The sequence below is a fragment of the Scomber japonicus genome, chromosome 18 (genome assembly GCF_027409825.1).
Source record: "Scomber japonicus isolate fScoJap1 chromosome 18, fScoJap1.pri, whole genome shotgun sequence".
NCBI lineage: Eukaryota > Metazoa > Chordata > Actinopteri > Scombriformes > Scombridae > Scomber > Scomber japonicus.
Genome location: NC_070595.1, coordinates 19713774 through 19857952, shown reverse-complemented (window position 1 = coordinate 19857952; position 144179 = coordinate 19713774). Strand labels below are relative to the sequence as shown.

Below are 144179 nucleotides of genomic sequence, written 5' to 3'. Positions count from 1 at the left end.
CAACAGGGCTCATCCACCCCGACCCACTCCCTCCCACTGCCAAACAGATGCTCTGGAGATGGAGGAGCATACACAGATGGGTCTCTGCCTGTCATTCAGACCTCCATGATATTTGTTCATTGGATCTAATATTGCCAGGAATTTCATTTCTAAAAATGTGGTGTGATGCTGGTGGTGTCAGAGATAAGTTATAGTCATATGAAGATTATTGTAAAAGGCATTTATTGTGCATTTATTCCTTATGAGATTGCTTCACTGGTCATATCTGATGTTTGCTCAGATTATACAGCCAGTGTCTGGGTCTTAACTTATTAGGTCAATATCACTCTTTTTTTCTCAATATTCATATCTTTGTAGCATGGTGTTCTTTGGGGGGGACAGAGTTTGTATTTAGCTGGTTTCATTATTCAGTGTCTCATCTGTGGAAAATGCCAAAAAAAGGTTCCTCAAGCCACTGTGGACCTTCTCTTATTGCTTTCTGTCTTCGCCGGTGTTATCTTTAAAACTCCTCAGCTGCTTGTCTCTTTCTTGCCTTTTTATATTGTGTCAAGTGCAACGTGAGAGCAGTAAATCCACATTTCAAGTGGAGAAAATCACCCATGGATACCGTTTGATGCTGCGAGAAACAATAACTACGTCTATTGACATCAATACATAAAGGGAACATGTGTGTTACACTGTGTAGAATAATTCAACAGAAGTAACTCTCTTTGGTTTGCTTGCATTGCAGACATTGCCGTGTTTTAAAGTAAATAGATCCCTCAGTAGACATTAGATGTGATGTGGTTATTAAATTCTGACTCCTTGCCGAGAGTCCAGCACAAATTGACAAATCCGTTGTAGCTCACTGGCTTATCATTGACTGTCCTGTTGTTTGTCACAGTGCAATGCTTGTTATAACGCAAGACAATCGATGTCAAGTATGGCTGTGAAATGTCGAGGACACAAAGTTGTTGTGCCTTTGTAGTTTAGTTTCTCCGGTGAGCATGTGCACTCTGACTCACACAAACAACCCGGGAGAGAGAGAGACACAGAGAGAGAGAGAGAGAGATGGTGAGGAGTATGTTTATTTGAAGTTGATTCTTCCTGCATTAGTAGTCTGTTCTGGTATGGTGTGTAAGCACGTTAACCACAAACAGTTGTTGCACAGCATGCAAATGGGCTCTGTAGGAGAGAGGTCTCACCTTGTGCAGGCAAACAAAGAGCTTTTGTGTGTGTTTCTATTACTGTTTGCAAAAGGTTCTGTAACACAAAACAACCTTAATGGATATATATGTTTCAAATCAAGTTATCCATTAGAATGTATTGTTTTGTCTATAAAATGTCAGTAAATGGTGAAAAATACCCATCAAAAAATGTCCAGAGCCCATGGTGATGTCTTTAGATTGTTTAATTTGTCAAAAACTGAAACATATTCAATTTACAATGATATAAACCAGAGTAAGTCAGCATATCCTCACAGTGGAGTGGCTGCCAGAGAGTGTCGATCAATATTCTGTGGATAGAGTAATCAACTGATCATTTCAGTATATACCAGTACCAGTATACAGTGCACATTTTTGCTTGAATATATTTTGTCCCCCTCCTCTACTGTTTGTGATAATGACAGCCGGCTGTGTTTGAATGATTCATAGCTGCATGATAATGAGACATTCTGCAGATGTCTTGGAGAAGCCATGCTGTGCCCTTTAGGAGTCACTCAGCCCTCGGGGATGCTGGTCACCTGCAGCATTCCCTCGCTCTCCTGGCTCCAAACTAACATGAGCTTAATGGAAAATGCCAAATGACGCAGCAAGTTCTTAATTTCCTATTTGTCGATGGCTTGATTGAATCTTTTTAACTTTGTGTATAGTCATGGCACTTCATGACACTTGTGCTATGCGTGCATAATTGAAAGCAATATGAAGACCAGATTAAAATAGATTAATCATTTCTAGAGATGCTCTACAAAAGATGAGTTGTTGGGGAAGAGAATATAAGATCTTACAAAGAAAGGTCATAGGGAGGAAGAACATTAGCGCTGTGCAGTGAAGGGAAGCTAGGAGCTGTCTAATAACAATAGGGAGCCGCGTTGGCCTTCAAAAAGTACCTTATTGCTCTCTTCCTTTTCTCATATCCTCCTTTGCTCTCTCGCTTTTTTCTTGTTTTGTCTTCATGGTCGAATATACCTGATGTTGCCTGAACATAGCATGAGTCTGTATTGATTTCTCTTCCCGCTGCTCGGTTGGTGGGTGTTTGACGCAGGAGTTCAGGAACTCACAAGGCTTTCTTGAAGCACTTTGTACCTTTCCACTCAGGTCCAGCCTATCTATACATCACAAAAATGCCCTATCTCTGTGTGCCGCCCACCTGACATGGTGCCCTCTGAATGTGGCCTCATTGGCGTCACAGTCTGGAGCCCATGGGGCTTGCGTGACTTTTCACAAAAGCAGCATGATGCACTGAAATCTCAGCCAGAGTCTTTTAAACGGAGAAGAAAATATCCTGGTGATTGATTCCAGAGCACCTTGGAAATCCATGTATATTAAGCAGTTTGAAAATGTGGAAATTCAACAGACTAATGGAGTTTAAAATGGCTGTCGATACAATTACTTGAACTAAGATTAGAGCTAAGAGTACATATAATGTGCTATTTACTGTTGTAAACCAGGGTAACTAATCTTTATGTTCTCAGCACTGCAAGATGGAGACTGTAGGTAGCTGTAGAGGGCAGCACATACAGTCCACACCTTATCACCCACAGTAAGATGCTGATAGAGAAAATAGGTTTTCAGGCTCTTTAACTGTGTAGTTCAATACATGACTAGTCTAGAAAATATATTGGAAAATATATAAAATCCTGAAACTTTTTAAAATAGTGATTTCAAGTGCCCAGCAAATGTATTAGACTTCTGCTCAGCATTTCAGTTTCATTCATACATTTTCAGCATAAATATGCTGAAATTATACAGCCAAATGACAGAAAGTAATTGAGACCAATTTTGATAATCAATATCACAGCTCAGAATTCTGAACACTTGTTAGTTCCATTTAGTTAATTATGAAGATGTAAGCCTGTTTTTTTGTTTTTAGTGTGACTTAAATAGTAAATAGAGCAGCTTCAGGTTAAGGACTAGAGGCAACGACTGGGCTTGAGCTGCAATCATGTGACGTACATCTTAACCAGGCTAACAGAGCACACCATGAGTTCATATACTGAAACAGGACTACAAAGAAAGATCTCAAAATGTTGAAATAATCCTTCATGATTTATCTTGTGTAAGAATCAATAATCTTCAGTCACTTTTGTTGTGGTTTGATTCTTGAGATCAAGAAGCAATGCGGTCTTGTTTCCACATAACAGAGATGGCAGGATATCATGTACAAACTGTCTAATCCACTTCTCAGACTTGTTTCTTGTCAGCTTTAGTTGGAAAAAATAGATTGAATATTTTGACTGAGCCCAGTAAGGTATTCAATCATTCAATCAAGACCAGTTACCTTGTAACAAGTCTACTAACCATTCCCATATGGTGCTTGACAAGATTATTTATCTTTGATGAGAAGATTTAATCATCCTAAAATAACATATTATAACTTTTTAAGTACTTGGGAGAGTTCCAGTGGTTGGGGGTTAAAACACCAACAGAAACATCAGCGTTTCAAGCCAGGCTGGGAACATTTGTCACATCTCTCTCTTTCTCATTTCCTGTCATCTCACCACTGTCTGTAATAAAGGCACAGAAATGACATTTTGTACCAACAGATTAGTGAATAATGAAAATAATCTATTTTAAATTTTATCACACATCAGGCAGGATGAGTGTAGACAGTTTTCACACCAACCACAGAGGATAGCAACTGGTTTTTCAGCTGATTCATTCAACTGGTAAGCTCGACTCTCTTAACACACAACTGTTGCTTTTCTTAGCCTTGAATTAATATCATGCCAGTTAACCAGCGTAATGAATTCTAGGCACTGTTCAGACCCTGCAGACCACTTAAAATGGAAGCTGCTGGTGTCATTTCCCACAGCTTCTGTTGTAAATCAGCCTAAGAGCAATTAAGATATATTGGGCTGTGTGACACATGTATCTCCTTTCTGCATCAGGTGTATATTAGTCTCTGGGAGTTCAAGGGTTTGCTTTTACCCCGTCTTTCACATTCCTGACTCTTGTGTGCAAAATCCTGCATGTGTGATAGAGATGCCTGGGTCTTGCTTTGCACCTGTGCGTCATTCACAAAGAGTCATGTTTGTCTTTAACTGTCATTATCATACTCACATTACTCTTCCCTCGCTGACACATAATCACTTTAATTGGACTAAAGCTAAAAAAAGAGGCAATTTTACGATAGATGGGAGACGAGAGAGATGTTTGGTACAATTTAGATGAACTCCTGTCTTTCTTTTCAAATATATGAGTAGGTTTAGAGGTTAATATCTGTGTGTATGTATGTTTGCATTTAATCTCCGGGTTTAAAAGGGGTAATTGTGTGTCTCTTGTTGTAGATTTGACAGCAGTCTTTTTCACTTTAGCCATTTTGTGCATGTGCAGTGTAACGTCAGCACAGCCGAGGATGTTTTAATACACATTTCTCTCTCGCTTATCGTCCATCACTGGCCTCTGGAGATCTAATTCTCTATAAGTCATGTCTCATGACAGAAACACTCGTACCGTAAATCTAGCGCACTGGTCAGTTCATTTCAGTCACGTTTGATTGATTTTAATCACTTTCACTGCAGTGTCTTCGGCAGATTAATTTTTTTTTTTTTGTGTTCATCCTGATGCTGGGAGAAAAGTAGGTTTGGGGTTAGGTTACAGCAATATCGGTCTTCATTATCGATCTGCAGCGTTGCTTATTATAGAACAGACAAGGGCGTGCTATTATTATAACTAAGACGTATTGAGGAGGACACTGTATTGCTGTGTGGGTCTATTACATGACAGCAGGATATAATTAAACCCTCGGTCATTAAAATGTTCCTTTTTTACATTACTTTACTGTCTTAGAGATAAATTCAGAGTTGAGCTGTACACATAAAGTTGTGGAAACACACTTGTCAAGTATGATTTGTCATTGCTGAGTCGTTCACTGGTTAACACCCTGTGGCTGAAAAAAGCTATTTATGACATCCACAGATATGAGCCTCAGATATAACAGTAACAACAAGTGAATCTCCTGCTTCCACTGAATTTCTTTGATTATTTGCAAGTTATATGTGTTCAGCATGTCAGGATCGTTTCAGTGCCAATTTATTCAAAGTTTCTTTCCTGTTCTTTTCTGGTGGTTTTTGCTCACAAAACTAAAGTGATTTCTCAAGAACATTTCCACTCACCACAGAGAGGTGGATATAGATTTTTTTCCCTTTTTTTTACTGTCTGGTTTTCAGGCCATTTTCAAACAATAAGTCTCATCCTCTTGGCAGTTTTGTCTGTCAAGTATCCATCGTCTAGTGTGTCCTGCTTTCTTTCAGAGGACTCTACTTTACATAAGCAGACGTTTGTGTCCTGCTGGCTTCTCTCTGCACCAGACTATACTATTAGACTAGTACATTATAAAAGCAGTTTGTCATAAGGAGAAAGTGTGTGTATTTGTGTGTGTGTGTGTGTGTGTGTGCTTATTAAAACAGCAGGTATTATTCTGTAGGTGAAACTACATTTTACTGCCTGTGGTTGGTCTATGTTTCGCTGTGTTTTTCCAGTGTGCGTCATTGCACATGACATCATCAATATGATCTGACGTGCATGTTTGTGTGATTTCCTCTGTGCAAATGCTACTGCAGGAATATAAATCTGTGTAAGACCGGGACTATTGAACTGAGCATCTTTCTGATGTCGCACATGCACAAAATGTGGACAATGGCTGCACGCATCTTTGTAGGGCGGAGCGACTCCGAGTGAGCGATTCTGATAGCACCTTGGGCCGCCAGCGCTGTCTCTGCAATCACACTCCCATTGAGGGCAGCCTTTCATCTCGGGCCTTTCACAGAAACCTTTCAGACAGAGAAAGAGAGCGATGGAAAGAGGGAGATCAAGGGAGAGAGAAAGTGCGGGAGAGGAAAAGAGAAGGGAAGTGCTTCTGCAGCCCCAAGCGCTCGTCTACAATCCTGACTCTGAATAAGCATGCTGTTGATGAAGAGCGCAGATGTTAAAAGAATGTATAGTAGTGTAAGTGTGTAAGTGTGTGTTGGTGGGTGAAGAAGAAGAAGAGCACATGAGGAAGAGGTGCAGTTAGTGGAGCTCTCATATTGTGAATGTTCACCGTAATTTGTGCCATATTCTAACTTTAGTATCTCTTATAAACATAATCATTGGGGCGTAAGGTTACGTGGGTGGGGAATGATATTGTACAGTTTCTATACAGTAGATTGCATTACATTACAATTCAGTACAGGACTGCTATGCATGACTCAGTTGGCTGCACAGGTTTGTGTTGGGACGCTGCTGTGGTAAACTGAGTGAAGCTGTGCAGGTTGAGCATGGATAGAGGATGTTTGCTTGCAATGCAGGGGGAGGAGATGTTTGGTGAGGACTATCAGGTGTTCTTATCTGATGGGCGGGCTGTCGGCCAGGTGTTGGTGCTGGGACACAGGGATCCTACTGCAGGAGGTAAGCAGGTCCAGCCACAGGGATCCATCCCACTTAAAATTCAATGCCAAGCTCTCTTTTTTTTTTTAAATCACTGAAACCACTATCTGCGCCAAGGTTTGCATAGCCTGGAGGTGTGAACTTTGGGACACTCCCGAAATGTCAGCGTGGAACTCAGGAAAACTAGGTGCTCTTTTTGGGCCAAAAACTTTCATCTTTCTTTGTTTGCCATCATCAGGTTTGTTAGTCTTTGCTTTGTGTAGCATTTATCTAAAACAAACAACTGGCAAGCTTTGTTGCCTCTCATAAATCATTTAGGCCTACTTTGTCTGCCAAGTGCAGCCTTAGAGAATGTTTTGCACAGCAGCTTGAAACTGTTTTCTTTTTTGAATTCTCTTTGCTCCTGTATTTATACCCATCTCTGTCTCTGTCATTACTGAGTGTTTGTGTTGTGTTTGTATGTATATGTAAATATGGTGTGATCTCCTGCAGGTTTTCTGTGTGTACTGTGGAGCTCATTTAATGTCCATGAGAATCATTTATGGTTTAAGAAAGGGTGAGCGGATGGGCTTCTCTAAAAATCTGAGCTGCAATTGATCATTGGAGAAAGAATGGGAAAATGACGTGTAACTTACTGTTTTTCTCCCTTTCCTTTTTAAAGTCACTGTCAGCCTCCCTCCCTTTCAAATGCTGGGATTGTATAGACAGCGAGTCTAATTAGCCAGCTCCAACCTATTCAAAATGTTCAAAAGACTTTGAAGCAAATGAAAAACCACTGACTATAGTAAAGAGTCTCGTTGAAAAATGAGAAGTGATTGTAAGGCAATTATATTATCTCTCCCTACTATCAAAATAATAAATGTGAAAACTGACATATAGGTAAGAAAGAAAAACTGAGGCTTTATTCCTATCCATCAAGTGTCTTCATGATTAGCACCAGCATTGACATCACTTCTTTTTCAATATGATTTGGGATGTAGATGTGAATTAAGCTTATCCACATTGCAGTCACATAGTGAACATCTGCTAGTGTTTTTAACCACTAAATTCTGCATACACAGGGAAATATGATGGTAATGACTTCCACCTCTGCGGCAAGACAATCAAACGCTGTTAATTAGTTCTGGCACTATGGCACTCTCAATCAGGAGAAATTCTCTGCAGCTATGAGCTGCGATACAGAAAGTCAGTGTGTGTATGTATGTGTGTGCACTTATTTGTGTGCATGTGTGACAGTCCTGATTATTTGGGTAGCTGATGATTATGACAGTTATTAATTGTGATTATTAGACTTGATGTTTTTTAGCAGCAGAATTTCATCCTGCACTTTTAGCAGTTTATATCGACAACCTGAGATCTTTTCAATGAAATTATTTATTTAATTGCAACTAATGCTGATTTGAGAGGATTCCCTTGGAGTGGAGACAGATTTCCTCACATTAACCTGAGTAACCTGCCCACCACTTAGACGACAGCACTTTCATGGCCGTGTAAAAGCCTTCATTTCCATGACAAAGCACTGTCAGGCAAACGTTGCTCTGGCCTGCTCTCTAAGCAGCCAGGGTTCATTTTCAAAGAAATTTCAAATGAATTAAAGCAACAAATACCTCGGTTCCCTGTCAGTCATCATCTGGGTGACAGTCTGAGAAATGCCCCTTTGTTCTGAAAAACAAAGTGAAGCAGGGCAGAGCTAAATGAAAGAGTGATATTTTGTTGCATGTGACAGCAGAAAGAGAGATTGGGCAACAGTGGGAGGGATGGCAGGGGTGTGCATGATTGAGATAAGCGACAGATAGATGGGGAGCCAGGCGCAAGTCTTCTCCTACACACTGGGATCCCAGAGATACCTCCCACAGAAACGGTGAAGCACACTGCAGTTGCACTGTCACGCAAGGACATATGAAGGACAGAGAGCGAGAGAGAGGGAGGATGGCTGTACCTCTGTGGCAGAGAGCATTTAAACTGAACGGGAGAGAGAGGAAGCCAGAGCTTTCCCTGCACTGATTCATAGCCCTATAGCTCATGGAAACCCATTATTGCTCTGTTTAAAGGACAAATTGAAAAGTATATCCACCTTCTTTTTAGAGAAGTGAACGAAAGCACTTTAGACTATCTTTTAAATAAATAGTGGTGTTTACTGTGTTTGGTAATGGCGCATAAATACCATCGAGATGGACAAAACAATGGAAACTCCTAACATCATAAGAATAGCACATAAAGAAGATGTGCCCACCCCCTGCCTCAAGAACAGATTGAATCCTCAAAACAAATCCTTAACTGTGGGTGTAGTGGGATGTCATAGTTCCAGATGGTGCGTCTTCAGTTCTTTAAAGGATAAAAAAGGTGCAGTGATATTTATAGTGATGTACAGATCTGCTCAGATGTTGATTTTAAGCTTTAGTTGGTGGTCTGTAACAATACTTGTCTATGCAGCTGCATTTTGTCATCGTGATTCAGGTGCTTAAATGTTTTTTTTGTAGTTTTTTTTGTTTTTGTCCACCACCTGTATGCATTTTCTCGGATCGATACACACTAATGGTATAATGTTGCTGTTGAACCACCTTTGACTGCTTAAAAGAAATACCAATTATATCATATACTTTTGCTGCATAACTTGGTCCACCACACTCATTATATTAACAGGTTACATGTGATGTCTGAATATCAAATAAACAAAATGCATGAATAAACCCAGCATCTTAGTCAGCATGAAACTTTCTCTGCTTCTTTCTGCTTTCTGGGCACAAATCTTCATCACTTCCTTTTTCCTACATCGCTCTCTCGCTAGTTCTCCTCATCATGACTAAACTGTGAATCTCTGTTAAGTGGCCATGTGATGGTGAAATACTGCATCAGGGTCAGTGCTCGAGCAACTCCATCTCCCCCACCCCCTGCTATTTTCAGCCATGCAGTCAGCGTCTGTGGCTCCAGGGACCACAGCATCAGTCAGTCAGTTTGTCAATCTGTCGATCCAACATTTTGGTCCAGATTTAGACTTCTAACTACTGAATGGATTAATTACATTGACATTCCCTCTTAATACTATTCATAACCTTCTTAACTGTAAGCATTTCCAATTGAAAGGTGAGATTCGGACAAAAAGTAGTAAAGGATGAGCTAAAAACATTTTAAATTATGATTTTATGTTATTTGTTGCAACTTTATGTTTTCACCTACTGATAATGTCACCCTTAAGAAAGTGTCTATCATAGGTCTTTTATATGCTTATTGACAAGTATGATAGCAGTATAAGCATCTGAGTGCACTCTAGTCTTACATAGTTTACATGACAATGCTTAGACTCATGAAAGTGGATGAGTTTGAAAATGTAGAGCTGAGTCTGGAGAGCTGCAATTTAAATGTCCAAAAATGGCCACCACACAAGAAAATAACACGTTTTATTCTGATAAATTTATTCAGATAACCATGTGGCCTTTCCTTTGGCACCACAAATTTTTGACTCACCTGCCAAGGGGATTGGTAGATGAAATAATCCCCCGGCCAAGCATATTTTTTACCTGCCAAAATAATAAATTGCCTTTTTGTGTTACATATTGAGAACGAGATAATAAGGCAGTGGCAAGTGACTGTTTAGTGGAGAGCTGTGATGTCGAGTAGCTGATGTCCCATAAGATAAATAATGTTGCGAAACTGGTCTCGCTTGAAAGGGTCTGCAGCTGGTGGTTCTTCACCTCAGACTGTCTCCACAACAACATTCATATGTCTCCACCGTATCCTAACCCTAAATCTTGCGGTTTCTTGCACTCATATGGTTTAGATGTGCATTAAAAAAACAGTTGAAAGAGTAAAATACTTTATTATATAACTATTTTGGTAACATTTACCTGCCAGTGTGGTAGATAGTCTTCTGAGGCGGGTGTTAATTTCGGACCAGTGTTGGTACCAAAAAGCACAGTAGGGACCATTTTACCAATTCCCATTCAACCATTTACTTAAATGGTGTGTAGTGAATGGTGCAGCCCAATGTATCTGCTATCGTGACTTTAGATTTTAGTCTTGATTACTGTCTTGCCTCCTTTTCTGCGTCACATGCATGTCTCCTCCACTGCCTCCTCTCAGCGCTGCTCTCTCTTCTCCTTCTTGCCTTCCTTGGTTACTGTAGCTATGCAACAAGGTGTCAGTATGGCCACTCTGGGATTCTCTCTGATTGGTTTAGATGTTGGCATTTTTGATCCAGGATCCAGGATCAGATCTGACTGAGGACTACAAAGTTCGGTGCTATTTGCCTGGCACACACCAGTAAGCAAATTAACTACGTCTCAGTGGCCTTTATTCCATGGAGCTGTCCATGAATAAGTCAGCACCCTACCGAGGGTTACCGGCCTAATGAGCTGGTTGCTGCTGGTTTGCATCGCACTCCAGTCAGCCTTTTCTCCATGCAGTAGTTCAGCCTGAAGACGCTGACTAGACTGTGCCCTTGGCTTTACTCCGTCCTGCTGAACCTCATCTGGGAGGCGAGTGGTTTTGACTAGGGAGGATTGGTCTCATGGGTGAAGGGCTGAGATATCCCCATCATCCCGCTCCCTGTCCTTCTCCTCACCGAGTGAATCTGGGTCAGACCTTGCGTGACGGACAGCCTGCCATTATCACCACTCAGACACACAAAAGGGAAAAGCCAAGAGCTGCAAAGTGCTGGGAGGGTGGAGAGAAGGGGTTGATTGAGAGTAAGAAGACAGAGTGCTCCCGCCCCCCCCTTTCTCCCTCTGGCTGGACAACGGGATTGGACGTTCCTCCCATGGGTGTCTGATCGTGCCTCCCTTTAACACATTCTCACTTTGCCATCATCCCTGAAAGTAGAAGAGTAGATGCACACACATAATAAGATCACAGGACTGAGCCAAGGGAGTCAGTTAGGCGATGATTGTATGATGTCTTGGTTTTCTTCTGTGTTGAATGTTGGAACTGGGTCTTCTTAGGGCTTAGTGAGTGCAGGCTCTCATTTGTCTGAATTCTCACTCTAATAGCCTTTACTTGCAGTCATTCTGTGGTTCACTACATAGGCTGTCATCATTGTGATGTTGAGATGACAAGGGCACTCGCCCCATTCTATTTCGAGACTGTCAACAGATGACAGGGGTCACACTCAGACCCAACCTAGCCTCTCTCTTTCCCTCAATTCTTTTCTTCACCGTTCACATCATCATTCTTTCATTCATTCTGCAAATCGTTCACAGTTACAAATCTTTCTTTTGAATTCTTCTCCATCTCTTTTCAACCGTGCTAATGTCTCTCCTTTTACCTCTTATTTCCCTCGCCCAGTGGTTATTAACACTCAGCACACTCTGCATGCTCCCTAATTTGTTCTGCCAGTGACACTGATGTGCAGTCAGGTAGAAGAGACAAACAAAGCAAATGTCAAGCCTTTCCTCTGACCATAAGAATTGGGGCTTGATTATGCCCGCTTTAGTGCTCCAGGTGTAAACACACAGGCACATAGACACACACTGTTTTTGTGGACTTTCTTAGTCCTGAGGAGACCCTAATCACATGCGTGCATCTTTTAGGTGTCAGCTTCATGACAATAGCTTCTCTGCAGTAACCCGGGAATCAGATCTCCTATTTGATATTCAGTCCGGTGAAGGAGCCTATCAGGGCTCAGCATTCACCTCATTGGCTTGCTGTGGAAACCAATGGGGTTGATGGAGAAAGATGAGGAATTGCAGCAGCAGAGAGGAGAAATAACTAGAATAGATGGCAGCATTTGGTTGGTGTGCATTAAATCTGATGAAGGTCTAAATGGCCGAAGGACGATGAACCTTGAAACGTGCAAGAGACTCGCTCACATTTAAGAGTCATGATAGCAGCAAAGTACACAAACACAGTCTTTTTGCAGCTTGATTTTGGTTGTGTGTGGATGTAATGTGAGAGAATCTTGTTTTTTGTGCTCTCAGTGGCCTCTGATTGATCTGAAATCAACTAGGATCTGTTTTAAATGACAGCTAATGTTAGCATGGCTAGACACAGTGGAATTAATTTTGAAAGGTTTTCTATGGATTTTTCACTGTAAGTCAAATACCATTTATATAACATTGAAAACACTCTTATGCTGCAGAGTCTCACGATGGGTGGTTAGGCTTACAGAGGGCAAATGATTTCCTCAACTCCAGGGCTAGGCTAAAGCTGAAAGCAGGGTTTTAGGTAAAGTCTGGGAGTTCCTTTTGGATCTGTCAGGCTTAAAGCAATAAATCCACACATCTCCCTTGGCAGAGGCCAGGATTACTTGTTCTATACCCACCTGTTAACAGGAGAGTTTGCTTTACTGTTTAGGAACAACACGCTGGTTTGCTCCAGTTGTGTATCTGTAAAAAGCAATTATAAAGATGTCATAAAAATGAAAGAAAAATATCAAATCATCCTGATCATTGTTGTGTACATGAACCTATGTGAACCTTTTTGTAGCTGTAGCTAGATGAGACACTAGCTTCAGAAATCCCCCGAGACACAACAGATCTAAGAGCCTAAAACGGCTTCTTAAGAAGAAAAAAAGTAGGTGATCTGTGATATATCTTTGTGTGGATATGTGTGTGTGTGTGTGTGTGTCTGTGTGGATATGTGTGTGTGTTTGATTCATTTTCATGCATAAAGGCACACACATATAAGAAACAGATATTTTCTCCCCAATTTAAATGAGACCTTAACTTAGGGTAATTGCCAATGCCAATTTCTGATGCTTTTTTGTCTGAAGTTTAAAATCTGTGTGCCCAACTGTGTAAAGCTCATTGGGATAATTTTATGTAGGCCAGGGATTGCTGTGGAAACTGTGTAATTGTCATTCTCTATCTCAAAAAGAGTAAAAGAATAGATACTTCAGGTATATAAAGAAAGCCCAAAATAGTCTGAAGGCTTTTTATGGACTGATGCTATTTGTCTGTTATGGGATGGTGATATGAAGCCTGTCTGTTAACTTATAGTTTGTTTGTTGTTTTTTCTCTACTTTTTGTGTCTTGTTTTTGTGTCTTTTGTGCCATGTCAGAGACCAACATGCTTACCCACTGAGTAATACTTTCCCTATGGGGACAATAGTTTCTATCTCTGAAAATGGTCTAATAATGTAGCTCACATACTTATAATGCTAATATGACAATCAGCAGGTTAAATCCTATGTTCTGTCTTAAGAAAAAAAGAAGGCAATTAAATATGAGTAGTAATTTAGCTTTAATTCTTAACCAGTAACTCAGCAACAATGTTTGGGGAACTCAAGGTCTCCTGGAGTGTTTTCTAACACTCTGTAGCCATCAGAGGGCACTGTAAAGGCTGGAGGCTTAAAAAAGACAGACCATTTTGTCAGCAGAATATAGTTGTGTTTTGTATTTAGCACATTTTGTTATGGGGTAAAGTGCAGCATTGAAAACTGAAACTTTTCATCCGTTCCTTAATTGCAAGCTGCACTCTTCTGCAGTGAGGCTATGCAGATTTCTCTCCCAGATGGCTCTACTTGCAGCCAGCCACCAGCTCAAGAGACAGACTCTCCGCCCACACTCATGGCTTTCCGCAACAGCAGACCTGACCTACCACTAAACACACACACACACACACACACACACACACACACACACACACACACACACAGAAACTCCATATATCAGTCAGATCTGCTGTATTAATGGTGTTGTTACTGTTTTCAAAGCTGTGCTTCCCCTCATAGCATGTGGCTGCATGTTGTATAGCTAAATCAAATTCCTCCTGAATTGGCCACACTTTCTCCCTAGATCCTTTTCTGATCTTTGAAAGCTTGTGTTTAGTGCAAAATGCAAAAATATTGACTGTGTAATGTTTTGATGTCGCTGTGATCAAGTTATGCAACCCCTATTTCTGCATTAGTTTTAGTAAAGTTATCTTATTTGAGGGGAACATTCTGTTTTTTGACTGCTGCACACCTGGAGTCAATATGATTTAGATTTATTGCTCAAAGATGCTTTGGCAGGTACAAGCAGTGGCTTTCATCTGCCCCGTCTAATTAGACAACCCAAGCAATCATTAGGCTGTCCTCGTGTAAAATCTAAAGGGACAATTTGACCACCACACTTAAAGTATAAAGTAGCCAGTGTTGACAGTTATCATTAAGCTATACGGAAACATGATTAAAGAGATGAATGTTTCACAGCCAATTTAATCACAAAGCAAGCTGTGTTTATTAAGATAACAAATTAGGCATATGAGATTAAGTTCATTTAAAAGCATGCCCGTGCTGTATATTCAATAAAATTCATTTAGTCATCTCCATGTGACCAAATCTGATATTTTTTGTTTTCCGAGCCTATTCCAGTGGTATTTTTTCCTTGCTAACCAGTGTGTGTGTTTCAGCAAAACTAACTGACTCATGCCTGGTAGATACAGTGTTGTGGGGGTGTTGATAGTTGACACAGAGCCAGGAGTGAAGAGTCCAAATTAAATTTCATCAAGGACCCCCAGAAGGCCCTGTTGCCCTCTTGCGCAGAGAGAGCAGAGCATAAACCGTGCTCTACTCTTCATAAAACACACATTCCTGCTCTGATTTGAGCTCATTACTGCTGATATTTTAACTTGCTGTTTGATACAGATGTCTCTAACTGCAGCCAATTAAGTTGCCAATTAGTGCATTCAGTTCTAGTGATTTAGTCTCTTTCTACACATAATACATCTCAACATCTGTGTGAACAAAGACAGTACAGAAACTTTGCTTTTACAATATAAAACTCTTCCGGTGCCTTGTTGTCAGCAGAACCTTGTGGGTTTTTTTTCCTTTTTTCTTCCAAGGACATCTGGATATGCACTGATAAGGTTGAGAGTAGAACAGTTAAAAAGCTGCTTGCTGAAGCCGTAAAGCCTCTTAAATAGGAAGCGCTCATAATTTGCCACTCTGGAAATATTAATACTATAACGCAGCACATCAATATCAGGGTGTAGGCTAAAGCAAAGATGAATGTGTTTAAGTATGACATTATAACAGAGCCAGAGAGGTGGATGGAGGGTGATATGGAAGGACGGATTTCAAACATACAGTATGGTGAGGCAAATGAAGGTGCACACACATTAATGCACAAAAGCATTAGTGTGGATTCAGGCTCTGCTATTTCCCCCCCTCCAGCATAGTTAAAATTCCTGTCGTCATAGCAGCGGTTTGATGTAGTGGTCCTCTCCTGGATGTGATGGCTGCCAGAGTGTAGGGCAGAATGTTAAGATCCAGAGTACCACAAATTAACAGCTGATAAGAGGGAGTGACAGATTGTTGCCGTGACGGTGATGGAGCCCACAATGCAGTACTGCGTTACCAATAGCCGATCGATATGTCACACAGTCCTGTCCAACTTCCCGTTGAAAGAGCCAGCCTACTCCCTTTGGATCTCCTTCAGACCTGACTGAGTCTTCATGGCCTCCAGCGCTGAATGCTAATTCGTCCACTGTGCCAGGGGCCCATGTGCACTTTCTAACAGTCATTAAAAGCTGCTTAGGGCGTCACAGAACACTGCGCTCCGTTCTTTTTTCTCTCTGAAACTCGTTGATGCTGATTTGGATGCATTTGTAGTCCTTTGTGCAACACAATCTACATAATTAATAAAGTTTGATGCATCTTTGGGGTTTCGTGCAAAAATTGTGACAAATATGGTTTAGAGAGTAAAATCTTCAACTCTTCAACTCTACAATCAAAGCTGATATAGTTGTAGAAGACACAATGACAGCTCTATCTGGGCGAATGTCCCCTATCCGATCCTTTAGTGGGTTTTTGAAGAATGAAGACTCCCCTCCTCCTCCTCATCCAAGAGCTGGGCGGTCATCAGGGATGCAGGATTGATGGATAGACCTTGAGAGGGCAGCTTCACAGAACTGCTGACGTAGTACAGCAACATGATTAATGTAAAGCCCTGTCTATATTTGGAAGCCTATGTAAAAATGGTGGACTTGAGTTCTTTTGTGTAGGGTGCCATCCAGGAATCTATTAGTGTTTATTCTGACAGTTAAAAATGAATAAATAAATAAATCACTCGAAACTGTGTGAAAATCGTGTTTTAAAAATACCATTTGCTTTGCACTTTTTCGTTTAGCAGTTTGTTTTTCACTTACTTAGAGGAACTCTGGTGCATAATCAGAAGGTCATTTGTATTTTTCCCTCCTCTTTTTTTACTTTCTATTAGTGGAATAAGCAGAGTTTTAAGCATTGCTGTAAACCGTGTTGATCAGTGTCCACTTAGACCAGAAATGGGAAACAAATTTTGAGTTTGTGGAAACAACATAAAATAAAACACTAACATGAGATTGTATGAACTGAAATCAATACTGTAAGTGTTAAGCATATAGAGTAGAGTATGAAGTGTGCTTTTTTGTGTCAGTTTAGAATTGGTTAATTATTCTCCCTGCAGCAGAACCCCATGACAGATTTGTAGTGCAAAAAGCTAAAATCTTCCTGCACTCCTTCCACATACTCATTCATTCTTTCAATGATGCATCCATGGCAGAATCAAATCATGTGTTTCGGTAGTTTATAAATGGTGTTAACACATTGCCCTTTTCCAAATATCTTAACAGCTGCTGTTTGCTTGCCTGATTCACAAAGCTAGAAAATGCCAATAAGCAACAAAACCAAGCGCTTCTTATCCTTGGCTTACAAGCCGAAAAAATGACAAACAACATTCAAATGTCTTCCTCCTTTTGCTTTGGTGTGAGTTGTTGTAGAAGCCCCCAGTTAAGTAAGAGGGAATATTTCCTCTGTGAGAGCAGAATAAACACACAGCACTATGATTCACTCGCAATCTCACATTGTTGCATTTTAAAAAAGCTAACATCCCATCATTGCTCTGCTGCCTGTTTGGGATTTCTGGTGGACTGATCACATCTAATGTTAATACTATGCTGCAGAGCCAGCTCTTCATTGATGGAGAAACTCACCCACACAGTGACGAACACTGACTGACACACATTCAATACCATGCTTGGAAAAAAAGGAGGGATACAAACAGTTTAAATAGTTGGTCTCATCACAGGCTGTCAGGGTGGCTGACTCATTGATGTCATGTCTGACTTGAATTGTTTGTCATGAGGTGCAATGGCCAGGCCTGTGGGGCTCCTGATCATATAAACTGAGTTATAGCATCCCCGGTAACATTGGATTACTGCAGTGTAGGCGACAGTCAACAACCCCTCTGAGAGATCCTCTGAGACAGAAGAACGGTAAATACCATATAGAATAGGGACAGAGTCACTGATAGAACGGGATACCAGAAACACACAAAGTTGTCGATGGTGCGACAAGTTAAGAGTATCACAGTGTAAAAGGCCGAACCCAAGTCAATAATAGTGGTGTTTTGTGTGTGGGGGTAGTTGGTTATAAGAGTGAAAATATGACTGAAGGTTGTTCAGGGTCGCTGATGTTCATTTTCATGGTCTGCCTCCAGCTGGGGATCAAAGGAGGGTAAAAACTCAGGAAACACATTTTGAGTTCCCTCTGATTTCGTGTGCTGCCTTCACTCCATGTCAGCTCCTCCAGAGATGGATGTAGCTACAGTATTTACACACTGCTCACATCGACATCTCCTCGGGTGCAAACTTAAGGTCAGGCTTTTTGACTACTGCTTCAGAGAATACTACAACACAAAGGTGGAAGTTTGTTGTTTGTTGTAGATTTTTTACCTCATCTGAGAAAGCAGAAAAGGCCTGCTATAAAGTTGGATGTGTTTCCTTTTTTTATCGTTTGTCTCAGCACATACCCCTCCGTCTCTGTGACTCACATTCATTGTGAACGCGTCAGAGAGATTACCTAAACGATCCTCAAGTGTCCTTATTTGAGGCAATCTGGACAGCCCTGCCTATCCATTACTGTTAGCGTCATGATGAGCTCACAGCCATTTACTCAGCAAATCCATCCATCCTCTCTTAGCCCTCTTAACTCTTCTTTCTTCTTGCACTTCTGTCGAGCTCATCTTCCATTTTGTCTGTGCCTGCGTTTTCTAAGACCAGTTCTTATCGGCTCAACTTTTTTTTTTTTTTTGGGCTTCCTATCTGCAGCATAGCTCAGCCCTGCGGTGTAGAGAGTTGTCCTGTGTGGCCAAGTGGGGGTACAATGAGACAGGTGCTTCTTCCTCAGCCACCCTCTCACACAGAGATACCAGCCTCATTCCTCTTCCACTGCCTCTCTCTATCTCTGTGTGCAACTGACTGTTCATGTGCAAAGTCAAAATAAGATCAGGTCCAAAAGGTCACAGTTTCTTTTTTTTTCTTTGCTGTTAGTACAATTTCGCTCTCTGCTTTCTGCCTCATCTCAGAATGCTCCATTTGAAGACAGCAGCACAGAGGTCATTGAACCAGAAACAAGATAATGCTAATTAGCTGCAGTGTGGGAGAAATTCTTTGCATCAGGCTGATCTGCTCCTGCTTAGCCCATAACTCAACACCAATTGTGCTCACCTACCCAAGTGTTAGGGGAGAAACTTCCTAAGAAGTGTTACCTCTAAGGCCATGTTCAGAGTGACATAAGCCCAGTCCCTTCATTTTTTTGAAATGGCTCCAGCGAAAAAATTAAATGTTTGCTCAAGGTGCTGTGTTGACCAATCAGATAAATGAAAGCTCATATTTGTGAAGCTCAATGCTGCTTTTCTACTGTTTACTTTGCAATGAAAGATAAAATGTAAATACTGGTACCTGAAACAACATAAGTATTACAGGTAAGACAGGTGTTACTGTACCTACACAACCAGCTCATTGACACTGCCATCACTCTGTCCCCCATCTGTGGATTTTTGTGCCTTTCACACTACCATAATAGAAGATTTTATCCATATTTCCCATCCCTAGTGACGCATGAGCAGATAAAAAACTAAATCTGGGAGCATATTCAAAGATGAACGCTTTTCTTTGACTTCTTTGAGGCCTGCCCAGATGGTTGCCTTTAGTCGTGTTGTTGCTGTTCAGCCTGTGTGCACATTGTACATTTTTCCTGCGTATGTCAAAAAGGGCATTGTTTTCTGAGGATAGTGGTAAACATCTGCAATCTGATGATGATAGCTTTCCGACATCAGGCATGGTGGAGATAAGCTATAGAGTGGAGGATGCACAGGTTCCACCTATCCATCCTCATGCAATACGAATGATGCAGCGTCTTCCAGGACAAAAACACTCCAAGGCAGAGAGGAAATGTAAGAGGAAAAGGCATCAGGCAGAGGCAAGAAGGTGTTGGGGGGGAAAAAAACAATTGGAGAGAGATAGATAGAAATTGAAAGATGTGGCACTGTGATAAGTGAAGCTGTGGTTTAAGAGCTGAGAGATGGCAAGCGTAGAGAGGAAGGTGGGCGGGACAGAAAGAGGGGAAAACGGAAGGTGGAGGGCCGGTGGAAAGGGCGGAGAGCTGAATAAACATCGGGATGATTGAACGCGACGGAGGGAGGCGGAGACGGCCTGTTTTCCAGATGCCTCACGCTAAAGATAAAGGGAAAGAAGCCTCTCCAGGGAAATGCTTAGAGGAAGGAGGAGAGGAAATGGGGAATAGGAAGAGGAGGCAAATAGGGGGCAAGCAGAGTTCTCGCATAATTCAGCAACAAAGACCAGGACAGGGTCTTAAACAGCAGCAAAGAGATGGACAATATATTGGACCCTGTGTTCCATAACCAATTATGGCCTGTAATGGCCAAATCATTTATTTGCTGATAGAGCATAATTGCACGTCAGAGGGTTTGACTAGTGGTAACTGAGCTAATAAATCTCAGATGATTTAGTGCAACTACACAGGCACGCACACTGCCACACACACACTCACAGTGGATCATTTGGAGTACACAAAAAGAAGGGAGTGGTATCCTATCTGCTTGCTGAATCACAATTCCCTCTCTACTGGAACATTAAGTAAACCTGCAGAGATGCTAATGCAATTACGGCACGCTTGCTCTGTACACAAATCAGAATAATTAAAAGGTCAAAGAGGACACAGTAAGCCATTAATATCTCATCTGTATGTATTTGTAGGATCTAAATTGCTTGGTGGGTAGAGGGTTGTTTTTCAAAGGCAGAGGATACGTTGTGTTGTTTACTTGTTGTTTACTTGTCCTTGTACGGCATTAGCTCACTGCGTTAGCTTAACAACATCCTTTTTCTCTGTCACTTACATGGACATCAACACATGTATCCTGCATAACACAGAAGTTACAGTACATGACTACAGGCTTATGTGCAGTGACTAGTTAAAAGGGAGTGTGTGTGTGTGTGTATGAATACTCATGTGTGTGTGTGTGTGTGTGTATGTGTGAGAACTCTGTGGGGAGTAAAGCTGCGTGTTCAGCAGTTGTCAAGCCCTATGTGGCCATTGTTAACCTTGCATCGCTCAGCAGGTGCAGCTCTGCATAGGGTAAGATAGCTGTTGGTGTCATCCTCTGCTCTTCAGTCTAGCCTTTGTCTTACAGTCACACACACACACACACGAACGCACACACTAAGGCTGCGATTAGACTGTAGCTCATGATAGGTTTTTTCATCACAGAATTAATACATTCATTGTCATCAACATTTTCTTATTTGGGCCACTTTAATGGGTGCTTTTAAATTTGATATGTTTGACCTCAGTCTGAATCATTTCAAAATTTTGGCAGCTTTTACCACCGTTTAATGGGACGTGCATTATTTTTGCAGATGAAGGTGTTCAGAACAGGCAATGGCATGAGTCATTTCATTTCATTACTTCTGTGAGATCCAATTAGTGATTATAAGCAAATTGTAACTAAAAAGAGCTAATTAGTTAATTAAGTTCGAAAAGAGTTTTTTGTCTGAAAGTAATAAGGCTTTCATCAGTTACTTGCTTACTTACTAAATAACACAAAATACGAGCAAAAAAATAAACAAACACATTATTAGACCGCTGTGAGTTTTTGCCAAAATTGCCACACTGTGTTATTAATCCATACTGGTAAATTGTAAAATATTAAATCTGATAAATATATAATATTGTGATAATGATTTCAACTTAAAACATGTAGAAAGAAAAAGAAAGTCACAATTGAGCACAGTGAGTTTGTCTTTATATCCTTGTGAGGACACTCATTGACATAATGCATTCTTTAGCCCCTTACCCTAACCATCACAACTAAATGTCTAAACCCGATCCTTACCCTAAACTGAACCTAAACCAAACTGTAACCTTAACCTTTAAAACCAAGTCTTAACCCTCAAATTGCCCTTTCAAGTAGCGAGGACTGGCCAAAAACACAGAAATGTCCTCAGAAATACTGTTTTTCAACTAAAATATCTTAAAGATAGAGACACACACACACACACACACACACACACACACACACACATTCAAAGCAGATTTCTTCCCACTGCAGAGATTTGCTCCCCGTTATGCTCTCTGTAGGGGGTCTTCACCTTGAGGGCAGCCTTGACCTCTCCCTGCCTTTTATGAAAGTCTCTCAGGTTCAGCTGCAGACTGAATCTAACATGTTAATTTAACATCATCGCTATCTCTAAGGAGCAGGGAGCCAAGCTTGAGATTTCAACCCTGGTTGTTGGTCAGCATGGCTCCTGAGCTTTGCCAAGTTTTAGCGTGCAGTGTTGACATGAACCTACATTAAGCCCAGGCCCACTGGTGTTAATTACTGCATTGCTCCTTTCGCCTCCCCAGCCTGTGATTGGCTATCTTTATCTGAGCGAGGAACCACCCTGGGGGCAGTATGTGTATACACACTGCTTTGATGGGGCTCTTTTTATTAGAGCGGATCAAGATGTAGAGATTGATGATCTTTACTATTCCTGTGGGCTGGAGTTAGCTTTGCTGGTATAGATTTCGGAGATGGATGAAATTAAATTTAAAGACTCTTTCTCAGATTACGTCGAGAGTGAGAGAAGGAAAGAAAAAAAAGGTGATGGAGAAGAAGGGGGTGGGGTTGATGATGAGCAGAGGACGGGAGAAGCAGGCAGGGAGTGGAGGTGTTGCCGGGGTGACAGGAGAGGAAGATGAAATGAAGTGGGCTGTGCCAGTGGAGCGTCAGTAATCTGCTGCTCTGGATGGCTGACAGGACAGTCATACACACACATATACACACATACTCCTGCTAAATCCCTGGCCCCGAGCACACAACTAGTGTACACAGGTCCGCAGTCAGTGGCCAGCAGGAGGTGGCCAGTCGATGAGGTGTTTTTGGGGCCATAGCAAGCCACGTTTTCTCTTGCTGCCCCGCTAGCTTGGCACAACCACTCAGATGGACATAATGAGGGAAATGGAGAGAGATAGAGAGGAGTGTGTAAGACAGACAGCCAGGGACACACAATCAGACAGAGAGAAAAGAGACAATGTTCAGAACTGGCAGCCTTACTTCTCTCTCTCTCTCTCTCTCCCTCTCTTGCTTTCTGTCTCTCTTTCCTAGTTTCTTCCCACACTCCTCCTCCTTCCCACCTCTTTCAAAATCCTTTTGTCCCTCCCTGCCTTTGCTCTCTTTGATTTTTTTTTTTTTTTGCACAATATTCTGTCTAAGCCAGTGTCCCAGTGAGGTGGCAACGGCTGGGGATAAATGAGGAGATGAGTGGAGGGATGGAATGACCTAGACCAAAAAAGAGAGTGAGGGATAGAGGGCTGAAAGGAGCACGGATGGAGAATGCTGGGAAACCCTCAGGTGGGCGCTTGGAGTGGTCCCCTCTCCTCCTTTTTTGTGTCCCTGTCCCATTTGTGTTTGTCTTTGCGCTCCATTTTCTATCCTCCTTTCCCCTTCCCACTTAGTTTTTAGGGCATCCTTTTAGTTGATGCATTTGCTTGGGTGCTTGTGGTATTTAATCTTGATAACCTGCAGCATTGAGGGACTCTTTGGATGTGTGTATATGTGTGACAGTGTGCTTTTGGTGGTTGTCATGAGAGTCACGTAGCTCTGCTGTCTGCTTCAGCCTGCCTCCTGTATGTTCAAAGGCTGTGGAGCTTGGTGGCTCCTCCAGGACTCGAGCTACTGCCGCTGCCACTGCCGCTGCCGCTGCCGCTGCCGCTGCCGCTGCTGCTGCCGCTGCCGCCGACTCAATCATGACGAGCCTCTTCACAAACTCTTTTATGGCTTCCCCTGCACCGTGTGGGACTTTTTAAGTCAGTTGTAGTCAGTCAGTTTTAGTTCGTTTTGATATGTATTGTTGCTTCCTCTGCTGCTACTTATTTAAATGTTTCTGCTGCTGTTGAAGCTGATGTGGATGTAACGCGTACATGCTTTGTGAGGACTCCTGCTATACCAGCTTGGATACTGAACACGCCTGTTTCCAAGGAGACGTCAGCATACCAAAATAAAACCTCTCAGTCAGTCAATCAGTGATGCCACTCCCTATTCCAACTATGCCTCATTTTAATTTCCCTGTTCCCCTGCTGTCTGCTCATATTTGGTGACAATGTGTGATCTATTGGAACTAGTTGGAAGATGTTACCAGGACAGCTGGGCCAGCTAGACTGGTTATTCTTCATAATTATATCACAATAATGACTTCAGTGACAGCGTGTGTGAGTGTGTGTGAGTCAGGTGATCAGAATGCTCACAGAAAGACAAGGGCACTGACGAGCTTCTGGGATTTCTTTTGCTACATATTCTTTCATGATAACCTTGGATGACGAAGATTGGTGAGATGCTAACACAAAACCCTCACATGTGATATGACAGTAATGGGTTTGTGTGTAAGTGTTTTTGTGTGTGTGTGTGCCTGTGTGTTGGAGTTCTCATTAGCCCACAGGGTTTTGAGTCAATAGAGGTCGACACCTCTCCTCCCCTTTTTTGTCTTTCCCTTCAAAGAACTCTGAATCGCAAATTAGGTTGTGCACTAATGTGTGTGCCTGCAGTGTGTATACCCCTGCCTCTGCCTATCTATATATATGTGAAACGTGTGTACGTGAGTGTGTATGAAGTTATGTGCAGTTATCCTTGATTCACTGCTTGGCCTTTGTTGCTTCTTAGGAAGAATCCTTCCCCCCTGTTAATTAGTCAAGTGAACCTCCAGTGTTTAAACCATTATTTATTCATCATGCCCTCAGTTCGATCCCATCACTGTAAAGGGTGTTAATATACGTGTGTGTGTGTGTGTGTGTGTGTGTGTGTGGGTGGGTGTGTGCTTGTGTGTGCACTTAGGATCAATGTCAAGGAGGATGCAAGGTTCATAGAGTTGGACTATCCAGCACAGACACACGCTTGCAGGTGCACACTTTGAGCAAAGCAGCAGCTTCAGAGATTAAAACAAGGTGAACTCCTCCTGCGTTAATGACTTCCCACACTCTAAACACACCCACGCAAATGAATGCACAGAACGCAAGGCGGCTAGAGAATAGGCTGCGGGAGATCAAAAGTGAGCAGCTGACATGGCTGGGTTTTTTTTACTATGTATGTGGTGTAGAGGCATGTACGCTGTGATGGATCCCTGAAAGTATGCAAATGTGACCGTGGAAGCTTGTGTGGCTGAATTTACTACTACCTTCCCACGTATTGTTGATTTAAATGCAGACTGTTTCCATTATAGTTGGTCTATAGTATATTTGAAGAAGACCATTACAATTTCCCAGAGCAAACTGTGATGTATTCAGATGACCTTTTTAGTCCAACCAACACTCCAAAATCCAAAGGTATTCACTTTACAATATTTCTTCTTAGATATTTGCATTGTGACTGAAAGTTTGCATTGTTATATGTGTGGTAATAAGCCCGGAGTCATTTTAAAAGATGCAGTTTTGCTCAGCTTGATTTTCTCTATGCGCCGTTTGAACTTCAAACTCTGGATCTGCACTGTTTGTCACTACCATACAGAAGAAAAGTGAGATGTGAAGGTGAAATTGGTTGTGAAGAGAGAGGAGATGATGAAGGGCTGTGGCAGAGTTCTATCTTAAACTCAAAGTGGTGTTTCCCTTTGATATATTTTCTTTTTGCCTGTGCACTCACATCAATACAACATGAACATTGGACCTCTGGCACAGCTCCCTGTGCTCTCACCACAAGTGTTCAGACTATATTTACAGTCTATCAGCAACAGCAGTCTTATTGAAAAATTGTTTTATGTCCGCTGCCTCACTTGCATGCATTGTAATACACAACATTCTCACTAATGGATGTAGTGCATCACAGAATCACATAAACAACATTATTAGTTAAATGATAATGTAACCAAATACTGTACTGTAGTGATGATACAATATTCATTTAATTATGATAACACAAACATAATACGTTGTAGATATCTATCAGGAAGCTCTCTTCTCTTGCTGCTCCTCTTCAGGAGGGTTAGAGGGCAGTATTGGCACCATTTCTTAAACAGGTAATTATGATAATTTGTTTGGCTAGCTTTAATAATATAATCTCAGAATCTGAAGACTTTTATCCTCAAAGTTACAACAAAAATACCAACTGTATTGTCAAAACAAACAAATACCTAATATTTTGATATACTAATTGTTTATTAGAACAAAGAAAAAAAACCCTGCCTTGAATTTCGCAATGTTTTTACAACCTCTGTCATGTTTTTCTGCCCTTTTTATCAAACTGTATGAGGGTTACTCATAATTATTTAGTCATGCGCTCTTTGTGACCATCAGAGAGGATTTATGAAAATGTACAGTACATTAAAATGCCATATCAGTTGCTGTTAGTCATTGGACATTTATTTGCCTCCATGTGCGCCTGTAGTGCCGAATAATCCAGTCACCAAAACAGACTCACCTGTTGGTCTGTATAACATGATGTTTACTCTTCTTTGTTGGTTTGCTTGTAATAAATTGAGTATGAAACAGACTAGAACTAAATAGTGATATTGTATAATTTTCTGCCTCGACTTCAAATGGATTACACTAGTGGCCTGAGAGCGACTTTTACATTACTTTATGAAAACAATTATACACATAATTATATATATTTCTATCAAGGATCTTTAGTAACTTGATCTACCTGTAACTTTATAGGTTGCAGATACTGTTAGTATGTGTTAATTGTATGGGAAATTGTATGTTAATGTCTGTATTGATTATACCATACCAGGGGAAATCACATGTCACAAGATGGGGTGGCAGTGAGGAGTGAGGTGACCAGACAGAATCATTAAACCAGTCATTAGTAATGATCTGTCTGTTTAAAGCAGCTCAGCATTAGCTGTTTACCAGTGGCTTCATATCATGATTGAACTGTGGCTCTGGGCCTCTGTCGTTCCCCAGGCTCAGCAACATGTCTTGGCTTGGCTTTATGTCCTGGTGATCAACAGTGTAGCGGGGCCAAAGGGCCTTTCTGAGGTCAGCGAGGGGGGGGGCACCTGTTTGACATAGGTTTTGCACAGGATTCGTGCCAATGCTTAGGGAGACTGGATTTGTGGAGCTTGAATTGACAGGAGGTGATGGTGGGGAGGGGATGACATGAGGGCAAAGCTGAAGCTCGAGGCACCATCTACAGACAGAGAAAATTGAACATTTGTACACATCTGCTCCAACTAGCCAGAGGGTGAGAATAACAGCAGGAGGGACAGGAACTGAATATAACCAGCCGTCAGCTGCAGATGAGAGTGGTTAGACTTTTTTTTTTCTAATTAAAGGCAGTGAGAGTGTGGCATTTTAAAGGATTGTAGAAAGGGGATGCAAATAAGAGCCAAGCCAGCCTAAGAGAGACAAAGAAGTTGGAGAACATGCCGTGAGTGACTGACAAGCTTTTAAGCGGGAACTGGAAATATCTCAAAAGCATCTAGTGAAGCATGAAGAGCTCTATAGTCAGAACTCGGAGGCAAAGTGAAAAGGCAGCCAAAAAGAAGAGGGAGCAGTAAGACAGAGCGGAGGGAAGTTTTGCCTTTGATAAATTGAAACTCAGCCGTGTTAAAGGATAAAGTTGCTTCTGTACAATCAATCAAATCAAGGTAATATTTTGGCTGGACCAGCCACGGACAAGCCCTATAACCCTGATTGTCTGTTCATCATTGACTGACTGACTCATTGGGGGTCTGGTCTGCCCAGTGTTGGAGTTTCTCCATTGGCCATTGCTCTTTTAATCAGTGCAGCGATTTCAATTATGGAGGATTACAGCAAAGCCCCAATATAAGTTTAAAAACTCACATTTCCTGATCAAAATTTCTCACATGGACACAGGCTCTGACACTGAGCACCAAGCTGTTGGTACAAAGAGGCGCAATGGATCAATTTTGCCAGCCTTCATGGCAGCTAGCAACTAATTAGCATGGCTTGCATAGTGGTGTGTGTTGACTATAGACTGTATAAAAATAAGGTGTAGCCGTGGTGTTTCCAGCTTTATAGCACCACGCTGCACAGGTAAACGGTTGGTTTATAGTGTTTGCTCTGAAAGACGTCATGGCATGGATATAAATTCACACAGTTGATGAACTGTTAGCATGGCATGGTAATATAATATGGATGAGACCATATGTTTACAGACATCCCCAGATATAAACAGATGAAGGAGCAGGGGGAGTTAACAGATTATTATATTAGGAGAATTCAAATATAAATGATTTCTCTTTCAAATCGAACATCCCAAGGAATATTACTGGGATACTACAGTAAATTGCAAATTAACATTTAATATCCAGGAAATCACATTATAGAAACTACCACTGACTATCACTGTAACAAATTGAACATAGCTTTGCACATTGACCATTCAAGGTCCAGCCATAAACCAGGATTTGACCCAGTATTGTTGCAAATGTGCCAGGTGCTTATGAGGAAGTCATGACAGAGTCAGACAGGCTGACAGAGGATTTTGGGAGTGTCTGACTGATAGAATAGTGTGCTCGGTTTTGGGAGATCCGTCTAGTTGTCTATCCATCTGTCTTCTGGGAGTCCTCTGGTGAGATTAATGTCCTACCGTCAAATCCTAGACTCCCTCCTGTCAAACACAGGCTTGAAAGCCTATTTATAACCAGACACCCACTCACAAACACTAATGAGTCTTTGGTTGAGAAATGGATTTTGAGGACACCTTGCACACCTCTGCTTCCTTCTCTCTGTTCCCTCCTCTCCTATTGCACATCTGGCCCCTGTGCCCCAATGTCTGCTTCTTCCTCATATGTTTGTTGTTTTTTTTTGCCTCTGTGCGGGAGGCAGTCATGGCCGGAGGCAGTCCTTCAGTCTCGTTCTTATGAATGTGATATCTCAGGAGCGTTTTCAGGAAATTTCTTCAAATTTGGCACAAACATCCACTTGGACTCGAAGATGAACTGATTAGAATTTGATGGTCAAAGGTCAAAGTCACCAAGCTACCAAACCACATTTTTAGCCGAAACTCAGGAATTCATATGTTAATTATGATAAGTGTCACACAAATGTCTAATAGTTTAAAATGATGAAGTGATGAAATTGACATTATAATATTCTACACCATGACTCAGGAACAGAAGGGGAGATGGTGACAACATTTCACATTTGGTATTTGGTTGGGTACTGAACTGGTGACACTAATCTTGAAACTGTGGTGATTGAAGCATCTATGTTTTTGAATTTGTAGCTTCTTTGCAGCCACATCCACATCTGAACCTTTGTGTACAGTCATGGCTACAACTCTGTTTTCTATCCCAATCAGCCTTATTGGCGAAGGACACGTACAAGGAAAATACACATAATACCACTTATTAAATTCCTTCAAAGTCTTCACTACAAATATGAGTCTGAAAAGACATAGATATAAACTGCAACTGTACTGGTTTTGGAGGGGCATACAACTGCAAGGTGATATTTCTTTTCAATTTTTTCCCATCTTGCTCCTCTGTGTCCAAACCTCATCCTGGCTCACTCCCTTTTTTTTTAAACTCTAGTTTTTACCGGCTTTCAGCACTCTCAGCAAACCATCAATTTGTCTCCTCTTCACCAACTTTCAAGTATACCCATTCTCATTTGTGGTTCTACAAGTTTCATCCACCTCTACTCTTAGCCTTGCTCTCCCACTAGCTGCCTTTTTGTGTCTCTGTCTCCTTCTCTGTCGATCTCCATCTCTCTCTGTCTCTCAGCTAGTTGTGAGTCCGTGCTAGTGCTTACTGGATTAGCCATGGGCTGCTCTGACAAGTGCTCTGGGGCTCTGGGGCAGAAGCCTTGCAATTGTCAGATTTCAGTTTCATTCAGCCAGCAGGTGGTAAGTATATAGGGGAGGAACAATCACTAAAATAGACATTTTATGATGTCTCTATGTTTATTAAATTATAGTTTCACTTGATAAAGAGCTAGGCCCCACAGGAATCCTGCTTCAATTTCCTTTTCCATGTAGTGCAAAAGCTTTTAGCTCCGAAGGCGTTATAGCCAGTCTATGTCTGAGTATCCAGAGAGCCAGCTTTCCCGTGGGTGTGATTGGCAGCATGAAGCTCGAAGACTGAAGGAAAACATCCAATCAGATTGCCCTCAGGAGTCATCACAAATGCCACTTTTATTTGGTTAAATGTTACTTGGCGCTTTGAGTATCAGGGACTGGGAAATGTTAGCATGTCTGCATCAAAGCCCTGCAGCTATCAGTCCCAACATACCACTAAAAATACACTAGCAGGAAGATTGCAAGAGAGATGGTGAAAATGTTATGTAATTTAAGAATATGGTATAAAGGAGTGCATTGGATCAAACCTGGATGGATCCTTGATGTTGGTGTGCTTCTAATTGATTTACTTTAAGTTATATCAACCGTTGCAAAGGGGCAACATTTTTTTAATACTGAAAACAACCTGATTTGCAGACAACTTTGCTTAAGTTAACAACAAAGTAAAGTAACCAAATTGCTACAGGATATATTTTAAACTTTTCGCATTTGGTTTGATCAGTTTTGACTGCTGTGGTTGTTGTGGTGGCAGCAGCATTTGCTAATCCCCATGCTGCTGCAGTAAGCCATTTCTGAGTGAGCTGAGGGATCAAGGTTAGTCAGAAAGGGGACAGAAAACTTTGCTGCTTTTTCTCTAACTTTAACTATCTGAAACTGCTGTTTGCAGCTAAAAAGAAGCACACTTGGGTTTCATTTTCCTCTCAACACATTCATTTTCATTTAACTGGCCCGACCCTGACCTGTGGTTTATACTTCTCCTCCGTAGGTGGAACAGAGCGTACGCCTGTTTGGTTGTTGTTTATAACACCAGGCTTGTCAGGGGGCTGTCTTTGTTGTTTTTGTTGATGCAGTGGGCGCTGTGTTGTGTTGGCAGTGACAGCTTGTTAATGTCTAACTCGTCATCTCCTCCTCCTCTTTCGTGCCAACTGGCTGCTCTTCCCCGCTCACCTACGGTACATCACCACATAAACCCACGCATCCATCTGTACGGCTGCCCCACCCCTTCATCCCTCTACACACCAACCCAAATTAGACACGTGCAGAACCGGTGAACACAAGATAAATAGGGAAACATCCAATGAATCAGTTGATACCCTTCATGCTTGTGTACCAAGATCAATGGAGGTGTGACCAGTGGATGGAAAAACTTCCCTCCAAACGTAGGCACACAGTCTGCAATGTAGCATACATCACTGCATGGCCATTGGTGTTGGGACTAATGTGGATGTACAGGACAGCCAATCAGTGATACACAGAAGAGGAAGGAGTGATGGATGAGCAGGCTGTATTTATTTGAGTCATTTAGGGTCAAGGTAACATTATAATCCAGCATGTCTCGTAAAGGCATTTCAGAAGCACAAGGACACTGAATAATGGTGCAGAATCCAGAAAATGCAGCATGCCATTATCGCAGCACAACACTATAAGTGAAACTGAAAAAAAGCAATAGTAGCTACCAGAAGATGCAATTATTTATGATGGGAAATGTGTTCCAGGTGCCCTCGAAACAAGCTACTCTGCTGCCATGTGGATCCTTGCAGCAACGAAACACTTCAAACTTGAAATACATGAGTCATAAGGGAACAGAGCCTTTTGCCTTTTGCTTTTGCCTTTGCCTTTTGTCTCTTTATTTGTGTTTGTTTGTTTTTGCTACTTGGAGAAAAAAATGTAGACATATAAAAATGGCAGTGTCCACAAGGATCACAGAACTGTATGCTATTGAAAAATTCATACAGGATTCTCTTATAGTGTGAAACCTTTCCATAAACAAAAACTGCAACTGCTTTTCATACACCATATTTCTGGTGATTAGAATGATAAAGATTATAATGACATTTCTATTTTCAGTGGCAGTCATTCTGACACCACATCGCAAAGGGCAAAGATAGAGTTAAGTAATTCAGGTATTGCCATTTTCTTGCCCTCTCTTGTGTGACAGACACAAACAGGCAGGCAGTAGAGGATGATGGGAGATGTGTGACAGGAGGTGGAGCTGCTGTTTTGCAGGGTTTTCTTTACCGAGCTCCTCTTTCAGCCCACTTTGTGATACCCTCTAGGGACTAGTGAAACAGGCAATTACTCTAACACCCCAGTAGGGACTGCTGTGTGCCGCTCATCTTCCCCTCTCATTCTGGGATCACAACAGGCATGACAAAACCCTTCTAAACAGACTGGGAAGCTCGATATGGGATTTCATCTTTGATCCATGTCACAGTTTTCACTAGACTTCAAGTGTAGACAGTAACTTTGTATTTGTGACACAGTTTCAACATGTGTATTTTCTGATCTAAGTGTACTCTCAGATCAAGGCTTTTCTTTAACACAAAAGAGAGCGGTTCGAAACTGTGATTTGAAGATACAAGAGAAGTATTTAATTTTGATTCTTGAGCCTTTTAAAGCCCTTTTTCCTGCCAGATAGTCATATGAAAAATCTACCACCGACCTCCTATCGTTTGATACTCCATTTTTCTTTTCTCTGATGCCAGTTGACAGAGAACAGTTTGTAGTATGATGCATGACGATCTGCATTATAACACAGAGCTGTGCCATGTTGACTCGACAACTTGTAATCTCCCCTGCCCTACTTGTGCCACATCTGTCACCATCATGCTCGTGCAACCTTTAACTGTGTACGTGTTGGACAAATGTGTGCGAGATGTGTGTATCAAGTGTGTGTGGGGGCTAGCTAACAGCAGACCGTTTTGTGTTACAGCTGGCCTGTTGCCAAGGCGACCGATCTGCAGTGACAGCCGCAGTCCTAGTCATCTCAGCTAATGACTTGCTGTTTTGATTGATCCCTTTTATTTCTTTTTCGGTTTTTTTTTTGGAGGTAATTTTTTGCCGCCTGCTCTTTTAATTAAAACAAAAAAACAAAAAAAACAAAAAACGTTTTGTCAGTAGCATTCCAATTAAACTGTATGGGTAATTCTGGTCGAAGAGGGAAATTGCTCCTGTTATTCTCATGATTTGAAGAAAATCTTCATTTCTGTGGCAGTCCTTGTCTCCTCTTCCCCCCACAAGTTAGCATACAGGAGAAACTAATCATACAAAGTGAGATTCTTTTCCAAGAGCCAAAAAACCCTGACAACGACTGCGCTAAAGGAGAGGTGTTAACTTTATGTTTTGCTTCTAGCTTTTTGGACTTGTTCTCAGGCTATCAAGGCCAGTCATCACCTCTGTTTCACCAAAGTATCGCCCCAATTTACGCTCTTCTGTTTAACCTTTGCCACTCTGATTGCTGTCTCTGCCGTCTGTGCCTTTGTCTCCAAGGCATCAGCTGGTGCTGCATAGCTTGAAGATTTAATCGCCTGGTGTCTCCTACCTCTACAGCACAGCTTTACCATCACACCTGTCACCAACAAACACACCACCTGTGTGCACCAAAAGCTTTTATGCATGCCTGTTGGATAGCTACAAAGGCAGCAATCAACAACTTTTATAAATTTGGGTTTTTGAAAAAGTTGAATATGAAGATTTAATATCATAAGCCCATTAAATTATAATGCTGATGAGAGAAATGCAGTCAACTCTGATGCCAGACATGCTTTTGTCACAGCAGCAGATGAACTCATTTTTCTCAGTTTCACTGCTCACACAGTGGCTTCTGTTTGGCTCATGGAGCTGAATACGACCTCTCTTTAACATTCCCCTTGTCTTTTGGCGCCTCTCTATAGCCCCTGCCTACATCTGTTCTGGTAAATCATTTAATCAGCTGATGTAAGTGATGAATGAATTTCAGTATGTAATGTAATTCACCACTTTGATTGATAACCCATGGCCGGAGCCTAACTAATCTGACAACAGATGTGTTCCTGTGGGAGTGTGCTTGTTAGGTTAGCCTCTTGGCTCTGTCTAAAATGAGAATGGCAGTGTGCTAATACTTGGCAGCAGTTCTGCAGGGAGTGAAGGCAACAAACTACATGTCAGAGCCAGCTCAGTAATCCTGCCTTGTAAAAGAAGTAACCTTAATGGTGCTGCTCCACCAGCAACTGAGATCCACTCATTTAACCAGCAGCGATGACAAGATTTAGTGCAAATTACACATCATTACACGATCATTAAGAAACCCTAGGCTTCCAATCTTAGCATCACAAATCGGGGCTTCGGCTTTCACTCAACTGAAATTATATTAGAATAATAATAATCCTGTTACGGGCATTATTTTGGTGCTTAAGTGTTTAATTAGATACAATAACAACAAAAAATAAATGCTGTTTGCATACCTTCCATTTCTGTTTGACTTCTGTTATCCACAATGGAAAATGTTGCTTAATGTTTTGGTTTAAAAAAATAAAATAATTACACAAATAAATAAAATCCCAAATTTAGTAAAGTCTTTAATCTCGGTAATCAGCCACTTCATATCATCACAGTTGTTTTGTCTGTGCAACACTAAACCTTTTTAAACCGCTCTTGTTCATTAATTGAATATATCATTCACCTTGTACAATGATTTCTTTCCCACCACTGGAACGGGAACACGTAACACTTCCATCGTTTACACAAGTCTTGATTTAACGTCTCCTTTTATTTCACAAATCCCATTATATACTCGCTAGTTTCACCCTAGGGAGCATTTTAAGAGATTTAGAACTCTAACACTGGTTCATGCAATATCTTTAAAAAGCCATCCTGGTTCTCACTCCCCTACTGACAGTGTTGGCAACATGCCTGCAGAAGGCTGTTGTGCTATCAGCCTGATGCTGTCAGTATGTTCGACTCTGGAGGAGAGAAACAGAGAGAGGCTCTGACCTGTCCAAGGCAAGCTTAATGAGCCCAAGGTCTGTGATGTACAGTAACAAAGTGTAAATGCTATCACACTACACTTAAATATATGTACGGTTTTGTTCTTTGCTCACTCATTCCTCTCTCATTACTTGTACTCTGATTACTTGTACAGATCTTTTTTGTGTATTTAGCTAATTTGTCAGACTACTTGCAACATGTAATTTGCATTAAAGTACAAAATTAAACCGTAAATGGTTGTACATTTTTCAGATAAACCATACTGATTGGTCTTCATTTAGCTATTGGGTGACCTTCAAGGATTACAAGCAAGGCATATTTGTTTATCTCAAAGCTGCATTAAAATAATTTTTTGAACACTTGGGAGCAGAATAACTTCTAACTGACAGATTATCACAGTGTAAAGATTTAATGCAAGCAGGTTCTTTGCACATCCAGGAGATAAGACGAAATATTAGCATTCATTTGAAACATGGTACAAATGAATTCTAAGTTTGAGACTGAACCATTACAGTAAATTTGTATGCCTTCAAAGGGCATGTTGGCGAAGGGAACAGAGTTGATGAGGAGGTAATGAGTAGGTATGGTGTCAAGGAGAGGAATGTGCAAGAACAGATGCCGGTGAATTTTGTGAAAAGGATGGGAATGGCTGTGGTGAATACGTATTTCAAGAAGACTGCATAGGAACATAGAATGACATTGAGAGATCTGTAGGATGACCAAAGAAGAGGAAATAAAAGTAGGATAGCCAGAGAGATGAAGAAAGTAGACAGGAGTACAAGGAGGTGTGGCATAAGGGGAAGAAGGAGGTGGCTAATACTAAGAAAAAGGTGAATGGCAAGTTGTATGAGAGTAAGGACACTAAATAAGGACAAAAGGACTTGTACTGATTGGCTAGATAGGGAGACTGAGTTGGGAAGGACGTACAAGCAGACTAGGGTCCCTAGAAATGTGCTGAATAGTGATGAGATTGTGTTGAGAAAATGGAAGAAGTACTTTGAGGGGTTGATGAAAGTAGAAAATCAGAGAGAGAGAGAGAGAGATAGAGAGAGACAGAGAGAGAAAGAGAGAGAGAGTTGGATGACGTGGGGATAATGAATCAGGAAGTGCAGTGAGTCACAGCTATGAAGGGCAGCTATGAAGAGGATGAAAAGTTGTTACAGGTGACATACCTGTGGAGGCATGAAAATGTTTAAGAGAGATGGCAGTGGAGTTCTGAACGAGATTGTTTAACTGAATCCTGGAAAGTGAGAGGATGCCTGAGGAGTGGAGAAGTGTATTGGTATCTATTTTCAAGAGTAAGGGCGATGTGCTGAGATATCGTGACTACTGAGGTATAAAGTTGATCAGCCCCAGCATGGAGTTATGGGAAAGAGTAGTGGAAGCTATGTTAAGAGGAGAGCAGCAGTATGGTTTCATACCAGGAAAGAGCACTAGAGATGCAAAGGTTGCTCTGAGAATGTTTGAAGGAGAAGTAGAGAAGGTCAGGAGGAGTTGCATTGTGTCTTTGTTGATCTAGAGAAGGCATATGATTGAGTGCTCGACGGTGGAGGTATTGTATTGTATGAGGAGGTTGGGAGTGGCAGAGAAGTATGTAGGATTGCTGCAGGATATGTATGAGGGCAATGTGTCAGTGATGAGGTGTGTGGTTGGAGTAACAGATGGGTTCAAGGTGGAGATGGGATTGGCTCTGAGCCACTCCTCGCACGCATTTGTGATGGACAGGCTGACAGACGAGATCAGGCAAGAGTCTCCTTGGACTATGATGTTTGTGGATGACATTGTGATCTGTAGCTTGAGTAGAGAGGAAGTTGAGGAGAGCCTGGAGAGGTGGGGGCAGTCACTGGAGAGAAGAGGAATTAAAGTCAGAAGGAGCAAGATGGAATACATATGCATGGATGGGATGGAGGACAGTGTAATGGTGACAGTGGCAGTGGTGGAGTAGAGGTGGTGTAGGTGCATGACTTTGAATACTTGGGGTCAACTGTTCAAAAATGCAAAGAAGATGCACCTGTCAGGCAAGAGGAGAAAAGGAAGGCCAAAGTGGAAGTTTATGGATATGGTGAGGGAGGACACAAAGGTGGTTGATGTGACAAAGGAAGATGTAGAGGACAGGAAGAGATGGACGTGGATGATCTGCTTTGGCGACCCCTAACAGGAGCAGTCGGAAGGAGAAGAGGAGAAGAAAAAGACACAATACACGAAAAGTGACTAATAAGCTCCATAGGGTTGATCAGCAAATGATCCAGTTTATATAAGATGCAGTTATTTGATTCATTGTTTATATAAAGCATTCTTAAGATAGGCTTTAATTATGCATATTAATGACTTTTTACATCATCTACAGTATGTATTTCAGACCAGACACACAGGGACACAGCCCTGTGCTGTACAAACACACAACAGAAACACAAATGTGGAAAGATTTTTAACTCCCTTAGCGCCTTCTTCCTCTGGCGTTGCCCTCGCCTTCATAATAACCCTGCACATTTCATGAATATGCAAATGCACTGTTTATCAGCACAGATAGGGACGGCTTCTTAAATCTTCCGTTTATGTCCTCAGATTTTCTTTGGTGCTTAAGCTACTCGACCAGATTTCGCCCCATCAGTCATATTGCAGTTAGCGGGTGTTTTGCAAAATGATATGCACTAGCATGAATCAGTGTGTGCGTGTGTGCATGTATGTGCTCTACTGTTAATAATATGGAGATTATGGACAGACATCACAGGAGTATCTCTATTACCAGTGACCTCAATTTGAGTGTATTTATGCCCACTTTTTAAATGTCTTGTTACCCATTGCACCCCCTGTCTCTTGGGCAACACTGTGTGGTAGAGTAGCATGAAGGTATTTTATGTATTCAAGGTTCCTTTCAAGTATAGCAGTGCTTTCTAATATGTGGTTCATGTGTGTTCTGAGGAAGATATGTGGTGATTTGTTTGCAAGATAAAAGGACAGCTGGCATGTTATGATAGGGCGAATGTGTCTTCATTCACCTGCATCAGCCAGAGCTGGACTGTTCGCATGATCAGGAAAAAGCTGGCTTTTCTATCTTTGCTTTATTTCTGTGTCCCCTGTCTCTGTACCAAACTCTTTCTATTTCTACAACCATCTGCAGTGCCAGTAATTATTAAATTATAATTAAAATCTGCCTGTTGGGAGTTTTTATTTTATTTTTTAAGTCAAAGTAAATTGATATTTCTGTCCTGATTGTTCTTTTGTTTAATTGTCTGAAATCTCTGGAGGTCTATTGTAAGTGGAAAAAATGCGATGGAAAACAAACTCCTGAAATATTTTGATTTAACTGTAATTCACAGATAATAGACAGACACATTTCTAAAAGAAGTATTTGATTGTGAGAGTCAAGTGTTTTCATTTTATGAGGACAAGAAGCCAGCTGAAACGTTCCATAGGTGATGCTGTTTCCCAACTGCAAAATCAGACTTTTATGCTTTGTTTTGTTGCCTCTTTCATCACTTGGCTCTCTGGCTCAGCAGTGCACTGCAACTTACTGCTCTGCCGAATCCATTGAGATTAGCTTGAAAGCACACTGGGCACTTTATGTTGAAGCAATGCCTCCATCTCTGACAGCTGCAGAACATGTACAGAAAGATGTTGGTTTGTCTGCTGTCTGTGTTTGTGACTGCATATTGTTGCTTCTGTGTGTCATGTTGTGACTATTTTTGCAGATATGAAGAGGAAACACATGAAGTTTTTGTTTGTTGGGGCACCTGCAGATTGAAAGTAAAAGAGAAAATAAGGTAGAGAAAAATGAATGCAGCATCTTCTCTATCAAACCAGGTCTGGTATACCCTCCTGTTGCTATTCTTTCAGCCTTGCTTCATTTCATTCTGCATACAACGGCTCCACTGTGGTTACAGAAATACTGCAGACTATGTAGAGTGAGATGGCTCCTCAATTTGAGCCTTTTTTAAGCAAGGATTTGCATTACTAAAGTCTGGAGCAAGACGCTTAATAACTTACCAGCACCGGAGGCTGTTCTGTAACTGACACTGCTCTCTGATCTGCATGTGGGCAGGGTCAGACAGGAAGAGATATTTCAAACAGGGATCAATAAGGTATCAGATTAACAACAATATTAATGTATGGTAATTTAGCTTGTTCGTGTGCAGGTAGTAGGAAATATTTGAGTTGTCTGCACATTTCTACACCTCCTTCCAGTCTCTGCCAGCTCTTTATTTATATGTGTGTGACTATGTTTATGGTTGATATTTATGTACATACTGGATGGCGGTGGGCCAATCTTATAACATTGTCCTGTAAGGGGTTGTGTTGTCAGCAACAGCCTTGTCGTGATGTTGTGATGACTCAGGCCTGACATTTGTTGCCTGTCATTCATACTCACCGAGTGTGTAATGTCCTCAATTAAACACTTTATGAGCCTATAAAATTACCATGTCAGTGTGGCATCTATATTATCTGTTTTTTCGTTATGTCTGCTATGTTCTTCATCATGTTTTCAGCAATTTCCATGCTACTTAGTATATGTAATGTGAGTTTACCACACAAAGATATATACATACTTCAGATTATATATTCCAGATCATAGTGTTTTAGTTTATTTTTTCAGGTAGCTGCTGGTTTCCAGTCATTGATGTATTATGTGAACATATACTATGAGAACCTTGAAACTAATTTTTGATAAGTGGTGTATCATAAGGAACCGCATGTTTGCATTCATTTTGTGTGATGGAGCATATACTTCAAATCAAACTATACAACTGCGTAACAATGTTCACTGTGGTGGATACACTGTCTCAGAGATTAATGTCTCTTCAAATTGATTTTCATCACATGATGAAATTACTTGAAATGGCAACAGAAATGATTTAAAGTACACGTGATTTGTTATAAATAATCTGTTATGGTACAGCGCTTAAATCCATTGAAGTTTGATTTATGTTGTGCTGCATCCCTCTCCAAACAGAGCTGTTTAGGTTTTTGACTAGGGCACCCTCCTCCTGTGACTACCACTCAGGGTTGTGCCCTGTGGAGATCAGAGGTCCATGCACCGCTGTAGGGGTGGAGGTGCAGCTCTTTGAAGTTGCTTTGTATGCAAACGGGCATGGAGCCTCGCTTTCCAAACACCTTATTTTCCATCTACCCATCCCTTAAATGCTATTACCTCTGCCTGTCTTCATCTAGCATCTTATTGAAGGTAGCATCCACCTCCCCAGTGAGGTAAACTGAGCAGCACTGATGTAATGAGGTGTGGCTAGAGTGTCTTCTTCTTCTCACCCAGTGGCAGTAGTCAGCTGACTGGCCTGGTTCAGCAACAGGCTGTAATTAAGAGGCTCTCTCACCTGCTGCTGGATTGCCTGTTTTTCCAGAAAAAAGCCCAGCTGGCTTCTACCTGGATGACAAGTGAAACAAAGAGGTGCATTATGCTCGCTACACCCCCCCCCCCCTCCTCCCCTCCTTTTTTTCTCTGTCACACTTTAATATCATGCCTCACATTCATCCTCCACTTGGATACACACACATTTGTTGTTTTCGGTTACAGATGGCCCCAGAGATGTTGCTGTGGAACCGAAGCATGCTCTAATTGTTTGAATGCGTGCCTCTGTGTATTAACAGGTGCTTTGCTGGATCCACATTACTGCTGCAATTTTAACTTGGCTGCCTCCATAGTATTCCCCAGCGTTGCCCAGGGAAACAAAGTTTGGAGGTGGGAGGACTGGTGGGAGGGAAAGAAGCACATGATGAATAGATAAGAGAGAGCAATAGGTGAAGTGATAGGCGTGCCACTTCTTATTGTATGTGTTTTAATGATCTGGAGGGCGTTCCCGTCACCTTGCAGTGAGCAACAGATTGCCTTTTGTCTCCGTCAGTTTTACGTGAGGCTGCCTGGAGCCTTCTGATTGTGTCTGCCTGTTATTATGTCCAGCAGCACAGTCATGCCAGCTGACATTTTTCTGATGGCTTGCTCTCGCTGCCCAGCTGTCAATTTCACCCCTTTTAACTCTCCTCTCCTGACACAGCAATGCTTCAGAGCTTTCAGAGATTACCTTAATGGAGAGAAAAAAGTGAAGTGCACATGCTTGCAGGTTATGTCTCTTTTTACCCAAGGCATTATTGTTTCGAGTGTACAGGATGCACAACCAGTGAGAACACTGTAAGAGCTAGACAAGAGAGATGGATAAAGTCTCTTTTTTTGATGGCTTTCCTTCGAAATCCAAATATCTGCCTTAGAAAATATCAAGGTCTGTGTCACAACTAGCAGTCACAACTAAGACAAGAATTAAGATTGGAACGATTAGAAATGACGTCTTTGTAGTAGTAACATTATAGAAAGTCAACAGCCAGCAGATGTGCTGATTTTTCACACTGCAGGGCAGGCCTTCAAATCATTAATGTATGGCAGCAGATTACATGGGGCTCAGCTGTCATTTTAAGGTTTAGTACATGTGGAACTGCAGCCTCCTAGTTGGTTCTTGATTTGTGACCTGCAGGCTTTTAGAGACTTGATCGGTTGTTAGGTTATATTTAATCCTGCCATGCCTCTCTCTCCTTCTAGTTATTTGTGTTAACTGTTCCCACCGGAGCATATAGAGTTACAATTTCCAATAGCTGTAGGACTGGCTGATTGGCTTATTTCCTGTTGCCTGTAGACTTAATAGATGTGCCGGATTTGCAGTTTGCTGTTTTCACCTACTTCTACTTGCTTTTACCTCTCCCCTACTTCTTCCTTGGTTAATATTCAGCCAGTCAATCCTCTCTGTGCTGTCACAGCCAGCATCCTATAAGGAGCCCGGCCATGCTTGCAGTAAATTAGGCTTGCCTTGCCTTCCCACACCATCTGTGTAACAACAGACCTTCTGGGAGGACAATGCACTATATAAAAAAAGTCTAATTCTTAATAACACAATTCAACACAGGAGAGTCCAAGAAAGTAGCCTCAATTATAATGTTTCCTTCACAGAGAGGATAAAGATGATTGAATGTTTGGTTTAATTGCATGTATAATAAACAGTGCAATATGAAAAGGTAATCAGATACTGTATGAGATTAAAAAATATATTTTCAAAGATCCACAAAAAAAAAACACACAGGGAGGCTGAAGGTGATAACCAACTATTCTCCCTAAATATTGCCTGTATGGTATGTGGATAAATATATTGTTTTATGGCAATCTGTAGCACACATACATTAAAAGTGTTTGGACAGACAAAAATATGTTCAAAAAGTGAAGGTAAAGAAGTGCATATTGCTGGATGTTTTAAAAGAGTAATGAGGGACAGAATGCCTTTCCTTAGTACTTTGGTGGCAGGCTTCAGCACATTTATTAATACATAGTTTTCCTGGTACATTGATGTCAAATGTATTGCTCTTGTCTAATGTAGATCATTAATTTTAGCAGCTGTGCAAACACTTCAAAGTCCTCTTGACATAATGTTCTGGATAGAAAGTTTTGTGTCTGGGATTTTGTTAAACTGCCGACATGTTTTTGATTTATCACCCTCTTGCTAATTTAGTAACTCAGGCCACTTAATTTTCCTGCTGTCTAACTGTGCACTATCAAGACTATTGAAATCACAGCGAGAAAAGACTTTGTATGTGCCAATGAGGTGAGACAGACTGTATTCAGAGAGCTACATTTCAATTAGTACACATAATTAATTAACATTTCGCTACTACAAAGCCCACAAAAACAATCTGGCTTCTGGGAAAGTACTTTACCAAAAGCCTTTGCAGTTGGGTTATTTTGTTGTTTTCTTTTCTTTTTTTTTTAACATAAGCGTTAATTACAGTTACCCCTGTATTTTCCAACTCACATCCCATTTTATAGCAAGAGAGGGGAGTACAGATAAATTTGTATCCACCCAAATAATATTTATATGCGTGGGTAAATCCAGCATCAAGACGGGAGTTGCTCATGTAGCCTTAAGCTGTAGCAAAATGTTTGATTTAATTTAGCTATTAAAGAATCCAGAGCTATGTTTGCATATGTGCAGTTTGCGGCCCTCTTATCATTCTAGGAGACTTGAAGCCTCTTACACCCTCCACTCCCTCTGACCCACTTGTTTAACATGCCCAAAATATAAAGCCACGCTGCCTGCCTCTTGCAAATCCATGAAAGCAGACCCAATCCACTTTTCCCTCTCACCTTCTGATTCTCCTTACAATGCCATATGTCCATGCATATGATGAGCAGCACCTTCTTTTCCCCGAGTTGAAAGTCCAATTCAGCAGGTGGCTGTAAAGAAGAAAAGCCCTTTTCCCACTCTGGGACTTTGTGGTCTAGGCTTCGGCTGTGGTGATGCATAATAATGTTCTATGTGTGTGTGTACCTCATGTCACTGTCTGAATTTCCCGACATATACTGTATAAATAACTTATTGAAGACAGTGGAGACTGGCGACTGCAAGTGGAAAGTTATGGAGAATATGACTCATAATACATCTGAGGGGAAAAAATAACCAAATTACAATATATTAAGCAATAATTTGTTTTCTTACATTCTTATTATTAATCTTCAATCTGTGGAGGATTTAAGCTTGATTTGTTTTTGCAGAGAAAGTCCAAATGGAGTCAGACTGTTTAATCAGGTTGCATTTGGTCATAAGAATTTGTTTAATAGCTCGTTTTTTGCCTGGCAGTATCCTTTTCTCCATACAGGTAATTTCTCCACCCCTGTTGGTCTTATCAGCCATTGTCCACCACAACAGGCTCTTTTTATTTAGGCAGCTGAATGCTCTTGAGTATGCTCTTTCTTGGCAGTGCAGCCCAGGCCTCATTGGCTGACTTTACAGATTGTATCGGCTCTGATTGCGGGCTACTATTATCATTCAGGTTGTCCATTATTTAATTGACCCATATACTGCACCTTCTCCAAGAGCCTCTGAGTCTTTGTATTTGCAATTTGGCCTGCTGTAGACCCAGACTTGCTGACAGACATTGCTTTCTTGTGATAAAGCATTCACCAGAAACCCACCCCATCATGGTTCTTTTATGTAGGTTTAAATGATGCTGGCGTTGCGTGGGCTTGCACAGATTGTTTTGGCTGTCAGGAGTATTGTCTGCCAGCTTATATAGAAATACATTGGCTGTGAATGACGAAAGAAAAGATGAATAACCTGTTCCCATTTTCCATTCTTACTCTCCTGCCCACACAACTTCTACTCTGCTGTGATGAGGGATTTATAGACAGCTTTGCAAAGTATATCCACACGCAGATTGGAAAGTTTCCGGGCTGCATCCAAAGCCAGTGGAGTACAGAGAGATGCAATTTTAAATTGAATTTTTAAAAAAAGTTAGTAACTTGTTTGGCATTTTGACTTATGTTAGGACTTAACGGTTTCTTGATAATTATAAATGTTAGGAATATTGTTTTGGTGATGCACAATGCATTCCTTACATATTTTGTCAGAGACAGTATTGCCTACTCAGCTTTTCACTGTTGAGAATGCCCAGTCACAATAGGCCATCGTACATAGGCCGGGGTTTGCCAACCATTGTAATGGGGCCCTTGAGTCAGGTCCTTGTTAGCTGATGCACAATAAGCTCTGGCCTAATGAAGTGTAAACGAGAGATCGCAGACGGCAGGGGGGTCCAGATAAGTATGGCCAGCGGCCCCGGTGTGTAGCGCAGAGCTCAATGCTAATGCTATTAGCCAGGAGGTCAGTCCATCTTGACTCACCCTTGCTCAGTTTATCAGCACTTCATAATGTGCTGAATGTAAGAGCAGAGTGTTTAAACAGCTGATCACACTTGAGTGTGATATCTCTCAGAGAATGAATAGATTGAGAAGTGGGTTCACAATGAGCACGCAGTTTGATTGGAGCTGTGTCGGGATGATCCCAGACCTTCTGCCCCCACCAGGCTTCCTCTGTGTTAAGGTTTGTCCATCGGAGCTCTGTTGGGCCTCCGTCTGGCATGGCCTCCTCCTCTTCCTGAGCGTTTGTTAACAGTTCATTTGTTGCTCCTGCCCTGAGGAGACTCCCTCTGCTGCTCACTTGCTCAGCTCATCCTAATGGTGCTGATGAGCCTTTAATGTGCAGATGGTCCTCTCCATTCAGCCGTATTAATCCTCAGCACATTTTATGTTTTTAGTTTAGTGTGTTTTTTAATTATCCATCTCTGAGTTGATTGTTTTTTCTACTTCTTTAAACTGGGAAGTTTATTAGGAGTTAGTTGAGTCAAATATGTTTGTATGATTTTAAGCTATTTCAAGAATTGTTCTAAATTGTTTTTGTGTGACACTTCACATTTACCATTCTGGAGGTTATTGTAAGACACTATTAGCATTCATAACAAATCATTTCCCCACATGTATGTTAACCCTTATGAATACATTATAATGCATATATAATGCATTAACTAATTGTAATTCAGAGAAAGTGCTATCTTTTTTCACGATAGCTCTTTTCTGATCGTCGTGTGATGTTCCTCTGGTGCGTTTGCTTGCACATCTGTGCACAAACACACAAATTAACCCTTGGCATGTTTTTCTTCTAGCCAACGCCGGGGCCTGTTTTCCGAAGCAAGGTAACTCGCCGGGCAAATGGCTCCCTCCCTGCTCTTTTATCACACTTCAAGTTCATTCGTTTTTCCAGTCACATATTTTTTGTGTAACCATACCGTCTCCCCCTGGCTGTCTCCCTTCCTGTCCTGTGTGCCTTCCACCTCGGGCTATGTTGCCTGTCAGTTAGAGCGCCGATAAAAGGCCATGGGCTGTCAGAGTGATGTGCCTCCTTAAAAACGGACACCACAATCAGTAATCTCCAGACAGGAGACAGAGGATGTCAGGGGATGGAGGGAAAGCTTGGATAGATGGACAAGAGTCGGTTAGAAAGCGCGAGAACAAAGACAAAAATAACAGGAGTGTTTCCTTGTGTTCCCAGCTGACCTTGAATAACCTCAACTTTGAGTTTTGTTGTTGTTTTTTTTAACCTTATTTCGATATACAACAATTAAAGCCTCTTGAGATGACAAGCAAACATATCACAATGGAATATCCAGCAAAACACATACTGTTTGAGCCTCTTCCTTTGATCTATTGCAAAAGCATTTTACTTTTCTTATTTTTCTTCCCTTCAGAACTTGAAATCAATATTTCTGCAGGGAACTGTTCTGTCCTGGTGGCAAATAGTCTAACATCCCATCACATTTCTTTCTCTCTCTCTCTCCCCTGTCCCCTCTATGCCTTATTTTTTCCACTCTCCTTCTCTCTGCTTCATTTGTTCCCACCTATGTGTGCCTGCTCTGTGTGTATGTACGTCTCCACCCTGAAATCTTTCTGCATGCTTGTGTGGCTGATGATTCACCTCCTCTTTGCACACCTCTTTCCTCCCTTCCTCCCTTCCTTCCTTCTTTCCTTTATCTTCCCTTCTGTCGCCGTCCCTCAGATCCCGAGCGTGGTGGCAGTCACATGATCTCGACAGATGATCTGGAATATCCACGAGAGTACCGGACGCTGGGGAACAGCGCTCGGCGGTTCTCCAATGTGGGCCTGGTGCACACGTCGGAGCACCGCCACACCGTCAGCGCTGCCCAGAGTCTGGAGGCCCTGACAAACCTGCACAAGGCTGACATGGAACGCAAGAGGGATGCCTTCATGGATCACCTGAAGAGCAAGTACCAGCAGCAGCAGCAGCAGCTGCAGCATCCGCACCACAGTCCACACCACAACCCACCATCACCCTCACCCTCCCACGCCAGCATGAGGGGCACCTCAGAGCGGTCTGCACGAGAACAGGTACACAGTTCATCACCTCATGAGGGTCTCTTGAGCATAATTGTGATTGCTGACAACATTTGCTATAGATAATCATGCGAATGTCATTGTCATATGACAATATTAGTCTTTCTCTAATTATTTTGAAACACATTTGGCATTTAATTTATTAATCACCTTATGCTTCTTTTGGCAAGCAAACTTATCAGTACTGTCAATTTGAGTGAGTGGAGTCATATCTATCATCAGGCAACACAAAGTCTCTTGACAGATAACATCCAGAGTGAAAGGAGCACAATGCTGAACATTTTGCTCATTGAGGGAGAGAAAATACATGAGAAAAGCCTGTCGGGTGGTCTTTATTATTAGATGTCTTCATTAAGTCATCACAGCCGAGCTTTTCTTTGTTTCCCTGCTGGCACTTGTAACACTCGGCGATAATGTTTCTCAGTTGCTCTTCATCAATCCAACATTTCTTGCTCCCTCCAAATATAGTTTAAACTTTGACAAGTTCCACAGTCTCAACCTCTTTCTCTCACTCTTTTTCACTCTCGCTCTCACACACATTGTACTCTACACAAACAGGCTCTCTTTGTGTAAACACATTTGCTGTGTGTAATTGAAAAAAAGGTAAATTCACTATACATGACAGAATAGCACATCAGGGAAGATGGGGAAAAAATGAAAGGGAGAGAGAGAGCCAGTAAGCGTGGGAGGGTGGGTGAAAGACAGGTGGAGTCCACAGTTGCCGTGGCAACCTCTCCCATATATGGCAAGAAGGGATATCGCATTGCAAAGGTCAGGTTGTTTAAAGGACTGGTAATTGTACAATCATAAAGAAGAAGAAAGGAGAGAGAAATAATGAGTGGAAGGCAGAGAGTGAAAAAGAAATTCTAAGCAGCAGTCGGGAGATTGGACAAATCCTGAAGTGACAGGGCATTTTCACTGCACGGGGTGGAAGCAGCAAATCCCAGGATTTCTTGTCATCTCCTGGATGTGCAGAGCATGGACAGCGAGGAACGAGGGAGGGGGGAAGGAGGGGCTGGAGAGTAGGGCAGCAGCCAGTCAAGCAGCCCGCTGCTCAATTAGCCAGCACCAGCAGGAGCCAGCCACCAATCTGCGAATGAGTTAATCGGCTGGTGTTGTAATGAATTAAATAAAGAGTTTCCGCCGCATGTGCTACTGGAGAGCGAGACAGAGAGCGATTGAGAGTGAGAGGGAGGGAGGGTTGGAGAAGCAAAGGGAGGGAGACACCGGCAAAAACCGCGATGAGGATTCACTGCACCTGACAGACAGCCTGGGATGACTGGAGTGGTGGACAGGCACAGGTGCACTGCAGGTGAGACAGGACTTGAAGCTTGAAACTGGAAGCTGGAGGCTGTTGTAGAGAGAGGTGTGTGTGTGCATGTGTGGGATAAGGATGTGCCAGCTGGGATTAGATTCCACGCCTGTTGTGTTTGTTGTGGTGACGTTGTGCATATGCTCTGCAGGCAGAAACCCAGGCTAGACGAAGGCTGAGTGGACGATACTGTAAACTGTACACAGAGCCTTTTGTGCATCTCTCTGGATGAATGTTTTTGTTTTTTGCTGTGCAGGTTAGTGTGTGTTAGTAAAGAGAGAGAGAGAAAGGGAGAGAGGCTGCGGTAACATTAAAACACTGGACAGGAGGAGGTTAGAGGGAAAAAGAGTAAGAATGATTGAGATGGGGGGTGGGGGGGGAGTACAAAGAGGATGACGACAGAGAAAGAGACAGGGGTGGAGGAGGGGTGATGTGAGTACAGCCTGCTTTACATGCAGGTCAGGTAATACATCGCTCTACTCAGAAAGGCTCCGTCCTTCAGTTAGAGCTCTGTGGCCATATGCACTGAGTGCACATACACATGCCTGTGAAAATATATACATGGGTGTCTTTAGTTAGCAGTTAGAGATGCATTCATCCCTTTAGCACAGAGTTCTAATCTGACATCTCAAACATACATCAGTAACTCTTTCTCCTCAGGGCTTAAAACATATTTAATTCAACAGGAGGTTAAAAATGACAAGATGTACATTTCAGCTAAGCAGTAGATCCTGAGTGAAGAGTTTTGTCTGGGAGTATTGCTGAAGGAGTTGGTGTCATAACAATTAATAGTATAAAATAATGTCTTGAGTATAATTTCAGCACAGATTTCTTTATTGTTAGAATGGATGACTGCCAGGATTGAGAAATGTTAAGGGGAGTAGAAATAACATACACTGAGATAGGCCCCACTCAGTTTGCTCTCAAACCCTCCTAGCGTCGTATTTGCAACTCAAAGTTCAAGTGCAATATATCTGCAACTGTCAGCAGAGCAACAGTTAAAACAACAAGCAGTCAAGAATGAATGTGTTTGCTTTACCTGAGAACTGTGAATAAGCCTCATTAAAGTAACAGAGAAACACCGACAGAGACAGACACACAAAACCACAAATCACTTCTGCACCATTAAAGCCAGTCCTAAGAGTCATTTAGCTTTGTGGGAAAATAAAATAAACAAAATTAACGTCTGAACAAGTGAACAGCAATTATTTATGAAACACCAATAGTGCTCCCGAGCCGCTGCCAGTTCAGCAGATTGTCAAGGACGAAGCTTACTGGTGGCCACACTAAAGTGTGACTGACACATTATCAGATACTGTAGTCAAGGCCAAGTACAACCTGGAAAGACTTCATTATTTTATCCCTGAAAGTGAACAACTTCATCCATGACCTCTCTCCCATAAGCCTGACTGAGAATTAGCTTTTTGACCACTTTTCTTCAGAGGAGGAGTATTTTATAGGAGAAGAGGATGGTATAGTTTCAGAGGTCTCACTGTATGTAAAAAAAAAAAAAAAAAAAAAATTATTGAGCATTTAATCCTCCAGTTTTCATTGGGCAGTGACAGGGGTCAATATAAACATTATAAATTGTGCTTAGCAACACATCAAACAGTTGTCTGTGATAATAATAATAACTGCTTTGACACATGATGCTAGAAAATATATATGCTATGGGGAAAAGGAAGCGTGGGTTGCGATTATGCTCCATATCATTTTGAATCCCACTTGCCTCAGAGCCAGTGCTAGGCATTTCCAAATAAATTCAATGTTTTCTAACATTTAAAATTATACAGAGCACATCTCCCCTCTCCATCAGCCAAACATTACTTGATGGACAATAAAATGCCTCGCAATAACTACTAACTTTTAGAATCAAGGTTATATTATTCAGTTTTCTTATTCAAATAACTCAACACTCAACACTGTTTTTACAGCATGTCAGTAATGGATTTCATGATATTCCTGTTATTGTGTCGAACCCCTAGTACTACTATGAATAATTCTAAGCATGGTTTGAGTAGTGCATTAACAAGGGAAAAATATTAGGTACCTGCATGCAACTCCAGTTCTATGAGTTTGTGCATAGCTCTTTAACCGGCTTCGCTATTGGTTTACACCTACGAGGCTCTAGCTCAGCACCAGAGAAAAATTGACTTGCACTTACCACCAATTCAGGGGGTAGCACCCACACAGAATCCTCCCCGTATAAAGTCCCAGCACTCTCATTGCTCATCTCCCTTTGAAACTCAGCAACAAACAACTGGGACCAGCTTGGCATGTTGTATATCGTACATGCTTTACTCTATAACAGGCTTTGCAATTGGTTAAAACCTAAACCAAAGGCCATTAGGAATATACTCCAAGGAGGACTCTAACCAACACTAGTCTGAACCCAGCTACAACCAAGACATAACAGCCTTTCAGCGGTTGAGCTCCGCCTGCCTGAGGATCTTGCACTGGATGGCAAAAATGCCAGCATAAACTACATGAAGGCATTCCTCCTCCCCATCAGCATGAAGAGGAGAGAAAAAAGCCCTCAGATGAATTGGTCGTTGATTCTCATCAGGTGGATTGAGAGAGGACAAAGGATGTTCTCCTTGCACATGAACAGGCCAGCCACTGATTGTCTGAATCTGATCTCTGCAACTATGGGTGAGGCTCCACTCCTCCCCGAGTGGACACCCTCTGGACTTGTCTGCCCCCATGTTTAGTGACCAAGGAACATGGCAGACCTTCATGGAGCAGAGATGGTGATCTGCCCAGGTCAGAATGGTTACAAACCTCATCCATGATACGCTCACTTCCCACTCACCTGCGAGGCAAAGTGGTGCAGCACCTTCACCACTGCTGTGAGCTCTAGCAGGTTGATGTGGTGGGGGATGCTCAACCTTGTGCCTCCTGTGCTGGCGTAGTCAGGGGTCCTGCCCCAACCAGCCAGGAGAGCATCTATGAAGACCTGGACATAAAGAGGGATGCGCCCGAGCTGAATCCCATTGTGGAGGCAGCAGAGTGAGTCCCAGAACACCACCTTCCTCCATGCCAAGAGCAGACTATGAGCTGGTACACAACCAGGTGGGCTACAGACAACATCCTGAGGACTGATATGATACTGTTCCCTGGCACTGAGACCGCGTACCTCACACATCACTTCAGCTGTAATATCACCTCCACATGCTCCACAATTGTTCAGTCATGACGTGGGAATCAAAGAGCAGCCCAGGGTTGGTCATCTGCTGGCTTGGCTGCAAGACGCTCTTGCTGGGATTGATGGCAAAGCCCAACTGCATGATATGCTGGATTGACCCGGTGCCGTGTGGGCTTCGACCTTCTGCCTGAATGCAGCAAGAATCAGCCAGTCATCTATGTAGGTCCCGCCTGTCTTCCTGAATTGTGCCAGTGCTGTCTCCTCAGAGGAGGTGGCAGTATTGGTGACTACGTCCCCCGACCATGAAGCACAGGTACTTCTTGTGGCACGGCAGCATGGGGATGTGGAAGTAGCATTGGTCAGGTCTATGGATGTCATCCATTTGCCTTGTCAGATGCATTGTTTGTTTGAGTGTTTAGTACTAGGGAAGAAACTGTCAGAGGCCATACAATAGCGGGAAGATCTGAGCAGGTGAGTTTTGCACAACACCAGATGGTGACAAAGTTCGCAATAATGATCCTTTCTCAAAGGTAGTAAGTGAAAGGTGACTCAGGAACCGAGGCGGAGCCTCATAGAGGTAAACCAATAGCAAAGCCTGCTGGGGGCGGAGCACATACAACACATAAAAGTAATAAAATGCCACTATGTATAATACATCTGCTTGACTGCTTTTGATACTGTTGTCCTGCAAATCAATGTTCAACAGAAATGGAGGATTACTTACAGCTACAAAATGATTAAACAAATCAATAAAAGTGGTGAAATGGTATCAGCTTTTATTGGTTGTCCATTTCTGAGAATCGTATGATTGACAGCACATGCCGTATAATTTCCTGTATTGATTCCTTGCATACGAGCAGCAAAGAATAGCGGTATGTACTGTAAATTAGTATGTGTGGAATGGGGACACAGATTTAGCCTGTGTAGTATAAAATCTGTAAATAGTATACATATAATATAATACACTGTAGTCATTCAATTCTGTATCGAGACCAAGCCATAATTTCCACCAAAATACAGAAAGAAAAGAGAGCAAGAAATGGAGGGTGAGAAGCATCAAATGAAAAAGAAAATTGGCAAGAGGACCAAGTGTGGGAACATTAAGTCAAAGATTAGATTACAATAAGGTAATAATCAGTTGAAAATGTTCTCCCTGATGCCCGTGTTTACTGAAATAATCGAGGTCTTTGTTGTGACCATATTAAAATGGAAGGCTGATAATGAAAAACCACCAACTATCATAAATCAAAATGTTCCCGTCACTGTTTTTTATTTCTGTGACAGGATAGTAATATGGATCCTGCAGAAGGGAGGCTGAATGGACTGAAAATTGCCTGTAGATAAGAATAAGAACTAGAATTAGAGTTTGGATTAGAATTAAAATTCATGAACCCTGTCCAGTCTTTTTTAAATTTTCCATGTCATTTTGAGGTATTTCTGGGCCATCAGTGGCTTGGCCTGGTTTTGACTGTGGGGTGATTATGTTATAATGGAACACTCACTTCCTGAGGATTTGGCCAACATGTGAGCACCTTTTCATACATGAACAAATGAGAGATTGTAAAAATGAGCAGGTGAGGTGGTGGGGTTCAAATAAAAAGAGCACGGCAGGTGGATTGAGAGCAAAAGAGACAGGAGAGAGCGAGTACGAGACAGAACGGTTGCTTGCCTGTGGTGGAGAAGTCTGGGAGAGAGGCCAACATCAGAACAACAGAGTGGGCTGCTGTTTGATTCAATTTCACTCTTTTCATTTCCTCCCCTCCACCAGTTACAGCCAACAGAGCAATCTTGTTTCAGGTGTGCTGTAACCCAACGCCTGCAAAACACAGCCACCCCATGCATTAACACCAATCAAACTTAATGATTGTGGGTTTAGATAGTTGAATTAGATGAAGCTGTCAACAATATTAATGAGTTTCATAAATAACCTGTCAGAAAAGGAGCACATCACACGAAAACAATTTAGGAAATGGGACTGATAATGGTTTTTCGGCAGGATGCATTGGATTTTGTCTTGAAGACCTGCAGTCAGCCTCCGTATCCTCTTTAATCAAGTTTGGTCAATATACCATTTCTTCTTTATAAAGGTTTCCGTTTTTATCACCAAGCATAAGCCATTATTAGAGAGGTCAATATCTAACTTTTTCCTCTGTTTCCTTCTCTTCCCTCATTGTCCTTCATGAAACTCCACAGCAACAGCCCAACTACTGGAGCTTTAAGGTCAGTCCTACGTCCAGGTGTCCCTGTGTGTTTGTCATTCCCCCATCTATCGTGTGTGAGTGTGTGTGTATGTGTGTGTGTGTTCTGTGTTGTACCATCACATCACTCTCCTTCGGCATCACCAGCCTATCGCTCTGATCCCCTGACTCCTGCAACACCTACCGAACTTGGCATCTCCACGCTATTTAAATGCGTGTGTGTGTGTGGTTAGGTTTGTGTGTGTGTCTGTGTGTGTCCATGTCTGTGTGTCCATGTCTGTGTGTGTGTCTGTGGATGTGTGTGTCTGTTTGTCCTTGTGCGTGTCTGTGTCGGTGTGTGTGTGTCCATGTCTGTGTGTGTTTGTCCTTGTGTGTGTGTGTCCGTGTCTGTGTCTGTGTGTGTGTGTCCGTGTGTGTGTGTGTGTGCCTTGTGGTGGCAGAGATGTCAGGGGTGGCGACAGCTTAAACTTCTCCAGCTCCATTTAATCTGCATAAGACTACTCTTTTGGGATTTATGATACCTTAGTCAGTGAGCTTTAATGGCTCGGAGCCATGTGACCTCGTTGATGTATTACTCAGACTGACTAAGACATTAAGAAGACATTTCAGACGTGCAGCTGAGGCAATACTGAAATAATGCTATGACATTAGCACAAAGGTTTTGAATCATGGCTGGGCTACTGAATGTGTTTTATCTCACAGGTTGCAGAGAGGAAATTTGGGTTGTGTATACCGGAGAAGGTCGGCATCATGACAATCAACGTATACAACAGGGGTATACAATTAAAATTCAAAGAAGTCCAATTAGAGAAAATGTCTACAAGCAAAGGTGTGGAACATTATAATGACTAACTTGGATTAAGATTAAGCACAATATATATTGAAGTAGCCAAGTAGCTGTATCAACAGTTCAATGAATTTCAGCAATATTTACTGTCAGTTTTCATATTGAACTGGAGGGATTATAAATAATTAGTACTCTAATAATAAATAAATGTTCTTTTCTCATTTTAATCGAAATAAGGGCTGCGTTAAAAAATAAAATACATAACAGAGAGCTTTTGAAAAATGTGCATCTTAAAACAAAATGCTTCATTTTAGAAATATGAAATAATAAGTGTAGCCTGAGTAAATTGTGAAATAGTCTAGTCTTATTTTATAATAAACAATCTCAAAACATCTTAAAAATTGACCAGCTTTAACACCTCCTTTTCTTCTTTTCCCTCTTATATCCCATTCCCCCACTTTCTCTCATTCATTGAGAGAAGTGAACTCTCGCTTGTCCAGCCAGGATTTTAAATCTGAGATGTCTTAAGATTCTGGTTGATCGAGTAAATTGGTCTCTTAAATCGTTTATTCCCAGTGCCCTCAATTCAGATTTAAGTGGGTACATTTGCTCAAAAGATTTGTGCTTTGTCTCATAGGAACGATTCACAATTGCCACAGCCATACTGGTTTTGAACTGCCTGTGGTAAGAATGAACATGTAAGACTCTGTCCATTCTGATTAATAGCTCTGTTTACGCTGTAAACCAGTGCCGTAAAGGCTTGAAGAGCTGTGCTTGGTTAAAATAGAAGTGCTTCATCAAAATGTAATAATTCTCAATAATTTATCGGTTATAGGTCCGGGTCCATATAGGATGGCATCTGGGTTCAGACCCAGCATATTACTTATACTGAATTTACAGAGGTTAGCCTGTTTGTTAGCTGGTGTGCTTTGCATTGTTTATCACATTGGTGTGACATTGTACCTCATAGAGAGTGGCAGGGAGGAGTACTATCTAAACAGAGAAAGTTACCGAACATATTGATGTGTGTGGCTGTGTGTACAAGGAAAGAGCCCTGGGCATATCTGTGGTGTAGTCTTCCCTGAATCCCTGCTCACAATATCATTTGGACAGGGTGGAAATATCTCTGAATATCAATAGCCATATGCCCTGACCCATGGGGAAGGCTAAGCAATTTATCCCTCACTCCCACAAGTACTTTAACCTCAAACAAGAGTGATATGAAATTTAGAGCCCTGCCTGTCACATAAATCTATTGCACAACCAAACGATTCTAAATCCTGCAGGACTTTCAGGTGGGTTGCAAGGCCTTATGGGTATGTGAATATGAGAAATGACACTTCAAATACAAAACAAACAAATTGATAGTTTTGTTGTCATGTTGCCAACAATACTAAAAACTTTAAACATAAAAAATATGTCATTTTCTGCCGCAGCATGAGATCAATGAAGTTGTTGTCTTCATTGTTAAACAACCATCATTGCAGTACGGTTTCCTTTAGACAGACGGTACTCTGCAGTCAGCTTCTCCTAGTTAGGATTCCTTCAGTGTTCATCTTTCAGGAGATTTTTACCAGGAGCCAAAGTATCAGTAGAGGTCTCCTCCCCTCCGAACCTAGCAGACCTGGTAATTAAAGCAGCAAAAACACTGAATAAAGCAGTTTCACATTAAAAATCAGTGTTTCTCCCACATGGATAGAGGACGTACCATATTTCGGTTAACTCGTGACTTTCAACTAGTTGCTTGTTGTGATGATATCTGGCTCCACTTTCTGTTCATGTTTTCAACAGCTGCTGTCAGTATGACAACCACGTACTGTATGGATCTGGCTGAAAGTATTCAGTTAGCACTCATTAAACCAAAACATTGGAGGAGCTGGGACTTGAGCCGCAGCTAATGTTTGGGCATGTTTCTCTGATAACTTAAGATCTAGATGTCTAACAACTAAAATCCTTCATTCTGTCTATATCCAGTCTCAAAACCTAAAAAGTGTATTGTAAGAAATGTAACTATAACTGGATAAAAAGTCAACTTATGACAGAGCTTCTGGCAGACAACCACAGCGCTGATGCATGCGCACAAAAAGACATTGACAGGCGACCAAATGAAACAGACCGTGACCTTGATTAAAATTACAGATTTCTCTGGGTTTGAAAATTGCTGTAAACATTTGGAATGACGTACTGTACACAACTCAACAGAATATACAACATAGGTCTAGTCATTTTTAGACATTTTAATGTGGAGAAGTTACATATTGGGCTTTACAGTGCTGAGCTTTAAAATGTGTTTGTTATTTTGCTGTAAGTTGCTGTTCTGTTAATAACTCACTATGTTGCTCTGCAGCAGCTAAAAATGCATCAAGTGAGGTATGGCCAAACAGTGAGAGTTAGAATTTATTTACTTGCTCCACAAGGTACTACAGCGGTAAACAACCAAATGGTCCAAGTGGCAACTGATCTAAAGCCATTTACTTTCAGCATGCACACCGCTGTTGACACCTTTTATATTGACACCTCATCCTGCTCAAATTTCATACTAAAGCTTTTGAAAGCCCCATCCTACTCCCTGATCCCTCCAGCTCTACTCTAAGCTCAACTCTTTCCCTGGATACCCCTGCCTGCTAAAAAATTCACTAAATGCAACCACTTCTCTCATCTTTTACCTGTTAAAAGAATATAGCTTATCACATTCTTAACAGACGCTTAAACCGTATTTGTTACTATTACAGGTGTAGGACAATGAACAATGCACAGTTCAATGAATATCTGATGAGAAATTGTCTGGAGCATGTTTTGAGGTTCTTCATTTCACTCCTATCAGAAAAAGAGAATCACCACCAGCACTCGAAGACATCATCTCCCCACCCAAAGTGAACGCCATTTTGCTCCCTTTCCTTCTGAGCACACCGATTGCACACTCGCACCATTCACAGCAATTCAGCAAAGCAATTTGTTCCATGCATTGATGACTCCTGGTTTTATAAAGAGACAGGACTCTAGGGGGGTTGGGGGTTGGGGATTGTGTGCCCAAGCAGAAGATTGGCCTGAGAGTTGGAAGAGATGGAGAGCAATAATGATAGTGGGGGACAAGCAAGTAGAGACAAACAGATGTGAGAAATGGATCGATTTAGGGAGCTGTTTTCTCTTTCCATTTTCTAAAAATGAGAGGTGTGAAGTTGTTTTTTGTGTGTGTGAAAAAGAGCTAGGTTACAGGTAGAGAGAAAACAAATGCAGATTAAAATGCAGGCAGCGACAGCAAAAGCACCTGGATGCGGCTTTGGCCTCTGCCATGAGAGACCGAGGGAGAGGCAGACAGGTTGACATAAAGCAGCTCAGTAACAATCAGAGGTGAGCTTTGGGAGTGGTGGGAGAAGACAAATGACTGACAGGGGATAAAAAGTAAAGAGAGGAAGACAGACAGCTCGAGGCAAAGACAGACACAAGCTTTTGAGCAAGAGAAAGATATCATTAGCAGGAGAAATGATAGAAAAGCTGGAGGAAAAAAAGAATGGATCAAGAAATAAGGATAAGGTGTGAGAATTGTGATTTTATCTATTTAACACCTGTCTCTCAAGTATAATCCCGGAGCCAAACACTTCATTCTTTGTCATTTCACACACATCAAGCTGTGTTTGACATTTCAGTTGCTAACGTTTACTCTCTCGCTCGAGTCCAGGAGAATGTCATATCACTTAACATGAAAATTATTACACTCAGGGAGAAGAGCAGAAAGAAGAGCCTGGCCACAGCTGCTGTGTGATGAGCCAGCCTCTGGACTTCCAGGGTTAACCGTCCTCTTTATTCAATAGCCCTCACAGTTATAGCAGAATTTGTTGTAAACTGTAAAAGATATATATTATATTTGCTCCTCAGCTCTAGTTGGTCAATAATCACTTCAAAACGTGGTTTTCTTTTTTTCATCAAAATGTTTTTTTTAAGTTGAGATTTTATGAAACAAAAACTGACAAATTCTCTGTTGTCCACTGTACAAGGTTACGAGGTTTGCAGACTAAGTAAGACAACATTAAAGATGAAATCTGACGGGAGGTGTCAAACAAAAAAAACCCCAAAAACCTGTTCACCAAAGCTGCCATTACCTTGACCTTAAAACAGTGCGCTTATGTGTGTGAATGCACTTATGCTCATATGTACGAGTACACGAAACAAGAAAAGATTTGGTCGGAGGTTGTGTTGAGTTTAATGCAGTTTGTAGCCCAAGGCCTGTTTGTCAGGCTGCTGTGTCCCGCTTTCCACTCCATTCCCTTCTGTTACGTGTAAGATCATCCTGTTCTCTACTTGTTCCCCTCTTCCGCCGCGCTCTTATAACAGTGTAGAGTTCTCGACAGTAATTGAGTGCTGTTGAAAAAGTCTGGATCGCTCTTAAAGAAAAGGTTGAGGTGGATGCAGGGAGGGAGTGATCGTGGGGGTAGGCGGGAGGATTGTGGAGGAAAATAAGAAGCAGATTGAACCAGTTTCCCTCAAAGAAGACTGCGAACACCATCATGTATAGCACTGGCATGTCTATCACGACCAGATGCATCACCAGATGGTATATTCACATAATAATATTTACAATGTAAAATTACTGCAAAGAGATGATTTCAGTTTTCATATCACATAAACCACCAATATGCAACTCAATGTTTTGAGACTGTTGGAACAAGGCGAGCTGACTAAGCGCATGTATAACAACAGCTGTGGTGAGCTCACACACATTCATACGTGGGGTTTCATTGTCTTGTTGTACACTCGTAGTAGTTGTTGAGAGAGCGGAGCATTACTCATTCAGTTCCCCTGCACAGGTTTTTTTTTTTCTTTTTCTCTTTCAGCTGGTCCAGAAATTTGAGTCTGTACACATTGTAAGAAGGGAGCTCAGTCATCCAGTACCGTATTCTCAGTTTCCTTTTTCCCTTTTACATAGAAAGCTTTAATAGCTCATTTAGCCTTGAAATAAAATCCTCACGTGCAGCAAGAGTTTGAAACACAAAGGTGCTCTCTCTTTTCTGTCTCAGTAGTGCAGAATAAAATGAACAACTCACAGTGAAAATCCCTTTTGACATGATTTAGACATGGTGGTCGTTTCAGACGTTCCCATTCCTGCCGAAAGCTGTTATTGCATTCCCGTGCCAAATCAATTGCTGGGTGTAACTTTCACTGACTAATGGGGTTGGTTTCAGATAACTAGTTCCATTTGTGGCGACCCTTACAGCCCTTACCAGCCTTACGAGCCAGTTTTAAACACCACAGATACAGTTCCAAGATGGTTTGATACCTTCATTTGTTAAATGTACAATGGAGTACATGTCTTAGCAAAACATGTATCCACTGCCTGTTTTCATTATTATTATTTATTATTCAAATACAAACTTTTTTACTGAGAATTACATGAGAGGATTGATACCATTCACAGGTCTGTGCAGTAAATACAAAGCTTTTGCAAACAGCCATTAACTTAGTTTAGCACCATAACTGAAAACAGGGGGAAACAACTGGAATGCCTCTGTCTGGAACAAAATCCACTTACCAGCACATGTAAAGATCCCTAATTAAAATGGTTAGTTTGTTGTATCCATACAAATAGCGTTGCTGTTTCATGGTGTTTTATGTGCCAGTCAGATTATATCTTGATCGAAACCAGTAACCTCCTAGTGCGTCCGCTGGTTGCCTGGTAACTCCTCAGAGCTGAGAAATAGCATGGTTGTTACCTTCAGTTTCCCTCCATTTCCAGTCCATATTTACTTCATAGTCAGAGTGGTGGTATCAATCTTCTCAGTTAAGTCTTAAGAGAGGAGAAAGGGGAAGTGTATTTCCCAAGGGTGTTCAACAACTCCTTTTAATATGAAGTTACCTAAAATTGCTAAAGCCTAAATGGGATTTATGGGATTCAAAGGGAATCTAATTAATTGAGAATTCAGCACTGGATTCAGATCAGATAAAATGAAACTCCAACCCTACCAAGTATAGCATAGTATGTTCATGTATGTAATGTATGCCACGTTCTACTGTAGCGAGCCAGAGTATGACATACTGCAGTATGTGCTGCTTCTCTGCGGTGCTGCTGGCTGTGTTGTTGTTCAGTGTGGTCACAGTTTAGATAAATGACCCTATTAGAAAACACAGTGGGGGTTATCTGTCAGCATTGCCGTCCCTCTGTGTGCTCAGACACTGTCTGCCACCACTATCACTGGACACCTCCACTATGTGTGGGTGTGTTGGTGACTGAATTATGTATGATAGTGACAGAAGGAACGTGCATTATAAAATGGTTTGTTCGGTTCTTAATCCTGATGGAGGTTTGTAATTTGCCTAATGAACACGTGTGAAAACATAGCAGTTCATTTAACGAGCAAAAGTATTGGTAATAGTTACATGTGGGTATGTCCCATGAAGTTAAGTTAGAATTAGTAGATTAGACTTTTATCAGTCAATCAAATGCTACTGATTTTTCTTAACACAAATTTTCAATAAATATAAATATTTGCTATTTTTAGGTTGTCCAGAATGACAATTTACTGCCTTTCTCTAATCAATTATTGTAAATGTTTCAATTATTGGACGATTAGTGAGACAAAACAACCAATTTGAAAATGGCAAATTGGGCTCTGTGGCATATGTTTCAAAACTGTATTTAATGATTAATCAGTGGCTTTAAAATATATCGTTAGGGGCAGTCTCAGTTTACTGTACAACATTTTCTCTTGGCTCATTGCCCAATTAACTAAATCTTAATGGATGTTTGAGTGTAGCCTACTCTGTGTAATGCTGTGTGCTTATGAATGAATTCAAACGGCTTACTGCAGAGAGTCAATGAGCACAGAGATGGCCCTCTGTGTAGCTTCTGTCAGAGCCCCACATTAATTAAATACTACATTAATAAAAGCTGCAGTAAATCTATGCAAAAGTTTGACTCAAGCAGAGAAAGGAGAGAAGAAAGTACTGGGAAAGTGAGGAAAAACTGTGTTGGTGCCATGGTGCAAAGAGGAGGAGACAGGCACAGCTACTGTACTGTGGCTAAGGATGTTTCTGCCTTTGCCGTCCAAACAATCAGCAGACAGCATTCTGGGAGCTCATTAAAGCATCCTCTGAGCTGGAGGAGACGGTACAGCGCTGGGGGATCAGGGAGCCAGTTCACTGAGCTCAGCCCCAGCTGCACTAACAGTCTTTCAGTGAGAGACGCCTGAGCATAGGCCAGCAGGATAAACCCACAGTGACAGCCCGGGATTTACATGAGCTTCTCCTCCCATCCCACAAGCACTCATTTAAAGTTCATAGCAGCGCAGGGACAAGAGTTTGGTTAAGAGCATGTGGGAGGTGTGCGAAGTCAAGGAAACATGACATAACTTATGCTAAGCTGAAGCAACGTTTCTGCCTTAATTTTCCTCCTTACCCACCATAGGTGATTAAGGTAGGCTGATGCCCTGGAGTGCTGGGCCACTTGAGCACTACTGTATTGTGTTTTGTGTTGTACTGCAGTATTCAGCTGATGTCAGATACTGTGACGCTAGTAATTCTTACTGAATGGCTGGTAGCTAAACCATTGTCGAGGTCTTGTTAATCTTGTTATGTGGTTCATTGTGTGCTGTCTCATTGTGTGCTCAGTGTCTCTTTTCCGGTTGGTCTTACTACATCGGCCCTGTCGAATCCATTCTCTCTGCCTCGATTTCACTTCTCAGCAAATGACTGTGTTTCTCCATGTGTGTTATCCCCCTGCAGAGCCGTAGTCCAAGGCATTCCCAGTCTACCCAGTCTGGGCTTGCCGACCAGGCCGCCAAGCTCTCCTTTGCCTCCGCTGAATCTTTGGAGACCATGTCAGAGGCCGACATCCCCATCGGATTCAACCGGATGAACCGATTTCGACAGAGCCTGCCATTGTCCCGCTCTGCCAGCCAGAATAAGCTACGATCTCCAGGTTAAGATTTGAAGCACTGTTGGACTGGCTAAGTCACAACATGTTGGTTTGACTTGAGGCAGATTTGCAGCTGTCTGTTAACTTCATGAAGCTGCTGATGTGAACAATAATGCTTACAGAGGTAGCAGAATGGGAGAAAGTGTTTCACTCTCACCTCATTTACTCTAACAGGTTTAGTTTAATGTAATTGCACTGCAAATGAGAACTGGAGAGGACTCAGTCTTATAACACAGATTTTTTGTATAGTGAGAGAACAAGTTTAGAGTGAGGCTAGTCCAGACTCATAAAGACCAAGGTGTAGTGTTTTGTTTGGTATGGTGAGATTAAAAGTGGCTGTAAAACTAAAGTAGCAGTGACTGATGAGGGCCATTTTGCAGGAGGTCAGACAAAAGTAGAACAACAGAGCTGCCAATCTGTCCTCTCCATGTCTTTGTACTAACCACTGTCTTTGTTTTCTTCTCTCCACAACTCGTCTACAATATCTTCCTTAATTTTCCTGACTTTTAATGACTGGTCTTTCTTTGCTTTGTGTGTTCTTTTTGTTTGTCCTGCGGTGTATGAAGATGAATATTCAGGTTAGTCAGGCGTCAGACTCATCTTTACCTATCAAATCAAGGGTTGCAGCATCAGACAAAGTTTTTTGTGAAGTGTGGCCATTTATTGGGTAGTTTGTTAAATACCTAGTGCTGCTCCTTAATTGTTGATGAAAAATAATTCATTTAGAAAGAAAGAACTGGTGTTTACTCTGTCAATGATTATTCATGCAAACATCTGATTATAAAAAGAACATTTTGATCTTAATTGATAAAACTGTAACGTTCAACATGGGAAAACTGCTGCCACAGATTGACAGAACTACTTTGCTAATTGTTCTTTCCATCCACTGTAGTTTTTGCCTTCTGACTCAAGTTTCTCTTTTCATATCATTCTTTTTTTTTTCCAGGCGTGCTGTTCCTGCAGTACGGAGATGAGACACGCCGAGTGCACATAACCCATGAGCTGAGCAGCCTGGACACGCTGCACGCCCTCATCGTGCACATGTTCCCTCAGAAGTTGACAGCAGGTATGCTGAAGTCACCCAACACAGCCATTTTGATCAAGGATGAGGCACGCAACGTCTTCTACGAGCTGGAGGACATCCGGGACATCCAGGACCGCAGTATCATCAAGATTTACCGCAAAGAGCCCATCTACGCCTCCTACCCTGCTGCTCCACACCTGGCTAACGGAGACCTGAGGGTGAGGAGGAGGAAGGGAGTGGGAGTGGGGATTTAAAGAGGGCAAACTGGGTTATTTGACAAAGAATGCTGTCTGATCTCCTATAAGTCTGACACTTGACAACTGAGCCGTCAGTGAGAACCGCTCTAAGTCTATGCCTCTAAAAAAGAGGAGCAGTATGCTTTCTTGGCAAGGTAATAGTGTTTTTATATTTCAATGGGACTTTGACAGGTTGTTGCAGTGTATGTGGGTTAGTAATTTAACAGGTATTCCTCCTGGAAGTGTATTTTCTTATCTTCAAGTAGGCCATCTGTTGCTGTGCAGACACCAGAGAACAATGTTCCTCTGTAAAATGAGCATATTTTAACATCCAAAGCTATTTCTGCTTCAGTGAAGATCAAGGAAGCCTGGGGGAGACCTTTTTTTAATTAATTTTTACAAAACCCTGCTTACCATCTGCATTATTCACAAAATTCTGAGAATACAACTATTAACCATGCAAGCAGGCAGGAATAATATAACATTTGTGGCTGTGTATTTTGTGTGCGCGTATACTGTGCTGTACTCTGTGTGTTATGCTTGTGTTTGTTCACGCTTATTTAAGTTTGTGCCTTTGTGTATACAAGAAACAGAAAAGAAAAAAGTGGTAAATAGACAGCTGACCAACACCCATAAACCGCAGAAGCTTATCTGTATTTAAATACATATATGTTCATGTTGCCCTTAAACTAAATTTGATACCAGGCATGTGTTTTTGTTTTGTCAACCAGTATTTTTGTTCCTGTGACTGCTGCTTTCTTGTAGAGCAACTTAAGGTTTAAGTTGTGTTTTTTAAAATATATTTTATTTCTTGCTCAAACTGTGTTTGTACGAACTTCATATAGCTATGTGAATATATGTATATTAATTTGTCCCAGGGCGTAAAGGCTCAGCGGGACAAATTCCTTTGTTACGCTCCAGTATTTTCTGAGTGTTATGTTGTGCCACATGACAAGGTTAAAAGGATGCTCAGGAGCAAATGAAAAGACGAAAAACGGGGATGAGTTAAGCAACAAAGTTATGTGACAAGGGAAAGCAGAGTCTGGCTTTTAAAGGTGCAGAAATGAGTAAAAAATCACAACAGTACAAAGATAGAGGCAGAGGTGAGGTGAATAAAGCACCTGGGAATATTTAATGACTTGATGATGCTCTACAAAAAAAGGCAGGTAGAGAAAAATAAATTTAAAATGGTGTACAGTATTAAGTAACTTTCTCACCATTCTACTCAAGAGAATAAATACTTATTTTCAGATAGAAAATCACCCTTAATGTCTGCTCATATTAATTTTATGATGTACTGATAGCTTTAGCTGAGGACAGAACAAAAAAGGAATACAAGACAACATGGCTGAATTGGGCATGTGTGAACTCCTGAAATCTTTCCATTTTTGCCAGACACAATCAATTTTCTTTTATTCTGCCAGATTACAAGATCAAGAAAATATTTAGAGACTTAATTCTGCCAGAGGACGATTAATTGGCCTTTTGAATTTCATGATAATCTATTGGCATCCTCAGACTGTGACAACCCATCCAGCTATACTCAGATCTCAGTGGTCTTCATGTCAAACTGACACAAAGGGAGCACAGTGCTCTTATCTGTAGGTCTCCATGGTAACTTGCATTCCTGCTTTTCTGTTGCAGAGGGAGATGGTATACTCCTCTCGTGACTCCTCTCCAACTCGCCGTCTCAACACCCTCCCCTCCTCTACAACTTCAGCATCTTCTGGCTCTCCATCCCGTTCACGTCTCTCCTACAGCGGGGGCCGCCCTCCATCCTTCGCTGGGGGGTCCCATCCCCAGCATGAACAGCCCAGACACGCCCACCATCCTTCAGCCGGCCACGCCGTCAATGCAGGCTTGTCTCCTTCACCCAGCGCCATCCTAGAGCGCCGCGACGTCAAGCCTGACGAAGAGGTTTCTGCAAAAAATATGGCACTGATGAAGAATGAGTCACTATATGCAGATCCCTACAGTTTGATGCACGAGGGCCGTCTCAGCATCGCCTCCACACAGTCATTAGCTGCTATCGGAGACCCCTTTAGCTTCCCTGTTTCAACTGGCCTATACCGCCGTGGCTCTGTGAGATCCCTTAGCACATATTCAGCAGCTGCTCTTCAGGGGGATCTAGAGGACTCTCTCTACAAGCCTGGAGGTTCACTCTACTCTGACACATATTCCTCAGCCACACTGGGCATGGGTTTTCGCATGCCACCCTCATCCCCACAGAAAATCCCTGACATGCAGCTGAGGGACAGGGACTCATATTCCAGCTCACCCAGCAGAGCCTCACCGGTCAGGCAGACCTTCCGCAAGGACTCAGCCTCCTCCTCTGTGTTTGTGGAGAGCCCAAAGTCAAGGCCCAGCTCCAGCTCAGAGCCTCTGTGTCTGACAGCTGGGCCTGGGGAGGGTGGCAGGGCCACACCTGGTTTTGGTTCTTCAATATCTGGAGCTGACCCTGACAGTAGCAGGTCAATATGAGTCTGTGATGAGATTTATTAAGTTATCCTATTGTTTTGTTGTACTGGTCAAACAGATTTTTGTCAATTTACACCTAATCCAGTTTTCTTCCATAGCCTTAGTGAATTCTTCTGCCTTAGTGAATTCAGTGTTTTGTAATGCAGTTTTGGTATTCACTATTTTAGGGACCATCGTCTGGAGCGTATGGAGGCCATGGAGAAGCAAATAGCCAGCCTGACAGGCCTGGTCCAGAGTGTGCTGACCAGAGCACCAGACAGTGACAGCACGTAAGACTCTCCATTATACCCCATTAACCCTCTAAAAGTCACAGATACAGCTTCAGCTCAGACACACAGGTAGGATTATCGACAGGAAGAGTAGCTGGCTATTATCAGGGCCATTATCAGCTCCATAGCAGTGAAGTGGTACACTACTTCATGTGAGCAGAGCACAAGTACAGAGCACTAAGCGTTAGCTGCAGGGCACAGTGCTATTGATTTATACATTGATACATAGAGATGTGTAAGATAGCCTTTCTCTAGATTTTGAGTTCCTCATCCACATCGTACATTGTTATCATGGCGCTTCACCCTCATGAACACAACAGGGGCTCATTAACAAGAAGATAACTTGTTGATGTAATCAGTCTCATAGTATCCAGTGGTGGTGCTGTTAGCGTTAGCACTGTAATTGCCTTGCCCTGTGGCCGTTGATCCTCAGATGTGGCCTGCTGCGTCTCTGCATGATGGCGGGCTGCCCTCCGGACCAAGGGACGGAGTTCTCACGGCCATTACCTTTCTCTTCCAGCGAGAAGACCGAAACCAACAGCGACGGCTCCGCCACTGGAAGTGAGTACAACAGTGTAATGGTGACCTGTGTATGAACCATTAACAGTCTACTTGTTACTAACACTGTTGACTATTTTATTTTCCTGCTAACAATGCCTGAGAATTTAACCAAGGATGATGGACACAAACAAGCAGTAATGATGACCTCCTGGTCTATGTTAACCAAATTTGACAAAATGGGAGGGAGGACGGACAACCTCAGTCATGAAATTAGGAGAGATTTTTCCATCATTCATCTCTTTTGCTGACGTCTTTTCTAACTTTCACTTTCTTTGTCTCCCTCTATTAACACTGAAGTGTTTCATTCCAAATGTGAAAACACTGATAACAATAATGATGGTTGGTTGACTCCACTTTAAATCGTTTAGAGTAGATGCTGTCAAAGGAACAGACTAATGTTCTGGGAAAGATACTTGATCATTCTTCTACCAAGATGATGAATTCAGTGTTAATTTCATCTTAATTTATCCAGTGAGGCAAAGTCTTTATCCTCTCTAAGCACAAATAAAGGAAGCCTAGGGATATGCTGGTAAAGCTCTGTCAAAAGAAGAACTGATACCCTTTAACAGCTTCAGAGCTGCTGAAAGGTGTTAATCAAACAAACAAACATACGAGACTATAAACATAACCTCTTTGGCAAAGTATTAAGACAGACAGCTTTGAAGTAGTTCTGGATACACAGGGATTGGATTTCTTTACTTAAGTGTACAGTATTTCTCAAAATATCCGACTGTTAATTTAACTTACAAAACAAATATTTTTGAGGACAGAGATTTTGAAATACTGTTTTGAAATGTAGGAAGGAATCTTTTTTCAAAACCTGTATATACACAATATACTGAATAAAACGCTTTGATATCTTCTATTTTTCCTTTCCCGTTTCTGTCCTCTTTTTTGCTCTTTGCTGTTAGTATTTTTTTTTTTGCACAGTTTTGGCTCCAAAAGGCAAGCCTTCACAGAGCCAGTGCAAGGACACAGTTGTCTTTGAAGCTTCTTCACAAAGTGACATCCTGCCAAAAGACTAAGGAGTCATTTTCTCTGAAGTAGTCAATAAAAATGTTCTCGAGGATCATTATTCTGTACATGTGAACCTTTAAGACTTTCCTTTCCTCTCCCTCTTTGTCTTTGTATCACCCTCTGGTTAATTTCTCGGTAACGGGCGCATTCTTTCTATATTCTAGCTGGACGATCAAAGAAGAAAGGTAGTTGCCATCTCCTACTCTATTACCCTTTTTATTTCTCCTCTCAAAAATCTCTCTGTCATCGCTCTCTGCCCTGTGTATGGGTGTGTGGTGTTGCTGGGTAGCTGGTGGGGTCTATCCTCCTGTCTTTCTACTGGTTGGTTTCCTGGAGTGTGGACCCTCCCCTCCACGTCCTGTCCCTGTCTCTACTTTTTGAATATCTACTTCTTTATGCTTTGGGGAATATCAGAGTGTTGTTTTGTCCCCGACAGGGCACTCCTTTGTGAGTGTGTATGAGTGTGTGTGTGTGTGTGTGTGTGTTGAGGAAGCATATGTGTGTGTGACAATTACTGAGGGAGTAAATGGCCATACTCACAAAGCCCTATGTTAAGATAAGAGCATGGTTATCCCCCTGTGTGTCACTACTGAACAGACTAATTGCACTTCTAGATTGGTTACTAATAGCATGAGCTCCTGTCTCCCCTAGTGGGCTATTAGAGTTTTGTGAATATGGCTATTTTTTACATCCACACACTATACTTGGTCAAGTGTGTACACGTGTGAGGGTGTGCCCAGGTTTTGTGTGTGTATTTGTTTGGGCCTGTATGCTGTGAATGTGGGTGTGTGTCATGCAGGCTGACTGCAAAATCTCAACGGAGCACAGCCCAGCAAACTAACCAATTTGTTTCCCAACGACCTCCCGGTGACCCCCATGTCCTACTCTGTGATTGGCAGCTCATACACCATCGGCACCTCTAGCTCTGATGCCGCCTCCACCTTCTAACACAACCCCGGTGAACAGTGTCAGCCGCTTGCAGATGCAGCTCCACCTGCACGGTCTGCAGCAGAACGCCACCGACCTGCGCAAACAGCTCTCCCAGCTGCGCAAGATACAGGTATATTTCATCCATCATAAAAACATTGTTCTGTTTATCCTTGAACAGTCCACTCTCTCAAATAATGAGCAAAAACATACTTCCATTAGTGGTAAATAAGCCATGCAGACACTGTTTATTTTCACAATCAGATATCTGAGATTTTCCACTCCAATACAATGGAGTCAAATGGGATTAGGAAAGTATATTTCCATAAACAATAGTTGTTCTACCCACTACTAAAGTAATCCCTATTAGTGCTGGGGGATTCAATGGAATATCCAGAGTAACCGGGACAATGTTTCTGTGTCAGTGGGTTGAGTTGAATCCAATTATTTTCAGTGAATCAAGTGACATTATCTCGATTTGTCTGAATGATGTATAAAGAGAAATGCTTTGCAGGCTCCCTCCTATCTCCCTGTGGATGGCATATACGTTTTACACAATGTGAAAGCCTATTATTCAGTTTACAGGTGGTCTCCCTTTGGTGCAGAGGTCCACAGACTGCCTTCGAGTTGTAATGAAATGGCTAAATTAGTCTCCAATATATGAAGTAGTTACACATCCTCCATGTATGATGTAGAATGTATGTTGTATTTCAACACACATGTATACAGGAGCACTGCCTTTGATGTTTATTTGATCTTCACTTCAATACTATATCTACTGTAAATCACACCTGTAGGTTCACATAGCAGTGAGGCATGACACATTGAGGGCATTGTATCTTTGAAGCATCAATAATGAAACAGAATGTGTGAAAGATAAAAGCTCAGGTTTAGTTCATGTCACATGTTCTTCATTTGATATGGAAAGTCACAATCGATGCAGAATCAAAATATCACAAGGAAGGGTTAACAGATAGGGGAGATGGGGTCCTCATTTATACAATTTATCTCTATCTTTTACTGTAAGAGGATGCAGGAAGCAATGACAAGTTGGATGCTTTCAGTGGCAGAGGAGAGGAATCATGCAGGTGAAAAGAGAAAGGAGTAATGGGAGTGACAGAGAATAGGTATGCATTGCTTGTATTTGTTCCATAGCAGTGAGACAGAGAAGCAAACAGCCGAGTCTGTGCTGTACCCACAGAAGACAGTGTGCTGTTTACCTGCCTGTGTGCCCAAGTGTGACCCTTGCACCTGGACAGTGTTGTTGCCCATGGCGATAGCCAGCAGCTTAAATTTTACATGTGGCTCATAAATTAAACAGAGAGGGGAGGCAGGAGAGACAGGTAGCTGGGAGAGAGGAAGCACAGCGCTGCAAGCTTTTTTTTAAATCTAAAAATGTGTTTTTGTATTTAAATAATATATATTTTTAATCTGTTATAATAATCCCTGTGTTTGGCCAGCTGCACCTGCATCATTTATGGTAGTACAATGGGAAATACTAGGTAATTTTTACATGTTAGTCATATTGTCGTCTTGTTTTACTTCCTGGAACATAAGGCTGATCAATTATTAATTTTTCTTGCTTACTAGGTGCTTTCATCTCAGGGAGTTGTATTACATGGAGCACTCCTGTAGAATATTCCTTTCATAACATGGAGAGGGAGCTGAGTTCACACTCAGTGCTTCTGTCATGGACATCCTTGGTTCTCCTTCGGGGCATCCCGGCTTTGAACGTTAGGGGAAATATTAAGTGTTCATGCTAATACACACAGGGACACCACAGACAGCTCCTAATCTTAACAAGTAAACTACTTGCTGCATTTTGTGGTGCTTCCAAGATGAAGGCGTTTGGTGTGAAGGCTAAAACTCATAAGCAATGACTGACACATAAGCTGTCAATGATAGAACAAGATGCTCATCTAGCCTAATAAGGCAGAGAAGGTTGCACTGTAAAATGAGAGGCCACAGCCTGAAGTCTCAAAGATGGCACAAAATAAAATGTGCAATATCTCTAAATAATTGAGATCTGTTTTGAAAAGCCTTAGCCCAATTCTCCTCTTCATAGTCCAATTGTTATGTTGCATGGCAGCATTGGGACATATCATGACTTCAACAAGCTATTCTCCTGAGACCATAAGGGCTAACATTGATCAAATACTTTTCCAAATTGTACAACATTCCCTGCCGTTATAAGCATGAGACAAACTACTTGTAATATTCTGTTGTGTTCTGTGTTGTGTGCACAGATGGACAACCAAGATTCGGTGCGAACTCTGTTGAAACGGACAGAAGCAGAGTTGAACGTGCGTGTGGCTGACGCTTTAAGGAAGCAGGAGGATCCTCTGCAGAGACAGCGCCTCCTGGTGGAGGAGGAGAGACTCAAGTACCTTAATGAGGAGGAACTCATCATTCAGCAGCTCCAGTCAGTAACAGTATTAGTACATGGTTGTTGAAATCCCCAATCTCTCAGTAAAACCTTTAAAAAAAAAAAAAAAAGTAAGCAAAATGTGTCCATCTGCAATTCTCGTATAGTAACAATATGAGTGATTTTTCGTTAGTGTATTCATTACATAGTTATATGGTTTAAGGGGAGTTTTTTTTTATCACACAATTTCATAATTGCTTCAAACATGACCAAGTTCCTATCTGCTTTATAATTAGATGACTCAAACGGTAATGCGGTGATAGGATGGAATTGTAACTGTAATTAAGCTTGGCGTAGAGCAAGATGCTTATTAAGATCAGAGGTATGAGACAGTCCAGCATCTAATTGAAGTGACTGCAAAATCAGAGCAAAGAGCTACCTTGACATTTAATAATCAGATAACTTGCTTCAGTAATTCTTGAGTCTCTCTGTGAGCAGAATAACAGTTCCTGAATCTCACTCTGAGCGGCATTTTGATTGCAGACTAATTGGTTGAACTGTTAAATGATCTCTCCTAATCAATGTGTGTTATTCTGCCTGGATAATGGCCAATTTATTTTAGTTAATTATACATAGAGCTTGGATTCATTTCATAACTTGAGGCATATTTACTTGGCCTAAGTCTGACCAGACCAGACACACAGTGGACACACATTGCCTCAGTTGTTGCAAGAAACCTTAAAATACCCACCTACACTCCTCCAGTTCAGCTGTCCAGGGCTGCTGATCTAGCTGCCAGGTGATTGAGACAGTTTATTGGCAGAAGTTAAACTTCTTAAAAAAAAAATAATTCTGAGATAAATATTCAGTCAAACTTAAGTGTAGCAGAGGAATCCCTGGTGTTCAGCCTTCTGTCTGTTCCATCTCAGCGACCTGGAGAAGTCAGTGGAGGAGATCCAGAAGGAGTCGTCTGTCAACCACAAGCTGGTGACAGTGCAGGAGCTGGAGGAAAAGGCCACCGTTCTGAGAAAACTGGGAGAAACACTCACAGAGCTGAAAAGTGAGTCATGCTAGCGTATTTCACAACAGTTGTTTACTCTGGCAGACAGTTTATAATGCACTAATTACTCACCAAGGCACTGATTATCTTTTAGTCACCCACAGCCAGTCTGTCAAACATTTAATCAGTCTCAAATTGCTTAGATTGCTCATTGTCTTAATGAACTCCCTGACCATTTACAGGGGTTCAAAAAGTTTTGTCTGATTACCACAGAAGTCTTTCAGCATCTTTGATCAGTTGAGTTGTTGCTTCCTGTGATACTCCTCTGCTTTCTCCTGCAGATCAATTCCCTGGCCTGCAGAGTAAAATGAGGGTGGTGCTCAGGGTGGAAGTGGAAGCCGTCAAATTCCTGAAAGAAGAGCCTCACAGACTCGATGCACTGTTAAAACGCTGCAAGACTATAACTGATACCCTCGCAACCATGCGCAAGTATGAACCTTTTCTGACTGACAGCAACAGTACATGAGTACCTGCTGTAATTTTACAGCCCTGTATGTGTTGAATTAATAGCTATATGTAAAGAAATGACTGATGAGCTGTCCTTACACAGACTTAGTCTCTTGTAAGTTTTTTAATAATCCTCTAAATACTGATGGAAAAGCCATTGTCCAATAAACTCTTACATAGTGACACTTGTAGTGAAATATATCCAACATTAGCTGACACAAAAAGCAATAACTTGCCCATTTGTAATCAATTTGAGAAAGGCTTTTCCATTTGTACCTCTGCCAAAGAGATTATGTTTTCACCCCTTTATCTTTGTGTGTTAGAAGATTATGGATTTTTATAAAATGTGGTGGACAGATGGACCATGGACTGAGGAAAATTGATTAGATAGTGTTGTTGATCCAGATCAGAGATTTCCACCATTAAACATTTGTTATTTTTAAACCAAAGCTCTAAAACTTGCAAATATAGAGAAATGATAAATAATATTATATGTAGAAAAGTCCTGAAAAGTGCACTCATGCAGACATTATTAATGTGACCACCTGTCATTATTGTAGACACTGTTAGATCACATGAGTAAAGGCTTTTTAATTGTATGGCTAGTGTGGAGTGGAACTTATAATTTGCCCTCCAGCATCCAGCTTTATCTCCTAATCAGTCTTGTGTCCAACAAGCATCTCAGATTCTGGTTTAATTAATCTCACTGGTGAAAAGAGCTCATCAAATTACAGTTTTACTCTCATCTTTGCGTCACTGCACAAAGCTCCAAATCTTGAACAATGTATCAGGTGAACAGTTTTGGCAAGGACCAAAACAAACAGAACACCACCACTCACTCTTCTTATGTACTGTATTTCAGACAAAAACACACTAAATAAAAAGATTATAGATATGTGAGTGCTTGGGTTGTTTCTCTCATCTTTGTGGCAACAGAAAGTTGGAGATTTATTAGTTTTGGTGGAGGTTTGTGCCATTCAGTGATTTGACTTTTTGGATTGTTGTTGGCATTCAGCAACAATTGTTTTCACTTCATGTCATGTATTAGTCATATTTTACAGTAATTTCACAGAGCTGATGAATTAATGAATCTACCTTGTCTTACTAAGGCAAGCAAATGAAGGCGTGTGGAAGAAGCAGGAGGACTTTTCTAGTCCTTCATCAAAGCACAACGAGGATTTGCGAAAGTTTGCAGACTTTGACATCCCCACCAGCCCACCCCTCACCATCAATGACCTTGGTGGAGGAAACAGCCTGTCCAACTGGAGCCCCCATACCAGCCTCAGCCGTAGCCATGGGAACCCGTCCGGCCCTCACAAGGACAATCACCCCCCTGTTCCCCACAAAGGCAAAGCCCTGGAGGAGCTGGAACGCCGTGCTGCTGCTGACAAAGCTTTGTCCGTGGAAGTACGACTGGTAAGAACGACTTGTGCTGTTCTTCACATTTTTCCCCTCTCTTTTCAGCATGTAGGTGGTCTTGTTTAAGAATCATACCACAATAGTACTGCAACACCACAATTGTTAAGTTAAAAATGTGTTCATCCATCTCTTCATTCCTCAGGCAGCAGAGCGAGATTGGGAGGAGAAGCGAGCAAGTTTGACCCAGTACAGCGCCCAGGATATCAACCGACTACTGCAGGAGACCCAGGCTGAGCTAATGAAGGCTATTCCAGACCTGGACTTTGCTGCCAAACAGATCAAGCCCTCTTCCAACACACCATCCTCCCAGAACCCCCAGAGTGGTGTGGGAACCTCAGAGCACCGTGTCAACAAGCCCCAGCACAAGCTTTCTGGGAAAGAGGGGGGATCCAGGCGTGGCTCTGGTAAGATGGGGAGAGTTCAGTGCCTCAGTATGAAGCGTTATCATTCATTTCATTTCTTCAAGAAAAACTAAGTTTGTACTTTGTGGTTATGATCACCATCATGCATTTTTTATTTAATTCAATTGGTTTTTAAATACCTGTACGAACCCTGCAGGTCTTCAAATCAAATTTTCTCAAGAAAATACGCTCCCTAAAGGAATTTAAAAAAATAAAAAAGTCAATGAAATAAGTTACTCAACATAGCATTCAGTATTAGGTAAAGTAAATTTCCCACGCTACTCATAAATGCCTCTTAGCTTGTCCTTAAAACATTGTAAGTGCATTACTTATGCATGACTTCTTTCTAAGATTGAGTCTGTAACACTTCCTTTTCCAGATGAGCTTACAGTGCCTCGATATCGCACAGAGAAACCCTCCAAGTCTCCTCCTCCACCACCACCTAGACGCAGTTTCCCGTCTTCTCCAGGCCTGACCACCCGTAGCGGAGAGACCCTTGTTCCCGGCAAAAGCATAAAGGTAACAGAGTGAAAATTCACAGGCATGTAATTATGTTCACTGCATTTAATGAAGGCTGTATGCTGCTGTTAAAACATTTTATTGACTAAAGGACAATGTTTTTATCCAACATATCTGGCACAGATAAACATGTCAACAGATTGGCTGTGCCTTATAGAGAGGTGTTAATGTAGACCTAAAGAATATTTTTGTCAGATCAAAACACTGTGTGCTTGTTAATAAAATGTTCACATTGCAAACTTTGGTCTTGGCTTCAGAATTAAAATTAACATTTTTTATATTTGTAGAAGACTGACTCTGAAGAGGTTGAAAGCCAGAAGCCTCACATAAAACTGAGGAGGACAGTGTCCGAAAACCCTCGTCCTGCATCAACACCTCCCACACTAGCATCTGGGGACAAGGAAGAAGGAGAGGAGGAGAAAATTGCTGCCGAATTGGAGGTAAACTAAAACATTGATTGTGCATTATGTTGAGTATATCCTCAATAAGATGTTCAATGAGGGAGAAAACTGCACCCTCTTTATTATTTATGTTACATCCGCAATCTGCCACTGGCTTTTGGGTGCACACATTCTCACAAGCAGATATGCTCACCATCATTACCACATGTTCAAGCAGCAGGTGCCATATGTCCTCCTGCCCCTGGCACTGGGAGAGCCCAAAGATCACATACTGCTCAGTCACACACATCATCACCCAGGGCTCACAGATCACAGCCAGACAGATGGACCCTGATGGCAGCCTGGGCTGTGTTTGAGAGGACTTGCCTAAAATTTGATGGAACACAGAGATTACAAAAGCAGATTTTGATTATTCAGTGTTTCTTTTGTTTTTATCCAAACATTTATGACCATATTTGAACCTCCCTTTTCCCCTCCCAGCTATTTGAGAGAGCTGCACTAGGGCTCTCTCTGCCCCCTCCCCTTTCCCTACCCATTAGCCCTCGCACCAGGAAGAGCATACCCCCCTGCAGACTGGACCTGTGGCCTTCTGAGGCCCCAGGCACCGAGGTAACACTCCGGTTGACCCTGAGTGCTGTGGATTGCTGCCCTATTAGGCCTCTGTGTCTATTCCTTTAACCCCTATATCACACACACACACAGAAATCACCAGTAAATGCTTGGCCTCTAGCCACATCCACTCATGCACTCCTTCCGTCTCCTCAAGCTGAAATTAACACAAAGTCTCCCTTAGGCAAATATTATTGCTCACGAATGTCTCTTTTTGTTGTTGATGTGCATGCATGCTGTGTTGAGGGAAACCCAACCACAAATAGGGAGAATACACCAAAGCAAGTTCTTATTTTCATACAATTTATGCAGTTTTTTGATTGCATTGAGCCGCTTGAATTGGTTTGGGGACTGTGTAACTATATACAGTGGAATTACTTTACTTTTTTTTTACTATCTTAATCTTTTTTAAACACACAACTGGACGTTTAAGTTGTATTAATCTTTGTTTTGCCACTTGGGGGCAGAAAAACATTAATCTGACATCCATACAATAGACACTACCATATCACCAGTTTATTTAGTTGTTGAGGCTAACATGGTAGCAAACAATTACCAATGTATACATTCAGCAGAGGAAAAGAGCAAAATAAGCATCTGGTGTCTAAGATTAAAATTGCTAATCATGTCTTTCATTCAGGAGGTAGAATATAGAATTTTATAGATTACAGCTGCCTAAGTTGATGATGGTGATTTAGCCATACAGTAAATGTGCTATAAAGGAAAAAAAAGCTATGATCTAAAAGAAGCTAAAGACCAGCAGAGAATTCTCTGTGGTTTTAACTCCGTGAGCAATAAACTTCTCTCATTAATGCCATTTGAGTCAGTGTGAACGTCAAACATACTGATTAATACAGGTTTAACTTCACAGAAAGTAATGAAGCAGGGTGTTAATTAGCAGTTTTCTCTCTAACCATCTTTGGCACATGGGTGTTACATTTTGGACACAAACCTACTCACACAGTCAGTTCCTTTATACCCCCAATGAATGCATCACTCCTTCACAACCATATAAAGAACGATCTGAGTGTTTTTGCAGTGGGTTTACAGTTGATGTTGCAGTATTTTTGTGTTTGTGTGTGTGAGAGCCAGTTTGTATGTGTGACCAGCAGTAAATACTTAAACACTATATCAAACAGCTGGACTGCTCTGTACTTAAGAGGCAGCTGTATGAGACAAACCACACAGGCAGCACTTTGGCGTCAGATGAAACAGTAAGGAGCCCACACATGTTTACTGATACATATGTTAAGAGAAAGTGATCCAGAAATACATTACATACAAATTAATGTATCTTATTGTATTTATTATCTCTTCGGTTTCATATAAATAGTTGTTGGAATATGCTAAAGAAAAGACCAAATCATTGTGTTTATATTTAAACTTCAAGTGCTTTCCTCATTTATAGGGAAGGCGCTTGTCTCCTGTCCCCCACATTGTGTTGACAGAGTGTTTGCCAGTTTCACCCACTGCCTCAGAGGAGCCGGTCAGAGATACCGCAAATTACTCTGCAGATGAGAGTCCATCACAAGACTGGACAGGAAGGCAGTCATTTGGAAGCGCTCCTCAGCAGGAGTTGAGGTCCCAGCATTGTTTTGAGGAGGATATAGAATTTAAAAAAGAGTTGGCCCTGCTGTTGACAGAGCTGGAGGTGAAAGTGTTGTCTGCCTTTGAGGCTGAGGAGCTCAGCAAGACTATGGGAGGAATTCTGCAGACTCTGACCATCTCACCACACACTCAAGAAGTGTCTGAGGTCCAGCTGAGTGACAGGCCACTCCTAGTGTGCTTCAGGGAGGAAAAAACAGTGAGAGAGGCCTATAGGCTGCTGCATTCCCTTTTGGAGTCGTCTAAGCCGGTGCCGAAACCCAGAATAAAATCCTCCTTCCATCTGAGCCAACAGAGCTCTCTGGTGAAGGTTCTGAGGAGAGGAATCGAGACAGGGGACAGGATACTGACACTACAGCATGACACTGAGATTAAGGTGATTCCCAAGGCGCAGCAGAGTTCAGTAAACACTACTCTCGAGTCCAGTGGATCAACTCCATCTGTGGACAGTCTAACAGAACAGAGCCAGAGGAAAAAAAGAGAAGATGTTCGACGTAACACCTATATGAGGCTGAATAGTTTGGAGGAGACCATTCGTGAGCTGGAAAACACCTTGATAGAGATCAGTGGCCATCCCACATCAGAGCAGCTCTACACTGAGTCATTCTCCAAAAGCTCTCCTGTACAGATTACTGGCAGTCCAACATCAGAGACACAGAAGCCGCCAGTCCCACCCAAGCCATCCTCTATGAGCCCAGCATCGATCCAGGTTCAATGCTTACACCTGCTGTGCAGATTCCTGCTCTGAAGCAGCATGCTCTATTTTCTTTCTTCACTTTTTCTCTCTGGGTGACTGCTGGAATTTGCTTTCAAGCTTCTGATGTCTGCTCCCTGATTAAAAAATGGCCTCTGAATGTATTTGAAATTGAAAGTATGCAGAGGGGACAGACAACAGGCTTGTATACTGCTCTGTGATTAGTGGTGGAGCTGCTATCCTGCTGAGCTGGGTTGTTAATTGTTTCTTTATCAATCTGTCCTGGCATCTGTTTTCTGTCAGTAAATCTACTCAATCTCACCTTTTGTTACTCTCAGCCGACAATAAACAAAAAAATGCACAGATAATACGGCATTTCTAACTTCTTGTTTTTTCTCTTCTTCAGTTGTCAGTTCTATCAGATTCTTTCAGAAATGGTTTTAAACAAAGTAATTATGATTTATGTACATCAGCTTAAATAAATATTTTATGTAGGTGTGTCACTTTGTAATTGCACACACCTTAAGTTAACCTGGGGAACTTTCCAGAACACAGCAAGAAATACAGTTTGGGTCAAGATAATTGCTTTTGAGGTTTTTAAAATAGAGAAGCAAAAAGCAAAAAAACAGGAACATATCAAAAAAAGTACAAAGTATTAATAATTGAATTCTCAGGAGCTTTTATGACGACAGAAATCCCCTACCGAAAACAAATATCACCTCAAATGCACTAATGACGACATGTTGGACTCTATTACCAGACATTGCGAGTAGCCTGCTTTCACCTCACCTCCAGCTGACCGCAATACAGCAAAGATGAGTAATAATCAACACACTTATTGCGTTCTTGTGTCAACTGTTACTATAGTGAGGTGTCTTGACAGCTCGCGTAGTATTCCCTGTAGCTCCGCGTGTAGCCTCCCACTCAGGGCAGGGGTGCAACACTTGACAGTCACACTGTCACAGTGAGTTCCAGCTCTCTGATGCAGAGCCAGGGAGCATTCCCATGGGCATGGCTGAGGATTACAGAGTCTTCACACATTATTTCATCACTCACAACTTCAACCGTATTCATCGTTTCTACATGACCCTTTTTCCTACACTTGTCCAAACGTTTGCGAACGCATTAACTAAATTCACATTGGCCAATCCACTTTCCAGCCCCATCTGCAGTTCAGATTTTAATTTGCACATTAGAATAAAGGTTTATCTTATCAAACACCAAGTATACTCTATAATATGTTATGTCTGTTTCACATTCAGAGAGGGGTGGGAAGACAGGCAGCTGCGTTTTTTTTTTTTTTTTGTTGCCTTTTACAGTTAATCTTTTATTAGTTTTCCTGTCAGCTAATGTGTCCTCTGTGTGCAGAGAAGACACAGTTTGATGGAAATTTGAATGAATGTGTATTTGTTTTTGTGCATATTAGACACAGTCGACAGTGTTACTCAGCGGGAAAGATCATTAAGCACACTGGCTCATGGATCCTACAGAGAAGAGATGCCACGCAACGTCAATTTTGATGCCGCATTTCTATATTCTTCTCTTTGTCATTTTCTATTGATGTAAAAGTCTGTGAAGTGGATAGTTCAGTTACATCAGCTTTAGACTCTGATCATAAAAAACCTCAATGGTCTCAGGAGATAGACTTGCTTACTGAAACCAGACTGTACCGAGTTGATGTGTGTTTGAGGAATATACTAAAGGCACTGAAGAGGAGAAATGACATGTGTTCTTGTGTACCGTGTGTGCCAGGTCTGATTCACACACTCTCCTCTCCTCACAGGGAGGGAATAGTTCCAGTGTTGGTAAGGTTGCCCACTCCTCAGCTGCCTCCAAACTGAAGCACCTGCAGCAGAACAGCACAGACAAGTATAAAAGTGGCAAAAAAGAGGACTTCCTGAAGATCCAGGGCCAGCAGCAGGTACAGTATTATCTTTTATAGTCAGCACTGTCAAGGCACGCTTGATCTGGCAGCATCTGTGCAGATGGACTGTATGGTACTTTCCAGATTCTCTCAATAATGGTTGCCATTTCTGGTGGTGATGGCCCTAGACCATAACCATTTTTAATACATATTTTAAGAAGGCTTGCACAGAATGGGGGTATAAAAATCATAAGAGTGAAGATGATGATCATTAAGAAAAGAGATTGTATTTTACAATGCCCTCAGTCTGAAATTGGGGCAAAGAGAGGCAGTGATGTGTGCCTGCTATAAATCAATAGAAATGAGATAGAGGATTCTTTGGATGTGGAACAGTATTAAAAAATGTTTCCATGTCTACATGCAGCAATGATGACCTTGTTCTTCAAATAGAAACATCATTTGTCTTGAGCAACCTTTCAAAGTTACATTTTTTCAAAAGCAAAATCTTAATAAACTGACGATCTCCATGCAGCCCCTCTGTATTTTACACACCAAATCAAGCACCTCCAACTCCTCGCTCCACCTCTCCTTGTCCCACCTCATTACTGCATGTTCACATCATACCCCACTGCCTAGCTTACATTTATCACATTCACGTGTGTGGCACTCTTTCTAGTATTCAAGACATCTTTTTTTTTGTTTTAGAGAGACTACTGTAGTTATTAATTGAATTTGAAATTAGTTTAGCTAATGATCAAAAATTCTTTGATGGCAAAGTCAAATTATTGTCACAGTCTAATTATCGTGGGTTTGTCGAAATAGATCAAAGAATCCTCTGTAGGCTCGGTGTCCCACAGAGAGATATGTGTGTCAGGCAGGTTAAATTGGTGGAGGGTTAGCGTTTCAATTACCTAAACAGTGTTTTTATGTTTGAAATTCTTAAGCTATCTCTAATTATAGTATCAAAATTCATTAAGAAGTTGAAAAAGCCTTCACTGGCTATTATGTTTGACCATGATATACCAGTTTAAGACTCAAATTCTGCTTTAATTGTCTTTAGAGTCTGTAGAGTGTAGTCTGGAGCCTTTTATATTTAATACTAATAACAGGCATAAAAATATATTTTCTATAAACGTATTAAACCTTACTAAAGCTTATTTTTATACATTTGTTTTTATACACTAGCCTGATAGCTGGCTCTACCATTTTTGCAGGTTCAATTGGTTTACATTTGGGTATCTTAAAGTAATGTAAGGGACTGAATATAAGGATGCTAAATGGCCTATGAAGGCAAGGAAATTGAACCGTTGAAGCATGTCAGTCTAGTAAAGCCAAATGAAGATTTTTGCACCTTGCCTGTTCAGAGTAAAAAAAAAACCTTAATGTCAATGTCATTTCAGAAATAACAGGAGCAGTGAAGTGCACCTAAACCGCCATACCCCACAGATTTTGACAGGGCATTCAGACACACATTCAGTCTTGAGGTTTGCAGGAAAATGAATTTGTTAGGGAGAGAGAGAGAGAGGGAGAGACAGAGAGAGAGAGAGACAGAGAGAGAGAGAGAGAGAGAGAGAGAGAGATACATTGGTGAGATTGCAAGAGTAATGATACTTTGTTCGCCTCAAACTGAGAGAAGATTGGGGAGGAATCTCTGCAGTACTGTGTAATAATCGCCCCTTGAGTCACACCGGTAATCACTGATTATTCAATATGAGGAGGGCAGTTCTCTTTCCCTACCATTTAGTCTTTCACGTTACCTCTCTTTCCTTCTTCCGCTTTCTGTACTCTGCAATTTAGGCACGCTGCCCCTTTCTCCTTTTTTCTTGTTCCTTATCAGTTTCTCTCATTCCCTGTGATTTGGAAGCTTAAGTGCATTCCTACTCATGTCTAATGAAAGCAAAATTAATCCCATTATTTCAGTATGACACTTGCACACAGTAAGCTCCACAAAAATTCAAAACAGCCATTGTGAAAAAATGCTGTATGTGTGAAAGCACTATCCTCAGAGGGACGGTGGACGCTCAAAGCTAATTGTCAGCATGGGAAGTCGGTGCCAAGCCATTCAGAGTGGCAATATACCACAACAACAAATAACAAAAAGAAACAAAGAAACAGCTGTATTATACCAAGAGGATAAATAGTTTGTTTGCTTGGGCAGTCTTCACAATGGCTAATACCGGAATTTGTGGCATTTTGAAGTATGATGTGCAGCCAGTTTATGAAAGGTCATGTCCCCCATTAGTACACCAGTAGGTAAAAAAAGAGGCAAAGCACTCCTACTATACAACTGCCAGACAAAGTAGTCCCATTTGTTTTAGTGCTACTATATAAGCAGACACACAATCCAAACTTTACGAACTGAGCTAAACATGCAGTGCCATGTACAGTAGTAGGATTAATTTGGACAAAAAAACCCAACAAATATCTTAACACCCTTTTCAAACTGTAATGAAGCCATGATGCTGGGAGCCTAGCATAGTGTTGTTGCATTCCACAAGCTGTTAGACTTGAAATTACTTCTTTTGGGTTTGGATTTATGATGTCTTTTATGTCATACTGAGAAAATAGCACAGATTACGGCACAGTCTCTGACAAGCACGCTTCCAGATGGATGGGGAAAAATCTGTCTACTAAATCATTTTAAATTCGGTGTAATGAAACAGCTGAGCACGGACTATGCTGAAAAACATGCTGATTATATGCGGCTCATCTCATCAAATTATCAAGGTGGCTGGCTGATTTGCATACAGCTTTTAAGAGCTAATTAAGAACTTTTGCCTACTCTGTTCACTTTACCTGGTGCTTTTTTTAACCTGTCACTGACTTTGGACTCATAATCTTTCTGAAGAGAGAGCCTAATTATAGCTACTTAACAATATAATGTGAAGTATTGGGCTACTTTTTGACAACTAACACAAAGGCAGTTTTTTAAGAATATATTACTGGAGAACGTGTCAAGTGCAAAACAATCACTGTCATCCACTATCTATATTTTAATATCATCCAGTGTCTGGTATATATACCAGGATGCCCCTATTATGTCTTACCACTGATTTGTAACCTAAAACGATCCCTGTTTGACATGAGCCACTACAATCATTCCTCTCACCCACATTTCACTCTCCAACTCACACTTGCTGGTTACACTTTTGACTGATGTTGTTGTTTTGACAATTAGACGTGCCCACCTTGGGTGACCTCTCTTCTTGCCCCACAGCTAAAGGTAAAGGTGTCTCTTCTCTTAAACCTTTCCTGGGTATAACTCCCTGAATGTGACCCCAACTTTTACCCCGTTTCCAGTTCCCAGTTTGGTGTTTAGATGTTCTATTTTCTTTTCTCTGGCCAAATGATAAGTGACATTTCTGGGACATTTTGAATAGGGCACAAACTCGAGGAATGAGCGCGGCACTTTGGCAATCTCCCAGTGGTCTACTACTGCTATCTATAAATACCTTAAGCATCAGTGACACTATATACCCAACAACGATGACAAATCCCACCAGTTCAGATGAAAGGCTGTCAGTGCATATTAACATGTCATGAAAGCCAGATGGAGGGACAGTTTAATATTATTAAGACATGACTGTCAACTAAAACAAGATGCACTGGCACCAACTTTTGATTTTATGTCGGTCCTGCCAACAAGATAAAACGTGCTGGTTGAGCAAGCTATGATAAAACGTGCTGGTTGAGCGAGCTATGATCTATTGCCTCTATGTTCTATTGCGGCCTCCAATCATATTGCAGGATTTTGGGTTAGCACCTGAAGTGGTGAATCAGATGTCAGGGCTTTTCTCATGCTACCCCTGGCCACCCTCCTGGCCATGCCCTTGCAAATTATGTGGTCTGAATGAGTTTGATCACTGATGCAAAAAGTAGCATCAGTCTTAAGGTTGTTGCAGAGCATCAGGTTCTTTCTTAGTTTTTCTGATATAACCTGCATAAGTGTTCATTGTGGGTGTAATAATTAACAGAGTCTTTCTAATGATGCTCTGTGCGCTGTGCTGGGGCTGTTTGCTCACCAAAGCTTTACCCAGAGGTATTAAAGCATTTCAGGCATGACAATCCTTCAAATCAATGTGCTGGATAAAAACAGACAGTTCAAAGCCACAATTTCGCTCAGTTTGCTTTGGCACAGATCAAGGAAGGCATGACAATGTGAATCACTTTCACACTGCAAAACCCTGTTTCCATTTCCCATTTGGCCTCTTATTACTTCTGGCAGTAAAACAGGCTAGTTAAAGGTGCTGGGCATGAGGTGGGGGTTGTGAGGACCTATCCTGGGAGGCTGTCGTTTGGCAGGCAGCTCTGAGTTCGTGAGATGAAGGAAGGCTGCTCTGCCGCACTCACAGAGCAGAATAAATGTGTCGGCTAGGCTTGAGAGGAGTTCCTCGAGCAGAAGGAACAGCCCCGCTCTCTCGGGATGGTTGGCAGCACAGGCTCTGGAGCTGCAACAGAGCAGGTGAAAGCCTCCCAGCAGCGCAGTCTAGACTAGCACACCTGCTCTCCTTTCATATAGAACTAATCCTCATGATGTCTAAACAAATGCATTTTAAAACTTTTTAGCGCCACAGTAAAACTTTTCTCATGTAGCTTTTCATTAAAAGATTAAATGAAACTTCACGAGTATAAAATCTAATCTAAAAAATCTAACCTAAATCTAATATAATCTAATCTTTCATCACTTTGTTGTCTCCTACACATCAGACATACAGTAACTGTTTTACTTAGATCTGTTCACCCATGCTCCACCTTAGAAACGGAGACAAGTCCATGTTTTGAATGTATTCCCACAAGTTTCATACTGCTGGAACAGTGCCATCTAGTGACTCATTCCAGCATTACATAAAGGGACTAAAGGTGTGATGCTGTCATTCAGTCTGATTATTTTGCATTTTTAATGAGTAACAATCATTAAAACAAGTGTCAAAATAAAGCTGTAATTTGCATTTTCACTTAGTGTTTCGCCCTATGACAAAAGGTGTGTTTCAGTGGTGTTGGTCATCATGTGTAGATGGCTGCCTGTCTCATGGCTCGCATCACACATGCTGATATCAACTTGAATAATTGTCTCCTGTGTTTGTCTCTTGTTCTATTTTTACCCTTCCCCCACCCCCACTCCCCTTACCTTTCCACTATATGTTTCGTCTGACACTTGTTCCTGCGGCGCAACCTCACCCACCCCATCACCCCGTCGTGTGAACCTGCACCTCCTGGCCTGCCCTACTCTCCCTGACTCTCCTTGTGCCTCTGTGACCCTGCAGCAGTGAGCGTCCATCTCCAGCCTCTCCGGCTTCCTTCTCCTCCTGTTCAGCATCACTTGACTAGAGAGCTACACACATCTGTCTGCCCCCTTATTTAATCAGTCCCTACTTTGTGTCCCTGTGAGGATCAGGCTGAGACCTTTCCATCTCTGGTGTTTACTGCAAAATCTACTCTGAACACCAATCTGTGTGTATTTGTGGATGTGTGTGCGTGTGTGCACGGGCATGTTTGACTGTAACGGTAAGGGAATGTGCTGCAGGGGACAGCGCCCAGCCACAACCAATTTATAAGTCTTTAATTTTTCATTATTTCCCCTTTGATCCCTGAAAACCTCATCTATTTGCATTCCTCCCAACCCTCCTGTCTTCTGTGTCCCTGCTCTTCCTGAAGACCTCGGCGACCAACAGCTTCAGTGGCAGTATTGAGCCATACCTCTCTGGTCTCAAAACAGGCATTTTCTCAGGCCGAGTGCCCTCTCCTGCAGCAGCGTTTGCCCCTGGTCTGAGGAAGTACCCCCAGGATGGGGCAATACCCTCCCTGACTGCCTCCCCCAGCCAAGCAAAGGCCCTGTTGGCAAGCCTGTCTGCCTCTGGCTTGAGTGCAGAGGCCCTGCTCCTCTCTTCTACCCTCCGTCATCACCGGCTTTTACGCGAGCAGCGAGCTTCCTCCTTGCCCTTGCCCAGCAGCGAGTCCTCCTCTCCTACTCCCACTGCAACCTCTTCCTCTTCCTCCTCACCCACCACCCCTACTCCTTCCCTGTCTCCCTCTTCTCCAACTCCTTTGAGTCCCCTAACCCTCTCCTCTGTGGTTAATAAGCCCAATGGTCGTAGCCTTGATAACTCCAGCCTCAACAGCTGCAAGGAGGGTGGCAGAGAGCCTGTGAATAAAGACGTCACCCATGGCAACTCCAAGTGATGAAGAGGAGGACGAGAACATGGGAGAGTTCAAGCACCATCATGCAATGAAAAAAACATTAAGAGATAACCGCTTCATTTTGGAAAAAATCCAGCCTTTTTTTAGATTCATATTTTCTTTTGCAACTTTTTGGCTTTTTTCTCTTTCTTCCTCTATTTTTGGCTTCAGTCCAGTATGCAAAGTCTTCATGTTTCCATGGCAAGAACAACTGTACTGTAAATGGAGTCACAATCTTCTTCTTGGACAAGTTTCCTAGTCTGATCTGGTTCCACAGTTCCTCTGCAGATCTCCCACACATTCATACTGCCAGTTTCCCAGATAGAGAACAGGCCTCCCCTCCCACAAGCTTCATGCTATATAAGCTGATGTGGCCTGGATGGATTTACTGACGATACCAGTCCCATATTTCCCCCTACTCAATGGGTTGTTAGTGGAGTAGATAATAATACCTAGACTGTGACTTTTTATCATAGAAGATAGAGCTGCAATAATCACCAAGTGAGTCCTGTAGTTGTGTGTGTTCAGGATAATGTTGCTCTCACTTACATGCGTCACCTGGCAGAATGTGAATCTGCTCAGAAAAAAACATGCAGAAGATCAAGGTGATGATTGTGGTTTCAAGCTGTTTTGTGTTAAAAGGAGATTTGTGGCTTTTCTTTTCTTATTCTTTTTTTTTTTGCATCACCTGTGTTTTAAACTCTGAACTGGTGCTATATTTTCCCCTCCGTTTGTACACACTGTGTAAAGAGTTTACATGATTGTCCTCATTCCCCAATATTTGACCTTCCCTTTGTTTTACTCTACATTAAACTGCCTGACAGTCTGCATTGATTTCATATCACAATACTTTCATATTTAGATGCGTCCCTACGAAAAGAAATCAATGCATCTAAAATAAGTAACAATTAAGAGGACATTTTTCAAGTTCAGAATTTAATTTTGAGCTTGAAAATTAGTATAAATTCTCAAAAGCACATTTTAGGCAGCGATCATACAACAGTATATTTCTATTTAAAATATAACCATGAGGTACAATTACCCAAACAGAAGGGAAAATGCATATGATGAATTGTGTACAAATGTTATGTATATGTGTATTAACTAGTTAATTATGACAATCAGGATGTTTCCACAGTAGCATCTTACAGGTTGCTCCGGCATTGTGGCACCTGACATCACAAACCTTCCCAAAGACTCAAGCACACACACCGTGATGAATAATACACACACACTGTCATACATGCACTTGTAAAGCCAAGCTGTTTGCAGAAGCACATACACTACCAGTTTTTTGTTTCAACAATCTTGTGTGATGATTCATTTTTTAGTCACATCTGTTGCACCGCTGATAATGAGCACTACTGGTAAAATATGCCATATCAACAGGAACATGATATTACCCTTTAAGGAATCTTATCTGCAGACTGATAGATTTTCCTTTGGGAGACTTATTTCTTTTGAACTTCAAAGTTAATCTGCTGGGAAGCAGCTTCCAAAGTTTCAGCAATTTGCTGGCCTTATTATAAAACATAATACCTTCTTTGAAAAAGAAAAAAGAAATGCATCTTCTCACTGCAGCAAGTTGATCACACTTCACCATCTATGACAGTGTCTCAACTCTGAGTGGTGTTTGAAAGAGAAAGAATGTTAACCAGCACATATTTAGAGACTTCAGCGACAACTTGACCTCTGAATGGCCTGAGAGGAGACTTTAGAATTTATAAAGCAAGCACAGTTTCCTCGCAAACACATGACCCTTTCTTCTAGATTTGACTTTTTGTATCTGAAACTATGACAAGCACAATGCTACAAATGTTTCCTGCAGGCAAAAGCCCCCTTATCACTGCATTTTAAAATACTGGACATTAGATTAACAATGTTAATGTTGCCTCATTTGGTTTTATTACCTGCATGTTGAAATAAGAAACATTTATGAATGTTAGCTTTTGGTGTGCCTCAATGACACTAGTTGAAATTATCTTTTAAAGCACATCAAAGGCCTGTCCGTGATTCCTTAAATGCAAACCCTGCACAAGGAGCCATTTTGAAGCTCCCTGTCTAGTGTTGTTGCCTCAAGGCTTCCCACTGTGGAGGTGACGAGGGCAAACGGACAGTCATAGACAAAGTGATTCTCTTTTTCAGTTCAACAGAATGACTGTGTGAAATCGATTCTTTGTGGCATTGAGATTAAAACATGTGAAAAGGAGGCTTGTGTCAAAGAGAAGGCAGCTTGAGGGGAGGGGATTAGTTTGGGGACATGTGAAGGCTACTTTAATAAGGTCAGCTTTGACTTGCCTTGTCTCTGTCGAGAGTGCTCGTGATATAAAAGACTCAGAAAGATTAGAGGATGGGTTTGACAGAGAGAAAGAGCCATTAAGCGGCTATTCTTTCCCTGTCCCTTTCACTTTGCTTTGTCTTTGGTGTGGTGCATCGGTGAATTAAAAGATGATTTGATGTTATCCCAGGACAAACTTTAATGGGCCTCTATTATAAACAATGTGTGCAATATGTAATTAGCACTCTGGCAATTTTACCAAGGCAGTGCTCTTTGCCTTTGAGATACTCCTGCCTGTTTCGTCTGCAAGGACCTGTAACCATGTTTTTTCCCAGTGCCTCTAAGACTTTGCTCTTTCCAGAAATCCCTGCTTGATCTTGTATTACAGTATTAGATCAGCAACAATGACAGAATAACACTTTTACCCAAAGAGGAGGCTGCGATATTTGGTTTGTTTACATTTTTCGCAGAATAAAAGCAAACCGCACTTGAAATGCAGAGTGTGTCAGGTTGCAGCAGTCGCATTTGACTAAACACTCCCCCAGCTCTAACATTGTGCAAAACTGCAAGCTCACAGCACAGCAAATTAAGCCCCACCCTGGGTGCTCTGTAGTTCTGCCAGGCAGGTTCAAGCCCAGGGTTTCATATTGAGTGAAGTCAAATGAAAGAAATTCACTTACTCATGCTGTTCCACACTCAAATCCATAACTCTCTGAGTTAAATTTTGCTGCATTTGCGTCTGGTGAGCGTTGGGGAGGAAGTATTCATGCTTGGCTGCTTTCCCCAAGTTAGGTCTGAGATGAAACCCCCCAGAATTGCGTGACAGTGCTCTCTGGAATGATTTTTGAGACAAGTGTTAGTGGGCTGTGATTTCAACATGGCTGGAGGCTTAGAGGGCATGTCAAAGGCACTCACAGTGGATGCCCCTGGCAATCAGAAAAACTCATGCAAACTTGAAATCAAACATAGAAGAAATATACATATATAAATATATCTAAGTGAGATGTTTGTGTATGATATTATAATTGTGAAGAAAAGTGTGATATATATAGGCCTAGATTAAATTATATACTGTAAAATGTCATCATCTCTTCAGTTTTATATATTAGTGACCATTTTGTACAGATTTTTCTTTTTTAATTCATTGAGAGAGATATTACATTTCACACTGAGATTATTTATTCATATGCAGAACATTTTTATATTTGTTTAAAAAAAAATATCTGTATAGATAACAGTTAGCCTCTGTAATATACACTGAAGTTCATTTTTAAATTCTAGGATTTTCTTTATGAACACTTGGTCCGATTTTATGTAATTTTCATTTATGAAAAGTTTGTCCCTGAAAATGCTTGTCCAGCTCATCTTCACCTTTGCCTCCTTGTATGAAGGGTCACTTCAAGGTGTAAGACGCTGGACCAGTGCCTGTGCTTAGGGGCTTATTTTGCTACTATCTTTTTGGTTTTGTGTTTGGGTTGGGGGGTTTGGGGTGTTTTCTGTACCTGTGGTCTGTTTTTGTTTTTGTTTCAACCCATCCTGTATTTGTGATTCAACTGGTATTAGTGATGTTGGAGATCAGAAACACAGATATTGTGGTAACTACTGTGAAAGGTCAGTTTATGGGCCCAAAGGCTTCATGTAGAGCCTTGCTGCTTTGACGAAATGAAGTTACATGGCTTTAATATTCCTCTGTGTCATGTTTGCATGTGAACAGGAATGGTAGCAATGTGAATGTGCAAAAGCATTCAGAAGCTCTTAATTATAACAACAGGTGGAAATACATCTTGTTGCTTATTCTGCTCCAGCTCTTGCACCGAGTGGCTTTAAGTAGCAGTTAAGCTAAACCAGGAAAGTTAAGTAAAACCACCTAGATGGATCAATAAGGGAATTGTGTGGAGTTGTGTGAATTTAAAGTTTTAACTCTTACTTTACCATTGTATCTTTTTTTATAATGAACCTACATTCTATAGTATGTACTGTATATGAGATTTTTACATGAATGTGTGGGTGTTCAAAAATCCTGGCATCAAACGTAGAAAAACAAAATTGACCTGTAAATAGGCCGAGTCATTCCTAGCAAGTTCAACAAATTGTTATGTCCAAAAGAAAATGTTTTATTAATATGATTAACTATGATGATGGGTTACAAAGGTATATACAAAACAATGCATGTATAGTCTCAAGCAATCGCACGGTGCAGTCGAAAAAATGTTGTCTACATGTTTTCTCAAAAAAATGAGAAAGAGAGAAATAGGAAGCAGTTCCATGTTAGAGGTTTACAAACATGAAGAATGAGACATTATTTTGGTATCTGTGACACAGGCATGTTCAGTCTTTCTTACTGTGATGTTATGTGACGATGAAGATGATGATGATAGTGGCTGAGAGTGTTAAAAGTACAGAAGGATTCAGAATGCTTGAACGCACCCCAACCAGAATAGTCACCAGTGATGGTGTACTCTTTCCACAGAGTGATTCTCCCATTTGTAGAGTAGTGTGATATAAGAACAAAAATAATAAAGAAAATAGATCTATAATACAATGATATATAAATTTTAAAGCCTACTGATACTGGAGATACTAATTTATCAGTGTGGATGCCATGATATTCTGTGAGAAATGTGTGTGTTTTTCCTGTGAGAAGACAGTTGGCAGTTGAACCTGCCTTCTTTTGTACATAATTTGCTGTGATTGTGTGTCCAATAAAGTGCAGCTCTCTTGTACAGTCTTGGCGTCTGAACTTGCTTTCTGACCAGACTTTCTGTCTGTTGCACTGTCAGGAAATAATTACATTTCTTTAGCATCAGAAAATGTGGATACAACCTCAGATCAAAGTTCTTATTTTGTAGAGAATATAAAATTATAGGAACAATAGGCTTATTTTAAAATGCTCACAATTTTTAAAATTTCTTAACAGGTAATAACAGTATAAAATTAAAATATACAAAATTCATGAGGTGCCAACTAGAAAAAATGTTCTGCAATATTTGGAATCAAATTAATTGCCTGCATTAAAAATGAAAAATAATTCCAACTTCATATTTACAAAGAAAATTCACACTAAAATGTTGGCAACACAACATGGCATGAGGCTTATTATATATTTTGATATACTTTACTATTATTACTATTATTATATTTTTATACTTTATATACAGAACATTTTGAAGCATGCTCTTTTGTCTGTATGCTTGAGTGTGGTTCCAGTTGCATTTGCAAGGAGTCCAAAAGTGGCTCAAGTCTCCTGGCGCTGAGCTGGCTGTTGAACATCTGTTCGTCTGTATGGTGAGTCTCTTAAATCTTAGCCAGAGGAAGGACGAGTATAATGAGATGAAGGTAGAATTTCAACAGCATGTACGTCAAACATGCAGAATGCTTGAAGTATCCCAATGTGACACCTCTAACATGCATCATGTGACTGTATCTCTGATGATGTCCTCCAAAGCACCGTCCTTTTCCTCGCGTACCTGCGGTTTCACCTGCCTTTGCTTCAGATCCATCTGAGGCATCTTGGGCATCATTTCATAAAATTAATGTACGATATAATATGAGATAATTTATCATGACTGTAGTATTTCTGAGATAACTATGTTTAAATAACACAAGATACAATGAAACAGATTACCAGTCAATACAAAGGTCTGATATATATTTTCTTATCACTGGACCTTAAATTTCTTACCTTTTGTGCCTTTGGCCTTGTTGGGTGATGGAGTCTTTTACCTCACTGACCTCACTCTCCATTTCCTTTTCTGGTGAATCTCTTCCTCTGCTTTCTGTGTTAAATCAACAACAAAAAGATTAACTTGCAATGTAACATATCCTAATTGATAAATATCAGAAACCTACCACACATCCTCACCTTATAGGCCTTTATGAAGCGTCCAAAAATCGGGAAAAACTCTGAGGGTTGTGTGGTTTTTGAGTTCTCTCCAAAATACTCCACCACAGAGCAGTAAGCCTCCTGGAACGAGTCAGGAAGAGCGAGAGTATAACATAAAGTGTACATGAAAAAGCATGTGATAAGGTGGTTTTCTCTGTTGTAAGTTTTATATGAATTATAATAATAATAATAATAATAATAATAACAATGCATTTTATTTAAAAGGCACCTTTCAAAGCACTCAAGGACACCTTACAAGGCACATATAACACAACAACGGTACATCAAACAATATAAATCAGGTAACATTTAGTGCAAAGATAAAGAATAAATATGAATGTGACTACAAAGTGCATTAGTACAATAAATAAACAAGAATGTGATTGCATAGTCAGTCTGAGACAGAGTATGCCACACTGAATAGGTGCGTTTTCAGGCAGGATTTAAATGTCTGGTGGGAGAGAGTTCCAAAGGCAGGGGGAAGATCGGTTGAAGGCTCTTGACCCCATGGTAGTTAAGTTGACAGATGGGGCAGAGAGCTGGTTGGCTGAGGAGGATCAGAGAGTTCGGGAAGGTGTGTAGATGTGAATAAGTTCAGAGAGATATGATGGTGCCAGGTTGTTATAGACTAACCTGGGCTTTCTTGCCGCGTTTTATCAAGGAATCCAGCTTCTTACTGTAGGTTTTGATGAATTTCTTCAACACTGGGCTGTCATCCTGCACCTCTTTGGTCATCTCCATTTGCTGCTCTAGTGAGTAGATATCTTGAAGAATATTGAAAACTGACACTGACAAAGAAACAAAAATTAGTTTAGTGCCATTCCCGATTTATATAATAAGTTTCAAAACTGCCCTGTCTGTGTGAATGTACCAAGTGCTGCCTCGTCCACACAGTGTAGCTCAGTGTGGAAGTTGGCCAAGTCGCCATATTTTTCCAGGATGATATTGGTGATGAAGTGAAGCAGCGTCTGAGAGCGGTCAGTGGACTTGGTCTCCAAGAGCTGAAAAGCAAAGACAGTGTCAGAGTAGATTCATTTAATCAAGTTTTCTTACTGTGAATAAGTAAATGTGAAAACAAAAGCTACTTACAAGGTCTAGACTCTGTAGACGAAAACCGTAAGCTGAGCCCCTCTTACTGCTGTTCATGTAGTTGCCATGGGCGAGAACAATCTAACACATGAGATGACTTATAGAAAAACATGCATTTGGAAGATACAACATGTTGTATTCTCTTCTACTTACTTCTAAGATCTTTTTCAATTTAGTTGAAGACTTGATGGACATGGATGCAGAAATGATCGAGTCCAATTGCTGTGGATAAAATTTTAAAATTTTGATATATCTGTCGAGGAAAGCTTGAATCTAATTCTCTTCCAGTCCAAGGTATAATACACTTTCTACACTCACCAGTTGTAGTCGTTTGACAGTGTCCGGGAAGTTGCCCATGAAAGTGAGAGTGTTAATTTGCTGGCTCAGATGAGGAATCTTCCCAAAGCGTAAGATAAATTGGTCTTCGTCAGCCAGATCTTCAAGTGGGCAGCCATCATTCTCGTAGTTAACCAGCAGCTTCATCTCAGAGTCTGATGGTATGAAGGGCTTGAGCAATTCAAGGAAGACTGTAGACAAAGACTTCTGGTCATACCTGCACAAAATAGTAGTAGCACCAGTTAGTGTATGAGAGAAAGGGTGCTGGAAGAGCAGGAGGGTCTGTTTATAATGAAGATAATTCAAAAAGTTCCCACTCAAGCACATACATCTCTATGGCAGTGCAGATTTTAGATGGGTCCATTCCCCTCTTGTGTAGAATAATCGCCAGATTCTTTGCCTTGTTGGTGTTAATCAGGGATGTCTTCTGGGTAGCCTTCTTCTTCAAAGCGAACTGGTCTCCAGGATTACCCTGAGCCTTAGTCTTAAACTGTTCCTCAAATATATCCATGTTCAACTCCTGAAATAGACAGAACAAGAGGCAGAGATAGGAAGCACAGAGGTGATTAAAAACACCCTGCAGATTATCTTGTACAGTGCATGTGGAAAATGGAGGATGTCTCTTCTTACCTCTAAAATCTGCTCATCGTCCAGCTCATTAAAGACAGTGCCTGTCACCTGGTTCGGTTTTAAAACTTGCCAGTTAAAAAATGGCATCCTGAACTTGGTCTGAATAGGCTTCTTGCCCTTAAACCCTGAGGAACCATGCCATGATACAGAGGAAGAGAATCAGTCAGAGTGAGGAAAAGAAGAGGAATGGTCAAACAGGTAAGATTTTTACTGTTGAATTTCTTCCATTTTATGACAGTTTTCAGTATTTCTCAAATCCTACTGTCAAGCGTTAACTTCTGGGACAACATACTTACCAGATTGAGTGTTTGGTTCTCCAGGAGGGGGTGGGGGTACACCACTAAGTAGGGGAGAAGGGGGAGGTGGAGGAGGAGGAGGAGGTGGAGGAGTAGGTGGAGGAGTAGGAGAGGCACCTGGACCACCAGAAGGGAGAGGGGAAGGGGGAGGGGAAGAGGCAGGGACGCTAGATGCTGGGGAGGGAGTATCAATGACAGAGTCCGGGGCAGCTGATGCTGGTGCCTGGACGTATTCAACCACTGTGAAAGGCATAACTTGGATGTCTAGAGCTCCTGAGGCGTTGCGTCCCAGTTGGATCAGCCCTTTATCCTGCAGCTCCTGGATCTTCTGCTCCAGCTCTGAACTTGTCTGTGGGGTGGAGGTGCTCAGCTGCTCCCTATCCTTCTCCTTCTCCCTCTCCCTGTCCAGCTCCAGCTCCAGCTCCCTTTCTTTTTGCTGCAAGGCTCCAACCTGGGAACAGGACTCTTGTAGACTTTCCTTTAAGTTACAAACACAAATGCAGACACACAAATAATCACCACAACGAGCATTTATAGAATATTTCTTCAGGGTTTACATATGTAGCCTAGGTACTTTAAATGTGTGCTTAAAATGCAAGGTTATTAAGATTTATTTGGTAAGTGCAATGAGGATTATTAAAATAAGTGCCACTCATGACTCGTTATTCTATGTGATCACTGTGAGGATACTTGGCTAATTAATCTTGAAAAACATCATACATATAGGCTACGTGAAGCAGCACTTACTTTGAGCTCATCGATCTCCTTGGTGGCATGCATGAGCTGAGTCTTGAGTTCCGCACTGTCAATCTCACTTTTTTGTAGCCGAACAATCAGCTGCAAGACAGGATGCAGACAACGTTGCTTTAAAGCCACATTACACAGTACTTTACACCAATAAATCACTTTTTAGTCACTGTGATCAGTCTATTTTTTTATTTTGCAGCTGACCTGTGAATTATGATGTTGCAGTTCTTCCACCTTATCCAGCAACGTCTTTATGTCCCCACCATCCTTCAGCAGTGATCTGCGATCCGGCCTTATTTTGCGTGTGCCCATGTTTTCGTGGGGTAACTAACTGGTGGCTGGTCAGAACGAATAACCCAATATTGACTTCATTCCCACATTAACACGATCTAATGCTTTAAAAAAAAAAACTGTAACTATTCATAACAAACAAGCTTTAACTGCGCAATAAACTTGATTTAACTGATAACCAGCCTTCATTTCTTCATAAACACATAAAAGAAAAAAAATCTTAAAGGCTTACAGATCCTTATAACAGCGTGGACAGCATATCCATGTTCGCAATGAGAGACACAGCGATAGTTTGCTCACTGAGACTTTTGTCACACTTTCGATGAGTTATCTATAAATGTTGACGTAGGCTATTAGTTTGGTGATTAGTCAGGTCCATATCCCTCGATAAGCGTCACAGCAGCCTTTTCAGGTGAGTCTCACACATTTCACACCTGACAAAATTATCCTTTACCTTCTTAAAGTTTTCCCACGCTGGACTTTTGTGTGACTTCGTCTGCATCATGTTCCCTCCATTCAGTCAGTTAGTGGCTACCGAGTCAAAGTAACCGGGGCAGGAATAAAAATTCACTCTGTGTCAGGCTCAATGTAAACACATGGTGGAGGTGGTTAACAAAAGCTTAGGCATCCTCCTGGTGGGTTAACGTTGCTCTCCAGTAGCCTGTAATGAACCCTTCATACTAGACTACATAGTTCAACTCTTGTTTAAGTTTTTTAGTGGAGAAAAAAAAGACCATAGGCCATGATAGCACAAAGGTCGAAGTTGATCCCTGCAGATGATTATTTGATTATTCCGTTTTATTGGCCCATCCCTATTTTGGATCTGTGCCTGCAGTTTATGTTTGCTTCAGGCTCTAACACACAAAACTATACAGTAGTGATGACTTATGAAATTTAAGTTATTGTTTATAATTTAAGTATGATAACGTATCCATTGGATGTTTAAAGTAATACCAAATGTACATAATAATTAAGAGTTAATTGTCTTCTCAAATTAATTCATTCATTCATTTATCATTCAATCTGTATTTATACTTGAGAGATCATTGAGGGGCAACCCTCATTGACAATGATATCAAGTCAATTATAAAAACGGAGGGCCTGAGGTATAGGAAAAAAACAGTAAATATGGAGAGAAAAACATACTGATTAGGGAAGATAATTTGATAGATTGAGATTAAAATGTAAAATAAAATACAGTCATGTAAAAAACAAAAAACCTAAGATATTCCTAATAGATAATATTTAAGATTTAAAGTAAAATACAATCATGTAAAACAATTGCAAGTAGAGGTTTAAATATCCAGGTTCTAAAATGAAAATGATGAAACAATATTGTTGATATAATGACAAGAACTGGACCTAAAATTCAACCCTGAGGGATAAAAACTCAATGATAGTAACAGATTGTTGTCTCTCTGATATAAGTCGTTTCTGAATCATTTAAATGCATAAAGTCCAAGGTTATGTAGCCTCTACAACAGCAGGAAATGGCCTTCAGTATCAATGATTTGGATAAATGAAGTCCCGCACAGTGCTTTTTAAAATGTTTTATCTAAAGCTGATCTGTCATTTAGGACCAGAGTAACAGCAGTTCCAGTACTTTGCCCTGTCCTAAAACCAGAATGAAGCAGGCTTAAGATGGAAGCTCTGGACAGAAAGATCTTCAATTTATCATTAACTAGACATTCATGGACCTTTACCAGGTAATGCTGTTTGGATATATGCCTATAGCTAAGAATGATGAGCATATTTCCCAAATTCTGGGAACTGTACCAATAGATAAAGAAAGATTCAAAATAAGTTATCTGAGACAAAGTTGCTACCGATTTTAATAAAGAATATACAATAAAATAAATAGCTATATAAAAATCAGTAATGTTCAGTCAACTGTTGACTAATTAAATAAAGAATAAAATAAAATAAATAACTACTAAATACTACATTATCAGTCAGTTGTTATTTAATAAAGACTATATCAAGTAAAATAAATAAATAAATAAACATCAGTTCTGTCAGTCAACTTTTGACAAATTCAATAAAGAATGAGATAAGAATAAATAAATAAATAAATAAACATCAGTTCTGTCAGTCAATCATCAGTCCATTACTGACTATTTTAATAATGCTAGTCAATTAGGGGGCAGGTAGTAAAACAGGAAGCATAGCTTCTCAGCATTTACACATGCCGGGAGCTCTTCTTGTAATCATAAATGTTCACCATTGTACTCAAAACCCTCTCACTGGAGACAGAGGAGGATGGAGGAGTTAGGAACCACCTGGCCAATGGACAGAGTTTCAGAAAGCAGCTGCTGGTCTGTTTTCACCACTGCGGAGGGTCACTTGATGATAAAAAATATAAATAAGATAACTTTTTTTATCTGGATATAAAATGTTGATGTTTATAGACAAAAAGCTACAGGTGTTTTAACAAACCTGTTTTTCGATCCAAGACTGGCTCTCTCAAATACTGTTCCAGCTCCTCAAGGAGACCTTCATTGTCAGAAACAAATCAGATATGGGTCACATTTGAGCAAACAAATCGGATTCAGGTCACTTTTAACTGCAGTGTGAACATAGCCTAACAGACTCTGAGACTGGTTTGGTGCTGTGGCTGCTGAATACTTTTTCTGCCTCTTCTTGGAACCAGTGTGACAGAGGGCGCTGCGCTGCCTGTACCGTCAATCCAATATGCAGGCCAAAGATACTTCTCTTCTTTCCTCCATGGCTCAAAATCTTCTATTCAGCCTGTTCAACATGGTCTGTCTGAGAGTTTGGATTCCTCTAGTGTTTGGACCCTGTGACTCCAAATAACGCTGCAGTGCTTAAATTGTGGGTATGATACATGAGAGAGAAGCATCGGATTTACTCATTTCCAACGTGATTTCTTCTATTGGAGACAAAGTGTCAATGACTTTGCCCGGACTCTGACATCGCCTTGACATTTAATACAACTTGCACTCTTTTCCACTCTTTGTCAATAAAATGGGTAGTTAAGCTCATCAGTGCTTCAGACCAACAGTCTGTTGTGAATTCAATGTCTCCAGCATTATCCACAGATAAGTCCTTTAATTTTTTCTACCATCTTGCCATGCACTTCAGGTAGCTTCTCTGACCAAATATCTCAAATTTGGACTCATCAGACCAAAGGACAGATTTCCACTGGTCTAATGTCCATTCCTTGTGTTTCTTGGCCCAAGCAATTCTCTTCTTCTTCTTGTCCTTCCTCAGAAGTGGCTTCTTTTCAGCAATTCGACTGAAGGCCTGATTCACGCAGTCTCCTCTGAACAGTTGATGTTGAGATATGTCTGCTTTTCAGCCATCTGTAGGTGATAGAAGAAAGAACATTTAATTTAAGATGGGCATATTTAAGATAGGCATTTTTAAAATGTAAAGATAACTATAGCCTATATTTACATTTACAATATTGATCTGATAAGTAACTATAGAGGTGAAATAAATGTAGTGGTGTATAAAATATTTCCTTCTGAAATGTGGTGGAGTGGAAGTATGAAGTAAAGATGTCATGGAAATACTACTCAAGTAAAATAAAAGTACCTCTAATTTGTATTAAAGTACAGTACAGTTACATTCCACCACCGCTTTTTACTACTTATGAAAAATGCTATTGTTCCATTATTTTGAACTCTGATTGAACTCTTGCTTACCAAAAAATGTCATTATCAATATTTCACTGTTTGTAGCACATAACGGTCATTGACAGTAACTCCGCTGCCGAGTGAAGAGATGAAGAACTGCAGCGATGTTAGACCATAAAGTTTTTCTGTTAAATGTGTTCAGGCGAAGCTTTCAACAGTATAAAGAGGTTGAAATGTTATATTTCTAAATGTAACGACTCTAATTGTCCAGTTGGAAGACGTACCAAACTGCGACCCCTGGTGTGAATACATGCTCACACAAGACGTCCACCTAGCTGACAAGGTATGAAAGTAGTTAAGTGGTTAGGTAGTTATATTAGTTTATATTGAAAAAGGAACATGATGGGGTCATTGTTTGTTAACTTTTTCATATGTATTTCACACACTCGTCACGACTCTACTATCGTGTGGCAGGCAGTGATGGTACTCCTCCTCACGTGACGTGTTACAGACGTGTTTACACAGTATCGTGATTTAGACATGTTGTCATTATTAGTTTGACCAGCAGAGCGCGCCTCGAGTTCATTGTTCACAGAGCACAATGAAGAGATGCGCATATAGCAGTGGCGATATTAGACCTTTTTAAGGATGCTCAAGCACACCTAAATTTGATCTCAGCACCCCTAAAAATAAATAAATAATGATTGTATTTTCTTCCCTAAAAATTATTTTATACAGCTTTAATTATTTTGTGAGCCTGTCTATTAGAGATGGGACAAACAATTATGCTACAGGTTTAAATGGTTTTATTTTAACAGGTTTAATGTACTTTTTATAGTTCTGTCTGGTGCTTATCTAAGGGTCCCCTCTGTAGAAATCTGTGATTATATATTCTGAACCATTATTATTACACACTATAGTAGACCACTCTATGTATTAATATTTATTTTTGCAATGTACGTTATCTAGTGAAATGGGTAACTTAGCAGGGGGTTTGAACACTTGCAGGGCATTGTATGTCAAATTCTCATTAGGAGCTGAGCCCCCCTAAAGGACTGATCCTAGAATCACCCCTGAGTTATAGCCATAGAATGCACATCTTTTAAATCAGATTTCCGGGAGAGGAATAAACAAACACGCAATCTAGGTAAATGTACAAAATGCAAGGTACAACTGTAAAAAATGACACATCTCCAAAGCATGGAGGGACGGGGGATGTATTATTGTAAGGTGTGATAACTTGTCTGTCATACTGTAGCAGCTGAAAATGCCCTGGAAAAGTCCTGGGAAATTATTTCAAGAAAAGAGTGGGAGCCCTGTTCTGGTGTGATATAAGAACAAAACTAATACAGAAAATAAATCTTTAATATAATGATATACATTTTAAAGCCTATTGATACTGGAGATACTAATTTATCAGTGTGGATGCCATGTTCTGTGAGAAATGTGTGTTTTTCCTGTGAGGAGACAGGTCTTTTGTACATAATTTGCTGTGATTGTGCAGCTCTCTTGTACAGTCTTGGCACCTGAACTTGCTTTCTCATCTGACTTGTCTGTGTGTTGCACTAAAATTACAGGAGCAATGGATACAAAAATAGTATTACTTTAAAATGCTCATGATTTTGTTTTATTTCTTAACAGGTAATAATAGTACAAATTTAAATCATACAAAATTCATGAGGTGCCAACTACAAAAAATGTTCAGCTATATATCGAATCGAATTCACTAACTGCATTAAAAATTACAAATAATTCCAACTTCATATTTACAAAGAAAATTCACACTACAATGTTGGCAACACAACATGGCATGAGGCTCATTATATATTTCGATATACTTTATACAGAACATTTTGAAGCATGCTCTTTTGTCTGTATGCTTGAGTGTGGTTCCAGTTGCATTTGCAAGGAGTCCAAAAGTGGCTCAAGTCTCCTGGCGCTGAGCTGGCCGTCGACCATCTGTTCGTCTGTATGGCGAGTTCCTCAAATCTGAGGCAGCGAAGGGACAAGCATAATGAGATGAAGGAAGAATTTCAACAGCATGTACATGTCAAACATGCAGCATGCTTGAAGTATCCAATGTGTCAATTCCAAGATGAATTGAGTTACTGTACCTGTGATGATGTCCTCCAAAGCACCGTCCTTCCCCTCGCGTACCTGTGGTTTCACCTGCCTTTTCTTCAGCTCTGCAATCAGATCCATCTGGGGCATCTTGGGCATCATAGGACCCTAGTTAAAAAACAATTAAATATGTTAATATAAGATAATTTATTGTGAATGTAGTATTTCTGAGATAACTATCTTTAAAATAACATAAAATACAATGAAACAGATTACCAGTCAATACAAAGATCTGATATATATTTTCTTATCACTGGACCTTAAATTTCTTACCTTTTGTGACCCGGCCCTGTTGGGCGATGGAGTATCTTTTACCTCGCTGACCTCACTCTCCATTTTCTTTTTCTGCTTAATCTCTTCCTCTGCTTTCTGTGTTAAATAACAACAAAATGGTTAACTTGCAATGTACTAAATCCTAGTTGAAGAATATCAGAAACCTACCACACATCCTCACCTTATAGGCCTTTATGAAGCGTCCAAAAACTGGGAAAAACTGTGAAGGCTGTGTGGTTTTTGAGTTCTCTCCAAAATACTCCACCACAGAGCCATAAGCCTCCTGGAACGAGTCAGAAAGAGCATAAGTTTAACATAAAGTGTACATGTAAAAGCACGTGATAAGGTGGTTTTCTCCATTGTGGGTAAATTTTATGAATTATAGACTAACCTGGGCTGTCTTGCTGTCTTTGATCAAAGAATCCAGCTTATCACTGTTGGTTTTGATGAATTCCTTTAACACTGGGCTGTCATCCTGCACCAAGAACTCCTTTTTGGTCATCTCCATTCCTCTCTCTAATGAGCGGATATCTCCAAGAATACCGTCCAGGGACACTAGCAAAAAAACAAACAAAACAGAAATTAGTTTAGTACCATTCCTGATTTATATAAAAAGTTTCAAAACTGCCCTGTCTGTGTGAATGTACCAAGTGCTGCCTTGTCCACAAAGTGTAGCTCAGTGTGGAAGTTGGCCAAGTCGGCATATTTTTCCATGATGATATTGGTGATGAAATGAAGCAGCGTCTGAGAGCGGTCAGTGGACTTGGTCTCCAAGAGCTGAAAAGCAAAGACAGTGTCAGAGTAGATTAATTTAATCAAGTTTTCTTACTGTGTAAATGTAAATGTAAAACAAAAGCTACTTACAAGGTCCAGACTCTGCAGTCGAAAACCGTAAGCTGAGCCCCTCTTACTGCTGTTCATGTAGTTGCCAAAGGCGAGAACAATCTAAGAGGAAATACATGAGATGACTTATAGAAAAACACAAATTTGGAAGATACATCAGCGTGTTGTATTCTCCCTTGCTTACTTCTAAGATCTTTTTCAGTTTGGTTGAAGACTTGATGGACATGGACGCCGAAATGATAGAGTCCAATTGCTGTGGATGGAATAAAAAAAATTCAATACATCTGTTGATGAAAGTTGAATCCGATTCTCTTCTAATCCAAGTTATAATAAACTTTATACACTCACCGGCTGCAAGCGTTTGACAGTGTCCGGGAAGTTGCCCATGAAAGTGAGAGTGTTAATTCTCTGGGTCAGACGAGGAATCTTCCCAAAGCGTAACATAAATTGGTCTTCATCAGTCAGATCGTCAAGCGGGCGGCCATCCTTCTCATAATTAACCAGCAGCTTCTTCTCAAAGTCTGATGGTATGAAGGGCTCGAGCAACTCAAGGAGGTCTATCGACAAAGACTCCTGGTCATACCTGCACAAAATAGTAGTAACACCAGTTAGTGTATGAGAGTTGTGATGTTAGAAGTGCAGGAGAGTCTGTTTAAGATAATTCAAAAAGGTCACCAAAGCACATACGTCTCTATAGCGGTGCAGATTTTAGATGGGTTCATTCCCCCCTTGCGTAAAGTAATAGCCAGATTCTTAGCCTTGTTGGGGTCAATCAGAGACGTCTTGGTGGGGGCCTTTTGGGCAGTCTTCTTCTTCATAGTGGACAGGTCTTTAGGATTACCCTGAGCCTTAGTCTTAAAGTGTTCCTCAAATATATCCATGTTCAACTCCTGAGGTAGACAGAACAAGAGGCAGAGATAGGAAGTACAGAGATGATGAATTAAAACAAAAAACTTGCATTAAACTGCAGATTATCTTGTACAGTGCATGTGGAAAATAGAGGATGTCTTTTCTTACCTCTAAAATCTGCTCATCATCCAGCTCATTAAAGACAGTGCCTGTCACCTGGTTAGGTTTTAAAGCCTGCCAGTTCAACAGTGGCATCCTATTCTTGGTCTGAATAGTTTTCTTGCCCTTAAACCCTGGGGAACCATGCCATGATGCAGAAGAAGAGAATCAGTCAGAGTGAGGAAAAGAAGAGGAATGATCAAACAGGTAAGATTTTTACTGTTGAATTTCTTCCATTTTATGACAGTTTTCAGTATTTTTCAAATCCTACTGTCAAGCGTTTACTTTTGAGACAACATACTTACCAGATTGCATGTTTGGTGCTCCAGGAGGGGGTGGGGGTCCACCCCCAGGTGGGGGCGGTGGAGGTGGGGGTCCAGCACCAGGTGGGGGAGGAGGAGGTGGTGGGCCTCCTCCAAGACCAGGAGGAGGTGGAGGAGGAGGGGGCACAGCTCCAGTTCCAGGTGGAGGTGGAGGAGGAGGTGGTGGTGGAGGAGGAGAGGCATCTGGACCGCCAGGAGGGGGAGGGGGAGGAGGAGGAGGGGGCGGAGGGGCAGTGGCAGTGGGGCTAGATGCTGGGGAGGGAGTATCACTGACAGAGTCCGTAGTGCTGGGCGGGGCAGCTGAGGCTGGTGCCTGGACGTATTCAACCACTGTGACAGGCACAACTTGGATGTCCAGAGCTCCTGAGGCGCTGCGTCCTAGTCGGATCAGCCCCTTATCCTGCAGCTCCTGGATCTTCTGCTCCAGCTCTGAACTCGTCTGTGGGGTGGAGGTGCTCAGTCGCTCCCTATCCTTCTCCCTCTCTCTGTCCAGCTCCTTCTCCCTTTCTCTTTGCTGCAAGGCACTAACCTGGGAACAGGACTCTCGTAGACTTTCCTTTAAGTTACAAACACAAATATAGACACACAACTAATCACCACAAAGAGCAATTTTTCTTTCTTCAGGGTTCATATGTACATATATTAAGCACATTATTCACATTATTCCGATTTATTTGATGAATGCAATGAAGATTATTAAAATAAAATGAACTGCCACTGACTATATTCTATGTGATCACAGTGAGGATGGCACACCTTACTTGGCTAATTAATCTTATTAAACTTTGACCATGTCATGAGCAAAACCAGCACTTACTTTGAGCAGCTCAGTCTCCTTGGTGGCCTGCATGAGCTGAGTTTCAAGTTCAGATATCTTCTCCGTAGCCTGATTCTCAATTTCTTGAAGCCGGGCATTCAGCTGCAACACACGACACAGACATTGCTTTAATGTCAGTTTACACAATACTTTACACCACCAAAATCTCCTTTTAGTCACTGTGATTCCTCTTTTTCTTTATTTTGCAGCTGACCTGTGAATTATGATCTTGCAGTTCGTCCACATGCTCCAGCACCCCTCCTCTGTTCTCAGCATCCTCCAGCAGTGCTCCTACGTCTAACACGTTGTCCAGGTAGGCCTGGATCTGGACCTGCAGCTTCTCACTCTCTGTTTCCTTCAGGCTCTAACACACAAACACATATAGTAATGATCTACACATGCAGTTTAAGTAATAATATGTATTATAAAGTATGCTGTACATGTCTAAAGTAATAATGGTTAAGATTAAGAGTGAATGAACTATTATATATTTATATATATATATATATAAATAACTACTGTGGATGGCATTACACTGGCCTCCAGCACCATTGTAAGGAATCTAGGAGTTATTTTTGATCAGGATTTGTCCTTGAATTCCCACATAAAACAAATTTCAAGGACTTTCTTTTTGTATCTGCTTAATATTGCAAAAATCAGACACATCTCATTCTCAGTCTCAAAATAATGCTGAAAAACCATGCATTTGTTACTTCTAGGCTGGATTATTCTAATTCATTATTATCAGGCTGTCCTAACAAGTCTCTAAAGACTCTCCGGTTGGTCCAGAATGCAGCTGCATGCGTTCTGACTAAAACTAGAAAGAGAGATCATGTTACTCCCATGTTGGCTTCACTGCATTGGCTTCCTGTAAAATCTAGAATAGAATTTAAAATCCTTCTCCTCACCTTCAAAAGCTGTTAATGGTCAGGTTCCATCATATCTTAAGGAGCTCATAGTACCTTATGTACCTACTAGAACACTGCGCTCCCAGCATGCAGCCCTACTTTTGGTTCCTAGTATCTCTAAAAGTAGAATGGGAGGCAGAGCCTTCAGCTATCAGGCTCCTCTCCTATGGAACAATCTCCCAGATTCGATCCGGGGGACAGACACCCTCTCTACATTTAAGAGTAGGCTTAAAACTTTCTTTTTTGATAACTCCCATGGTGCACTGAGCTCCTCTCTCCTCCTCCCCCTCACTCTCTATCCATCCATCTATATCCATTAACATTCATGTACTATTAATGCATTCAATAACCTAAACTTCTTCCCCGGAGTTGTCTGTGCTTTCTCGTCTCACAGGTAATCTGGGACTGTAGACGTCTGGATGATAGACTAGTGCCCCGGAGATTCTAACTTCAATGTTGATTTTAAATGTGCTCTCCTATCCTTCCTCTTTCTCCTCTCTACTCCAACCGGTCGAGGCAGATGGCCCCCCACTTTGAGCCTGGTTCTGCCTGAGGTTTCTTCATGTTAAAATTGAGTTTTTCCTTGCCACTGTCACCAAGTGCTTGCTCATGTGGGAATGTTGGGTCTCTTTAAAATTAAACCTGAAGAGTATGGTTTAGACCTGTAAAGTGCCTTGAGATGACTTTGTTGTGATTTGGCGCTATAAAAATAAAGATTGATTGATTGATTGATTGATTTAATTGTTTTCTCAAATTAATTAAATCATTCCTTCTTTCATTCATTAATTGTACTTGAGAGATCATTGACGGGCAACCCTGACTGACAATGGTGCTCATTGACAATTACAATGACAATTACGATTGACAATAGCGAAACATATACAATATACTAACAGAGAAAATGTAATACCACAGTTAGCTCATTAAAAAAGCCAATAAAACAAAAACTGAGGTCTTTAAAATGTAAAATAAAATACAGTTATGTCAAAAACCTTAAGATATTCCAAAAAGATTAAAATGATGAAGCTATAAAATAAAATGTAGTTATGTAAAACAAGTGCAAGTAGAGTTTGGGAAGTTAAAGATCCAGATTCCAAATAGAAAATGATGAAACAATGATGTTGATATAAATCATGAAAAGAACTGGACCTAAAATTTAAACTTGAGGGATAAAAATGATAGCTTCCCAGTTTATCATATTGTTGTCTCTCAGATATAAGTAGTTCATGATTGCATTGATATGCTGATATGTTATGTATATCAAATCCAACATTATGTAGCCTCTACAAGAGAAGGAAATGGTCCACAGTATCAAATGATTTGGCTAAATCAAGTCCCACACAGTGCTTTTTTGTTTACATCTAAAGCCGATACAACGTCATTTAGGACCAAAGTAATAGCAGTTACAGTACTTTGACCTGCCCTAAAACCAGACTGAAGCAGGCTTAAGATGGAAGCCCTGGGCAGACAGATCTTTAATCGATCATTAATCAGAGATTCAAGGGCCTTTGCCAGATAAGGCAGTTTGAATATATGCCTATAGATAAGATTGCTCTTGTCACCTTCCATACATATGGGCATAACATGAGCCATTTTCCAAACTCTAGGAACTTTAATGGAGGAGAAAAAAAGATTGTAAATTAGTTATTTGAGATCATTTGCTCTGACAGCCTAAGAAAAAAGGGTTCAGCATTGTAGTCTTTAGTACCTATCCTGAGATCTATGGCCAGGAGAGCATCTTTGACTATACTTGAAGAGACAGAATATAGGGGAAACAGATGGCTGAGAGAAAGAGAGAATAATCTGTCATCGGTTGGAGGAGAATCAAATTCCCCATCCTCAAAAAGTGACCAGCTGCTTCAAAATATTTAATAAAAGCTAAAATAATCTTTTTATACTCTGTTTTTTAGTTTTATTGGAATTCATGGCCTCCCAAACAAGCAGGAATTGAGTAATAACTAGAGATGAATTCAGGAAAATACACCTTTTACTACAATTTTGTTTTCCTCACCATGGATGTGTATCTATTTCTAAGTTGTCTGAAAGCAGTCAGCCAGAGTGTCTATAACTAACACTCTTCTTTTCACTAACAAGGCTGATAGATGATTGGTAAACCAGGGATTTTATCTATCTTTTGCTTTGCTTGTTTATGACTGAAAAAGTCCAAATCCAGCTCAATATCTTGAATTTCAATTGTAAAATGAATGTCACTATCATCGAGATTATTTAAAAAGGCTTGCTCATTAAACATTTTAAGTGACACTTCATAATAGTTTGGGAGTGTGATCTCTTCAGGCATGTGCTCCTGACACAGGCCACTGGGCAGTGATCACTAATTCCAAGATCAAATACACCAGCAGAAGCATTTTATTACTCCTATTGGATAGGATTAAATCAATTAGCATTGAGTTCAAAGGATTAGGTATAGTAAATTGGGTGATTAGCTGTGACAGATTAACACTGCAACAGATCTCTTTAAAGTAATCAGAGGTGTCAGAAAGCCAATCAATGTTAAAATCACCCGACAATTATCTCACTATTAACATACCTAGAGAGTTTATCTGCCAGATGATTAATCTAGCTAGTGACAGCTGCCTGTATCAACCACAGCAATAGACAACTTTGGAACCAAAACGACTTAATGACAATGTACTTGTATCAGGGTCTGCCTGAGAAACTAATACCTTAACATGATCTTATTTCTCATGTTTGAGCAGACTTCCGGTATTTAAATAGAAGAAATCCCAAACGTATCCTGGATTTGGGAATAACATAGATAAGATTATTAAAATATTATTATATTATATTATTATATTATTATAAATATTCCTGGCATTACGGGACATATTGTTCCTTGATTTCTGGCCAGACAGGCATCTAAGAGAGTTTGTGGTTGATAAAGTTCTGGTCAAGAGGGGGCATCTGGTGAAATAGAAGTAGATGGAAAGTGAGGCTAAGGAGTGATTGGCCAGGTGTGGTAGGGGAGTGGGTAGGTCTTAGTTCTTAAACCTACATTTAACAGTGGAGTGAGACTGGATTGCAATATGGCAATTATTACTACAACTGAGTGACAGATAATACAAACAATGGTAATATAAGTGATTGATTTCATATATGGTATTATGCATGTGAACATCATATTGTTGAAATTCTGTTTCAAAACAGCTCACGAATGGATTTGGGTAGAGAGACAGCACAACCCAAACCCTAACCCAGCCTCAAGTATAAAAGTAAGGACGTTACTATGTTGCCCTTAGCATAATGTAAAGGAAACTGTATAAAGATGCAGCGGCCAAATAATACTAAATGAGGAAGAGAATATGCATATACTCTTCCAATAACATGCAAAAAATGTATGAATTTTATGATATACAACTAGTTTTCACCCCTAATCTCTGAGTTTTTAGACATAACTTAAAACTACATATCAAAACAATCCAACTCACCTCCAAATACTTGTCTAGTCCAAGGTGAGTGAACTCATACTGTAGATGGACACGAAAGTTCATGTTTTCCACTGAATGGACCACAATGTTTATGAACTGCATGGACGCCACCTGGACACAAGCACAATGATGGTTAAATCTCAAATACATCCACAGTTTAACAGTTTCTTGGAGTATTTGTTAAACAGTCAGTCTGTGGTGAATTTAAGGACCCACCATGAAGTCAATGTTGCTGTCATCATTGGTGAAGTACTCCATCAACTTCTCGAAGCGGGTCTTTTCTTTGCTCACCTGAGGGGGGAAAAAACCTTAATATACACGGAGTATACATTACAACTCTTCCCCACATGGTGGCGTAAGGGGGGCATGAAAGCAAAATGAGTCTTTTCCTGATGTTATATCTATTACACGAAGTAGCTTAGTCAATACTCTAAGTTAATTGGTACAATATATTTCTTAACCTTGCACTGTAATTGCATTTAAAGACATTGGTATACACACGTGTGACTGTTCTACATGTGCTAAACTTATGATCACAGCGCTTGTGTCAGTCACAAGATGAGTAATCAAAGAAGGGAAGTCTGGAACAATGGCATGACTGAATGAGCAACTGTCGAGGTCAAATGAAAACATTGCAATATGGTGAAATACTAATGAAAAACTCATTTAACCTCTTTGAAGCTGTCAAAAGCAGAGAGAATAATGTCGTGTCCTCCCCTGACAAGACAGACAGCTGCCAGCAACTCCAACACAAGGGCTTTGGTCCTGTCGCAGCAGAGGAGGGACAGATAGTTAGATATGGATGCAGGTAGACAGATAACACATGCTTTCTCTCAGGACAAAATGTACGCACCTGGGATTCTTGCTGTTGAGGCTGAGGGTGATCTCATTCACACAGCGTGGGTGAGTCATCACCTGGTTAAAACCAGACTGAAAGCAGAAGGAAAACATGAACAATGGCCTCCAAAGAGATGCAGGAATGTGTGTTATGTTGTGTTTTAGAGGAGAAACTAAAACGTAAAAAACAAAATCACACATTGAGTGTCATAATTGTGTTTTTCATCAAACAAGCAAGTGAAACAACAGTGGGGAAAAAAGTGAAGTTAGGTATCACTTGCAAGATTTTTTACTTTACTGTACCTGGTAGTTCATGATGGCTCGCAGGCACATTATGCACACATGCACATCATCTCTCTGGCCGAATGCGTGGGACTTTTTATGCATCTTGCTCCCCAGAGTGTGGGTTATTCTATAAAGCAATAACAAGTTTATGGACACATGAACAAATACTTTAATAGGAGAGCTGGGCACAAATGGTTTGAAACCAGGGGCCCAGAATTGACATGCAAATAGGATTTCAGAACAGTTATCAGTGGGCCAATTATAACAAGACTTCAGGCGCTGTTTTGGACACCCACTGTGTCAGTGTGGCAATGGATGTGTTGCATCAGGTAAAAAAAAAACTCAACAAAAGACCAAAGGAAATGAATGAATGAGAATGGGAGGTATCAGTCATGGTTGGCAAATCACTTTCAAGAAAAACTGCTGTCTAGCAATAAAATAGCTATGAAGGTTAATGAGATATGCAGCAAAAACATTGTGTTATACATTTAATATCCACAAAACTAAACCACACCAAAAGGCATATTGATTCAGTTATAAAGACGTTTAGTTGTTTCATTTTTTACAGAGACAAAAGCCTTCTGCAGTTGGTTAATCACTATTTATCACTTGTCACTAGTTATGAGAGCATTTGAAATAATGAAGCTACGAACATATGCAGATCAGTACATAAAGGAACAGATGAGGTTTAGTTTGAGACAGCTCAGCCTCTCTTGGAAAACTGCATCTGATCAACTCTGTGACACTATGACCCTATCACTAGCACACCACTTCTCTCACGTGATTCAATGTTCTGACTATATATGCAACTGTAATCTAAGAGTTCCTCTTTATATTTTTGATAGAGTGCACTATACATACAATCATACTATCAGTTGAACATCTCTGGGTTTAGGACTCTGCTTTTTCATGACTGCTTCTTTCAGGAGCGTCTTACCTTACAGTCAACGCTCGAGCAGCTCTGGTCATCCCATGCGCATGGGAGGTGCTGGAGTTCTTGGTCAAGTCTTCCATTGACCTCTCAGCTGGCTTTCCTCTGTCTGACACACCATTTTCAACACCCTCCATATCAAACCTACACAGTTAAGAGAAACAAAATAAACACCATGGGGATAAATGACTTCACCATAGTGCGCCATCAGTCTTTGACACAGCTTTTGCAGCCTGCTGGTACTCACGAGACATCACTCTGCGCATGGGACAAGTATTCCACCAAGACATCCAAACCTTTGTTATGCTCATTGAGAAACTCTTGTGCCCATCTACAAAAAGACAGTCAGAGAATGGTATTTAGTAATTATGAGACACATATACTGCACTGAAATTGGATTTAATGCTCAGTGAACTCAAACTGACAACTAATAATAATAATAATAATTAACTTTATTTCTTTATCTTAATTAATGCTTCTAGAAAGAGTTTTACAGACAGAATGTGCAAAAATATGACAAATAATACAATAAAAAGTTCAGATTACTAATTTTATAAATTAATCAAAGGACCCAACAAAAAGCTACATCAAATCATATTACACATCAAAAGTTAACATGCTCACCCAATGTGATTGGTACGAAGGGAAATCTCCAAATCTTTGAGGACCTGGGTGGCTTCTTGGGTCCGTTTCTTATGCTAAGGAAGCAGCAGAGGTTGCAGTCAAGACACCACTGTGCAGGTATAAAAACTAAAGATGTATCATATATGAAAGGAAGATGCAGTTTTACACTGACCCTGCGAGACACCCCTCCTTGATCCTGGTAGAAGCTCCTGATCTTGTTCAGGTAAGTTGATGGGGGACTCTTTACCTGGAAACGCTCCTGGGGGAAAATGGATCACAGTAGAACTGAGTCAAAATGTGTTTACAGCAACCCCAAAAGATGATTTGGACACAGATTTACCAGAGTGCAGCATCTAAAGCTATAATTGCTTGCACTAGTAAACACAACAGACACAAACTGCTCTCTGTTTCCATGCCGACGCCTCTATCAGTTGCCACCGCGGAAACTGTGTTGCAAGGTTCTTACACTGCACTCTGTTCGTCACCACTTAAACCACTCTGCGTGTTTATGCACTACCTTTCAACTCTGTCCCAGTGAAGGAGCTGGTGCAAGAAGTCTGTTACGTTTGATGTCATATATTTTGAGGTATAATTGTGACACCGGCTTGTTATCAATATTTCATTGTATGAATAGAAAGCAAAAAATACTGTTACCTGATCGCAGACTAGTTCCCACTTCTTGTCATTATCATACTGACTCAGTAGCTTCAGTTTATCTGGGGGCAGGTTCATGTAGCTCTGGAAGAGAGTGAGAACAAGACAATCAAAACTCAGAAAATCCAGTGTGATCAAATTAATTTTAAATGTGAGGATGTAATTCAGGGTAAAAATAAATTTCACAGAAGCCATATGTTTTACAGTTCATCTTTACACCTTGACTGTAATTGAACATATCATTATTTCTTCTTCTTTCCTGCTTATGCAATCATATTCAAATTTAAGAAAACCACGATGCACTTTCAGTGCAAAGCGGAAGGGAGTTAACAACCGAACGGAACTGCCAATGACTCAGTGTTTACATGTATGTATGGTTGTCAGGTACCATGTACGTCAGAAACTTTTTTTTGACTTTTTGTCATCATTTGGTTGCTACAGTTTTACATTACAATGTAACCTGTATTGAAGACGTTTTGTCCTCAGTTAATCGCACATTTAAGAAATCCCACTCCACTACCCATTGTTATTTATTTCTTTACTTATATATTTATATGACCAGATTTAAGATATGAACTGTGTCAATTTCTTATATATAGACACAATTAGATTATCATTCAGATCATCCCTTTACATCAAAAACTGTGTATAACATGTATAATCTTGCAAACATTATGGAGAAGTTTCGCACAGATCAAGAAATCCCCACCTACAAAACATTTCGGTGAAAGGTGACTCAACTCATCTAAAAGGTTGAGATATTAGTGTCCAAAATGTACTGTTTCAATTTGACTTTTCACCCTCAACTTACAGTAAAATGTTTGACATTTAACTGAGCAGTTATGTAATGAATGATTGTGACATGGATATCCCAGTCACCAGACCTCATCATAAATTAACTCTTATGGACGATTCAAAACCAAATAGAATGATGTGTAGAAAAAAGAACAGTTTTAAAGGGCAAAGTCTTTATGTTTAAGTTTTTTTTTGTAGAACTGTCCTTCAGTTTCACAAAACTGCAACAATCTCCGCCAACCCCACTGTGTGTTATGCACCTGTCCCGAGACTCCAGACACAACAATGACTAACTGACAAGACTACTCATTTCGGTTGACATTGGGTGGTGATCTTGAATCTAACAGTTTGTACATTTGAGCAGTCCTTAGTAGTTTCTTTCCACACCCTAAAGACAAAAAAAGAGAAGCAAAAACGGAAATGGCACACTGCGGCGGTGCTGAGGAGTTGACATTTCATTCCTGTTGGGGTAAAGGAGGGGTCTCACTTATGGTTTTGTGGTACAACACTTACAAGACAACATTGTTTTTATGACATGCATAATCATGTATGTGCTTCAACACCAACCTACTACTACAATAAATTCCCCAAGTTTAGAAACAACATAGAAAAGAAGAAGAAAGACCACTTCTCATTTCCTTGTAGATTTAGTTACACACACAGGAAGGTACAGAATAGCATCTCTCTTAAGATGACTTTTGTAAGTATTTTTCTGAAAAAGGAAGTGAAGTCATTCTTTCATATAGTGCCTGAAATGCCCCTTAAGTTATTTTTCTGGGTGAGAAGAATATGTCACACTGATTGTGAAATAGATAACCCAAACGTCACACATAACCCAACATTGTCATGCCTCTTTGTATTTTCAAGCATGACGACACTCTCACAAGACGTTTTGTCAACCTATGTGAAATAATCAATTAACGTAAATAAAGTTAAATAAAATCTATCATCAGTTCTGACTGAATAAAATTTGTGATCATTATTCTCAGTGATAGTGTTTGAAAATTTCAGAATTACATAGAAAATCTGGATGGAGTAAATGTTTTTTGTTTTTTAGCTTCACTAAAAGTATAATCAGGTATAAAAAAGAGTTGTGCTCACCCCAATTCTACATTTACAAAATTAAAAAACACATAAGCTCCCAAGGTAAAGTGGATTTGTAGCATTTTGGTTAATTACTGTAATGTACTGTTTACATAAATAGAACTTCACCTGTGCCTCAAATTGAGGCCCAGGTTTCAAGTCAAACAAAAGAGATTAATCATATACATTGTTTGACTTACAAATGTCAGTTTTTGCTTATGTCCTTACACATCCACAGAGTACCTGCATAATTCATGCTGTTCATCCAAGGGCAAAAGAGAAGATTTTGGTCCATCACTGAACACATGATATCACATATATATGGAGCATCATAGAAAGAAAAAGAAAAACACTTTGGGGACTAGAGACCAAAGCTTTATCCATTATGGTGTAGAGCTTGTTTTCTGTTTTTTAAATTATGGGTTGACAAAGTCAAACTCCTTAATTGATGTTAATGGACACACTGCAGGTTGTTGTGTTTCAGCATGACACCACAGTTGGAAGTCTAATTCAGTTTTAAACCTTTTTATGTTCGTTAACATGGATCTTTAAAGTGAGATTCAGGTGCTTCAATGTCCCTGACACTAAATCACAGGTTTTGATGTCTTATGATTTGGTCTTATGATAAGTGTCCCAAATACTTTCAATATTTATCACAAGTCGTACAACTTGTTGTCGTACAACTTGTGAAAGAGTGGTGAAACAGTTGCTTTCCGGTCTTATGGCCTCACTCATGTAAATGTATTGCTCAACTTCCCCTTAGGGCCAGCTGCCCATGCATGCATTACTCATCCTGTTCCTCGCTTGCCATTTTCAAATCAAATGGTAAAGGAAAGAAATACCAGTCAGTCTCACCACTTGTTAATAGTATTGGTTCCTTTGTGATAAACCACTGATTTGCTGTTAACTTTGTGTAATTATTATTGGACAAAAATGGTACGTCAAATGACTCTTTGATAGACTTTTGAAGTTTGTATACAGTTTATATTGTTTTTTGACAGCACACGTTGGACTGAGAGTGTAACTGCTTAAGACTCAGAATACTTGCTACTTATAAAAACATTAAATTATCTGATAAATTGGTTTATCTGTGCCTCTGAACCATATGAACCTAAGTAGTTATCCCAGCCTCTGGCATTATTAGTGTGTAAATAAAACAAATATATATTCTATGTTTTCAAGTGCAGTAAGGGTGTTTCCCATCTTGTTGCCTGTTCAGTCACTCACCAGAACCATGTTGAAGCGTTCTTCCAACTCCTCCTCTGAAGGCATGGGCAGTTTGGGGGGAGCCGGCTGCTTCTTCTGCAGGGTTGGTGTGGGGTCACTCATTCCTGAAGCTGCCCCAACTGAGTTCCTGGACTCTCTGCCTTCAGTCGGTTCCTGCTCCAAAGCTCCTGCAGCCGCATTCCCCATCACTAATTTCCAAAAGTAATCCAGGAGGAAAGCTTTACAAAAACACTATTTTTGTTGAGAAATTAGAGTATTCCAAGTAACAAAAGACCTCCACTTCAAATGACCAGAGCAAGAAGGCCTATATCAAAACAAGTCTTAAGGCCTTCAGTGAAAGTAACATCAAGCCACTTGTTTACTGCATCCGCCTCTGTCCTGAGTGCAAGGTGAATGATGAAAAAAGGTAGTTCGTCCTCATGTCTGTCTTCTCTTCAATGTGTATCACTCTCTCTACAGTACCTTTACAACAAGCCTTGATTGGGCTTGGTAGGGCACTAAGACAATAGTAACCACCTATTTCTATGTTCTGCACGAGTTGACAAAAAACTCCTTCAGTACAGAGGACTGCGTGTGAGAGGAAGGATAGGGGAGTGTGTGACAAACTCTAACACAGACAGAAACCACAAAAGCACAAAAGCAGAAGAGTAACTTCCTGTGTATGACAGCAACAAGAACCTGGGGTGGAGGACAGGGTGGGAGATTAACATGGTAACAGTTGGGTGTACCATGCATTTACAAGTAGGTGGTTGATGAGTACAACAAGGTAGTACAGGAATTACAGGTAGCACAATGTTCAGAGATAGTAAATACATGCTAACTAGGCAGATGCATATGTTAAATCAACCAGCAAGCAAAGGACACTTTCTCCCATTTTACCATAAATCCACCTGCACTACACTGCAGCCATTCATTCTCTGGAGGCCAGCTGAACTTGCAACGGGCCAGAGGTTACATCAGGGTTTCATGTGTTTTGGTCATTTTCCTTTCATGTAAGTCCAGATTGTTTGTAGCAGTAAGGTATATCTGGTGTTGACAAGGTAGAGCGGAACAGCGACACTCTGTGGTTGAAGTCAATTACTGCAATGCAATGTTGCTGCCTTTGCGTGCCCCCGGAAATTTGGGAATAATCTTCAGAAAATATAGTTTTGTTCAGTATGTTTTAAACTAAATGAGAAATGTGGACATGGACCCTGTAACGCAGTTTGGTTAAATATATATGGATAAAACATGTATATAAATTACCACCAGCAAATACATGCTTTTAGTAATCCTTACATACGAATTAGCTTACTTTAGGAAACTGATTATTTAGTGTGGATGCAAGTGATTATTTCGACGGTACATGAGTTACTGCAACTTCAACTCCCGATAAAACTAGATCTTTTTTTTCTTTTAGATTTGGATACTTGAAAGTAAAAATGTAGTCTGCTTTCACTTTTTAAAGGAAATAAAATACGAATTTACGACAGGTACGCAAACGCAGCAGCGCTATCAGTAATTTAGCATTCCAAAATGACCGACCCAACAACGTCGCCAGAGGACCACTGGAAAGTAAGTCACTTAAACTATTATTAGCTAACCCCAACATTTTTTTTATGTGTACTTGACTAGCACCCTTTCTGTGTGACTGTAGTGATAACTGTCGAACCTCGTTTTCGTCCAAAACATGAAGTTTTGTTAACATTGTGGTTGAGCTGTGCTTTGTTAGCTCGACTGCTAACGCTGCGAAGCTACAGCTGCTGGCTAGTTAAGTAAACAAAACCCTCAAGCTCCTCATATTTACCTGCGTTATTGTGGGAAAATGTATCACTTATCTGTTTGTGCATTTCTTTTACAACTTCAGTGTAAATTTATTGAAGAGTCTTCAACAATAACAACAGTTATTATATGCCATTACTAAGCTTGTTTTAATTGCAACTTCACACTTTCACTTGTGAGAATCACTGATAAGACTTAAGACACAAGAAGTTTTCTTGTAATTGTGCTACTGTGGACAGCATAACAACGAAATTAATATGTTGCACGGGCTATATAAAAAGTTTAACAATTTGACAGCTCGGGGGAAGAAGCTTCCTACAATTGCATACATCTATGATTAAGAAATAACTCTTTCCAATGTCAGTATTGACTGTTTTAATGTTGTATCTGATATTGATCTACGTAGCCAGGACACACAATTAACACCTGCCACCAGACAAGAAAAAAACACTGATAATCGCAATAATAATAATCATAATTGAGTGGTTGATAAAATGGTGGGCAAAAAAAGTAAATTTTGCACCCTTACTATAACTGTCAGTCATGGAAAAGCTGCGTGTGAGTAAAAAGTCACTTAAAAAGATAGATCTTAATCTTCCTCAAACCAGAGGCCCTTAAATAATTGTTGAAATTCAATATTAAACATTCTTTGAGATGGCAGCAGAATATATGTCTACTCCAGGTGGCAAGAATAAAATCTTTTGTCAGAATATTCATTGTTAAATATTAAACATATACCACGACTCATTGCTGAAATTGAAGGCAATTTTATGAGTTTTTTTCTAGCTGGAACCATAGAGAGACCCTCAGAGATAACTGGTCCCAACTTTGCAGCCACATCTTTAAGTAACTATTGGGTTGTGATGCCCTAGATCAAACTGTGGAGCTATGATTGAAGTACTAATTTTGCACAGCTCTTTATCCTCCTGCATATATGGATTGGACAAATAAGGGCAATGCTCAGTGGGGGTTTAGACTTTTTATTTAGCAGGCAAGCTGTTGGCCTATTGTCAGTGTATTTGGGGCAGCACAATTTTCCTCCTAGTTATTTCAGCCTCTCAGCCTCTTATTTTCTCATTTTTCCCCATCTTCTGTTGTGTGGTGATGGCTCGGCAGACAGACGGTGCTTTCAGCGACAGCGGCTTTGACCCCAGTGAGTATAAAGTCAGTTCATATCCCATACGCTAAACGACAGGAAACTTGTTTTTGATATTCAGGCTGTGTGATGGTGAGCTTTTAGTTTCTGGTGTTTGAGTTTAGTATATTAATCTATTTCTGGTCTTGTGGTGAAAGAGTGAAAGATATTTTACATCTCCTTTCTTGCTCGTCAGGTTTCTTTGCTGAAACCACCAGAAAGGGTACCGTTGTGTCCAGGGCTAACAGCATCGGCTCAACAAGTGCCTCTTCAGTACCAAATACAGGTATGGTGTTTGAAACAGAGGGGATCAGCTGTTCAGAGTCTTTTTTTTTTTTTTTTCAACATATGAGAGCTGTAAAAAACAGACTTAGCCAGACTTTTCCTATTGTGACCCACAGTATACAAAATATGGAAATAAAATGGATCTTTATTCAATTGTAGTGCAGCTGGTACCCATTTTATATATGCATCATATTCTATAAAATGTTCACCTGGAGCATTAAAAAAGTCTTTTTTCCATAAAATTGACCAAACAGAAGGATTAATCAAACATTTATTAATGACCGAAAGGAAATGTATGAATGTCAATTAGTGTAGAGACTAATTATGAGTCAGAATATGAACAGTATGTAAGGGTTGATTTAATCATTTATACTTTAACTGTGCCTCTTATTGAATGATTTTCCTGAAATGGGTATGCTTGTACTCTTAATTCTCTAGAAATTATCACATATTTAATGTATGTAGCATATTATATCAGCTGTCATGTAAATTAAAAGTTAAATGTAATACTTACTCATTATGTGAGTTACTGTATTGAAAGTCAAATTTAGTAGGAGCTCACAGGAAAGCAGCATTCTAATGGAGGGCTTTAAAAACATTAACAGAACCATAAATTGTTATATTTTTTTGCCATAGGTTAGTTTAAAGTGTATTACAGCAATCTTGAATTGACTGAATCATCTTTTCTGCATCCTGCTGGGATGAAAAAAAGTCCCTCTTAAGTCTCTTAATCTATGTCTTAATATATTCTCAAATAGACGATGAAGACAGTGACTACAGGCACGAGACGTCGTATAAGGACTCGTATAAAGATCGGCGGAGACAAGCGCACACACAGGCTGAGCAGAAGCGTAGGGATGCTATCAAGGTAAGGTTTTATAGTACACTGCAGTAGGATGTGGGTCTCTGTGAAATATATTCCAATTTTCAGGGTTTTTTCACTTGTTAATAACACCTTGTCTTTTTTTAAACTGTAGAAAGGCTACGATGACCTCCAGTCAATAGTACCGACCTGCCAGCAGCAGTCTGAATTTGCAGTGGGAGCACAGAAGATCAGCAAGGCTACTATACTGCAGAAAAGTAAGATGTGATCTTCAGTTTCTCTTTGTATAAAGGCAGTTTTATAAACACTTGGACAGCAGATACAAGGATTACCGCTGTTATTCAAATCACTATGACTTAAGGTTTAGATTTACACTCACCTGCCACTTTACTCATGTGTCTTTGTTAGTTTCCCCCAATTCAGTTGACATTTTCACGCCCTGCGCTCATCTTGTCTAAATAGCAAATGCACTTGCACCGGTCTGTGCACCGGCCTGTGCAACGGTCTGTGCGCTTGTGAGCGTGTTGATCTCAAAATTAGGTGCGGTGAAGCGCATTAGTAGCGCAATGCTATTTTGAGGAAGTGGAAAGCAATTGCGCAAGTGACCAACAAAAAAACCACGTCTGAAGTTACTGGCGCCTATTTCACTGTTATTTTAGGGCACATTAAACAAGAATACAATATGTTAACATGATCCTACATAGGCTGATGTGCAGCATGCATACACTGTGCTTGTTACGCACACGGACGCGCTGCAGCACACAAACATGCAAAAAAATGATAATAAAACAAAAGTAGCCTATCACATCAATATATAAAAAAATACATGTCCTATTGGTTAGTCATAATGTTAATCAGATTTAATTACTTGTAAACAATAACAGATTCAATGAGAATGAGCCTCCCACTGCTGTATATATTTGTTTGGGCGGGGGGTCAGCACCTTGGAGAGTGCCACTACGGACCTTCCTAACAAATCTATGAAGGCTTAAAACAGTTTTGAAACAATATTTAACACACAAATGCGCTGTTATAATAGCAATCTGCCAAAGTGACAGCGCTCCTGGTAATGAAAGGGAATGGGAGATGACACTCTGATTGATTTACTGTGTGTTACGCCCAAAACACACCTATCATTAATGAGGCGACTTAACTCCAGCCCTTTTAGACCATACGCCCCGGCACATTGACCATTTGCCCAAAGGCACTTGCGCCACGTGATGCACACCATGCACTATAAATCATTAAAATAGGGCTCTAACTTTCATGATGTAGGCTCCACTTAATTAGATGCCTTTATATCAATAGGGTGAGAAACAAGGAAAAAAACTGTAAGAAAACAATCAGCTGGAAGTATTTTAACGTCCTGCGCTTACTGAAAACTCTTCTCTTTCTATCAGCTTGGTTCATTGTCGCCGTCCTCCACTGATCTCTGCCATCAATAACACATTTTTGCCCAGAGAATTGCTGCTCACTGGATAGTTTCTCTTTTTCAGACCAGTCTCTGTAAACCCTAGAGATGCTTAGAGAAAATTCCCAGTAGATCTGCACTTCCTGAAAAATTCAAATCAGCCTGTCTAGCACCAGAAACCATGCCACGTTCGAAGCTACTTAAATCACCTTTAATCACCACTCTTCCCCCATTCTGATGCTCAGTTTGAACTTAAGCAGATAGTTCAAACATCAGTCGACATCTTAATATGCCTGTCAGGAAAAGATAGTAAATAGGAGAAAAAGTGGAGACAGTGAAGTAAAGGTCAGGTTATTCTGTCCAGCTGCCAACATCGGCATTATTATCTAATTACATGAACAGAGTATCCACTTGAGTCCTGCTGGGCTTAATTAGTTGAACATGGCCCAAAAATTGGCAAGGTCACTATTTTATTTTCACTTGTGTCACCTCTCAATCTGTGTACAGATAGCCCCAAATTACAGGTAACGGACTTGCATGTTTACATTATAAAAAGCATGCCCAATATTAAGACCACAATGGAAAAATAATAAAAAGGCATACAGAACATAAATATTTATATTGGCATATATTCAAATCACTAGAGTTTAACAGAAAGATGTTAGTAGATAAAATATTACACAGCACTGATATATCTGCACTTAATTTCCTACAAGGGGTAGAAGGGAACCTGCATGATGGTTCGGGAACATTTCTTGAAAGACGGAAACTCCATCTTTTGTAATCTGTGTGCTGTGAAGAAATCCCTGACTGAATCATCTCTGTATTTTTCATTTAGCAATCGACTACATTCATTTTCTTCATAAAGAAAAGAAGAAGCAAGAGGAGGAAGTTTCCGTACTAAGGAAAGAAGTGATGGCTTTGAAGATCATGAAAACGTGAGACAATGGTTCAAAACCTTTTTCCGCTTAAGCTTTTTTTCCATCATGAGTTAATTCACAGTCCCACTTGTTCTTGCTACATTATGATGTTGGTTTCACTTGCATTGTGTCATGGCAATCGATTAGTTGTATATTTTGCACCGTCTTAATAAATGGTGATTGTGTTTCTTCAACAGAAACTATGAGCACATAGTGAAGGCCCACCAGAACAACCCACAGCAGGGAGAGGATCAGGTGTCTGACCAGGTCAAGTTCAACATCTTTCAGAGCATCATGGACACCCTGTTTCAGTCTTTCAGCAATTCTGTTTCAGTGAGCAGCTTCCAAGAACTGTCAGCCTGTGTTTTCAGTTGGATTGAAGAGCACTGCAAGCCCCAGGTGAGGAATGTATTTGATGCATTGTGGTCAGCAGATCAGACACTATTGAGTTGTTGATGTTGAGGTAATTATAATATGTGTGTGTGTGCACTTGTTTCGTTCTTTACAGACGCTGAGGGAGTTTGTTGTCGGGGTGCTCCGGCAGCTCAATGGTCAGCTTTATTGATCTAATGAAACCTCTGGAGTGAATTTCCAGAAATTGACTTTGGGCTTGCTCTGGCCTCTCAGGGTGGAGTAAAAACTTCAAATCAGCCTCAGGCCACACCGCAGTATTTACACTCTCTTCAGCGCATCAGTGACTGACTCTCTGGCTGCAATTGGATTACCTCAACCCACACCATGGCAGAGATGAAAAGTTGCATTGGTTTGAGCAGTAATATGTTTAAGATTACGTTCTCATTGTATAATGGTACATAAACACAGCATCTGCTGACTCTTCATATTTCTTACTTTTATTCTGCAAAGAAATGCAGAGGAAACCGTTTCCTAATTAATGTATGTGTTAAAGGCATCAGGAAGACATCAGCTAGTGTAGAATGAATCTTGTGCTCACGGTCTTCAGAAACAGGATCCCCCCCCCCACACCTTAAAAAAAAAGAAAGACAAATCAACACTGTCACCAGTGTGGTTTCACAGGCAAGATTGTCACGTATGGAGTTTGATATAACAGCTGCTGTAAACTGTCTATCTAACAGACGGAAATAGCGAGAAGAGTGGTGAGGAAACTGGTGAGTCCACACCTTCCTCTGTCACGTCAAGAACATTACGACCTAATGCTGAACCGATGCTTCAGTGCACAAACACTGAGTCGGCCATATTATTCCTGAACTGTTCTTAGCTACTGTACTTTTCAGTGTAATTGTCTCTTCTCCTGAGTTGCTATCAGGAGCATGCTCTACAGAGCTTATGCTTTTTATCACTGTGGCTGGATTACAACACAATTCTTTTACCCTTGATGTGACAAGCCAGCAGAGGCTGAAATTGCTCGTACTGAGTGACATGTTAGCATGAGACAGGTGAGCCATTTAGGCAGCATAAAGGTTTGAAATGTACAGTTGTGTGCAAAGATTTGGGCCCCCTTGACAAATAACATTTTGGTGATTTAATTTTTATTTTTTCATTGAACAGTCATTAGGATATGGAACATAAGATACTACTCTCAGCAAACATTAATGCATATTTTTTCTGTCAATTTGATCAAAAAATAAAAACATAATTGTGGCCATGTGCAAAAGGTGGGCACTCAGAGTGGCAGTCTCAGATTCTTCTTACAAGGTCTCAGACCTTCATCAGCTCTTTAAGCCTGAAGCACATCAACATTATCATTATGAAATATTAGCTGGTGCCAGTTTCAAAGTTTTACAAATTCTCGGACCTTGTCCAAACGTGTTCCTCTAAGCAGTTGTGAATAACTCTGAAAATTGAAGTTATTGATGCCCACAATGCAGGCTAACAGAAGATAGCAGCGTGTTGTCAGCTCGTAGTCTCCATAGTAATTAAGAGATGGCAGTTTAGGGGAACCTTTTTGTAGCCGACAAGACACTTTTTGTGGCATAATGAAACGGTTTATGTTCCAGGGCTGAGAAAGATTACATAACACTGCTACATTACAGAGAAAAACAAAATGTAATGACGTTTTTAAAATATAAATTTTACTAGCACATGCATAAAGTGTGCTGTTGGTTAACGACAATGCTCATCGCCAAAAGCGGTAAAGATTCTGAATTTGTTTGCATAACCAGCAAAGAGACAAAACATTTTGTCTATTTACTGCAATACAGTATAACATAACATTACAATTTATGAACTTGCAACAGACTTGGCTGAAAAATGGGATTAGTGGTGTACAGAGCTGCTGAAGCTCCACCTGGTGGCCGTTTTGAGATGAAACCAAATTAAGACAGCAACAAACTGGCCAACGAAAAATTGGCTGACTGAGACTCTTCTCATCGACTAACTGTTTGGTCAATTATTAGGCCTTAATGGATTCCAGTAAATACCAACAAATTATGGGAGCAAACATCACACCGACTTAAAAAAAAAAGGGTTAGGGTTGGAAGAAAACTGAAAAAAGGACGGCTTCTACAACAGGATCATGATCTCTGGAATGACCCTCACAATACTCTTTTGCTAAAAGAAATAGGAGAAAATCCCAAATACGAGACCTAAAAGACTTTAGTTGGCTACAAAAAGTGTTTGCAACTGTGATATCTGCCAGAGAGGGTGTTACCAAGGACTATGTAGGGTGCCCAAACTTTTGACATAAATAAGTACTATGAAGTAAGGCGGGCTATGAATTAATGTTCCATATCCTATAGAGGCTGTATTTACATCTTTTAAATAAAAAAATTACCAAAATATGTTAATTTGTGAAGCTGTGCCCAAAATGTTTTTTTAGGATATGATGTTAAATTGTGTTAAAAAGTTAAGTTAAAAAGTTAAAAAGTGTTGATTTTTAACCTTTCAGACTGCAGGTTTCACATCAACAGGCAATTTAAAAAAAAAAAAAGCCATTTACTTTCATTTCCATTGACCCTTGTGATCAGGAAGAGTTCATTTCAAATGGTAATGAATCATTTTATGAAGCCATCGGTGTGGCCTGGGCTAGTCACAGGTGCCAGGTGAGCTCATGGTCTAGGAATGGCACAAAGAGTTACAGCCACAATGAAAAACAGGGAATTTTTAGATCGCTGAAATGAAGCTAATTGCCTTGATGGCTTGGACATACACGGGGGGGGGGTTGGATAACGTGTAGTGTTTCTTTACTGTTGCTTTAATGGCAGGGATATTTTGTTGCCTGTTGCTTTAAATGTTGTCCTTTGATAGTTGTTTTTTAAAAAAGCCATCACCATCCAAAGAGAGATGTAAACCTATGTAACCTATGACATGTGTGTCCTGTTAAATTTGGCCAAAACTTAATGAAGAGCAAAAGATGACAGGAAATAAGTGCAAATGATTTCACTCTGCTGCCAATGAACCTGTGAAACCTCCTCAGTGTTTTCAGATCGTTGATAAAGAAAATTTCAGTTTGGACTTCAGTGTCAAAAGTTACTATCATGAACATTTAATAACTTGGCAGTAATAGTGAAAAGACAAAAAGAATGAAAAAAAAGAAAAGGGACAAACCCTCAATACCTGAGGGTGATTTATAAACATCCATGCTTTATACATTACAAGCCTTATGTACACTTTTCAAACTAAATGGCAGACAGATGGACTTGAACAGTAATAAGAACAACAAATAATGTGCAGTTCTCACATATATGATGAATAATTAGTTGATATAGTCTCAGGATTGATTGAATGGCTTTAAACATAAAAAAAAGGGGTAAATTAAACCAACGATGCCTATGAGGTGACAAGCATCTCTCAGTGCTGTCTAGTGATATAATGTAGAGTTAGTGCCTCAAATGAAAGAGCTATTTTTGTATACTTTCAATTTCAAAAGGTTGTTTTTTTTCCATTTGACATTTATTAAAAATGTACTGTTTGTTCAAAAGAAACTGGTTATAAATAAATGTGCTGTGGCTCGGACTGTTCTGATGTGTAATCTTATTTTCTTAGCCAAGCACTGCACACACTGACGGAGACGCTGAACAAGCACTTCATTTGTTCTTTCATGTACTTGGAACAACCACCTTACAGTCCTCATCGGTCTCCACTCCAACCTCATCCTGTAAAAGACACAACCACATTTTATATCTATTTTTATAATATTAATTAGTGCTGTGACTAAAAACAGTGGCACACAGGCAGAATACACATAGGTGGCATGATGTCATGTTGAAATGTATTTATTAGCCTCTTTTAACTAACCAGGAACTCCTTTTTGCTCTTAGGATATCCCTCCAGGATTGCATTGATCATGTCTGACGCCTGAGAGAAACAAAGCACAACAATCATAATATGACTTCATATGATAATGTGGTCACGGATGTCTCTTTAACACAAGCTGAAATATCCACTAGAGTCATTTCTAATGTAATTTTCCATGCAAAGCTTCCAATACTAGCACTGACAGGGGGCCAATATTGCATTTCATCTGACATTACAGGAGCTACTAAGTCAAGTCAAGCTTTATTTATAAAGCACATTCAAAAACAACCTCAGTTGAACCGAAGTGCTGCACAGTTATTAAAATACAATATAATCACACACAAATATAATAAATAAAAACAATAAAGGAATAGTAAGAGCTCAATTTAAAAACTAAAAATAGAATAAAAATAAATAAAAAGAGTAAAAATAAAAAGTAAAAAGTCAAGGATACTAATGCAAAAATGCTCCTACTGTTATATGATTCAGGCAAAATATACATTACCAATCTCTTTCTCTTCCTCCACTCTTTCACATAAACGTCTCTGTCTTTATAAACCTGTAAAATAAAATATTAGGAGTAATGTTAACCCTCGCTGTGCTGGAAATGAGAAAAAACAACAAGGTTTCTGAGATCATAGAAAACATAAATCCATTTTCCAACCTTCTCTTTCTCCTCTGGTGTGACGTGATTTGTGGCCGACTTTATCTTCTCCAGACGTGCTCTGTACCCAGAACACTCCGCTTTCAGCTCTCGGATCTCTGAGATCATTTCCTCTGTTGTCAAGGAACTATTGAGTTCTTTGAGCTCTGTTAACACAGATTTCACACGTCAAGGTTACAGAATATCCTCTTCAACCAAAAACATGTTCCTCATTCAAACTGTACGTGTGTAACAAACATCCTGTGTCCTCTTGGTACTGTCTAGGCTCTGAGAAAACATGAGTGTGGCGACAACAGCGTGCATTGATCTCCAGTGTACTCCACCTGCATCCAGCTGTCTGCAGCTCTGGGTGAGGGACTGCACCTCTGCACTGAGCTCTGAGATCTGACTGTCCATTGCCTTCAGGTCTGCATCACTCACATCTTTAAACTGAGCCTGTATAGAAAAGTCAGCAGCAGAGGTCAGTTTCATAACATACACATTAATCAAAGTACATATGATCATTTCAGACTGTATTTCACAAGAATAGACTGACCTGATCTGCAAAATATATCTTTTGCTTGCCATACACCTTTTCCTTTATCTTGCCCTCAAGGGCCAACAGTTCCATGGCTTTGACCACTGCCTGTTGAATCACAAACATGCAATTAATCATTGATTTGTAAACTACACACACACAGACATCAGATTATGGTGTTTTTCTCACTGTTTTCCCCAATCCATGCTCCTTTTGGAGATTACAGAAGACATCCTGAGCACTGTAAGGACGGTTCTTCTCATTCAGATAGGCAAGGATGACTGTGGCACCTGTGGATGAAAGCAGGACAATCCCAAAATTACACTTATCACTAATTTGACAATATGCTTGATATATTTAAAACACAGTATGACAGCCACATTTATGATCTGTGTTTCTATGTTCGGTCTCGGTGAGCATTTGTGCTATAATTGTACCATACTATATAACATCTGTAATACATCCCAAGTACTGTTGGCTTCTTTATAACACGCGTGTCATGTGGGGAAAGTGGGCGTATTTGGAGTAAACACACAACAAGGTTTCAGAGTCCTGAGGTGAGCTAGCTTATCATGTTTGCTATGTTGCTATAAATTACGCTAGCTGATAATTAGCGTCTAAACTAAAGTTAACATGGGTGACATCTTACGGACATAGTTCGTTAGATAAGAGTTAAAGACAATGAAAACACCTTGCTATAAACTTAGCCGTAGACTTACCGCTATCCTTTTTACTCATCTCTAATTACTCCTCTTTCACTTTATGTCTCCAGACTGAGTTTCGCGCCAGATAGACGTCACGTAAAAGATCGTTTACGTAATATGATACATCACTCCTTTACAAATATCCCCTTCTGCTTTAAGACGGTCGTCAAGGATTTACTTCTTCTTTCTTTGCTGATTTTTTAAAATTAAATGTCAAAATCATTACTAAAAAGAAAATATGTTACCTCTGTATATTAACTGCGCTCTTGAATAATGATGCTCTGTTGGCTCAGTCTTTACTTTTTCATGAGGTCTGCGATATCCGTAAAGAAGCGCAGAGTGAGAGCTCTGTCATTTTGGCTGATCTCAGAAACAGTCAACATAGGGTTATTGCCTTAAAAAGAGACTAGAGCTGCAACAATTAGGTGATTAATGGATTGGCTGAATTAAAAATAAATGAATGCAACTATTTTTTATAATCTAATAATTATAAGGGTCTTTTTTTAAGGCAAAAGTGCGACACGTTTGGGGTTTCAGTTTCACTTTGACGCTTTATTTGTCATACATAATGATAACAGACTGACAATCTTTGGGTTTGTGACTGATGGTCAAACAAAAAAAGACATACAAAGATGTCACCAGCATTTTATAGACAAGAGTTCAATCAAGAAAATAATTGGCAGATTAATGAATAATGAAATGTTATATTACTCTACCTAAAACATTTGGATAAATGAAACCTAGTTCAAACGTGAGCTATTGTGATAAGAAAAATACAGATATCTTCACAGCAATGCAAAAACCTGTTGATGTAGTGTAGTATGGGTATGATGAATCCTAGTTATGGGGTCTCCATGGGGTCTGTGTGGCATGAATAGAATAAATTGCCTATTAAAACAGACAGGCTAGTGTTATTCAAATAAATTGTGAGCCAGTGACACCCACTGTGCACTTGTGGAACTCAATTAAATGTGCTCAGTAGGCCTGGAAGTCCACAACAATGATCCATCCATGTTTGCATCTCGTGAATGGTTTTCTCAGTAAAGTTGCTTACAAGTTTTAGTGCCTTAATTGGAAAGACTTTGTTGCTTTTTTGTCCTCAATTGTGAACTTTAGAAATATGAATAGATCTTAAGCTGCCGTCTGAGATAAGCAGCACATCTGTCACATTAAATAATACCCGGGGCGGACTTAATTGCAAACATTTTTATTCAATGCGATTTGCACATCAAAACATATCAAAACCAGTTACAGAGAAGAAAATACACTACTGTGCAGATTACATGATCAAACACGACTGCAGATCACTCATACTGAGGAACTGAACTCTTCATGGAGCTGCAATGAGCGACATTCTTATTAACTGAGGTGGTCGACCCAGCATTAACTTCTTCTCCTCTTCTCCTTTAACAATTTTTTTTATCAGTGCACAATTACTTCTACTTCACCTCCACGAGTTTGGATCCAGCAGTTTTCTTTCTTTTCTACTGTGCTACATCTTTTGCAGCTATGATTTTCTTCTCAAAAAAAAAAAATAACACAATGAAAAGAGCAATATGTTGTTGTTTTTTTTCTATTAAAAACCCAGCAGACTTTGATATGCATTTCAAAAAATCTCAGCTGTGGCTCACTGGATGACCAAGTCAAATTTTTATGGTAAAAATGCTGACGTACAGATAGATGACTTGGTTTGACAATCAAAAAAAAGGGAAATCAGGCTGACCAGCGAACAAGAAGCCACTTTACGTACTAACACTTTAAGAAATAATAATAGGACAACTTTCTATACCCAATTTTGATGTAAACATGTTTCCTCATTAAAATAGTAAAAGATCCATGGATTGAAGAACATTTCTATCAAAAAGGTTCTGCATGACTGTTAACTACATATAATACAAAGATGACAAAAGATATAATGCATTTTTCTTTAAATAATACTTTTGAAAAGAAAAAAAAACACATATGAGGACTCATTCAAGGTATTGAACATGGACACAATATGTTTGAGCTGTATTTAAAAAGGGCAGCAATATGAAAAATACTTATCACGCAGCAAAAATGAAGCAGACCTCAACCTGGGGAACACATCTGTGAATACAATGCACAAAACAACCTAACATCAAGTATTCCTCTGGGTCACATATTTTAAGACTGTAATAAGACGTTCTTTGAAAATAAAATACCATCCCAAATGTATGGGAATATTTACATATGTTTGTCAGAGGAAAAAGAGGGGAAGTAAATAAAATCATAGTGAAATAATTGAAGCTTTTGCCCAAATAATCTTAATTTTAGAGGATAAATACTGTCCAAACTGACAACTGCTAACAAGCACTAGATAGAACAATATAGATCCATCTCTGTAAACCTGTAACATTAAATAAATCTTCTGAAAGACCATCAGAGCACTACACTCAACATGAACTGCTGTTGCTTGAAAAGAAATGGGGACTCAAACATTTTAACAAGCCCCCCCTTCCACTAAAAAATATATATTTGTTTGCTTTTCCTCCTACAGTTGAATGTTTATGCTTCACTGTGCAGAACAATGCAGAGTTTTGACACTAATAGAAGGCGGTTTTCACACTTATCTGCTCAAAGCGGAAATTTTAGCTGTGTGAACTGAAAATCCAATTTTAAGAGGCGGGCCTATGACCACGATTTGTGACATTACAGATAGTTTGGAAGCCAGTCACTGCTTTCATTATTCCACTTATGAGAGTGTGATGTGGAAACTTGAAGCCCATAGTGTACAAACACTGAGAATGGAATTTACAGTGAAGTAGGAGACCGCTTGTGTCCTGCTGTTAAATGAGAGAGAAATAGCAGATGTAAAACAAAAAAAAACAAAAAAAAAAAAGATAATGGATGATGGGAAAACCATAACACACAAATTATCATCCAAGTTAGGGTATTTTTTCCATATATCTTAGAACATATTTGCAGGGAACTTTTAACATGAGTTTGTTCCAACTATTCCAATCACTAAAGCTTAAACATAAAATGCTGTTCCACAATGTTATTACCTAAAGCAACATGGCTCAGCTCAACCGACAGGAATGTCATATTTGGTCCCATGTTAAATAGCCCTGTATGTCTAGACCTCCATGTAGAAAAGAGATTATGGTCACTGTTGATCTTCATTTCTAGACACCAAAATGTACGCTTGTAACTTATGGGTGCATAAAAATTACAAGACTGAAACAAGGCTCAATAATGCTGGTTATTTATCTTTTCTTTTTTTAGTTTATTATGTTGTTGTTGAATGTTTCTATTGCTCAGCCTACAAAGTATATGATTTCTTGATGACTCGGGTTTAAAAAAGGTACAGGAGAAAGAGCTTGAAAAGATAAGAAAAAATTAAGTACTTCACAGTGATAAAACTGATGCCAATCAAAAGCAGGGCTGCTGGAGCCTAAAATCATCCTTCACAACACACACTCGGTTCATCCTCATGTACACGACCCATGAAATTACACACAGGCTTACACACACTCTCTCTCACACTTTCTCACCAGCACACACACACACACACACACACGCACGCACACGCACACACACACACACACACACACACACACACACACACACACCTTACTGTGGTTTACCCAGCAGACTAGATAGGAAGTTAGACCCCTGACTCTCTCCCCTTCTAGCACCCCCGCCTCCTCCTCCGAGGGGATCCATCTGGTTCAGTTCAGACTGATCCAGCATTTCAAAGTCCTCTCCGTCCAAGTCTGTGTCCAGCTCGGAGCTGGATTGCTTGCGATAGCTTCGGTGGGCCCCGGCTTTGGGAGGGCCTTCTCTGCGCTGGGTAATCGGAGGCCGAGGTTGCATCGCCCCAGCGATTGCTGCCTGGATCATGTTGCTAGCAATGACTCCGGCCAAGTCTCCAGTGAAATCACAGGCAACTGGGATGCCGCCGAGGGAAAGTTCTGTATCCAGGTCCTCCTGGTCTGAGTCCAGATGAGCATCTACATCCAGCACTGAATGTCGGTTACTTCGGAGCCCGGACACACTCAGACTAGGTAGCCCGATGCTGGTGTCGTCATCATCATCCATCAGAGTGGCATCAGGGTTTATGGAGGGGAAGTCTGGAAGGTCCTGAGCAAAGGACTCCTCTGCATCACTGTGTCTGTCAAGATCTGACCAAAATGAAACAGACAAGTCAGGAAGTGAGGGACAAAAATAAATGAGAAAAAAAGTTAAAGACAATCTGACAGAGCAGCACACTCACCCTCAGAGCCCTCTGTGAGCGGGGTCTGGCCTCGGGATAGGTTAAATGTTCCGTTATCAGTGTAGGACACTTCAGCATCAGAGTGCTCCGAATCGGTCAGTGCAAGTTCCTTCGCTGCATCATCAAACTAGAAGAGACAGCAGATTTGACAGGTTAAATATTTTTAGGTTGTACACTTTTGAGTGTATTTTTTTTTTTTTTTTTTAGATGTTAATTAAAATCATTTTATAAATATTTTGCTCTGCTTTACAGGGTATGAAAACTTTCTCTCTCTCCTACTGTTTATTCTCTCTCTGTTTTATTCTCATACCTTCTGCAGGCTTCACTACACACAAGCATTAAGGCAAAAATACACAGGCACATGACACACACAGCACATCATGTGAAGTTCTTAACCTCAACAGGAAATGGCAGAGCTGTGCCCCTGAAATAACACTGTGCTAAAAAAAAAAATAAAGCCATAGGGTTGCCATGAATGTTGCATCCGTAAAATTCAATAATATAATTTACAAATTTCACACTGACAGGGCGCTTTTAAATTAGAACGCGCATTATCAGAAATAAAAACACCATTCCCACTGTTGCTGTCTGCACAATTTGGCACAGATGCTGACAATCCATAAACAGAACAGAGGCGTTAACTGTCGTGGCATTTTAAATAGATGAGCACGGACATGTCACACGCATCATAAGTGTGTGTTGTGCACGCTGAACAAAAAAAGCACAATGTGAAGAAAACATTTCATAGACATGGATTTGTTTTTAGGTTCCCTGACAACTGCTGAATGTTGGAAACTATTCAATCAATAAGAGGACTATATTCCCTGGCATTTACATGTCAATAATATTATTGACAGCTCCTCTGAAATACTGGGTCTCTTTGGGCACAGACTGACCGTTGGGCAGAAAGCAGCCAACTCCTCCTCGCTGTCACTGGCTTCACCTGAGGCTGCACCATGTATACGCCTTCTGAGGACTGCAGAGAAGAAGGACAAAATGTTCAGACAGCAAAAGATTATTATACTGACAGGCTGGAGTCATGTTGAGATGGAGGTGGGAAAGCTGCAGGTAATTCATCTTTCCTTCATACTGTCATAACAAAACTGACAGTATGCATCACAACTTGTTTTAAAGGAGTGATTACAATACAGGTGATGAGACAGTCTAATAATAACATCAATGTCTGTTCAAACCTGGTACACAATAACGAGAAAGATGAGTTGACTCTTACAGAATTGATATTTGCACATAAATGAGATGTAAATATAATCAAGAAAAACATTTAACAAACAGGACATGTATTCAGTTTATTTATTAAAGATAACATCTTGCAGTTTAGAGCCATCAGAGGGTAATAATGCATAATTTATTATAATATGATTGGCCACAACTGATTGTCTGCAATGTAATTTAAGCTCAAATTCATGGTCAAAATAAGCACCATGTTAAAGCATCATTATGAACAAACATTAACCCTATGAGGAAGAAAACTTTTGGCAATTATGAAAATCTTATGTTCGATCTAATGTTAAATTTATAAGTGTAAGACTTTTTGAATTGTGTATCAGAAAGCTTTGATTATAAATATTATCATTTATCAGTCTTGTCATTCAATTTATCCTTGTTAACAAGCTGTCTACAAACTGAAAACTCCTCACAGTCCTAAAAAACAAACCAACCCAGAATGACAAATCAAGTACTACTTACACTGATTATCGATCGGCTTTGACATCATGTAACCGTGAACGCCAAAGTCCAGCCGCTGCAGGACCGGCTCCAGCTTCACACACACATGCTGAAAAAGCCTGTGATAGGCTGCCAGAGGGGCCAGGAGGGTAGCCAAAACTAGAGGAGAGCAGAGAGGAAATGAATACTAGAAAGTATTAAAAGATGGCACCCACTGTGGCAGACGTCTCACTGTGTCTTTATAGAGTCATTAACGGCAGCAGATGGAGACAAGGCAAAGTAAGAATTCTATTGCATTGATCATTTGTTAATGTCTGCATATGACAGATATGATAAGGCCTTTGAGTCATTGAAGTACAGAGAGGTTTTTAAATATACATGATAAGAAAAACTGAGTGAGAATCTCTCCTCACTGTAGAAAGCACCCGCAAACCTGTGTGAGCTTCAGCAGGAAAACAAAAGTGAGGCATGGGGAGCACCAGGGAGTAAGCACAGCGAGTACAAGCTGCTGTGGATTGTTTCAGACGTCAGAGCAGAGGGCCTTGGCAGTTCTTGCATCCCTACACTGGCTGGAGGTGATGAGATTAGCCCGGTCTCAGCCTGACCTCCTTAGCTATCTCCCTGGCTACCTTCCCTCCTTCACTCCCTCCTTGTGTGTCTTATCCCAGCTTTAATCACCTCACACAGGCGAGGCCCTGGTACTGGGGCCCAGCAGATCTGGTTTCACCCACCCATGCATTTTTTAAATGGGACCCGTCATGCTGAGTTTCCCTGCCAACGTGGTCTTGTGAAGGGACCTGGATCTGTAGTTAGAGCTGGCTAAACTGCTCCGACTTACCGGCAGAGTAAGAGAGCACCAATCCAGGAATGTAGCGTCCAATCACAGCCAAACAGGTGAAAACTGCACAGGTCATGATGCAGAACTGATACAGAACAACGAAAACACACAGATCATGAAGTCAGCACCTACAATGCATGTTGATTATGATTACAAATTTGCACAGTCATGCCTCTTTAATATTAATATCACTGTAATGAATCTCTGTGGTGCCTATTTTAAGAATAACGAGAATAGAAAAATTACTATATCAAATTTATTTCTGAATGATCTCTGAAATACTCTCTCTAATCCAATGTGGTGAATATTAAATACATCATATAAAAGTGGAGCTTGTATAAAGAATGAGATTTTCTGGAAATCTTGACTTATTTTCCTCATCAGGTGTTGTCCTCACCTTGCCAGGGTTGAGTCGTTTGTACTGTATCATATTGGTTGTGAGGACTGCTATGCTGACCCAGGCCTCAGCCAGGTGGTGGCACAGTTCAGGCACGCTGAGGATGCCGGGCTGCACCAGACCCCAGCTGGACAAATAGAGAATATTACAAACACTTTTATCCACCCACTAATAACATCAATATTATTGTGTCATTATCTGTAATGGGATAAAGGCTGGGATACAAACCTCTCATTTTCTGACTCATCCAGTTTTCTGACTGCAGAGAGAGAAAACATCACTTTTAGAAACATTTAACTAAAATATTACATATTGTGTGCTGCAGTTTCTTAAGCTCGTCTCCACCCCTCAGTCTGATCAGGACTTAGGCCTCAGAGTAACACATGTTTTTTAAAAAAGAGTGTGTTAGATAAATTGTTCCAGGTGTAATACAAAATACTAGAAAAAACTGATTATATGATGGTTAACTGGGTACATTTGTTGTAATCACAGAAAACTTAATAATTACAGATTAGATTTACTGTACATTTAATAAAAGAAACCTCAGGGACTCCAGAGAGAGTTAGAGTTAGAGAAATATAAAAAAGCAATCTGTAAGCACCTCTTATCTCTGGCCAGATCTTGTTTCTCCAGGTATCAGCACAGACCATCAGAGCCAGACCTGAAGCCAGTAAGAACAGCACGCGCAGTGAAGTCAGGGCAAAAAACCTGGAGGGGGGAGAAAAAAAAACATCAACAGACAGTACTTCCAATGTCTGTTACCCCAGTCGTAAAATGATAAAAAGTTATATAATCCAACAATTTAGCACACAACTCACTAAACCAACAAACGCTTCAGTAATGATCTACTGTTTCCTTATCTAAGAACTAAGAACCAGAAAGTGGTTCCACCTTTTTATCAGTACTTACATCACAACGGACAACATTAACAGGATAACAGGATAACATTATTACATTTTCTTCATAACTGATGGCTCAATGGTAATGAAATAAAAATTGGTAGGTGAAAATTGTTGCAAGTGTTAATATAAATATGAGCCAACAGTGGAAAAGCTGAGGGGTGTGCGTCGAGATCATGATATTTAAAAAAGGAGTTATTTCAGGTGTTTTCCATCTTCGAGGAGGGCCTCAACAATTAAAGCCCTTGAGGGTTGCTCCACTTTCAGATCACAAGACTTCACATTTTGTTGACCAAAACAAGCTGCTGCCAATCAGCACTTAGAGATTAACCTGACAAAGAATTTGCTGGCAGAACAAGGCCTATTAGTGGGGTAGCAGTGCAATTAGTAGGTACAGTCAGTTTAAAAACATTTAAAGTGCAAATATATATGTGGAATTAGCTCTATACGCAGTCAAGACAACCTCTGTGGTGCACTGACAGAAATTCTGCCTCCTCATCTCTATGCGACTTCCTTTTGCCAGTCACATCATGCATTACAATGAGTTATGAATGCATCTCTTTGGCCAGAAACTAGCCTTCACCATGGAGTGTGTGCTGAAGCACGAGTAAAAGGAGACAGGACGAGCAGCCTGACATGCCCAGTGGTCTAATCGAATAAACGCCGAATGCCTGAGCTACACAAGTGGGCTGGCTGGCCTGGTTTCCCCTCTACGGGCCAAAAGATCTGTGGCAGCCTCAAAACACTTTTTTTTTGTTAAAAACACACCCTAAAAACATACTTTTATGTGATGTCGTCTTTCGTTGTTTTGTACTGAGGGTTTTAACTTCCCCCACTGGTCTCGTTTTGTTTTCCTTTACCTCATTTGGTGGGCATCAATGTCTTTTGTCTGTCTAAAAACTAACCTAATTCATTTACTTGATTATTCATGTACTCTCTTTGAAAACAATGTTTTTATAAAGTTCTATATAAATAAAGGGTATTATTGTTATATTATTATTATGCAATGATATGAAGGTCACCTAATTAGGATTACTTGTCATAGTCACACATCTTGCCTATTGTGTTTTTGTGGGTGTTCAAGGGTATATAATGTTAAGATTGAGTGATTTCACTTCACCTGGCAAAACATAGACATGTATAAATAGACTGATTTTTGCTGAAATGTGATTTAAACTGACCACCAAACAAATTTACTGCACCAGTGACACATGCAAAATCAAATAGGCCTGCTTTATGTCCTCTTCTGTGGTGACACCAACAACATCAACCTGTGCATTACAGATCAAACCTTAGTTCACCACCTCCCACACACACACCGACCAACTATGACATTTGGTGAAAAGGGGAATCCAGAGCTGCTTTCAAGGTTAAAAAAAAGAAGTCAAAAACAGCTCAGTTAGGGGCGACATTAAGAGATGCGTGTGTTTGAAAGGCGTGTCTATAAATAGTAACACTAGCTTGCCATCTGTGCTGTCTTGAATTGGCAGGTGAAACATTGCATTGTGTAAAAAAAAAAATAAAAAAAAACACCAGCTGCTTGCAGTCACGTTGGCCTTACAACAGCCTCTGTATTGTGTGAATGCAGGTACTAATGTAACACAGTGACACACAAGCAAGGGACTGATTCATGATTCATACAAGTTTCAGCACAAAGTTTCCACTCATGTTAAACTCACCAGAACACCACGTTGACCACAATGTACAGCAGCACACACTGGACGCGTCTCTCCCACACCAAGACGGACTGCAGGTAGGTCAGGACGGGCTCATAGGGCCCTAACCTGGACTGAAGAGCCGCTTTGACAGCCCGCACCCGGCTGTCTCTCTCGCTGCAGCACGGCCGACTCCGCAGGGACACGCTTGACCCCGGCTTGGCGGAGCAATCCTCCATGGATGCGTCTTCCGTTGCCCCAGTGTGCGCCATCTTTCGCGTCTACCCTCGATAAAGCAAGCCTGTAAAAAAAAAAAAAAAAAAAAAAAAAAAAGAGAGAGAGAGGGAAAAAAAGAGGGAGACTTCAGAGAAGAGGTGAACTGCTTGACGAGCTGCACCACAGCGCCACGGAGCAGCTCAACTTGTAACAGCGGCCGATTTAGTGTCAAAAACGAACAGTCTGGCTGTATTAGAAAGCAAACATGTCATTAAAACCACCGTATACATCGCTTTTAATTCGCTGACACTTACTATTTTGTCATTTTTGCAAAGAAAAAAGGTAGCGCTCCCCGTCGTAGAAAACTGACAATATGGCGTCACCTGTTTTTCTGAGCATCGAGTCGTCCAATCAGAACCCAGATGAGCCCTTGCGTCATGATGTGTTCAAGTGGATTAGGAATAAACACACACAAACAGTTTGTTGACTTAAATAATGTCTCTGCTTAAACGCACCACATGTACAAACAAATCAGAAAGCTATTAAGACTGTGATTATCTTAAAGTTTATATTTATCCTTAATAGTTTTGTTTAGATTAATACTTGCCAAATAAAGTTAGAAAAATATGTATATATTTTTTTTAAATTCAGTTTCATTGATTCATGTGGAATAAGAAGGTGATACATTGCACTTTATGAATCCTAAATCTGAAACATTAAAATGTTGAATTCAATTCAATGCCGTTATTGTCATTGCACAGCGGTACAACGATTGTTTGTCCCCTGTGGCTAATACAGATAAATAACAGCATCAGACAATAAACATAAACCAACAAACAGGACACTATGGATAAAAAGAGGATATAAAAATGGCAGTCAGAAATAAATATAGGAGGTAGTAATAAATATGGATACAGTAATAAATAAGAGCAGCAGTAAAAAACTATTAAAACTATTAAGGAGTCTGGAAGTGGGAGATCTCAAGAATCTGTATCACCTTCCAGACAAAATCAGTTTGAAGTGTGGGCGTCCTGGGTGGAAAGAGTCCTTAATGATGTTTGTGGCCCTACAGAGACAGCTGTAATCTAAATTACTAACACAGAATCCAGCTGTAACTGGGCTCTGTCTGTGTGAGGAGCTTCAATTAAAAGGTTATTGTTTTATTTGACATGATTATTGTGTCTCTCCATTTGTATTGCTGCATATTGTTATGACCCAGAGTTCATCTGAGCATCTATATTTGTATTAGTGTGTGTTTTGATTTTATGCATATGCTGTGAATCTCTCTCTCTGTGAGTCTACAGGCTGTTCCAGGAAGCTGATTGAGTCCAGCTTTCAGACTTGTGGTTTTCAAGGCCAGCTTCTTGTGGCTCCCTTGGGCTCTTCTCACCCCACTTCCAATCAACCATCCTGCCAGTTACATGTTTCAGTCTGAAATGTTGTAGCAAGTTTTTCTCATGTGAAATACCAGCACGTTTTTAAAATAAAACCCCTACAAAGGACTGCAAAATGCATTGTTGCCAGTGGTTTTTGGGAGCTGGGAAGAGGGGAGTCTTGTTCCTTCATGTTGTGCCAGGGTTTCCCTAGGCCAGGTCATAACAATACCTATATTAGATGGAAACTATTCACGGGTAGACTTGGCATGCTACTGTGTCTGTCTTCAGGCTTGCTATTTGTTGGTTTTGTTAAAAATAAAAGAGTTTGACTGTTGATAGGAGGTAATCACAATCTGCATCTACACATCTTGTAAAAAGGTTATATTTTTAATGATATAACCGGAGGTAATGTGTCAGTATTGTGCCTAACTTGACCTAAGAATTCAGTTGAAGTTGCTCATTATGACCACAAGAGGACAGGATAAGACATAGCCATAAATACTGCACTGACATGCAGCAGATAATAACGTAGTTGGGGTTGATTATAATGGAATTATGATCATATAAAAAACTGAACACACTGTCTCATACTCTCGAAATCTCGAAATGTAGCAGAAAAATGTATCACAGCTTGAGGAATTAAACAGTGCTGAGATTAAAATCATCATCATTATTATTATTTTGTTTGTTTCTCATTCAGATTATATTATAGAAAGAAAGAAAAGAACATCTAAAACAGTTTGTTCCTGAGATTACACATATAATATCAAGAACTATTGCATAATGCACATTTATATATTACAGATTTATTTACACAGTACTACTATGTACAGTATTTTAATTTATTTTTTATCACTTTCACCCTTACTCTGCTAATTTTTTCCCAAGGGGGATAAATGAGGATTACATATTATCTTATCTCAAGCACCACCGTGTATCACAGTATACAGTACATTGAAATAATAATGCATTGCTACTTTTATTTAAATAAAGGATCTGAGTACTTCTTCCATTACTGCTAGCCATGATTAGTTGGTTTAACTCCCACACTTTAGGGGGCGATGTGCAGCTTTATTGACGGTTTACAAGCTGCCAATAAGTCTGCTTTCAGCGTCACATCAATACCAAGCGGGAAGCTTTTCTTTCCTAGGACAGTGAAGTCATAACCCGCCCTACCCCGTCTCTTATTGGCCTATTGTGATATTGTTTCCGTAACTCTAACCAATCAGAATGTTCAATCCTAAACCAGGCAACGAGTACTAGCCAATCAGAGGCAGAGTAGGGCGGGCCATGACGTCGCCACCCTAGGAAAATACAACGCAAGCGGGAAGGAGCGTGAAGCGGTTTGCAGTCTTTTTCTCTCTTATTATTTAGCTAGCAAACAGCTAAATAAAGAGCAATTGAAGACTGAACATGCCGCGGGAAATCATAACGCTGCAGCTGGGACAATGTGGAAATCAAAGTAGGTTAACCCCTTTGTATTCATTCACAGGCAGTGTTCCAACATTTAAGTTCAGTTAGCTTAAGATGCTCTGTTAGGTTTTTTTGCTATGTAATGTTAGCCAAGAGCTAGTTTCAAGTCTAGCTACGTTCAAAACATAAATATAATATAAACAATGACAACGTTAATATGTTACTTTACTCATTCCATGCTTAATGTCATTGAATATAACGTGGCATTAGCTTACCTGTGCAGTGTCATTCAAACAACGCTGCAGGTGATGCTAAATGGCATATATCTAATAGGCTATATCTGAAAAGTCACAAACTGCTAACTAATAATATTGAGTTTAATTAATAATTAATTGCTAAAAACCTACGTATCTTCTCTCTTTGTTGTGCAGTCGGCTTTGAGTTTTGGAAGCAGCTGTGTGCAGAGCATGGCATCAGTCCAGAGGGGATTGTGGAGGAGTTTGCAACTGAGGGGACAGACAGAAAAGATGTGTTCTTCTATCAGGTGAGTAGATCATGTATTTACAACTTCACTTCAGTGTCTCTAATGTCATATAAAGGCACTATACTCAGGATTGGGAAGGTTACTTTGGAAATGCAATAAGTTACAGATTACTTTACTAATTTACCCTTTGATAAGTGTACCCATTAAGTTCACCAAAAATGTAAGTTCAGGTGTTTTTCATACTGATTTAAAAGGGAGATCATTTCTTATATAGTAAGATTTATCTCTAATTTAAAAAAATATTGTTTAGTTCATGTAGATTTTGGAATATAAAATAAAAGACATAATATGAAAAAAGTCAAAGGTCTGACATGGGCTTAATTGGTACTGTGACACAATTTAAGCCCATGTGTGCTCCATATAAGCCCATGTCATGATTTATTTATTGAATATAAAGTAACACGTCACAGTTACTTTTTTTGTCATTGAATTACGTAATGCAGTTACATGTAACTAGTTACTCCCCATCACTGCATATACTATAGTGTATGGTCAGTCTTTGTCAGGCACAGGGTTATTATAATTAATGAAACTAAGACTAAAACTAGCAGTTACAAAATATTTTTGTTAACTGAATTAAAAATAAAAACGAAAACTAAATAAAAACTACAGTGAACAATGTAAAATTAAACAGAACTGCCAATAAAATCAGCTTCATTTTGCCTATTAATGCAGACCATTTAAAGTTTTGCTTTTGATTTAGTTCCAGGTGGTAATTACTGAGCTCTGCTGTGGGTCGAGCATCGTTAATGGTTAGAGAATAAAATAAAAAATGGCATTGCACAATATGGTACCTTTTTAAATAAACAATGACTTGGTAAACTATATTTTGTGTCATGCATTCTTTCATTGTTTTTCAGCCTCTACGCCTTTCTTCCTAATACCTGGAAAAACTAAACTAAAACTGGTTATTTCTTCAAAATAATAATAAAACAACATAATCATAAAAAACTGAAAAAACAAAATAAAAAAACTAACTGTAATAACCGAGGTCAGGTGGCGCTTGTGTGCAACTGAAGTGTAACAACATTACGTGTCACTAGATGGAGTGGTTGTAGTTTAAACAGCACTCCCACAAGGACACAACAACCTACACAGACTGTGCAGCATCACCAGCTTATCCTTTTGGTTGTTCATGTAACTTCACAGGCTGATGACGAACACTACATCCCTCGGGCGGTTCTCCTGGATCTGGAGCCTAGGGTGATCCACTCCATCCTCAACTCTCCTTATGCAAACCTGTACAACCCTGAGAACATCTACCTCTCTGAGCACGGCGGAGGGGCTGGGAACAACTGGGCGAGTGGATATTCACAGGTGATCACTGGAAACAAAAAGTGTCATTAATCCCAATTAAAGGAAAAAAACATTTAATGTATCTAAAATGTTTCCCTGACATTTTTTTTCTCAGGGCAAAAAAATCCAAGAAGACATCTTTGACATCATTGACCGAGAGGCAGATGGCAGTGACAGCCTCGAGGCAAGTTATCGTTTATCACATACCGACTGTCCCTGAGGCCGTGAATGATCGGGGCTGTTGCAGAGTGGAATTTTAAAAACAGATTATAAAGTAATGTGATATTTCTGTGGGTAAGAAATATTACATAGTATGCAGTCAACTGACTCTCTCACCCCGTCTGTGACCTCAGTACTCTGTATGTTAGCCCATGAATTGGTCACATAGCGTTCCCCACACTAACCTTAGGGCATTATGCCTTTTTTAAAGAGAAAATTACAACTGGAACTTCAAGCATGCTAGAAAGTATCACATATTTGTTGTTTATAGTAAATGCGATACATTTATTTCAGTAGTATAAGTCCATATTTGATTGTACTCAAGCATGACTTCTCTTTTAGTATCTAAGCCATACTCTTGTGTGGAGAATAGTTTTTTCTTTAAAAAAAAAAAAAGACAAACGATTTAAGTGATTATCAAAATAGTTGGCAGTTAATTTATCAGTTGGCAACTTATCAAATATTCGACTAATCATAGCAGCTCTACTCTTGTGTGTGTTGTGGTGGAATGCTTATAGAAATGAGTTCCTTTATAGAAACAGCATGTTAAAATGGTGCCAGCGCTTGTCATCTTAAAACCAGCAAAGCCCCAGCCATGCTTCAATATTATTCTTAGCCTCTCACTCTTTTTTTCTATTTTCTTGGGCGGGGGGTTAACTTTCTTTAGCTGTCAGCCACTCATAAAATAACACTCACATTTCCCCTCAAAGGTCTGCAATTTCTGTAAGTCATTCACATTATGACCCCACATTATTATTTAGTGTGTGCACTCATGTGTGCACTGGATAGGAAGGTGGGCTGAGCTGCCGTGTGCATGTGTATGTTGGCAGGGTGTGGCGTGTAGAATGTCTGGTGATAATAGCCGGGCGAGTGTGGAAGGCAGGTATTACAGGGCTGTCTTAAGGGGGGGTTGAGGGAGCCTATTTGTGAGGTTTTATATAACTGCCTAGGAAGAGAGGCGTTTTGCTCACCCACACACACGTTCAGCTTTCTGCATCAGTAGCGTTTACAGTAGGCTCAACACACACGTGGCATATTCTGTAGCTGTAAATTTAAACTGTGAGTAATGAGTAACCCTTTGTCTCTGTAGGGATTTGTTCTGTGTCATTCCATTGCCGGGGGGACAGGCTCTGGGCTGGGATCTTATTTACTGGAGAAACTCAATGACAGGTCTGCAAACACACAAAACATTTTTTTTTTAGGTTTTGATAATGACTACGCAGTAAAAATTGTCACTTACATTTCTCTTATGACTTGGTTTGTGTGTGTGTGTGTGCATATATTTTTCTGGTCTCTAGGTACCCAAAGAAGCTGGTGCAGACTTACTCTGTTTTCCCAAACCAGGATGAGATGAGTGACGTGGTCGTTCAGCCGTACAACTCATTGCTCACACTGAAGAGGCTCACCCAGAACGCAGACTGTGTGGTGAGCAGCAGCAGCAGCAGCAGCAGCGCTCATGAACAAATGCCGATTAATCCCATTGCTCTCTTTGTCTCATGACACACAATGACACAAAAAAAAAAACCCTCACAAGATGACATAAAAAAATTACTCAGTGCGTTTTTTTGTTTTTTTTTGTCTGTTTTTTAAACAAGGACCTGCTCGGCTTGTAATCTCACTGCTTGAACAAATAGAAGACAAAATTCAACACACTAGCTAAACTGTTCCACTATCAGTGAGCTGTGACAGGAAACAGAAATTATTTACCAAAGCGGTTGGTCTTATTGCCAACAAAATTATGCTTTGATGTCAGACTGTTAAACAAATTTGGTCTCATGTGTTCTGACATAAATGGCAGCGGTCAAAGGGCAGCATGGACTTGATGGTAGACATGTCAGACTGTATTAAGACATCAAAGAGGTATGAAATTATTACATGAATAAAGTTTGATTAAGATCCGCAGGCCTATTACACAATTTTGTCACAGCGCTATTAAAAACTGTATTTTATTAGCAAAACCCTATACTGCT

At 40.5% G+C, this 144179-nt stretch overlaps 6 protein-coding genes and 1 pseudogene across 8 annotated transcripts in view; 3 read left to right on the top strand and 4 right to left on the bottom strand.

Annotated features, from left to right (window-relative positions):
• Positions 1–45895: 45895 nt before the first annotated feature.
• srcin1a (SRC kinase signaling inhibitor 1a) lies at positions 45896–85677 on the top strand. Its single transcript, XM_053338899.1, has 20 exons — positions 45896–46244; positions 52901–52927; positions 61409–61604; positions 62168–62179; positions 62548–62843; positions 64506–65332; positions 65507–65608; positions 66042–66169; positions 67351–67374; positions 68086–68246; positions 70360–70535; positions 71408–71538; positions 71820–71967; positions 73095–73401; positions 73547–73808; positions 74185–74324; positions 74612–74764; positions 76743–77648; positions 79417–79554; positions 85153–85677. Exons 1-20 carry the CDS (start codon positions 45918–45920, stop codon positions 85675–85677), a joined length of 4986 nt encoding a protein of 1661 aa, XP_053194874.1. The 5' UTR covers positions 45896–45917.
• Positions 85678–90964: 5287 nt separating this feature from the next.
• On the bottom strand, positions 90965–95245 carry LOC128379274 (formin-like protein 1; annotated as a pseudogene).
• Positions 95246–100329: 5084 nt separating this feature from the next.
• Positions 100330–119417, bottom strand: fmnl1a (formin-like 1a). Its single transcript, XM_053337981.1, has 26 exons — positions 119382–119417; positions 114999–115186; positions 111894–111977; positions 111412–111498; positions 111240–111313; positions 110863–110946; positions 110622–110759; positions 109703–109811; positions 109416–109492; positions 109234–109327; positions 108779–108853; positions 108563–108673; positions 104423–104572; positions 104209–104310; positions 103374–103947; positions 103078–103202; positions 102748–102950; positions 102409–102643; positions 102245–102313; positions 102082–102162; positions 101865–101994; positions 101609–101772; positions 101399–101500; positions 101218–101313; positions 100938–101052; positions 100330–100812 (listed from the first exon to the last, which is right to left on the bottom strand). Exons 1-26 carry the CDS (start codon positions 119395–119397, stop codon positions 100748–100750), a joined length of 3348 nt encoding a protein of 1115 aa, XP_053193956.1. The 5' UTR covers positions 119398–119417; the 3' UTR covers positions 100330–100747.
• Positions 116514–123324, top strand: mlx (MAX dimerization protein MLX). Its single transcript, XM_053337982.1, has 8 exons — positions 116514–116552; positions 117876–117912; positions 118091–118180; positions 118938–119047; positions 119157–119259; positions 121252–121351; positions 121531–121732; positions 121842–123324. Exons 1-8 carry the CDS (start codon positions 116514–116516, stop codon positions 121896–121898), a joined length of 738 nt encoding a protein of 245 aa, XP_053193957.1. The 3' UTR covers positions 121899–123324.
• Positions 123325–124180: 856 nt separating this feature from the next.
• psmc3ip (PSMC3 interacting protein) lies at positions 124181–127504 on the bottom strand. 3 transcript variants are annotated; one of them, XM_053338307.1, is made up of 8 exons: positions 127449–127504; positions 126919–127019; positions 126748–126837; positions 126536–126647; positions 126213–126358; positions 126054–126107; positions 125549–125608; positions 124181–125406 (listed from the first exon to the last, which is right to left on the bottom strand). In XM_053338307.1, the coding sequence occupies exons 1-8, from the start codon at positions 127465–127467 to the stop codon at positions 125350–125352; spliced, it is 639 nt and encodes a 212-aa protein (XP_053194282.1). In that variant the 5' UTR covers positions 127468–127504; the 3' UTR covers positions 124181–125349. The 3 variants fall into 3 exon arrangements, with proteins under 3 accessions (XP_053194282.1, XP_053194284.1, XP_053194281.1); XM_053338309.1 differs by lacking the exon at positions 127449–127504 and having other exon boundaries at positions 126536–126634; positions 126734–126837; XM_053338306.1 differs by lacking the exons at positions 124181–125406; positions 125549–125608 and having other exon boundaries at positions 125883–126107.
• Positions 127505–128624: 1120 nt separating this feature from the next.
• On the bottom strand, positions 128625–137769 carry retreg3 (reticulophagy regulator family member 3). Its single transcript, XM_053338478.1, has 10 exons — positions 137676–137769; positions 137170–137446; positions 135193–135299; positions 134820–134850; positions 134592–134718; positions 134195–134279; positions 133378–133515; positions 132567–132646; positions 131671–131797; positions 128625–131578 (listed from the first exon to the last, which is right to left on the bottom strand). The coding sequence occupies exons 2-10, from the start codon at positions 137415–137417 to the stop codon at positions 131028–131030; spliced, it is 1494 nt and encodes a 497-aa protein (XP_053194453.1). The 5' UTR covers positions 137418–137446; positions 137676–137769; the 3' UTR covers positions 128625–131027.
• A 2306-nt stretch (positions 137770–140075) lies between these two features.
• The window catches only part of tubg1 (tubulin, gamma 1), a 7711-nt gene continuing 3607 nt past the window's right edge, over positions 140076–144179 (top strand). Inside the window, exons 1-6 of the mRNA XM_053338071.1 lie at positions 140076–140199; positions 140582–140694; positions 141844–142011; positions 142106–142174; positions 143300–143379; positions 143508–143634. Of these exons, the coding sequence (XP_053194046.1) occupies positions 140151–140199; positions 140582–140694; positions 141844–142011; positions 142106–142174; positions 143300–143379; positions 143508–143634 (606 nt within the window). The 5' untranslated portion in view covers positions 140076–140150. The remainder of the gene's footprint in view (positions 140200–140581; positions 140695–141843; positions 142012–142105; positions 142175–143299; positions 143380–143507; positions 143635–144179) is intronic.

Excerpts from the sequence above, each read along its gene's own strand:
- retreg3 (XM_053338478.1), bottom strand. The coding sequence starts at position 137,417 with ATGGCGCACACTGGGGCAACGGAAGACGCATCCATGGAGGATTGCTCC. Across the intron at positions 133,516-134,194 it reads GGTGCTCTCTTACTCTGCCG|TTTTGGCTACCCTCCTGGCC; the intron begins GTAAGTCGGAGC and ends GCTCTCCTCTAG. Across the intron at positions 131,798-132,566 it reads TGGCTGCTTTCTGCCCAACG|TTTGATGATGCAGCGAAGGA; the intron begins GTCAGTCTGTGC and ends TGTCTCTTCTAG.
- mlx (XM_053337982.1), top strand. The coding sequence starts at position 116,514 with ATGACCGACCCAACAACGTCGCCAGAGGACCACTGGAAA. Across the intron at positions 117,913-118,090 it reads CGACAGCGGCTTTGACCCCA|GTTTCTTTGCTGAAACCACC; the intron begins GTGAGTATAAAG and ends CTTGCTCGTCAG. Across the intron at positions 119,260-121,251 it reads GGCTACTATACTGCAGAAAA|CAATCGACTACATTCATTTT; the intron begins GTAAGATGTGAT and ends TTTTTCATTTAG.
- fmnl1a (XM_053337981.1), bottom strand. Across the intron at positions 103,948-104,208 it reads AGGAGACTGAGCTGCTCAAA|GAAAGTCTACGAGAGTCCTG; the intron begins GTAAGTGCTGGT and ends TGTAACTTAAAG. Across the intron at positions 102,951-103,077 it reads ATGATGAGCAGATTTTAGAG|GAGTTGAACATGGATATATT; the intron begins GTAAGAAAAGAC and ends TGTCTACCTCAG.
- psmc3ip (XM_053338306.1), bottom strand. Across the intron at positions 126,838-126,918 it reads AGCATGGATTGGGGAAAACA|GCAGTGGTCAAAGCCATGGA; the intron begins GTGAGAAAAACA and ends GTGATTCAACAG. Across the intron at positions 126,648-126,747 it reads AGATATATTTTGCAGATCAG|GCTCAGTTTAAAGATGTGAG; the intron begins GTCAGTCTATTC and ends TTTTCTATACAG.
- srcin1a (XM_053338899.1), top strand. The coding sequence starts at position 45,918 with ATGATCTCGACAGATGATCTGGAATATCCACGAGAGTACCGGACGCTG. Across the intron at positions 52,928-61,408 it reads CCAACTACTGGAGCTTTAAG|AGCCGTAGTCCAAGGCATTC; the intron begins GTCAGTCCTACG and ends ATCCCCCTGCAG. Across the intron at positions 70,536-71,407 it reads CTCATCATTCAGCAGCTCCA|CGACCTGGAGAAGTCAGTGG; the intron begins GTCAGTAACAGT and ends GTTCCATCTCAG.